The following is a 144179-nucleotide window of genomic DNA, read 5'->3' on the forward strand; positions in this document are numbered from 1 at the left end:
ATTGCCAATCACACACTTTTCAGATGGTATTGCACTGTAGATCAAAATCTGATGGTACTTTTCCTCAGTATTCATTTTTCTATTACAACACCACTTACTGGCATTCAGCCTGAAACTATGACAGTCTCCACTGTGTTTTACAGGTGGCTGTAAACACTGTACTTCTCTCCTGATCTCCTTCGTACAGCTTGCAGCAAAACGTTTAAATTTGGATTCATTACTCCACAAGAACTGTTCCCACTAGTATAAATTGGCACCTCAGCCTTTCATCCCTATTTTCTTCCTTAAGAGCGGCTTTTTGTCAACCACTCTTCCACTTAGACCATTGTATTATTAGGCTTCAGTGAACAGTAAACGAATCAGATGGAGAACCAGATACATTCCTGAGCCAGGTCTTTGTCACATTTTTTCTTCTGTTTCTTAAGGACATGACTTTCAGATAAAGTTAATTTGCAGACAGTTTTTCTGAAGGAGGGCTGACATTTCTTTTATTCTCCATCTTTCCAATTCCTCAAATTTTTAAGGACACACTCAACATACCAAGTATGTCAATGACTCATTGAGAATCCAGTTATTGGCATGGTTTGGTATTATTATTCTTGAATCATTCATAGGTAGGGATGGAAATCGTTTAAGGTTTTATCCGATACTGGTGCCAAACCGGTACTTTTGAAACGGTGCCGGTGCTTAAACGGTGCTCGAACCTAGGGATGGGTACCGGTGTCCGGTACCATGATGGCACCGGTTCTGACATAAACGGTAGTAACCAGACCGAAAAGCAGCGCACATTTCGGTGCTTTATTTCGGTGCTTTTTTTTCCTGAGCTGTGATACACTTTAGATTCTAGCCAATCATTTTACGTTTCCGAGGATAGTAGGCGGGGCCAGGTACGTACGTTCTTTTAGAGCAGAGCTATAGATTAAAAATGACCAAGGCGAAGCGGTCAAAAGTCATTCATCTGCTTCCTTTAGATATGGTTCTCAGTGAATTAAAATGAATTGAATTGCCTCATTGTGTCTGTATTTCGGTCCATAATTCTTCCCTCTCTAGAGCACAGGGTGCAACATCAGTTTATAGACAGATAATTTTCTGCTTCATGTTAGACGTAGATACGCAACAGATAGACAGATGGTTGTTCCTTTTAAATATTTAAACAGTTGTTTTCAGTCTGTCTGTCTATGTGTGTGTGTGTGTGTGTGTGTGTGTGTGTGTGTGTGTGTGTGTGTGTGTGTGTGTGTGTGTGTGTGTGTGTGTGTGTGTGTGTGCGTGTGTGTGTGTGTGTGTCAGATACCGTTGTGAGCTTAGGTTTCTATGTAAATTCTTTCGATCATGTCCACAGCTGTTCTCAACATTCCAAACTAGAGTCTGGTGGACTTCCTGGAGCTCACATGCACATACACACAAACACATTTCTGCATCATGCTACCGTGAACAAAGGTCATCTGTGTTCTTTGATAGCTTTAGTTAAAGTAGTGTTAATGCTATGAATTATTGTAAGTGTGTGCTGCCTTTTGAGCGAGCAGTGAAACACTGAGCGCCTATGCTCTGAGGGATTACAGCCACAGCTAGCACATACAGGACATTATTCAAAACCAGGGGTCAGTAAGGCACTACTTGTTGAGTAGGTTGCCTAGGTGACAAACGATAACGACCTCAAGGAATGTAAGTGTGTTGATAGAGACTAACACAAAGGGGGGGCTGGTGGATCTGACTCATTTGCAGTCGCTTCTGTAATGAGCAACAAATGTGTGTGAGTATTGGATTGTAGCTGTGAAACTGTCAGTGAGTGCAAGTGTGATGGTTGTAGCATAATGAGTAGCACAAATAGGGACTTTACAAATCAATTTGAAGGCACCCACATCACACCTCACATTTAGTATGAGATTAAAAAACGCTTTTGTAGCACATTTCAGGCAACATGAATACATAAGCTGCAGTTTCCTGTGGGCGGGTTTTTCTTTGAAATGTTGCTCAACTCTACAAACTCTTTTGGCTTCTCTGAAAACAAGTTAATCACCATAGGTATCTATTATATAGTATAGTGTCATATCACTGGTTTGCAAATGGTGTTCCAAGGCAAACTGGTATGCCATGAAGCAAGTACAGATAAACTGTGGAATTTGACATTTGACAATGACAGCTGCTTACTATATTACCATATACAAGTAAAGAGAGTCCAAATTTTCTGTTTGTGCCTCCAGATACTCCAGCTTCCTCCCACAGTCCAAAGACATGCATGTTAGGTTATCTGATCATTCGATCACTTTTTTGTGCAAAGCAAACCACAAACACCACCTACAGAAAAACAAAGAATTGTCACTAAAGTCTGTTAGAAAAGCTACCTGTTTTGGCTTCAGCTGAACCACAGATGCTGCCAGTCTTCGGCCCGAGTACATCATCTGTCAGCAGAGGCTGGGTAAATGGAGCGAACCAAACATTTCTTCCGAGAGAAACCTGCCCTGTTTAAGATCACTAGATCTCCACCAGAGAGAACAAAAATGTTTTTAGATTTTTCTGTAAGTGTCTGGTAAGAGAGTGGAAACAGATCATATGCTTGTGGTGTGACAACACTGCAGAAAAAATGCAAGTACATGCTTGCTACAAATATTTTACCTTGAAAAAGAGGTCAGAGGTCCAAAATAACATATTTCGTTATACTCTCCTTTCAATATGTTGACAATACACACCACACCTGTAAGAATCAGAGTTTCTAAGTTACAAGGCTTTGTGTAAGTTTTCGACCTTTGTGGATGTAAGCCAGATTTTAATGGATTGTTAACACAACCCCACTCTAGACCCCGGCAACTTTTTATGAGAATTCATTCTGAACTTTTCAAGCTATTTTATTTAGAATGAAAGAATGATGCAAATGCTACCAAAGATACAAAGATAGATTTGTGTTTGCTCCCATACGTAACAACAGAGTGAATGATGTGCTTGGCTTGCTGGTGGTGTCTCTGCTGGGGAGTGACTCTAGGCTACAACTGTGCGACTTGGAGGGGCTGATGATGCATTACGGACAAACTTCAGAATGCTATGTTATAGGTGAGCATACTTGGCTCTTGCCTACTCTGGGTCCATTGCCATCTGTCCAAACTTGGACCTAAATCAATAATGCACAACCTGGTTTCAGCTTCTAGAAATTGTTACGAAATCAGTTTCACCCTGGTTCTTTTTATTCCTCTGGCATCCAGAAACGGACCGGACTCAGTAGTCATTTTCACAAAACCTTTATTCATCTTTATTCATCTTCATTTACGCATGCATCTTCTAGAAGGGGAGACGTGCAAGGCCGGTGTTCCTCTGCAGATCTTCACTCCTTTGTCTGTGAAACACAGTTTTGTCGGGCGACCCTATCATTAAACCCCCATGGTGTGCTGCAAACTCTGTGTCTGTGTGTGTATGCACGAGCACGTGAGTGCCTGTATGTGCGCGTACCCGTATGTCTATGTGAGTACACGTGAGTGACTGTATGCGTGTGCCTGTGTGTATGTGTGAGTGCACGTGAGTGAGTGTGCATGTACGTGTGGGTGCGTCGTAACAGTCAAAGCACTGTGTGTGTGTCTCTGTGTACTCAATCTACACCAAATTCCTTTACACAACAGAGTTAACATATTACAAACACTGAGACCCCCACTCTGCATCCACTGGGCCTCTTGTTGTCTTACATTTACATTTAAGGTGGAAAGTCTCCTGCAAACCTACTTCTAAGTTTATAACAATTATGAGCTTTTATTAAAGGTACAAGCATCAGCATCAGCAATCCCCAACTGTAGCTTCCTGTGTCCTTTTATGACAGGCAGACCCCCAGTGTCCATAAGATTCCTTTCCCTCTAAACAATTACACACACACGCCAAACTAAAACACGCAGACAAATCCTTCCCTATTCCTCTCATCTACTGCTGGACCCTCTTCTCTAAGCAAATTTAACACATTGTATTCTAATAATTGTTTTCTTGTACTCACAAATTACAGGTCTTGATGATGTGCTGCTCAAATAGGATGACATCCACAAAAGCTGTTTAATAAATGGTCAAGTTTCAAATTCTTGATAATCCAAACTGGAACCAACCTAGAAAAGCAACAATATTGTTTTCTCCTTCATTCAAAACCAAATGTCAGGAGTACTTTCAAGTCTTGTGCCAGTGAAATTGGACACTGCTTGGAAGAAAGCTCAGTGTTAAAATGTCAAACTTGCACTTATTTACATGATTGGAGGCCTCAAAGTGGCAGCAGCTGGTTGTGAAAGCATGGAAATCCTGGATTTAAGTACATTTCAAATCAAGTAAAATATTATATATTTTAATGTAAGTTGCTAAAATGTAGTGCAATTTGAAGTGCAAGTAACAATCCCTATCCTTAGAGATTTGACTAGTTTAAGGAAAAACTCTCGCAAATATGCAAAGGTCTAGAAAACACAAGAAGACAAATTTTAATTAACCAGGAAAGAACCTTTTAATATTCACATTCTCTCCTGTGAAAGTACACACTGCATGCCCTCACTGTGGTAAGAAACCAAACTCCCACACAGGCAGAGAGGTAGGGGGTGAATACTTCCTGCAAGGTCTGCACTACAACAGAACATGTAGCATAAAACAAAGCAGAAACAAACCAGATCCTAAAAATATAAATATGTAAGCCCGAATCTTTCAGATAAGCTGAAACATACATACACAATGTTTTTTTCTATTCTGCCTTCACTGGGAAATCCCTTTCCCGGTCGATTTCACCTAATCCATATTTAAGAAAAAGGCCTCCTCTCATAATGTCACCATGAAAGCATTTCGAACACATTCATATGTGAGCAAAGAATGGCTGGATTGGGTTACAAGGATCTAAATCAATGTTGACATTTAGTATAAATAAAAAAGTGTGCTCAAAATTGTTCTGAAAGCTTGCTTGGCAAGCATGCACTTATGGTTGCTCAACAGTCTGATAAGGGAGAGTAGCTGGGACCAACAATTCTGGCCTCTATTACACTGTACAGGGTGGGCCATTTATATGGATACACCGTAATAACATGGGAATGGTTGGTGATATTAAAGTCCTGTTTGTGGCACATTAGTATATGTGAGGGGGCAAACTCCTCAAGATGGGTGGTGACCATGGTGGCCATTTAGAAGTTGGCCATCTTGGATACAACTTTTGTTTTTTCAATAGGAAGAGGGTCATGTGACACATCAGACTTATTGGTAATGTCACAAGAAAAACAATGGTGTGCTTGGTTTCAATGTAACTTTATTCTTTCATGAGTTATTTACAAGTTTCTGACCACTTATAAAATGTGTTCAATGTGCTGCCCATTGTGTTGGATTGTCAATGCAACCCTGTGCTGCACATCTCGTATCTTCACACCATAGACAATTGCCTTCAGATGACCCCAAAGATAAAAGTCTAAGGGGGTCAGATCGGGAGACCTTGGGGGCCATTCAACTGGCCCATGACGACCAATCCACTTTCCAGGAAACTGTTCATCTAGGAATGCTCGGACCTGGCACCCATAATGTGGTGGTGCACCATCTTGCTGGAAAAACTCAGGGAACGTGCCAGCTTCAGTGCACAAAGACGGAAACACATCATCATCAAATATCCAGTGGCCTTGAGGTTTCCATTGATGAAGAATGGACCCACTATCGTTGTACCCCATATACCACACCAAACCATCACTTTTGTTGTCTTGGAGGGATCCATCCAATGTGGGTTAGTGTCAGACCAATAGCGGTGGTTTTGTTTGTTAACTTCACCATTCACAATATAGTTTGCTTCATCACTGAACAAAATCTTCTGCGTGAACTGGGGGTCCTGTTCCAATTTTTGTTTTGCCCATTCTACTACTAGTGTATATTATGTTATCCAAACTTTGGTAAACTTACAATTTGTTCCTGAAATCTGTTGATTACCAAGCTGTCACATTATGGTGTGATATTTCAAACATTTTAGTTTCTGATACAGAGAAACAGAGTAGGCCAGATTTATTTCAACTCAGTGTTACAACCAAATATGTAATAGACACGATGGTCAACTGTGTCCATTTCATGCTTTGTCTCTCCAAAACACGAACTGGATACATATGCAGAAGTTGCATCACCAGCAAGGGGAAATTATATATTTAAAGCCATGAAGTTGGTAGTGAGCAAAAATTACATGAATTGCATTCCAGAGTGCTTAATCATCAGAAACAATTTAATTACTGCTACCAAATAATTAAACTGAGTCCTTAATCTCCCTCTGCTGTTACAGCAGATTACTCCAACTTAACACTACTTCTGCATACATGTCCTGCATGCACGCTTTCGAGAGGCAAAGCATCAAATGGACACGATGGACCAGCATGTGTATTTCACGCTTTGATAAGAGGTTGTCTGTTTTCACCTTGACTACTGGGATGTGGTTTCTACTCCTCTTACCAGATGTACCACCATGAGTCAATCCAGTTCCAGCATGGCCAAAGGTGAAAGTTGAAAGGTACTTGCCTGCTCATAGGAACATACCAATTTCTTGATAGTTCCTTGCTCTTTGTGCCCGCTTAAACCCCTTTCTATGTATTTTGATTGTATTTGACTGTAAGACCAGAGTCTTTCTTATTTGTTTTATTAGAACGGGGTTGTCAAAACATGAACTCGAACAGGGAACGTGTTAAAACATGGCTGTATTACAAAAACATGGGAAGACTGTGTTTCTGATATTTTCATTAATAGTGTAATTATGCCAGTCAACTCATATAAATATATAGATCTTCAGAAAACAGTACAGTACATACCGGACTGTGTGGAGTTCAACATTTTGATTGCTTTTGTGTAATTTTACTGAGTAAAGCAAAATTAGCATTCAGATCTGGATCCAAATGAACTACAGGGCTAGATTTTGTCCCAGTGCCAGGTCCTTAAACATAGCGTATCTGCTTATAAGTCTCCTGCGGCAAAAGAAACTAAACAGATACCACATGAATCAAAATATTCTTTTAATAGCGCTCCAAAAAGTCTGTCCCATCTGCATCCAAGTTTCCATTGTTGCAAAAATTCCCCAGTCCAGAAAACCGGGAAAACATGATGAATCTGTTCTGTTGGAAACCACATAAGGTTTTAATGTGTTGTCATTTAGTATCACGTACAGCTTGGTATTGAGCTTTTTGGGCCTGTTGTACATGACAGTTGGAATTAATACTGAAGAGATTAAACACACCAACACCTACACATACTGACTCATCCTACACATCACTGTAGTTCTTGGGAATCAATTTACCACAAATAACCTCTTCGCCTGAATGCACTCCTGTGATCTCAGAGGACAAGTTTGCCTTATCTACAGTTAGTTTCCATGGAAATACATTTTTCCTTGTTTTCAGACTCTCTGACTGATAACTGAATTTTAGATATTATACTAGTGTCATGATCCGAGTGAGCGGAGGCCGTATCTCTGGGGCAGCTATGTTTTCCCGTGATATGCTTGTCTATGGAATTTGTGATATATCGTATTAAATCTAGTAGTGCCAGTGATGTTGATCTGCTTGATATGAACCCGTACTGACTCTCTGTGAGTGGTTTATGTTTATCTGTACATTTTTCCAGTCGGTTCTTAAACAGTTTTTCAAGAATTTTTGAGAACTGAGGTCGCAAAGAAGCAGGCCTGTAGTTTGTGAAATGGTGTTTGTTGCCAGACTTGTATGGAGGTACAACGTTTGCTATTTTCATTCTGTCTGGAAATAGAACAGTTTGAAATGATATGGATTATAGATGTATGTAAATGGTTTTAAATAGCCTCAATGATGTTTTTAACCACTATCATATCAACATCTTTACAATCCAAGGATTTCTCACTTTTACATTTATTTTTTGTTTAACAATTTCAAAAGCTTCTATTTTCATCAACAGCTGTGAGGAACACTAAATAAGGATTTCTGTCTATTGAGGTATCCAGTCTTTCCTCTGCTTTCCCAGGATCAGTGATTGTTCCTGCTAAATTTGGTCCAGCAGTTACAAATTCTTTTCTTCATGGTCATTATCAATGAAATTCTCCTGTGGTGCAAACCCACTGCTTCAGTGACTCTCTGCCCCAGCACTGTGACAAGCCAGTCACCTGTGTTCACCTGTAGCCCCAGTGTTCCCCACACTGCTTTGTAAAAACGGTGATTAGCCAAATGTCACCCCAGTGATTTCCCTCGCAAAATTGTGTGGTATTCTTTGTTTAAAATAGTGTGTAGAATAAAGAATTGTGAATCTGATCGCTATTTGCACATTGGCATCTGGATTTGGGTCTTTCTCTTGTGGTGGTCAGAACAAGATGCATTTCTGGAAGTGCTGTAACCAGGTTTAAGAAAGTGATTTCTCAATGCCATGTGCCAACACAATGCAGAACAGCTAACTCAACGCTACTCCCACAGACGTCAATTATCACATTAATAGTCTTACTGTGGTTCCTCTAAAAAAAAGAGGGCAAAGCAGATAACGTGTAATTTAGACTCATTTAAAAAATATTTGTTTGATCTGGAAAAGTAGTGTGTTACGTCTTTTTAAGCCCCCTGTAAAGCTAGGACTATTTCTCATTAATCAGGAAAAACAGGAACAGCCCCAAGTTTCTCTTCAGAGCTGTGTCGAGCAGAGTATTCATTTAACGTTAACTAGCATTGACTTCATGAATCTCTTGACAGATGAAATTTTAACCACTGGAGAAAAAATTAAACTCTTTTATTCTTTCAATCTTTCTGAGTTAACTTTAATAAGGTTTTCCTCTAAACCATCAATTTACCGTTGTCTACAACATGGGGGTAGTTTTTAAAACAGTTAACTAATCATTTGCAGAGGAATGGTTCATTTCAAGTATTTCAGTCAGGTTTTAGGATTTTTTTTGCAAGCTACAAATGATCTGGCTCTGACAGTGGGCTCATTTCTGTTCTTGCTCTGCTAGATCCCAGTGAAGGACTGGATAGCACTGATTTTATTACAGATATTAGTAAACATCATTGTTGTTAAAGGCATTGCTCTACAATAACTGGAAGCATATCTACTTAATATACTTGAATTTGTGCATGTAAATGGGGAGTCTTCCCTGCAGACAAAGGTTAATCAGAGGCCTACAGGCATCCATGCTAGGATCAATACCTTGGACAGTATTATTACCAAACACTGGATACATTTTAATTGCTATGTAGACGACACTCAGCTTTATTTATCCATGAAACCAGATGATATACATCAACTAGTTAAACTATAGGCATGTCTTAAAGAAGTGTCTGCACATAATCAGACTTTTTTCCACTCTTGTGTTCTTAGTGTTAGTTGTAGATCTTTTAGAATGAAAAGTCAGATATATTAATTGATTCGCGTCTAGAATACACACCTTGCTGAGAACAGAGGAAAAAAAGAATCTTCCCATTTAACTTTTTTAGATTTCCTGCCTCTTCTGAGATAAAAGAGGCCACCCAATCACATGAGATATTAATGGAAAGCTCAGGATGTCCTCCATTTAGCACATCAGGATTTAGGGTAGCTAAAATAAGAACAAATGTCCATTACACAGGACATAAATGAATAGTCTGGTTCTCAGGAGGATACAGAGTTAGTATAAATCAAAAGATTCCCCCCCAATCGAGAAAGTTTGCTTAATATTGTTTGGGTCTGCATCAAGCCTTTCTATGATTACTTAAACTATGGAAAATATTGATATTTTTGGAACGAGGTCATAAAGAAAAATTGAGTCCAAAGGTCATATAACATATTTTCGGACTTTTTACAAAGGAATGCGTAAAACACAAACAACTGCAGTTTTGGAGTAGATACCAATGTCTAAAACACATGAAACAATAGTATAGTGTAATAAACAGCAATACAAGAGAAAAGACTGCTGGCCAGAATTATCATACCAAAATAGGATTCTGGTTAAAAACCCAGAAAATTCCCACTAACTAAAAAAAAGAGAGGAAAAAAAATCTATTTTTAGACATTAAGGGAAACTCACTGTATTTGTACCTTCTGCCTATAAAACATATTCTACTATTGCTGTCTCGTGGGATCTCAAAACCAAAGGCTCGCTGGGCCCTGACCTGTGGCTTTAGGAGCAAGACTCTGGAGCACTGGTAGAGAAGAGGGGTCGAGAGGCGGGCTGTGAGACTCTGGAGACTGTAAGGCTCGGTTCCAATGTTGGTAGAGAGCAGCATGTTCAGACTTGAGCAGACAGATGGGCTCAGCTTCATTACCTCTCTGTCACTGGGCTCAGTGTTTGTGCTGCAAACAGTGCCACACGTCTGTCAGCAAGCTCATCAGTCTCACACACACACACACAAACACACACGCACAGACAGCTCAGTGTTCCGGTATTGCCATATGAATACATTCATTTTAAAGTTTCATAGTCAGTCACTTTTGGTTACTTAACTGAAAAATTGTGAAGTGTGTGTGTGTGTGTGTGTGTGTGTGTGTGTGTGTGTGTGTGTGTGTGTGTGTGTGTGTGTGTGTGTGTGTGTGTGTGTGTGTGTGTGTGTGTGTGTGTGTGTGTGTTAATCTTTCATCTAGTAGCATGAGTTGGACATACAGACATGCAGTTGTGAAATAATCTCAGAACATCTTCTCAATTATTGTGCTTATAATGAGTTTAAAATGCTCGTTTCCAGTTCCATAGTTTTGCTTATGGACTCTAGAAAAGGTCTGCATGACTCACAGTACCAAATACTCCTTGTTTGTATTATGCTGGGCCTTGTTGCAGCTGCTCAACTTGTCACTGTCTGAAACAAGTTGTTTTAGCTCTCAGCAATGGTTTCAGAACCTGGTGCTCTGAAACCATGCAAGGTGTTACCACCTCCTCCACAGGCTAGAGTGAAGGGTCGAAAGGCAAAGTGTAAACCTAACCACCAAAAAAGAATCTCATTCTTTACTGGAAATGGCAACTACACAGTCACTTGTTTCAAAAAGGTGAGATCATTTGAAGTAACTGAACACGATTTATGGGATGACATGAAATACAGAGTTTGAGTGATACACTATTTGATGACTAGATTCTGTTGAAGCTCCATAGCAGAAGATAGAGACTCCAAAAACTTATTTTTTTATTGAACTTATGCATACACACTCCAGCCCTGATGAGAATGGACAACATAAACATCTGCAACAGAGATTACAACTGGAAGTCTCTGTTTAGTAACTATTACCTACTACCTACTGTGGGTCTTACAGCCGGTTTAGTCTTTTTATAACAATCAGTGCACAACAGTGTCAATGCTGTCCCTTTTAATAGCTGCATAAAAAATGCACTGAAATGCTGACTGGAGTGAAAAACCTCAGCCGACAGGAAATATCTAAGGTAAGGTACACTGTTCACTTCAGAAGACACAGAATTGTTATGTATATTATAGAATTTCTTACTGAATCCCTTGCAAAAAAAATGCTAATCAGATTATTTCCAGGTGATCAAAATCAGACACTGATAAGAAATACTATTCTGTATTCATAATTCCAAGATTTTCAACACCACTAATGCAAAGGTGTAATCTGGGATGGGGTGTAACACAAAGTGAAAAAAAAACCCTATTAATCACCGCATAGTTAACGTCAGTAAAACGCCATTTATTTTAAGATTAAGGCAAACCAACCAATTAGGATACAAATAAAACACAGGGAAGCGTCAGAGTCTCTGAAGCCAAAACAACAAACAAAACACAACTTTCTAGCTAAAAAAAAAGACCACTCTTTCTGCAAGAATACAATCTAGACAGCATACATACGAGTGGTGTAGATAATGTGATAGCTGATGTACCTTCCTGGTGCAGTGTTGACCTTTCCCGATGAACATGGTGGTACTTCTTAAAGGAGTTTCTGTTTTACTCTGTGTGATGACACAGCCTCCACCATGTAAAAAAAAAAAAAAGGTAAAATGGCCTGCATTTGTATAGCGCTTTACACTACATTCAGTCATTCACCCACACACTGGCAGTGGCAAGCTATATTGTAGCCACAGCTGCCCTGGGGCGCACTGACAGAGGCGAGGCTGCTGGACACTGGCGCCACCGGGCCCTCTGACCACCACCAGTAGGCAACATGGGGTTAGTATCTTGCCCAAGGATATTTGACATGCAGCCTGGGATCGAACCACCGACCTTTTTGCTGCTGTTAAATGAGCATTTTTGTCATTTTTGAAATATAAATTACTATAATCTGTTTCTTAATGTATTTTCTTTTAAAATACAGTGTGTGTATTTTTTAATATTGTAATTATACAAATCTGTAACTATGTGGATATTAGATAGTTTTTAGTAAAATAGAACCCATCTAGAAAGGCAGTGAAAGCCCTGTAACTTACTTTAAAATGAAATATGTTCCTTTAGTCTTATCATAAGGTGGCATAAAGAGTGACTGATTTAAATATTCTCATATGCTCATATAATATAAATGGTGTCCCTTACAAAATAGCGATCCAAAAAGAGAGGTCTGTATTTTTTGTATGTTGTAAGAAAGAAGAAAAAAATTTATTTGTGAATGTAAAATATGTAATTTACTGTGTCCTGCAATCTTTAAATGTAAACTTTCTGGCAGTTCTGTATAATTCCAGAACATTTCCTGGCGAAGTTTCACAGATCACACACTATTTAAATATATAATGACTTGTTTACTGTTCCGATTTCCAGTATTTGGGTAGGCGGTTACACACACACACACACACACACACACACACACACACACACACACACACACACACACACACACAGAGAGAGAGAGAGAGAGAGAGAGAGAGAGAGAGAGAGAGAGAGAGAGAGAGAAAGAGAGAGAGAGAGCCCCTCCTGCCTCCTCCGGTTTCCTGTCAGAGCAAAGTGAGTGTGCTTGCTTATAAACGGTGTGAGAGAGTGTGTGTGTGAGTGTGTGTGTGTGTGGATGGTTCAGCAGTGACTCTCCAGCTGCTGAGCGGAGTGGAGCGCACAGCGTAGCGGACGCACAAAGCCAACTCCCTGGACTCTCTCGTACTCCGCGGCTCGTGTGACTGAGAATCTCGGGCAGGGGGACACAGAATCATGAAGGCACGGCGCTGCTCTCTAACTTTCCGCGGAGTTGTATCAGCCTTTCTCATATCTGTGCTGCTGGAGCCCGGGGCTGCCGGTGAGTTACACAAACACCGAAGTTTAACAAACTTTCTGCTTGTTCGCTGTCACGCGCTCTGGTGTCACTATATAACGTATTTAACGCGAACTCGGAGTTCTGGAGCTGAAGGGGGCCGGGGGAAAGCTTTCTCTCTGGCGCTGTTCGCGTGGCTCTCCGCAGAGCCGCGAGGTGTAACAGGTGACTCAGAGCGGGCAGAGACGCTTCTCAGCTCTGCTGCCCGTGCAGCCTGAAGCGTACCCACAGAGCGCCTCAGAAAACTTTCCCTCTCGCTGTCAGACCTTTCACTGCTGAGGATCACAGGTTTTAGCAGACCGAACGATTATTTTAAACAGGATTAGGAACAATGATAAAAGGTGTGTGTGTGTGTGTGTGTGTGTGTGTGTGTGTGTGTGTGTGTGTGTGTGTGTGTGTGTGTGTGTGTGTGTGTGTGTGTGTGTGTGTCTGTGTGAAAATAATGGTGCAAAAGTAAGCTGCGTTGTACAGAATCACATTTCTGCCTCTTGCGCATCCATAACGTCAAGACTTTTACTTAAAAGGGTCACTCCACCTATTTTAGGCTTGCATACAGCCTGAACAGGTTTAACGTTTCTTGTAAAACGCACTAAATAGTTATAATAGCATTATGGAATCTGTCAGCTGGAGACCTGTTAGTGCTAAAAGGCAAAAAAATGTGTGCATCTTCTGAGGTGTTCCGGTTCCTCGCTTTGATCAGAGTGAAGAAATGTTTTCATCCATTAGGAGTTTGACTTTTCTCTTTAGCTGTTTGCAATGCAGTAGTGCTTCTTTCCCTCCCAACATGCCAATTAAATAGATCTGGCCACTTTCCATCTGTGACACCATGACAGTTGTCATGTTAGTAAACCACAGAAACTTCCCCTTGTTGACAAGCGGTTAGCTCAACTGTAACAATGTTGACAAGAAGATGAAAACTGGAGTCGTGTATTTTGTTGTCCTCATTACACTTCTCCTTCCCTTCTCCCCCTCTCTCCTGTTTGTTCCTGCCCTCCTCCCACAGCAGGAGCCTATTTTGAACCTGGAAATCCCGCATACCACAAGGACTGTGTGGTCCTGCTGCATTACGTGTCACAAATAGACACACATGCACACAAGAGCAAGAAGACATACAAACTTGTACCCACATGAAGACACAAGCTCACACATAAACTTATTCCATGCCATTCCTCCAGAGCTCCTTGAGCTGCAGGAAGCTCCTCGCTGCTCTTCCACTACTGGACCAGCTTGACATTTTTGGTTATCCAAACAGCAGAGCTGGACTGTTTTTTATCTTCTCCTACTTTTTTTTGCTTCCGACTGATGTCAATAACAATCCGCTCAGCAGGATTTCACAAGGTTTCGTTTTCCTTCATTTCCAGGGAATCTTCATTGTGTTGAGGCAAATGTCGCTGTGCATTTCCTATTTCTTGTGCACAGTACTACGTTTAAGCATGGAAAATATAACTTTAAGCTGCCTGAGTTATGCTCCTTTGATTCCTTTTAACCATATTTGTCAAGTCTTCATTCTCAATACGCTTCACTGGAGCGTTCGGATTCTTAGAGACGAAGGAGGGATGGAGGAAGAGGGGAGGCCGAGAGAGGGAGTTAAACAGGAGGAAGATAAAGACAGGGAGGAATGAGAGGATTAGGGCCAAAGTGGAGTGAGGGGTGGATTAAAAGAGGTGGGAGGATAACTTTCAGGAGCAAAGGGGGAGAGCCCAGCCGCCTGCTGTGGCAGTTATGTGGCCCCGAGCTGCCTTCTGCCAGTTGTCTTTGCACATTTCAGTGACAGCGCTGCAGGGAAAAGAAGAAGGGTTCTTGTTTCAACTCAGATTATTTCACATTTTTATTTCCTGTGTTGCTCCAGAAAAGTGTCAGCAGTAAAATCTCTTTCAGGGTTTTTTTTATAGGATTACTTCTGAAAGCGCTGTAGCTTCACATTGAAATGTGAGCTCATTAGGCCAGGCAATGCTGTCATACCTGAAAGCATAGTTCTAATGTCATTATACTAAATGTCTTAAAATGTTGTTTTTTATTAATTATTTTACAATTTTTTACACATGAAACATTCATAAGTGAGTGTTTGAGCACAGAAATCTTTCACTTCTACTCACAGTAAGAATGCATTTAATTTGGAACAAATTAATTCAGAGCCTTGAAGTGATACAAACCTATTAAATGTTTGCCTGGTTTGCAGATTTTTCCCTTTTTCCAGCAGTCCTTCCTGTATAACGGTGATGAACTGCAGTCAGGTTTCCTGCCTGTCCTCCTATCCACACTAACGTCCTCAGTCCTTTGGAAAAATGGGGAAAGAGGAAGAGAAGCAGGGAGGAAACAGTTTAGCTGATGTGATAATGTGCTCTATATCCTTTAAGTTAGCATTTCTGTTTCTATATATATTCAATTCAAATTATTTCAGTTTTATTTATATAGTGCCGAATTGCATCAACAGTCACTTTAAGGGTAAAGACCCTAGAATGATATGGAGAAAACCCCCCAACAATCAAACCATCCCCTATGAACAAGGACTTGAACATGGTGGTACTTCTTAAAGGAGTTTCTGTTTTACTCTGTGTGATGACACAGCCTCCATACACAGATTTACTGTTGTCCAGATAATGTTAGAGACCACTGGATGTTATGGGATGCTGGATGTTCTTGCTCTAAGCAAAGAAGAAATATCAGTACTATAAAGTAGTTAAAATGATTTACGTCCATCACACCAGTGTACAAATATGTTTAAAAATGTTCATGACTTGTTAGTATTCCTGCCAAGGCTCACAAGAAGACATATCCTGTATATGCCAGTCTGGATGAAACCTTACACGAACATCATCACACAAATAGCAATTATTAACAGAAGTTAATAACCACTGACTCAGCCACTAACAATTTTACAGATGAAGCTCATTGATTCTTAGTGCTAACATTTTCTTCTGCAACATAACACTATTTAACATGCAAATCTTTAACATGTCAAATTGTTTGCCAAAAGTGAACAGTGATGAAGTGGCTCCTCACTAGCACCAGTGCAGGCACTGACAGGGACAGTGCATTTTTGGAAATGCAGTCTAAGATTATAGGTGGAGCCTTCCGCCACCAATTGATGGTTAGCTCGTCTCAGTACGTAGTACGCCAGTCCTGCCATTAGGCCATTGAAGTTGCTCAGGTCAGTTAGTGGCCGCATTGTGTTGGCTGATTGAAATGGATTTTAAACACCATATCATTTATGCCCTTCTAAATCATTAAGCACAGTTGCTGCTAGAAAAACTGTTTAGCATCCAGAATTTTATAACACTCTTATTAAAAAATGTGTACTTAAGCATACTCCATCTGGATAGTAGATACTTCTCAGTCTTTACTTTCTCTGCCACTAACGAGTAGGTATTTATTGTGGTTATTCATTGGTCTGACTGCCAGATGGAAGTCAGTCACAGTAGCATGATTTCCCTCCTGCAGCACAGAGAGATATTACATTTCAATTACCGCTCCTTCAGAAGCCATCAAGAGCATAGTTAATGACAGCCCACACTTTTCCCCTCCACTTTCTCGAGACGCACTGAGGTCACTTGTGTTTTCATACTATAATCCTTGCACAAGGACTCGCAGCAGGGAAAGAGTGCAGCAGTAATAAAAAAAGACGCTTTAGAAGAGCTTTAGCAGCTGGAACAATGACCCAAATCACAATGCAGACCTTCATGCACAGTTACCCTTTAACTTGCTGCACCAGTCTGCTGAAACTTCAAAGTTAAAGCTCTAAGGCTGCCAACACCACCCATCGAAGATCAGAAGTGCTGGTAACCTAAATTCAGAATTTAAAGTGATTTTTCTTTCCTAATCTTTGTTAAGGATTCTGTTATACCCTGTGCAAAAATAGACCTAAAGTCACTGTTAATGAGCTCTTGATGTGTAGTCAGTATTGCACAAGAGCACAATAAAGATCCATCACCATCGTAAAATATTTGTGCTCAGCGTGTAACTCTAGCTGTGTTACTTATTCGGATTGATGTAGTCTCGGTGGCACTTTGCTGCACTAAATCAGCCACTTTTATTTGTCTCTGAGGTTGTGTGTGGGTGTGAGCGCTCTGCTATTTCACGCTCCCTGTCCTGTTCCAAACTAGGCTCAGTGTGATGGAATGTGCCTTGAAAATATATTAACTGTGCTTCCTGTTAAATGAATAACCCAGTCTGTGCAGACTATGATCGAGTGTCACCCACCCATGTGAACACACACTGCGAGTTGAGGCCTTGCAGTTGGTACTGCATAGGGAAGGTAGCGAGCATCTGTGCATCTGGAAGCCAAATCCCTACTCTGGTCTGGTCGGGTTTTACACTTTGACTTTGCAGAGTTGATCTGACGATAGTGCAGACTGCAGTTGTTTTGTCTGTACCTGAGATTTCAGGCCTGTGAGGGCTGTTGTTGTTTGGAGCTGGGGGCCCCTTTCATCAGATGGAATTGGTTATCTATCATATCAGTCGTCATCTTTCTTTACTCACTCTGTGAAGGAGTCTTTTAAGGATGTGTTTATCTGAAAAGTAAGTAAAGGAAGTAATCTAGGAATTCTTTACAGCAGTGTGGATCATTAGCTCAGGTAGAGAGCTTAAGTGGAATCTCATGACCGGCATAAACTGCTTTATTTGCACTTCTGAGTCAGTGATTGTGAATGATTGACTCAGAAGTAATTGGACAAATACACATGATGTCAAAGTAAATCATGATGCTCTCCCGCTGCGACCACTCTCGTGCCATCCTGTTGTAGCATCCATCTGCTTTTAGTCTGTTTCTCGGTAAGCAGACTGCACTGAGTTCAGAAGACTGACTACCTCATCTGGTGGTCAGATTTTCGAGCTCTTCCTCCCTGAAACCTGCTATTGAGATATATATTTTACATCTTTGACCTGCTGGAGAGCAACCCATTTCCACCAGTAATTCAATTACATTTTCAATTCAATTTTATTTATACAGCACCAAATCACAACAACAGTTGCCTCAAGGTCCTTTATATTGTAAGGCAGACCCTACAATAATAGAGAGAAAACCCCAACAATCATATAAGCAAGCTCTTTGGCAACAGTGGGAAAGAAAAACTCCCTTTTAACAGGAAGAAACCTCCAGCCGAACCAGACTGAGGGAGGTGTAGCCATCTGCTGCGACCAGTTGGAGGTGAATTGATGAAGACAGGACAAAGACATGCTGTGGAAGAGAGCCAGAGATTAATAATAACAAATAATTAAATGCAGAGAGGTGTTTAAAGACATAGTGAGTTACAAAGGTGATTGAAGAAGAAAAACTTAAGCTGAGCACCTGAAAGATGAAGACTCTGCCTCCCATTCTACTTTTGGTCATTGGACTCATTCCTATATAGCGCTTTTCTACTCTCCCGGAGTACTCAAAGCGCTGTATACAACATGCCACCCATTCATACCCACTCATACAAGCACTTTCTTCTATACTTAAGTGCAATCTATGCATTCACACACAGTCAAACTCCAATGGACGCATCAGAGAGCAACTTGGGGTTAGTATCTTGCCCAAGGATACTTGGCATACAGACTGGGGAAGCCAAGGATCAAACCATCAACCTTCCAGTCAGTAGCTGATCTGTTCTACCACATGAGCCACAGCCACCCTTTTCACTAGCTGGGCTCACAACCTCAGGACGGCGCGGCACGAAAACAAGAACAGGTGTCATATATAGACAAGAACCAGAAGGGGAATGTTTGGAGGTGTGGTCCCACTCCTGAAATTCAGATAATTTATGTCTAATCAAATACTCAACAAGTAAGCCCGCAGTCTAAGAGTGAAGTGCTCTAATGGGGTTATATGGTACTATAAGGTCATCAAGATAAGATGGGGCCTGATTATTTAAGACCTTGTATGTGAGGAGCAGGATTTTGAATTCAATTCTGAATTTAACAGGGACCCAGTGAAGGGAAGCCAATATAGGAGAAATATGCTCTCTCTTTCTAGTCCCTGTCAGTACTCTTGCTGCAGCATTTTGGATCAACTGCAGGCTTGATCCTGATATTAATGAATTACATTAGTCCAGCCTAGAAGTAATGAATGCATGAACTAGTTTTTCAGCATCACTCCCATAAGAGTTTTTCTCTCTCACTGTTACCAAAGCACTTGCTCATTGGAGGTCATATGATTGTTAGGACTTTCTCTGTTTTCTTTGCATTATTATAGGGTCTTTACCTTAGCCTCCTAGGACCTGGCGTCCACATATGTGGACATCACAAAATACTCAATTTTACTCTACAAGCGCCCCGATATCCACTTACGAGGACATTATACTGCTACTGTTCTCTCGAAATTTTAAACGAATATCCTCATATGTGGCTCTCATTTTTCTTAGAAACAAAAATTAGGTAAAAAAAAAAATCTGGTAATTCTTTGTTTTTACATTCATCGGGCCCCAATCAGCCCAAATATCAAAGAGAAATTAAAAATGCATGCCGTGGAAGAGTTCGGGTCTTAGGAGGTTAGAGTATAAAGCAAAAAAGGTAGAAAAAAGAGGGAAGAACCCCCCCAATTAAAAAAAAAAACCCAAATAAAACTGAATTGAATTGAAAATTGACTGATAATTCAAAAGAAGGGCACCTTTGTTCAAAGCCGATTAGTTGCCCCTCATTAGCAGCCAATCTCAACAGCAGTGTGTACCTGAGATAACCCAAAGAGCTGTGGATTCATTATAAGTTTAAATGGCAAAATAAGGACAAGTGTAGGAGAGCCACTAAAAGCTTACCAAGGAGCATACCAAGTATCTTGTGCTGAATCCTCTGAGGTTTGAAATATTATCAGTTTTTGACGATTGCTACGTTCCCCCATGCTGAGGCATGATCTGGATTTTCTGCACACTGTTTGTTTACTATGATAAAGCTTTTTTGAGAATCCATAAGACTTTTGCCAAAGGCAAAATGCCTTTGACGTGTCTGTAGTTTGAAGTCTAGTTTCACTATGATCAATACTAGCTACATTGCCCACAAAGTTTTTAGTGATAAAGAAAACATATTCAAATTAGAAACATCAGAAAGGGTCCAGGCTGCAGTAACTTGGGTTTTTTTGAATTTTAGAAAATAAATAATGGGTATTGGGTATTTTATTACGAGTCAGATTCAAGCGGCTCCACTGCAGTTTTTGGTACTTCTGCTCATGAGTTCATTTTTCAGCCCCAAATCTTGGTTTTAACCTGAGGTGTAGGAAAAGATTAAAAGTTCAAAGTTCTGCTCAGTGAAGCTGAACCATGACAGCCTTAGGAGCAGACCTCCCAGCAGAGGAAGGCTTTCAACAACACTAAAACCATCCATGTGTACCACAACACCTGCACACTATACACAGAGCTTCTGTCCCACCCAGAATCTAAAGATTATTTGAACACGAAGCCACACAGAGAACTCTTCCTGCCCTTCCCAGATTTCAAAATACAGCCATAAAGCCTAAAAAGCCCTATGTCGTCTCAGGAACTGTCATATGACATCGTGGCTTAGCTTTGTTTTTTACATTTTCTCCCAGGCCAGCAGTTTGGCAGCTTGGAGCAGACAGGTCTGTTCATGTCACGAAGCAGGGAAAGATCAGAGAGGCGTAGGCGGGTCGAGCCACGCAAAGGAGAACGGCAGACTGTGCTGATTACACGAGCCATCGTACCACATGCAATACTTCTCAGATAACAATCATACAGAGATTAGATCAAACAATATCTGAAAGCTGATTGGGTTTTTTTGTGAAGAAGAAATGAAGACAGAAGAGGCTGCTGTGGACGTTTGTCAAGACGGAACATGAAAACCGATCTCAGCTCAAACTTTGTAAACATGAAAAACACATCTATTAAATGACAAACGACATCACGTGACGTCATTACCACTTCTAAGTCTGTGGCCCTGTTTCTAATGTCGCTACATCATGCGTCAGATTCTTTGAAAACCTTGTGAGTCACTTGCACAGTTTTTAGTCACAAATTGATTCTTTTATCTCTAACTTCCTATAAAACTTAACCGTTTACAACATAAAAGTACAAACTGTTTTTCATTCATGGATTATAATTTAAAAAAGACTTTGATTTATCACTTTTGAGTGCCTTTCTTTTAGTGTACAGTGTCACATGTACCTGGCAACAAAAATGCTCACATGCAAGTTTATGGTTATGTATCTGAAGCATCTAGAGGAAAGAAAATGCTGTCGCTTGATAAAGGCTGACTTTTCATTTAGTTGTGGTTGTCTGTATTGGTGCTTAAGTGTGGTTTTGACCTGTTTCTGTATAGCTTCCTGGTTTCTGTAGGACTCATTTAGCTCATTTGTGGTGGCTGATCCAGGTACAGAGTGTGGCTGTGAGACGGAGATGTTTCCCTGCTAGTGGCTGTCTATGTTGACACTTCATGGTTCAAACCTCATTTAGGTCAGGCAGATGATGCTTTCATGTTGCTCCGCCCTACTGTTTGTGTAACTAAACTTTAAAAAAAAAAAAAGAATAAAGACCTTACATACCAGATGCATAAAATCTGTGCAATTATTTTATGCGTTACAAATGTTTTTCAGACTCACCTATTCTTAATGTAGTACTAGTGTCACAGGACAAATGTAAATAAAAACGTCCACCACTACTGAAGTTGTCAAACTATACTACTACTAGTTGCTGCTCCGGGTCAGTCACCAGTGTGTAAATATATTACATGCCAAGTTCGTGCTCAAAAAATTTGGAAATGCGTGTCGTTTTTTCACAAACATTCAGTGTGTAAAGGTGTTTATTCACCAGCCTCTGATATGTGAAAAGCTCCATTGAGGAACCCACAATATTAGCAGTGCAGAGACCATTACAAACATGAAAGAGGAGTGAATAGTTTAAGTAGCAGGAAAAATAATAATATGAAATAGCTTGCTAACATTTCCCTAATGTGAACTATTCTTTTTTTATGCCTGAGACAAAAAATTACCAGTCAAATACTACTAAAGAACAATATTACCGAATTCTGTTTCAGTACTCATGATATTTAAAAATTTTCAGCTGTAGTTATTCATTTAGATCAGGGGTGGGGGAACCCCAGGCCTCAAGGGCCGGTGTCCTACAGGCTTTCGATGTGTCCTTGATCCAATACAGCTGATTTAAATGGCTAAATTACATCCTCAACATGTGTTGAAGTTCTCCAGAGGCCTGGTAATGAACTAATCACTCAGGCGTGTTGACCCAGGGTGATATCTAAAACCTGCAGGACATCAGCCTTGAGGCCTGGAGTTCCCCTACCCCTGATTTAGATTGTATCAAAGATTCTGAGCACATCTTCTGTGTGCCATTTATGTATATTGTTTTTCCTTTATACTCAGACCTGCTAACCTAGGGAATGCACTCAACTTTACTAAGAACACACTGGTCCCCCTTTGCCTTCAAAACCACCTTATTTCAACCATGATAGAGAGTGAATATACTCTCATTACCTCCATTTTTGTCGTAGCATTTGCTTTCATGTTAGTAAAAACACGATAGCTTAAAAAGTTTTGAATGAATTCTCATAAAACTTTGTTAACAACACAGTAAACTTTGCTACCAAGGTCTTCAAGGTTGACTTAATGAATTATTGGTCAAAAACTGACAAAAAGACTTGTGTGTCATGTGTATTGCGAACGTATAGAAAGTACTGTATAAAGATTTAAAATCGTGTCACGTTTGACCTGTGACCTCTACTTCAATGTCAATAGATATATCTGGTCAAAGTGATAATAATCCTAGAAAGAGCTATTTAAAACAATGTGTCTTACTACCATTGTTTGTAATTACAACATACAGGCATATAAGGGGAATGATATGGGGAATTCTCAATACCACCTTATTTTAAGACCTTGCTGTGTAAATTAGAGTAACAGGTTATAACCTGTTACTCTAATTAGAATACGTGTACAATGTTAATAAATGAGTATTAATTTTTTGGAAGACAGGATAAACTGCACATGTACAATATATACATATTAGTTTTATCAAAATTGGTTTCAACAGGTCAAATAACAAAAACCTGCACTCTGCGATTGTTTTTACTGAACTACAAACTCCTTAAAGTACTTTTCAGTACTGCTCAGACAATGAGCTGCCTTGGCAGAGGTTTGCACTCTCTCAGTGCTTCTTGTTACTAATATATTAATTTGTTTTGTCTTGACTTTTTAAACTGCAGTCTTATTCTATACCTACTTTTCTCATTTGTTAATCATGAGCTCTTGTTTAGTTTTGGTTCACGTGTAGCTTGGTTATGTGGTGCATTTTGTTTCAGTATATCATTATTGTCCTTACACTGTGCTTACAGCACATCAAACATTTTTTTTGTGAATCGATTTTTCAAAAAAGTTTGGCTGAAACTTTAGGTCTTTAGGCAGAACTTTGGTAATGTTTGGAGAGTACAATTCCAGGAATTTGCTCCAGCAGTCATAACAATGTCAATGCTCTGAACATAAAGCCCACAATGTGATTTTGTTCTAATATATATAAAACAATATATCAAATTTGTGATAGTGCTTGTGTTTCTTGTACAGGCAAAAAAAATTTGTGACTTGCTGTATGGGACAGCAGCACTTGATGAAACATGAAACTAATGCGTGTTGTTGTGTGTGTTATTTGCAGGTCTTGTTTTTCAACTACATGAACTTTGTAAGTTCTGTGATGTGGAGCTTACCTCCTGCAATGGCACAGGTATCTGCAAGACCAACTGCAGCATCTCATCCATATGTGAAAAACCAACTGAGGTCTGTGTTTCTATCTGGTAGGTATCCAAGAGAAGTAAGCAATCTTCATCTCTTAGATGTGATTAACTAAGTGGATGGTATCCTGATAGTTCTTAAGGTATACACTGTTAAACATTATACCTCAATGTGTGTTTAAGGAGAAGAAACGAGACAAACTTGTCCATCGAAACTCTCTGCCACAACCCAGCAGAGCCATTGTACGGCATTACCCTGGATGACTACAACAGCACCACCTGTGTGATGAAGGAAAAGAACACAACAACGGGGTTGGCTCATTTCTGCTCCTGTAAAGGAGCAGAGTGCAACGAAGAGCTAATATTCTCCCAAAGTGAGTACCTAAAATTTTGAAGAAGCTTAAAGCTGTAATTAGATTTTCCTGAAGCCAAGGAGAATAATTCCTGGAGTTCCACAGTTTAGAATGTTTCAGCTCTTTGCTTTGGTTTCACAAACTCCAGCTTCAGTGCTCACATCTACTTCTTGCAAAATGCTAGCCAGTAACTGTTAAAAGTAGTGGTTTGCACTTCCATTTATCAGAAAATTCCAAAGGACTGTAGCTTCCGGTAACTGTTTGCTAACACCATTAATTTCACAACATGTGCCTTGAGACAGTTGTTGTTGAGAATTGGGACTGAACTCTGTGTGTGACAGTGTTTACAGCTACCTCAGCTCTTTCCTGAGGCCCAAAACCTAATTACTGCTGCTTTCAAGTCTGATACTACTTCTTAATGATCCAACCCTGCAATGCCTTCCTTACCTGGTCTGTGACACTTATCCCCGCGCGCAGTTATACCTGCAAAAAGATCACCAAAAACTGTTTACAGACATGCAGGCTCAGCAGCTGTAGGGACCAAAATGTATTTTTTCATTATTGTTCTGACTCACATTTGTCACGATGGTGATATCAGTTTCTAGTAGTTGCTACAATGGGTGTGGTTTCACCTTATTTACCTGGTTGCTCAACAGGTGATAGGATCATTGAGGATGGAGAGGGTAAGTAGGGCTCAGGTATTTTCTGCTGACCGTCTCCTCTGGTCCTGTTTTCATCACTCATTGGCTTATGGCAATGTCTTGTTCACTGCCAATTCATTCATTCATTCATTTATTCTGTTTCCTTCGATAACATCATCATCCGTCAATTCGTAACTTGTTGGAAACTGTTGTGTAGTGCTGTCACAAAAAAGTTTGGTTCCTTCTCTTGGACTTCTTTTTTTGGACAGCAAAAAAGTACAAAGTACAAAAGTACATTCTTTGAAAAATGCGGTGTTTTATATTCTGGTCTCAGTATTTGACTACACAGGAAAAAACACCAGCTTTCAGCTAACCAAATGCAGTTAAGTGTGACACAGTTAAGAGAAAAAGACGCATTTAGCAGATAGATTATTTTATAGTGGCTGCACAGCCCTTCCTGCTGACATGCTTGGCCAGTTCTAAAATGGACCGGCTGTTAGAACAGCACATCTGTATTCCTTTGTCAAGTGTGTCAGTAGCTCTTTGATTCTCCACATTATTTGTTCAGTCATTCGCCCATCCCTGGTACTTTCATTTATTGATACCCGTTCATTCTGTCATCTTATCACCCCCACCTTCTTCTCCTCCTACGCTAAGCTTGTTTCCAACCACTGACAAGGAAACTGCTGTGCGTACCTTGGCATGTACAGTAAAGCTGCTTGCGAAGTTCAAAATGTTGTGGGCCTACTTTTTTTAGGGTCTCATTACGGTTGCTACTGTCTTGTGGAATGATTTGAGAATCCACCGTCACCGCAAACAGGAAGTGGAAACGCAGTACTCACACGTAATGATGTTTGGGGAATCCTCAGTGTGGTCATAGAAACACAGCTGGGTTCTGTGTGCCTCTCACAGTGCTGAGAGGAAAAAGTGGGTCTTTCTCAGTGTGTGTGTGCGCGCGCGCATTGTCGTGTAGGCCAGCCGCACTGTAGAGCTCAGACATATGGTTTCCTGTCTGTGTTTAACTCGAATCAGAAACATCTCTTGCACATGGTGAAAGGCTGCGTAGACTTGCAGCACCTCTGTGATGAAGTACAGCTGTTTACTGTTCTCCTGCGTCAGTCTTCTTCTTCCCACCTTATTGACTAAACCAGGGGTGCCCAATCCCGGTCCTCGAGAGCTACCGTCCTGCAGCTTTTAGATGCATCCTTGTTCCCACACAGCTGAATCAAATGAATGGCTTGTTATCAGGCCTTTGCCAAACATGATGGCATGCTGAAGAGGTAATCAAACCATTTGATTCAGCTGTGTTGGAGTAGGGATGCATCTAAAAGCTGCAGGATAGTAGCTCTCGAGGACCGGGATTGGGCAGCCCTGGACTAAACCGTATCTTTAAGTTGCTTTGTGCACATGCTTCAGCTAATGTGGGCAGGATGGTTACAAACTGAAACACATCAAAACACCTGCGAGCTGCATTTGCTAAGCCTGAGCTGCTGCTTTGTTTCCTTTAAATTCTCGCTTCATTTGTGTCCCTAACATGTAGCAATACCATGCAGAGGCTTTTGGATTCATGAGCTTTGACAAGTCTCAGCCTCCTGACATTCAGTTGTCTACCTTTGTTGCATTGTGTCTGTATCTAGTCACTTTCAAAATCACAGCTTAGACAGGCTACACATGCCATCTTTATTAGGTAAGACTTGAAAAGTGCTGTACAACATCTGTACCTAAGTGCTTTCGATCTGAGATTCACACTCTCATGAAAAGGTTGGAGACCAACTTGTGCCCAATGATACTTTGATCAATCCATGTTTTTTACTTTCATCTCAACATTTGAGGTTTGGCAGGTATACTGTTAGTTATATAACCATGTTAGACCATTTATTGATTTTTAAACAACACAAGTGGATAAAAACAGGGAAAAAAAGAAGTTAAAATGTGTGCTGCATTTGAAAGTAAACCTAGCTACAGTCTACAGCTAGGTAAAGTAGACTTTCTACTAAAGTTTATTAAATGTCCTGGTGGATTGGCTCATGATAGGAAAAGAAATGACTCTGGGAAGTGTTATGCTGGAATTTTCTCATGCTTAGATAATTTCAGTAAAACATGCAAGTTTATGTTTTGGTCCCTTACAGTACATCAACCATAAGTACCTTCTACCTGGGCCTGTGATGATGAGCTTCACAAATCCAGCAAAAACATACTTGTTGCCACGATTTAGTGGGTTTTTGTTTCTACTCGAGCAAAACATGACGTTCACGGCCTCCTCAACAAACAGCAATTCCCCGGGGACAAAATGAGCTCTCATTTTTCACTCACTGCACACGTTTCATAAACATGCTGAGATCCTCATTTTCTCTTTAGTAAGTGAGAATGTTTTCTTCTTGTGTGCGGTCTGTGTGGGTTATAAAGCTGTCTGAAGTCTGATATCTGAATTCATCAGCTCCTCCTTCTGATTTTGGCAAGTTCAAGTGTTCTGTCAAGGATGTATACAGCACTTTGTGTAAATCGTAATCAATCTTTCTGAAACACACCCGCACACATACATACACACACACACTGAGTTCCCATAGGGTAAGGGTTGTGGTTCCTTCCTCCCATTGAGGATGCATGCAGCAGGAAGTCCTTGTTTGTTTGCTGGACCGCTGCCATGGCTTCCTCCCCTCCAAATACCTCACATTGTTCTGCCCCTGCGTTACATTCTTGTGACATGCTTGCAACAGCATTTGTGCATCTGGTTTATTGCTTGAGAGCAACACATGTGGATTCTCCCGAGTGAGAGTGAGCGTATTTGTGTCACAGTGAGGGAGTGAACATTGTGATCCCACAGCAGCGAACGCAAACAGGGCTCATTGTGTTCAGCGAGAGGCCTGTTAGGAATAAATCAGATGGGGAAGTGTTTGCTGTGTTGTCACTGACACAGTGTGGTAAGATGACAAAATAGATCAGTGCTGCTGTTCATCAAAGCCACTTACAGCGAGATCCACAGCTGTGTCCACTTTAGAGATTTAGCCACGGGGTATTAGCCCTGCTAATCTTTCATGTTGGCTAAATAAAGCTTTAACGCTCCACTAATCATTATTTTTATAATAATAATGGCTCACATAGCTATACTGAGAGGTATTGCCTATAATAAGGAAGCCACAGAAAATTATCACCTAAGGTTACTTAATTTCTCGATTCTGCAGAATTTTATATTCCTCATGATTGTATTTTTTGGGGGGGCTCATATTTTTACACTTCTCTGCATTCTCGCTAACCTTGTGTCCACATTCAACACCCAGCTGAAACAGCATAAAGATGTATGCGAATGCCAAAATCTACCCAACACTGACAAAGGGAAGCATTTAGAGGCAGATATTTTGCTGCTGATGGTGAGGATTCAAGGAGCTTTATTGTCATTTCCTTCCACTTCATGTAAACGTGATGCAAATGACAATAAATAGGGCTGGGCTATATCATACCATTCACGATAATACCGGTGTAATTTTGGGCAACGATAGGAAAATGACATATCGCGATAGAATATGGGTAAAACACGCATGCGCAGTGCCTTTGTTTACATACGCACATGGCGGCGACGCAGAATGAGAAGAGCGAAAGTGGATCGTTAAATGAAACGGATGAACCAGAATTGGTTTGTAAAAATGCTGCAACTTCAGTGGTGTGGGACTGGTTTAGCTTTTGTCCGTCAGATGCACAACAAAGCACTATTTTTGGTAGAGCATGCTAGCGGGCCGTCGTTATTACCGTGTTTTTTGGAAAATACGGCACACTTAAAATCAATCCTTTGATTTTCTGAAAATCGACAGCGCCCCTTATAATCCCGTGTGCCTTATGTATGAACTCTGGTTGTGTTTACTGACCTCGAAACGATTTTATGTGGTACACGGCGCTCAGCAATCTGTCAAATGTTTTAGTGCGACTTTGCTAAGCTACGAAGCCGCACCGCTTGATGGATTGTCGGAGCATTACGGCATCGTAGGCAGGAGCCTCGCGGAGTGATACGTACTGTGCTTCAACATAATATTACCGTATTGTGTGTGTATAACCTCTTTTTAAGTTTTGTGGATATTATACATGGTTATGCTGAGGATATGTCGGCCAATTTCCGCTGGAAATACCTTTTGGTTAGACTGTCAGCAAGGAATTTGCACTGTTACATTTTTATAGAACTTTAATGCACATGAAAAACAGCTGCTTGTTTAAGTGAAAATACATTGATGGGGTTTTTTGCACTAATAAAGTTGTGGAGTTGTAAAGTATTTTGTCTAGTGTCAATTATATCGTCAGTTATATCGTTATTGCAAATTTTCAAATGTATATTGTGATAAATACTTTTGGTCACATCGCTCTGCTCTAACAATAAAGCCCCTTAAATCCTTGAATCAAAACACTAAAAGGAGAGCAGATATTAGAGTACCTAAGTTCAAACAAACCAGACACAAGTCCTAATATAGATAAATGGACATATCCTGTGTCCTGTGTCATTGGCCACCCACTGTACAACCAACAAACCAAACAGAAATGTAGCACTTTGGTCGGACACCAAACAGGATTTAAGATTCAAGACTTCTTATTGTCATTATGCAACCATAACACTGTATTATTGTAGGGTATTTACCTCACAATATAAAGTGCCTTAAGGCAGCTATAAGTATAAATACAAAACATGACATATTCAATTCAATTCAACTCAATTTTATTTATACAGTGCCAAATCACAACAACAGTTGCCTCAAGGTGCTTTATATTGTAAGGTAGACCCTACAATAATACAACAAAGAAAAACCGAACAATAATATAACCCCTTATGAGCAAGCACTGTGGCGACAGTGGGAAGGAAAAACTCGCTTTTAACAGGAAGAAACCTCCGGCAGAACTAGGCTCAGGGAGGGGCGGGGCCATCTGCTGCGACCAGTTGGGGTGAGAGAAGGAAAACAGGATAAAGACATGCTGTGGAAGAGAGACAGAGATTAATAACAGATATGATTCAGTGCTGAGTGAGTGAGAAAGGTGACTGAAAAAGAAACACTCAATGCATCACGGAAATCTCCCAGCAGCTCACACCTATTGCAGCATAACTAAGGGAGGATTCATGGTCTCCTCTCTCTCACACACACATACATATACATATATATATAATGTGTGTATATATATATATATATGTATGTGTGTGTGAGAGAGAGGAGACCATGCAAACGACACACACAAAATCCCTGGCTGGACGGTGGATTTGAATCCAGGTTCTTCTTCCTGTAAAGCAGTAGTGCTAACCACCACACCACCACCCTCTTTGATTTCTATGATTCAATAGCACTTGGGAAAAAAGACACATAGTAGGTAACTGTCCTCTTTGGTAAATCTTAAAGCACGTTTACAACTTTTCTATTCTTCGCATTAACATTTCTGTAATAATTTCACCCACTCATTTTTTTTTAAATAAATCAGCCACATTACACCATTTTTAACATTTACGTGTGGGGTAGATGTCACAATTTTCAAACAGATTTAAATGACAGTGTCTCCTCAGATTCAGTGTTACAGCAACAGTGGTTTGAGCATGACTGATCACACTCTACCATCCAATAAGTCTGACTGTTTTTAACAAAGCCCAGAGAGAAAGCCTATTTAAAACCAACTCAGTTTAATTGGTTATTAATAAGTGTATATTAAAGACTGGCTTCCAGAAAACAATAGCCTTATGTCTGGTGCATTTTATTGACCTGTAGTAGCCTGGTAAAAAAACAACAACAACAACAACAAAAAAAACGCATCAGTTGTTTCAGGAATTGGCCCAAAGCTATTGCAAATCGTACCAAATCTCACTTTTGAATCCTCATTTTGACTCCCTGCATTTTCTCAGTCACTGTGTCAAGAGCATAAAAAGTGGTCAGAGATGATCCCTTGCACCCTGACAAGGCTGAACTTCTTTATCTGAAGTGACAGTTGCTTTTAATTAGGAGCCTTGTAAAAACGATTCGGCACGGACTAACGCCGCCCTCCAGTCAGTATCAGCTGCACATGTGTTTTGACGCTTGTGGATTCTTTTGAGTGAGAGGCGAGGATAGTAAATACTGCCTTGCCATAATAACGTGCTATTTTTTATGCTGTATTCACAGCTGTGTTCTTGTGAAGCTACAATCAATTGATTTTTTTACTTACGGTATATTTTTGCACAGATGTCGCCTGGTCTCTTCCAAGTAATCTCTTCCTTTATTTTGGCATCGCTCATGATAAACGCTATTTCCTCATGACATGGAGAGGGGATTTTTGGTGCCAGTGAGGTCTCTATTTTGATGACAACGAATAACAATAGATAACAGTGGGAAATGGAAAAAATAATGATAATTACAACGGCTTCTTTATCCAGCTTGAAAAAAAAGGAAAGAGAAGACGACATATAAAACTGACCTTTTTTCCAAGATGTACTTTTTTAAATCCTTCCTCCTTAACTATGGAATCTTGGCTTGTCATCAGTGAGTACATCAATCATTCAGTTACACAGCAGAGCGCTTTATAGAGAAATGACTCAAGCAGGCCAACTCTTAGACCCATAAAAAGAAGGAAATGGGAAGGACAGTGTGAGACTAAAAGAATGGTAGCCAGAACAGACACTGAGATGGGAAGATGAGATGGAAACAGAGCAAGTTGGAGGAAGGGGATGTTGGAGCTAAAGAGATATGAACCATGTTTATGGTGTAGTCTGAGCTTTGGAGCCTGCTGTTACCATAACAAGTAAATAGTAAGTATGATACTCGGTTTTAGTTGGTGTTACCAGCCTGTCTGCGGCTGGTGAAGCATGGCCACAATCACACACACACATAATATGATACCAGCCTGGATAAAGCCAGGTTATTTTTACACATTTGGGAGGATTCAGACTCCACCAACAGTTTAAGTCTCAAATCAAATATTCTGACTTGAATATTTATTTATTAAATGGACATGTGACTCTAACGCCAAAGCTACAGTTACTTCTTTTTTTGGTTTGTTTGTTTTATTCTGTTGAGGAAGCAGACGTCCATATCAAAAGACAAATTATCACTGTACAGGCTGAGCCATTTATATGGATACACCGTAATAAAATGGGAATGGTTGTTGATATTAAAGTCCTGTTTGTGGCACATTAATATATGTGAGGGGGCAAACTCCTCAAGATGGGTGATGACCATGGTGGGCATTTAGAAGTCGGCCATCTTGGATACAACTTTTGTTTTTTCAATAGGAAGAGGGCCATGTGACACATCAAACTTATTGGTAATGTCACAAGAAAAACAATGGTGTGGTTTCAACGTAACTTTATTCTTTCATGAGTTATTTACAAGTTTCTCTTTGTTCACAGCCATTGGCATGTCGAAGAGGTTAACACGTGAGGAGCGGATCGAAATTGTGTTGATATCTGGTGAACGCAGTAACCGGGTCATTGCAGCAGATTTCAATGCAAGACACCCTACGAGACCACCCATCTCCCATGCTACAGTTAGCAAACTGCTTGCTAAGTTTCGTGAAACTGGTTCAGTTTTGGATTTGCCAAAATGTGGACGCAAGAAAACTGTCACTAATTAAGAAACATCAGTGGCTGTCCTAGCGTCATTCAGCAAGAGCCCACAGCGTAGAACTCGCTGCATGTCACTGGAGAGTGGCATTAGTCGGTACAACTAATGGACCCACTATCGGTACAACGATAGTGGGTCCATTCTTCATCAATGGAAACCTCAAGGCCACTGGATATTTGAAATTGCTACATGATGATGTGTTTCCCTCTTTATGCACTGAAGCTGGCACATTCCCTGAGTTTTTCCAGCAAGATGGTGCACCGCCACATTATGGATGCCAGGTCCGAGCATTCCTAGATAAACAGTTTCCTGGAAAGTGGATTGGTCTTCGTCGGCCAGTTGAATGGCCCACAAGGTCTCCCAATCTGACCCCCTTAGACTTTTATCTTTGAGATCATCTGAAGGCAATTGTCTATGGTGTGAAGATACGAAATGTGCAGCACCTGAAACTACGGATACTGGATGCCTGTGCTGGCATTTCTCCTGTGTGAAGAGTGGGAGAAGAGGGTTGCACTGACAATCCAACACAATGGGCAGCACAATAAACACATTTTATAAGTGGTCAGAAACTTGTAAATAACTCATGAAAGAATAAAGTTACGTTGAAACCAAGCACACCATTGTTTTTCTTGTGACATTACCAATAAGTTTGATGTGTCACATGGTCCTCTTCCTATTGAAAAAACAAAAGTTGTATCCAAGATGGCCGACTTCTAAATGGCCACCATGGTCACCACCAATCTTGAGGAGTTTGCCCCCTCACATATACTAATGTGCCACAAACAGGACTTTAATATCACCAACCATTCCCATTTTATTGCGGTGTATCCATATAAATGGCCCACCCTTATAACACAATGCAAGTGTATTGTAATATTGAGTATTTTTAATCTGATAAATATTGCATACAGCTGGAAATGTTGGTCTCTTTTGGCCTTTATCTGCCTTCAACTATATTATAATGTGTTATAAATATTTGACTAATGACATTGTATCATTTCAGGATATCAACCATATTTTCTTTTTAACCCTTTAAGACCTACCATAGAACCAAGTCCGCCAGAGCTTATATTATATTTTTACATGTTGTAGTGCCATTTTTGGGAGCATTTCAAGTTGCTATACATCAATACAACCACTATAGCCCAAATTTTAATAATATGTATGCATTAAGTGCATAGTAATTACATAAATTGCAAAAAAGTGAAATAAACTACAAAAAAATTGAAAATAGTTTTGTCTTTTTAACATATATTTCTAGTTAGAGAAATTTAAGAGGCTTATCCCTCAAAACTGTAAATACAAAAAAGTTGCACAAAATAGTTTCCCACCACAGGAAATTTATTTTGAGTGCCTTCATAGTTTTATTTTTGAAATACACCAATTTTTATATACTGCAGAAAAAACGAAAATAAATATTATAATGCAAATTTGCAAAAAAACAGCATTTGCATCAAAATAAACTACTTCCAGCAGTGCAATTTGACTTCTAAGCATCCCAGAAACGACACAGAAAGTCATAAAGTCAAACACAACCTTTAAAAACACTAGTAGTAACACTACTAGTAAATAACACTAGTATATGCTTGTATCGGCCCTGGAGGTTAAAAAAAAAAAAACTACATTTCCGTGAAAATGACGTCACTTCCGGTTTCGGACGGGTAATGGCGGACATGTGATAGTTCGCGCTGACGTAGCGCTGACGAAAATAAAGTGACAATTATGAATCACTTAATATGATAAGGAGATTCTGCAGGTCATTAATCAATGTATAAAACTAAAATAAAATGTATTTTTAGTGACACAAGATACAAATATGGAAGCAAGATGTATAATTAGAATTATTTATAATAAATATGAATAAATCATTGCAATTTCTTTAACATAAAGAATAACTAAATCCTTCAGGACAATGTCACATCAATGCACTGAACTCACTATGTTATCCACCTAACAGTCTCCACATGTTCTCACTGTAATTTCCCCTCATGAATGAATTTATGCTGCACTAATGTGAATGTTTGCAGGGAAATCAAACGCATTTCACACGCAGTACTCGAGCTGACTTACCTTTGTTTAAATGACGACTTGTACGTGCTGATTCCACAGATAAGGTACGAAAATATGTCAGGCTACGTCAATAGCGGTTGGTCTTCAGGGTTTCTACTCCACGGCCGTATTTCATACGGGTCCACATTTCCAATGCACACTATTTTTTGCAAGTACCGCTGCTTCACCTCTGAACGAAATCGGTCTCTATACAGTCCATTCTCTTCTGAGTTGCTTTTAAGCATCTTGTAATCGTCGTTCCAACACAGTGTGTTTGTTTTGATTCGTAGACCCCGAAAATGGTGCCGCGCTCCAACAATGCATTGCGGCGTGACGTCAACTCCAAAGCCCTATCCGGTTGTTAAGTGATGACGTGACGAATCCTACTTCCGGTCCTAAAGTAGTCTGCGTTTAATATGGCTTTTGTGTTGTTAACATGTTTAATGTTTTGTATTTTCTATTTAATCTCAAAAAGCTCCTAAAACAGTCGGTGATCACTGTTGACCTCCCTCGGCTTTTATTACCGCTAATCATTATATAAGCTCAGTTTTTAAAACCTTAGAATGTAACTACAGCCCAGCCCATGCAGCAGTATGACTAACCTCGTATTGTGGATGGATTATCTCAGTTGTTCTCCTGGCTGAAGTTTGGTCCTTTTACAGCATCCTGCCATGCGATTACATTTGTTCCTGACCACCGAGAACATTCACGTTAACTTTTATCGAGTGGAAAAAAAGTTAGCTTGTTTATATTATGCTAACTTAGCTGTGTCACTAGCAGTCATGTAGCACATCATTATATACCAGCTAGCCAAACTTCAGTAACCCTACAAACGTCACTGCTGTTTAGTTTTCTGTCTTCATTTATGTCGGAAGTGATAACAGAGCTGTACATTTTAATTTGTTTCCAAAACCCCGCAGTCAGGACATGCTATATTGTATTTAGATAGAAGCTAGCGACCTAACTTCCTGCTAACTTCTAACTCTGTTAAATGTCATAAATTCCCTTTTCATGGATGCCTGGATGTTAAACTCAATTGTTACACCTGGTAGAGCAGAACGCTGATCATTTTATTAAAGATGATAATAAAATGATCAGCGTTCTCATTACTCTCAGTAATGCCATAGTGATCGTTTGATATATGGACCTGCAGCGGAGTTTAGGCCCAGACACGGCTAGTGACGTCAGACTTAACGACCGGATTCCAACGTAGGAAGTGTTATGAACAGCTGATCAGATCGGCAAAGTGTGTTTCTGGAATATTATGTTTTTGTTGCTGCAAGCGCTTTTTATGCAATTTTTGCAAAGCTATATGTGGAAGGAAACCATGACCTAGGACAAGCTAATGGCTTGGTTTCATATGCAAAAAAATTATTGCGCTAGCTCATGTGGTTGCAGTGCTACCGGGATTTAAAAATAGTTACGCAAAACGGAGCGTCCCTGCTCCCACTGGCTTTAAAGTTAACCCTTTAACCCTTGTATGGTGTTCGGGTCTGTGAGACCCGTTTTCAGTTTTTTTCAAAAGAAAAATTAAACAATTAATTATTTTTTCAACCTGAAATTCATTGGCTTTGGCTTATTTTCTGTGAAGAACATAAATCCGAACTAATTTTCAATGACCTCATACTGTACCTCCCCCCCACGCATTTACATTACATACAAGGTGTTCGGGTCCACTGGACCCAGGTCTAATAAAAGTGTTGAAAGTGTAGGTCCTGTGTTCCCACACTCTGTCTTCCTCCTTTCTGGTGCTGCTGATAGTGTTTTCTTCCCCTCCTGCTCCCGCACAAAGTTGCAACATTGTTGAAAATTCAACTATCAACACCGTCTGCTCTTACATTCCCGCACATTTTACCCTCTTTCTTGAGGGATCCAAATTTTATTTTCTCATACCCTGTCCCACCTGCAAATTAGGGGCATAATACTATAAATAAGACTTTGCCAGTGTGGTTCTTTATCACAACTGATCAAGATGGCAAAAGATTATCTGCTGCGAGGGCCATCCAATTGATTTTGGAAGAGAGAGGGGCTTCGGATGATGATGTTGACAAAGAGGTTTCAGAATATTTCACATTTCTGAAAATTCAGAGTCTGACAGTGACTTTGAAGAAGAGGAGGTTGAGCATCATTTAGTAACAAAACGAAGACGAGTACCCCATCAGCAGACAGCTCCAGGACCAAAAAAAGCCCACCAGACAGCAAGTGAAGAAATATGGATGTCAATAACTGGTGAAATTGAATGGTCTTCTTGCCCAAGAAATGAGCCACCCTGCAGAGCTGTTACTGTGATAAGCCAGGGCCAACACGGCTGACAGTTACTCATGTGCAGGACATCAAGTCTTCATTTGAGCTTTTCATCCCAGATTCCATCCAGAAAATTATTCTGGATTGCAGTAATCTAGAAGGAAGGTGTGTTTTTGGAGAGAGGTGGAAGGAGATGGACCAAATTCATCTAAGAACCCCAAAGGCCTACTTTGGGGTTCTCATCCTTGCAGGAGTTTTCAGGTCCAAAGGGGAATCCACAGAATCCCTGTGGGATGCAGAAACCGGCACGAACCTTTCCATGCATCAATGTCTCTGGAAAACTTCCACAAAATTTCCAGGATTATTCGTTTTGATAACCGAGACAACAGACCAGCTCAACGGCAGAGAGACAAGCTAGCTGCCATCAAGACAGTGTGGGATAAGTGTGTGCACCACCTCCCCGTTTTACAACCCTGGGCCTAATATCACCATTGATGAGCGGCTGATCCCATTTAGTTGTGAAACATATTGCTTCACGTGTAAATGTGTTGTGTCTTTCCACTCACTCCACTTGATTATAACTGATTTATTTTTTTTATAACATTTTATTAAAAAAAAAAAAAAAAAACGAGAAGCACATTAATTCATAAATGTGATCTAACAAAGGTAAAGGGAAAAAAATAATCATGTTTGCTGTTCATATGGCTTGTAATTGGGATGAAGTAAACATCTGTTGAGTAATTTAACATAAAATTGTTTCATAGTGTTAATTTGGAAAGCCAAAACTCTAGCGGGTCCACACAAGGGTTAAATAAGACAGAATAATACTTTGTTAATAAGCATTTCATAAGGATTTGTAACTAGCATCTTACCTTTTGACATTTTAACACAACATATATATATATATACTCATTATTCACATAATAGCATCAACTCTTTAATAATAACAAAAAACTTAATGTTACAAAGCACTCAACCAAACAATAATGAAAATAGATTTTCGTATGATATAATGACATAACACAGATATTGTGGCTTAATGCTGACCCAGACAAACTCTGCCTAATGAGGTAGAGCAAAACAGCAACGCTGAGCATTGTAAACCTAGTCCTGGAATTAAAAGATGCGAAAATGGTTGGCAGTTAAGTGGGTAACTACCTAAAACAAGGTAGTTGCAGTAGGCTAACGCTAGATTTTAAAAAAGAACTTACTTCCTTATGTTTCTTTCGGTTGGAGGTGGAATTGTTTGATGCTGAGAGCAGCTTGGTTTGCATTGCACGGTCAGATTTCGTCCATCCCTTACTTCTTTAAATAAGAAGTAGTGTCAGAATTTCCAAGTAAGAAATGTATTCCTTTCCGTGCACTGGTGGTTCTGTTGTGCTGGCTCCGGGTCCATTGTGTAGCTGACTCCACCAACATTTGACAGGACGCTTACATTAGAGCCTCTTATTTCGTGTTTTGTTACGGTTTCCAGCAATGAGTGGAAATGCCAACATGAGAGAGGGGATAGCCTAACATATGAAAAAACCACCATGTAATCCATTAATTTCAACAAAGCAACTGTATTCTAATTATCACCTATTTAAGCATTAACTGTAATGGCATACAGCGGGCAGGGATAGCTCAGTAGGTAAAGCGGTTGCCCCATGTTAGGAAGGTCAGGGGTTCGAATCCCCTGAACGGCTACCCTGAGGTACCCTTGAGCAAGGCACCATCCCCACACGCTGCTCCCCGGGCGCTGCACTGGTGGCTGCCCACTGCTTCACTGAGTGAATGGGTTAAATGCAGCGAAGAATTTCCCCACGGGGATCAATAAAAGTGTTCATTATTATTATACGGTTACTCATATTTTGTATTTTAAATACGTCACACCGGTACATGTATTCAGTTACTCCCCAACACTGGTGCTACAGTATCAATCATAAACCTACTGGAGCACTCTCTTATCAGTTTCCGGCCAAAACTCCCTTGTCTAGACATCATAAAGCTATCACTTGTTAAACATTACATCATCCCTCACTCGATACCTGTTATAGGCTCCATACCTGTGTTATGCTTGGTTCAGCAAATGCATTAGGAACAGGCAAAGCTGGGAGCTTTCTTTCAGAGAGCGGTGAGGAGAATTTACACCACATTTACTTGTAAATCTGAACCCTCAGCTTTCCATTACGTGACCAGATAATTACCAAAATCAGGGGCTATGAATGGAAATGTTCAAACAAATCAGGATGAATACTGATATTTAAAGTGTTTTGCTGGCACAGTAAACAATCTGGCACAGTGGAAGCCCTGTTGGAAGTGTGCTTCTGCTTACACTCTGTTTATAATGGCTGCCATCTATCCACCCATCACCTGTTTTAAACATGAAATCATGTCTGGCTCTGTCTTTTTTCCAGTGAAAATAGTTCCTCTTTAAAATCCAGCTCGTAACTTCACTAAGCGTAGTAAGCAAGTAAGTAATTAGCAATTGGTCAAAGCATTAAAAGTGTGATTCAGAGATGGCAGGTTCAGTAATCCCAGAATTCACTTCCTGACACATGAATACACACTGATGATGTGAGTAATTACAGGCCGGAGGCAGGGATGCCTGCATTTGGCCAAATTATGTGTCAAACCTCTTTAAACGCCGCCTGAGAACACTTTGGCATCCTGATTGGAAAAGGCAACATGATTGTAATTGCCAGTTTGTCTTGGCACTGCGTGATTGGCTGTTTCTACCTGAAACACACACCCTTACACACTCCAAACATGGCTGCAAGACAACAAGGAAATAAACTTAAAACCCCAAAAACCTCTAAGCAGTCTTAAAACCCTTAAAGCATACACACATGTACAGACACTAGGAATTTGAGTAGAAATGCCATGTCTGACTGGCTGGTTGGCTTATTTTGCAACTAACTTTACTACTGGTCTTTTGAAGTTGTCTCAAGCCTAAAAAAAAACCACTGCATGAGCTTGTGTTGGGTATTTTTGATTCACTGCATCTGCGGTTTTGCCCGAAGTGATCTCAAAAAGTTTTAGTGCTGTATGCCCACATACACAAATACACACCTACATGCTCACAACCACAAAAATGAACACAATACTCGTTCCTCTTTTACTTTGCTGAAGAGAAAGCACATCAGGCAGTTTAAATCGGACAGTTAATGACGCTCTGTGATGTGGGCCCAGCAGTTCGTAAGTCACAAAGATCAGAGTGAGCGTTGACATGACAAATACAGTCTTACATTTTTATCTAATGTAATGGTTTCATTTTTGCTAGGCGACATCACAAATAATATGTGTGTTTATGCAGCTCTAAAGCTGACAAAATACAGAAGTGTAGGCTATCAGATCAGTGTCTGTCTGAACTGAAACCAAACCAGACATTCCAGCAGACAGCTGTAATCTACTATCTGTAGCTAACAAAGTGAGCTCGTTAAGACTAACTACAGGTTCACAGATGGCAAGCTTGCATTTTTGTAGCATTATTATTGTCTTTGTCTTCTTTGGCAAGTTCCCTCTTCAATGCTTGGGACAAAGACAAGGGTTTTATACACTGTTACAAAAAACATCGTAAAACAACGGTAATCTTCCGGCAGCTGGGGCGCCAAAATATGACCGTGAAATAACAGAAAATAACTGTCCCATAAAAATACGGTTATTTCCAGTAATGAAAATACAATTAGTTGCGCTAATTTGACATGGGATCTCGCCTTTTTCAAGTGCCGCTAAACATTAAATCAGGAACATGTTAATGTGATTAAACAATGAAATCATCTATAAATAGGAAAAAAAACATCTTAAAAAAAACGGTAATATTCCGGCAGCTGGGGCGCCAAAATATGACCGTAAAATAACAGAAAATAACTGTCCCATAAAAATACGGTTATTTTCAGTAATGAAAATAGAGTTTGTTGAGCTAATTTGACATGGGATTCTGCCTTTTCCAAGTGCTTTTAGACATTAAATTAGGAACATTTTTACGCGATCAAACGATGAAATTACCTATAAACAAGGTCACTGAATGTGGAAATATGAATCATAATACGTAAATGTACAGAAATATACAGTTAACAGTTGGTTTAAATAATAATTGATTGCATGCCCTGGGACAGAGGCGAGGCTGCCATATCGCACCATCGGCCCCTTTGGCCATCACTAGTAGGCGGTAGGTGAAGAGTCTTGACCACGGACACAACGACGGAGAGTGTCCGAGCCGGGGCGCGAACCGGCAACCTTCTGATCAGAAGGCAAACTGCCAACTCTTGAGCCACGAACGGCCTAACTAGCAGCGATAATAATACTTATGTGATGTAACACAAGCTTATAGGATCATGTTATATACTTTTCCATAGCATTACATTTGAATTCAACAGTTCAATCTTTCAAATAACGGACAGATATTTGTGAGATCATGATACATTTGTGAATGTATTTTAACAATCTAAATATGCATATGTACAGACAGATACATTTAATAATCATGACAATCATGTTGTATTACATTACAGTGATTTAACATTTTACATTCAAAATGTGAAGTCAAAGTCTATTTACGTAACTTTAATGATATTCTAGAAGAACAGAACATTACTGTAAAATGCAGTAAAATACCTTCATATTAGGGTTTTTTCCTACGGTCGCAGCCATACCCGCGACCTTGTTGTTAGTTCACATTCATTGGCCGATGCTTAGCGTCATGTTATTTATATTAATTGCAATTCCTACCTCTACATTTCTTTTTCAAAATATATAATTAGCACAGCGTGTCCGTGCAATGTTTTACATTGTGGCATGCAGAGAAATCTTAACAAAGAAGCTCACAGAGAGAGATTGAGCTTGTTATTTAACCCCAAGCTGGTAGGGGGAGCTTCTTATTAAAACACTTGCTGTGCTACAATGTGCCTCAAGGATCAACAACAGCACAACAGAAGTCACTCATGGTACAGCACTCTCTCTACAAAACAACAACTGTCAGTGACGCTGCACCACGGCGTAAACACAACATTCAAGATAACAGTTAAAAGTAACGTAACCATAAACAATAGAACAAGAACATCTAAACAGCAGCACATGTCCCAAGGCATGATGGGAGACATTCCTGGATGTATTTTTACGATCTAAATATGCATATGTACAACAAAATATATTTAACAAACAAGTAAATTGTGTTTTATTACATTTACAGTGATGTTATGTTATTTTACATTTGACGTGTCAGATCACAGTCTACTTATGTAAATCTAATGATATTCTAGAAAAACAGTACACAACTGTAAACTACACAGTAAAGTACTTTGACATTACTATTTTTTGGAACAGTGTAGTTTTGCCTTTGTGCACCACCACAGTGGCTCTTAGGTCAAACTATTAATGTGTGATTGAAGTGGCTTTGTGCACTTGGCTTTAATTCAGTTAATTACAAAAAATTACATAAACTCCTTAAGGCTAGCATTTTTAGAGTTTCAACATTCATAACATAAATTTAAAGAAACTTGAATGGAAAATGTTTGGAGCCTAAAGTCTAGAACCCATAGACATCACTAAATGCTCAAAAGTCCAGCAACTGGTTCAATTCAATACATTTCTATTTATATGTCACAAAATCACAATGCCAGTCACTTCAGGGCACTTTATAGAGATAGAGGAAACCCCAAGAATCAGACAACTTGGCGACAGTGAGGGAAAAAAAACATACTTTGAAGAAACTTCCAGCAGAACCAGGCTCAGTGAGGTGCAGCCATCTGCTGTAACCGTTTAAACAAGACGGGATGCTACAGAGTGGTCAACATGGGCAATTCCTAACTTTTTTGAGACATTAGTAAAAAAAAAATGGTTAATTTTCTCATTTTGAACATTTGATATGTGAATAAATGTTTTCAAATAATTGCATTTTCTTTCTATTTACATTTATACAGCATCCCAACTTTTTTGGAATTTGGATTGTAATAAACAATAGTTGTAGCTAGGTAGCTTGCTAAAAAGGCCATTGCATAGTGCATTTAACTGTATTTAAATGGACAACAGTTCTCTGCTTTCCAGATGTGGAACCATTCTTATTCATGGCCAGTAGGGGTAGTCAGTTAGTGTCTGGTTTAACAGAAGTTTCAGCTCCCTTGTTCTATGACCTCAGTACATACTTTCCTGATAAGTTTATTACCCAGTTTCAAGTATTACTGAACACAACAGTGCGTTCTGTGTGTAAATGATGGTCCCCAGTAGAGCCTAAAAGGGCAATAAAGTTTATGCTTAGATGGACATGCAGTATCTTCGAAATCTTGGTTGTCAGACAAAACACTGAGCAGACTTCACAACAGTTAGATTCAGTCATGTGTGGCTGAGTCTACATTTTATACATAGTCAGTGATTACATTCAGTCTATGATATACAGAAGAATTCACAGAGTATCAAAGCTCGAAGTTTTTATTTTTGCTCTATATGCTGATGTTTGCTTTGTATACTTTGAGCCTCTATAGTGCTCACTAATACATGTACTGTAAGTGGAAAATCTTACTGCAAAGTAGATGTAGGGTGGAGCATTTTCTTCAATGGTCAGTCCTTGGCCTGACCTCCTTCAGCTCGCCAATGTGGCAGCTTTGCTCAGGAGGGTAATGTTCCCTTGGGACTATGAGTGAGACACTCTTTGAAAAGGTGCCCGGCTAGAGCAGATCAGTCCAGGCCAGGCCAACGCAAGACAGACAAGCGTTTGACTGTTCTTTCACTGCCGCTGGAGCTCCGAGGCTTGGCTGCCATTCTGTCCCAGCTGGCAGTCAGAGTCAGTGGATGGAGTTAATGCTATAGCTCACAAAGCTATAAAGCCTGCTCAAACTGTGAACCTTCTGACTGCACAGTTAGGTCCCTGAAAAGATCAGAAACCAAAAGGTTCAAACTTGCACTTCTTGTTATGATGGACAGTAAAAGATTTCAAGCTGTCTGTGGAGTGGGGAACACAATGATGTTTTTATAGTGCAGGGTTTAAGAATGATTTCCCTGTGGTGTCCTCAGTGTGGTGGCAGTGGGAGGAAACTGACGTGTGCTGCTGTTGCATCCACCGCACAGAGCACAGAAACTAGCCTGCGTGTCCTTTTCAGCAAAGGTCGACCCCGGCTTCATTTTAAAGAAAGATCTACTAATTAGTAATAGGTGCCGAAAAAGTTGTGTGAAACTAACACGAGCTGTAAGTACAAGCTGTTCAAATGCAAAAGTTACTTTTCCAGAATCCACTGATCACTGTAGGTTGTTAATGCATCTCACCAAATCAACAATACCAACTAGAATCACATCAGCATCATAAAACAGTCTACTGAAAAACTGACTTTGCATTAATAGCTTCATGACAGTCCCGAGAAGACTATTATGCTCATTCTTTAACAGAGCTCTGACTCACGTTGGCGGTTTCAAAAATATCTACATCTTCCCACCTTAGCTTCAGATAGCTAAGGAAAACTCTGAGCAAACCTGAAGGCGTTTTGTGCAGCAGGGAGAATTTTTTTTTGTTTTAATAACATGACAGCAAATGATGGTGAGTCATTTTTTAACAATATTCTTAACGTATCCTCATAGCTGACTTTCATGATTCAGTTCAAAGTCCACCCACGAGCAGTTTAGCTCTTACATGGGGAATTTTTGCGTTCTGCTACTATCTCGATACATTTCCATTTCTGATGTCACACAACCTTATGTTATCGTTGTGCGTCTTCTTTCTCAGTTGGGACTCATTAGCTTACGCATCTCATGCTCACGCTTTTTTCATGTTTTTCATCTTCTCTCCCCAGCTGTGGATCCAACTCCAGATCCACTGGAGTCCAACCACTCTTTGATATCTGCAGTTCTGGTGAGCATGCTGCCCCTGCTGGTGATGGTGATCGCGTTTTTTGGAATGTTCTACTGGTGCAGAATCCATCGGCAGAGGCGTCCCAACCGCCAATGGGAGAGCAGCTTTAACTTTAAGCGTAAGCCAATAGCCGGTGGGCTGGACTGCAGTGACGCCTGCGCCATCATGACAGATGACGATAAGTCCGACAGCAGCTCGACTCATGCCAACAGTCTGAACCACAACACAGAGCCGCTGCCTATAGAGCTGGATCTGCTGGTATGCAAACATATTTGATACATATGTGGAGCTGTGCTGCTTCAAACTCTAATCTTAACTTTTGCTTGTGTCCCAGGTGGGAAAGGGTCGCTTTGCTCAGGTATACAAGGCTAAATTGAAGCAGACTACGTGGAATCAGTTTGAAACAGTAGCTGTAAAGATCTTCCCCTACGAAGAGTACGCCTCCTGGAAGAACGAGAAGGACATTTTCTCCAACACAGACCTCCGACATGAGAATATCCTCCACTTCCTGACAGCTGAGGAGCGGAAGGTGGAGAAACAGTACTGGCTGATCACGGCCTTCCACCCCAAAGGAAACCTACAGGTGAGTGCACAAGTGTCCGGAATATGAAAGTGGTATTACTTTAGTTTGTAACTTCTCAAAATGCTAATACACTGTCACATCTCTGTCTTCTAGGAGTACCTGACACATCACGTGATCAGCTGGCAGGAGCTGCAGGTGTTCAGCAGCTCTCTGGCACGGGGTGTTGCCCACCTCCACAGTGATCGCCTCCCCTGTGGAAGCCCTAAGGTTAAAGATCACAAGTCATATTTAGCAGTAGGGCAGCAATCCATCCATGTGACTGCTATTAGCCACGTTAGCAGCATTCAGATGACACTTGTTCCAATAAAAACACTTCAGCCTTTCTTCACCTGTTATGAGTACTGCTGTCCATCAAGTTTTTAGCAAATATTAACTGGATACATCGAATTGTTATAGTGAGACGATGGCATTAATTCAGTTCAGTTAAATTTAGTTTATGCAGTGTAGAAAGTACAGATCCTACACGGTACAAAAAAAACTCATAATCTCTGACAGGAAGAACTCCCTTTAAACAAACAGAAAAAAAATACAAAGTACAGGAGGGAGCAAATAACAGTGAATAACATGCAGGGAGTGAGATGAAGGGAGGTCCTCACAGCAGCCCAAACCTGTAGCACTCTTAGAATTAAGTAAAAATGTCAAATGTAAAGCCAAGAGGGACTTTCTCAGCATCAAATTACAGCTAGATTAAGGTTTTCTAAAAGACACAGGACACAATGCTTAATGCCTGGTGACACTAGGGGAAAAGTCAACAGATCAACATCCTGTAACTCAGGCTACATACATCGTATTATCTCTTTACCATTTTGATCTCTGCTTTCATGCTTATTATTTTTATTCATTTGGACGATCAAGTGTCTGTTATTCTCCTAGGTGCCGATAGTCCACCGAGACCTGAAGAGCTCCAACATCCTGGTGAAAAACGACGGGACGTGCTGTGTTTGTGACTTTGGCCTGGGACTCTGTCTGGACAGCAGCCTGTCAGTGGATGAACTTGCCAACAGTGGACAGGTTAAATATCATTATGGATTCCTCTTTTTAACAAATGGTCTTTAAACACAACTGCCAAGAGATATCAAAAGCATAACCTGCAAATATCTGCGGTAATAGATTTGTAGCTGTCATATCTCACCATATCTGATGAGATATGAGCGGGTTGTGTTTGTTTTGCCTTCCTCCTACTTCTCCTGAGAATGTGTTTGATTGTTTGCTGACAAAAGAAAACTGACAGACTGATCAGTAATCAAGTGATGAAGGAAGAGGTGCAGTGAGTGCAACCACAACAAAATCCTGGCTGTTCAATCTTTTCTTCCTTTTTGGGGGGGTTTTAACCTCAGCTCATGCGTAGGCCGAAGTATGATTGTTCAATGTCACTATTGGTTCCACTCACAATTAAAAGTTGGAAATTCCCAGCTAGTAGGTTGTAATTATAACTTCCGTGACTGTGTGTGTGTGTCTCTGTCAGATATTATCCTGAGCTTAGGTTTCGGTGTAAATTCTTTTCAATCATGTGTGCGCGTGTGGTCGAACTTTTCTTTGCATAAAAATGCAACTCGTGCAACCACTCGCAAAACCATGTCAGCAGTATTTTTGCATATACAGCACATGGGAAATTTGATGTTATGTAAATCTCAGATGTTTTATGGTTATTAAAGCAGCAGTGAAAAGACAGATTTGGAAAATGCTCATGGTAAGCACTAATGGAACAAATGCATGTAAATGCACTACAAAGCTGTTGAACTGACAGAGTACCTGTGGTGGAAAGGACATAAGTCTTGCATTAGCATTGCAAGAATGAATTTGCATATACAGTCAGCTAGCTTATTTGACCAGTTTGCACATCTAAACTCAAAGCCATTTGGATTACTGCTTGGGTTACTGTGGAACAGTACAAGCCACCGTTTTACTCGTGGGAAAGTAGATGGAATGCAAAACGGTTATGCTAATTGACTTTGATTGACGCACAAACGTCACTTTTAAAGGCAGAAAACTGTTCCACTTTCACTTTCAGCTTATACGTTTCCATTACAGTCCATGATGACTCCAAACTCTACTTTACAAAATCAAAAGAGTCCCAAGATTTGCAAGCATACAGTTGCAAAGACGTGCAAACTATTAGATTTGACGTGCAGCGACTTGATGAGAATGGTATCCCTCTACTTTCAGTAAAAACTGGGAGAGAGTATGTTCTAAATATTCACCTAAGCCACTGAGTTTAAGCTGAGACTTGAAATAATACTTAAATAATTCAACATTGGACTTTAATCTTGTTTGGTTTGAACTCAAACTGATTTCTCCTGACAGGAATTTGTGATTTTGACTTGGAAGTCATTGATTGTCTTGACTTGTGATTTAACGTGAGGCTAAAGATCTTTATTCTGGACGTGACCTTGAATTGAGTTTGTCTTCAGCTGAGACTTAATTTTCTATATCTGCTTTTAGTTAAAACTTTGACAACTTGTTGATCTTGGCTTGGAGGTTGACTATTAAATGTAGGACTCTGCAGACTTGCAAAAAATATATATTGTTCCATGTCTGGCTGTGAAGAAATGCATCTGGAGTATACAGAAACACTGCAGCATAACAGCAACATTGAAAGTTGTCTGGAGCAAACAGTGCAGTAGCTACTATGTGTAATTTAACAGCGCACATCAAACAGATGAATGGCTAGACTAGAATCTCTCTGTTTTATGATGTCAAATGTCATTTCTTTTTCTTACCTGTTTCTGAATGAAGCGAGGAGTGAGTCAGGTCTTCTGCCACTGAGCCAGTGCTTTGATTTATTGCACCAGCACCATTAATCAGGCTTTGAGAGACAGTGTAGTGATAAGGTGATAATCTGTTTAATGCTTGGGTGTGCCTGTTTGTGTGTTAACCCCTGTTTGCTGCCTTTGTTGGGCAGGTGGGCACTGCGCGCTATATGGCACCAGAGGTGCTGGAGGCCCGACTAAATCTGGAGAACATCGAGTCTTTCAAGCAGACTGACATTTACTCCATGGCTCTGGTCCTGTGGGAGATGACGTCAAGGTGTGAAGCTATTGGAGGTCAGTGCACACAGTGCACACTGCACACACATGTAAACACACAAACGTGTTCAGTAATTACCAAGCTGTGGGAAGTATGATGTAATGTAACACATAAGCGCACACTCACTCTCAGAATAAAACAAATCTGCTCAGGTGAAGTGTCTCAGCAACTGAGATGACTCTACAGTGACAGCATGCTCTGTGAGTTTTGGCCTGTCAGATCAAGCTCAGCAGGAGAAGCAGTTGGGCAGAATGATGTTAACATGTCACATAATGAAGGTGTGTGTGAGGTCTAACTCAGTTTGTGCCGTGTGTAATGCAATGTCATAAAAATGACTGCTTATCTTCTACCTTCCTTTCTTTCCGGTCATGTCCCTTCAGTCATGAAACAACTGGAAGTATTTGGCTATTTCCTATACGTCACAATTACTAAAAGAAAAGGAAAAGGTCACTTTAATCAGCTGACTTCACGCAATACGTTTGAAGGCCAATGTGTTGAAAGCTGCTTGAAACTGCTACCGTGTGTGTGTGAGACCTACATAGTGTAGACAGTAGTTTCAGGACTACTGTTTACTGTTAGGCTTTTGTTTTTGATGGGGGCAGCAAGGAGGCTGATGGCCTCATCTGTTGCACTGCACCTCAACCTTCAGCTTTAGCAGCAGGAATTTGAGGAATGTCTGATGTGCGAGGGAGACAATCTGAACCGTGCGGTTGCCCTTCTTTGGGCAGGAAATCAGGGGGAGAGAGCTGGAGTGGTTACTGTACCTGCTTCAGCTGTGTGTGTGTGTGTGTGTGTGTGTGTGTGTGTGTGTGTGTGTGTGTGTGTGTGTGTGTGTGTTTTAATTTATTTTTGAGGCTCAGAATGTGGTTTTAGTGTAAGGGTTACAGTTAGATCCCTGAAACTTGTTCTGGTCTTGTCTTGCTTTTTCTGCCAGTTGAAAAAAATAGAAATAGAAACTCCTAATCCACCAAGCAATGAACTGCAGTCCAAGCAATCAGATATTCGTGGCCTAAACAGGGAACCGGTGACACACAACCGAGCTGTTTCACATTTGGCTGCATGCTGTATAATGAATAGTACCAAATCATCAGTAAAGAACAGAAAGGCAATTCTTAAGCCACCAATTCAAATGTCAGTGGAAGATCACGAGAATCGAGGACAAGGAACAATCTGTAGGGCAACAACACAACAACACACTACTACCTTACAGTAGCTAAACACGCACACAATTAGGAAAGGGAGTTTTGATACCACCAGTTTTGTTTCAGTGCTGGAAGGGAATCATTTCGCTCTTATGCACATGAGGGTGTGTGAGTCCGGTATTAATGCCACTTTGATCAAAAATCTTTCTATCAGTAATTCTCACCTTGCAAAATTAGATTGTACTATAGACTTTAAATCTTAGAGAGGACCTTTTAATGAAGTACAGCTCACACAAATTTGTTTTTGTGTGTTTTATTCCAGTCTCCTTAGAGTAGAGAGGGACTCTCTGTGGTTTATGTTGTTCCCTCTGTCTCTTGGGCTTTTCTAGACAGTCTGAGATATTTAGAATGAGACAGTCACATTCCAGTGTGTGTGTGTGTGTTTATTTCCTCTGTCTACACAGAGTGTGTGTATGTGTGTGTGTGTGTGTGTTTATTTCCTCTGTCTACACAGAGTGTGTGTGTTTCTTCAGAGTAAAGAGAGTCACCTGGAGACAGTGGAACAGAAATGGAGGTCTTAGACAGATGCCCTCATCTCATCCTGTTTCCATGTCTCAATCTGGGAGTGTGTGTGTGAGCGTGTGTGTGTGTGTGTGTGTGTGTGTATTTCCTCTGTCTCCACCGCAACAACAGGGGTCAGAATGGTGGATCGAAATACTACCCTGCTCTGGCATTGTTGTTGTGGTCACTTATAGTACATTCTCCGTGGGTCTCTGAGCATTTTATTTACTTATCCTGAATTAGCCTGCAGGGCGCAGCAGGGCCCGCATGTTCAGTCTGAGCTGAGGGTTATGCAGAGTAAATGGAGCAGGGAGAAAGGTTTGCACCATGCCAAGCAAAAGCCTTGTGGGCCATGTAGGGACACTGCCATTAGCAGCAGCTGGTGAGGGGTTGATAAAAAGCTAAAAGAACACAGAAGTTAATGATCAACATTTTGGAAATACGCTCACTTTTTACCTTAGACAAGACTGAGACCACTCTCTGTAATTACTGTAGGGTTATTGTAATCTCAGTTGCCAGTTCATTCGACCCGTTTAGCTAAAAGTAACGTGGTTAGCCCTTAAGAACAATCCTGCCCTGATGATGTTTAGATTGAAGAATTTCTCGACACTGAGTGTGTAGGACTTAGTTTGTGACTAATTTTAAAATTATTACACGTACGGTGAAGAATATTTACAATTTTATTACAATGCAATTTTCTACTGGGAAATCTTGGATACACGTGTGCTGCTTTCTTTAACAGTTAACACCCCTCTAACTGTTGCTGTACCTCTGGCAACAACAGGGGTACGCCATGTTCCCTAGCAGGATATTTTCTTCAACATTTCCACAGGAAGTGGAACTCTTAAGATATACCCCTTTTCTCATTTCTTAGTTTGCACGTCCTCCCTTTCCTCTCATCCTCTTCTCATGTCTTACTCCCTCTTATCAGAGATGCAAAGTAAGGAGGGGGAGAGAGACACACAAGAAGAGAAGAGTTGAAGCAACAGGTGTTTAATTGAATGAAGCATCCTTGCATTGGAATCTCATTTTAAACTGATGTATAATCAGTAGGAAATGGATGGTTGGGTGAACAATAAATGCACCAGGTGCAGGAGAATGAGCTTGACCCACTTAAGTCTTACAACCAACAGACTCCCACAGGACACCCTCAAAGGACCCAGGTCCATGCGCCACATAATTTTGATGTCATAGCTGTGCAATATACTATTTTATATTACTATAACATCTCTGTTGGTGGCTTTTTTTCTTTTGTTTTTCTCTAAATTCTCTAAATAGCTTTTAGTTATTTTTAGCTAAGTGTATCTTACATAAACTGGCAGCTGAGTGTAAACATTTCAAGATAACTAAGTGTGTCATCTCCGGTCAGATACTAAATTACCTATTAAAATAAAAATAACGCAGATAAAGAGCAATAACAGTAAAAGACAAGTCAAATAAGACTAAACAGACAAAGAGCTGAAGAATACAGTAATTCCAAACAAACCAATCAAATGAGAACAGACATGAAGATAGGACTGACTGCTTCTTTCTTTTAAGTTTCAGGTATTCATTTGGAGGGAATCTGCTATTTCAACTTGTAACCCCCCCCCCCCCCCAATCAAAGTACTACTAACAGCACTGACATTAAACTTCACAGCACCCCAAGTGCTAGCCACAAACCTGCCACAGGAATTCAGCCCACAACTTTCTCTAGAGATGGGCGGATTCTTTGTTTCTGTGGAGAGGAGATTTTGTTTCGATGACAGTGTGGTTCATTAGAGTTTACGCAGGTTCATTTCTTGCAATGTAGTTTGTTTTGCATCAGTGTGGGATCAGTTTCATGTTATACTTCTCTCGAGAGTCTGAAATCTCTCAAACGCCAAACATGGAGATGTTTGTCTGGAGATAGCAGATCCCAGACAGCGTAGCCAGCCACGGGGTTTCTGCTAACCTTCAGGCCACAAAGGTTTCAGACAGATAATCTGAAAAGGAAACTGTCGTAAACCACTTTCCAGCACTTAGATTGAATATATCGGGATTTTAACTGCGGGCCCCAGACAGCAAGAGGAAAGTGAGACTGAAGCTCTGGTTGCAGTCTCTTTTGAAATCTCCTCTCAGATGAAATTCTTCTCATAGCTTTTCAAAGGTCCAGAGAAGGAAAACAGGCCCCGCCTCATGTAGACCGCACGTGTAGTCCCCATGTATCATTCACAGAAAAAGGACAAGTGTACAAGAGCCAAATCAGTAATGGAGCATGAAATAGGACCTTTTCCACTCTGTGATGTCTTGATGTTTAGAAGGTACTCCACCTCTTTTTATTTCTGTTTTCAACTCTGTGCTTCAGCTGTATGCAGTCCAGGAAAATGTGTGGTATTTATACCAGCTCCACAGCAGGAGATCTAAACAGCAGAAAGCTGAGGACAATACCAGGCCTGGCATAAATAGCCCTGCAGGGAATGGGCCATGCCCGGCTGGGTCCTGTTTTAAAATACTAAAACTGAGGGAACTTCCACATGTCAAAACAGGAAGTGTGGGTCTGTAGAGTCAGCGTTTCTGCACATAGTCCCAATCCTAGCCCTCCAGTTTCCTGTCTGCGGGATTTTACCCCAACCTCCTAACTTCCTGTATTTGAGGATAAGCAGCAGGGCTGCACGTGGTTATATGAGACTGCATCACTTATCATATATTTCACCGCATCATTCTGCTAACCACTACATCAAAGCATCTAGTTGATATGGAAATATACATAGCTATGTAGACATTTACTAAGTGCTTTGAGATTAAATGGGAATTTGAACAGCTACAAGTGCCGCTTTCTTCAACTCTGGTCTTTCTGAATTCGTGTTTCCACTCTCTCACTGTACATAAATAAATTTAAAATGGGGAATTGACACTCATCACCTAAAGCTTATTCAGATAATAGGTCCTTTATTAAAGATACATGCAGAAAAAAACACTGGTTAGCTTGAGTGACAGCTGTGTGTTAGCCTAGCTTGCTCTGGTAGTGCTTCATAATGCAGCCCTTGACTTCCAATGTAATCTCCCATCATTTCTAGTGTCATTTTAAACAAACAAGGGAGTAACATTTGTAGCTGTAGTTTTAACGGTAATAGCAAATTATAGTATAGCATAATTTATACTGTACCAAAAATGTTTAGGTAGTGAAAATATAGAAAAATGTATGTAGATGGTAAATATTGAGAAATGACTTCTGTATCTCATAAAGGATATTGAGTTTGGAAATTTAGGATTTTACTATAGGTAGTGACATACCAATGACTGCATCTTTGGTCAAAGGTGGTAAATACACTTTAAGTTTAGAAAAATTTCCAAGTTCTTAAAGTGCTGTTGCAGACAATGTGAGATGATTTGAAGGTTCAGAGGTGCCAGTTAAATGGTTGTGAGGCTGTTGAAAGTTCACGAACGAACATTGAGCAGCAGGCGTTTAAGAATTGCAATCCAAACTAGTGAAACTTAACCAAACATGACTAATATTTTGGAAAACGAGAGACCGAATGTAAAGGGAAACCGAGTACTTAGCCCAAATAGAGTCAAGGATATTTAGACCTGGTCTAAAATGTGGTCAGCCTCAACTGACTAAAACACCCAGAGATCCACCCAGACACTGGACTGAGTGTGACCTGTGTGACTCACCAGGTCAGGATTTAGTTCCCTTTAGAATCAAATGGACTTCCAAAGACCATTGGTTTGGAGGCAGCAGAACAGAGAAAAGCAAACTGCAGCAAAATGTAGCACAAATGACAGTTTATTAGAGAATAATACCCAGTGTTTGACAGGTTGGGAAGAACACTTTGTTATTAAGCATAAGAACACTGACGTCCAGGGATAGATTATTTGCTAATTATTTGTGCATCATTTCCGGTGTCAGATGGGCAAACAGAAATGAGTTTGCAGTGATTAGTATCTCATTACACAGCAACTGTGAGATCCTGGGAGCCTTCCTTTCCGGGGTTGGAGGCAGACTGCAGCTGTTGTGAGTTCGGTTTCATGAGGTTTGGACCCAATCCCAGAGCCTTGTTTTTCATTTTTCATGGTTTCAACATGATGCCCTTCCACCCCCTGCACCCCAGCTATTTTTTGAGCATAAAAGAGTAAAAAAAATAACCGATTGTTATTTTGGTGTTCTTTGCTCTGAGGTTGCAAATAATGGCTTGTTAGCGGAAGCTGATTTGTTTGTTTTTAGACACGATCGTCATTTGAGTGCCAAAGTGGGCATTTTTCCTCCCGCCAAGGCTTCATAAAAGCAATTCTTTCCCACTGTCAGCATTATTGGTGCCAGCGTACAAGGCTCAAAGCTCGGGTGGAAATTCAAGCTCAGTGGTTTTGGGGTGTAATGACCTCATACCAGGATGCTTTTGCACTTTCTAGTAAGGTTAACTCAGCCACCTGTCACACTCAGTCTCCCTCTCCCTCTCTTTCCTTTTCTTCTTTATCTTAAAATTTTCACATATCATCATACGCACCTTTCAAGATTTTGAAAATGACAAATACTGGTACATACAAGTGGCTGTAAAGAAGGATGTGGTTTACTTGCAGCTCAGTTTAGGGTCTGCAGTCCATGTCTGATCTGTGAGTTGTGCTTGTGTTTTGCAGAAGTAAAGGATTACGAGCCGGCGTACGGCTCTAAAGTGCGAGAGCACCCCTGTGTGGAGAGCATGAAGGATAATGTGCTGAGAGACAGAGGGAGGCCTGAGATCCCCGACAGCTGGCTCAGGCACCAGGTGAGTGCATTAGACTGCAGTACTAATCAAAATTGTAGATGCAGCTTTCTACAATGTAGAACAAAAGTTAGGATGAAAATTAAAATAACACAATCAATCAATTGAGTGTGAACACTCAAATAAGTTTCATATTTTACATTAGTAAATATGTATCTATTGTCACGATTTTTTGCACACATAATTTTATATAACACAAGTGTACATTTTGAATGTAATAGTATGTTTAACTAATTTATACGATAATGTATCCCCTTTTGTACATTGTACTTGTTGTAGTTTATTTATTTTTCTATGCTTATTTTTATTTTTCTTTGGTTTAGTTTAGTTAGTTTACCTGTGTGATGGACTCATAGCTAATAAGCACAATGGAGTGAGAACAAGTTTAAATAACTAATTTTTGCAGTAAAAGAGTAAAAGCCGGCCTTTGACACTTGAAAACATTTTTCAGCATAGGCTGTGGCTCGTCTCTTTGCTCTTTAAACAGTTTTGCATTTAACACTTTCCCTATATTCAATCAATCTTTTTGGTAAATCCTAATCATAAATTGCTTTGCTTGTTTGTGTGAAGACAGCAGAGACAGAGAGACATGTTAATGCTGACATAAATGCCAGTCACATAAGTGGAAGATTCAATTCAGCGCCAAATCACAATAACAGTTGCCACAGGATCTTTATATTGTAAGGTAGACCCTACAATAATACATACAGGGAAAAATCCAACAATCATATGACCCCTGTGAGCAAACACTTTGGCGACAGTTGGAAGGAAAAACTCCCTTTTAACAGGAAGAAACCTCCGGCAGAATCAGGCGCAGGGAGGGGCGGGGCCATCTGCTGTGACCGGTTGGGGTGAGAGAAGGAAAAAAAGAGCATTGCTCTCTAACAAATGTGATGCATTAAAGTTGAAGTACAATAAATACTACAACCTTTTTAGTCACAGCGGTTCCAGGCAGCCTCTTTGCTGACTGTGCTACAGTCAGCCACCTTCTAAATACGGAGACAGGTTTGGTTTTAATAACAGTTTAGTCCCAGTAGAGGTGCCTCCAACTTTACTCTGCTCACTGTAAAATGGCAATTAGCTAAACTTTGGTTTAATGAGGTGAAAGCTGCCTTATGCATTTGTAACATCTAAAACCGACTGAGTTCACTGCTTCCAAATAATGAAAGTGTTGCTTTTAATTTGCTTTTTAACTTCAGTGCTTGTACATTTATAACTTCTCTTAGAACCACTATAACCGGTTTGATTTCATATGTAAGAAGTTTTAACTAAACTAACCAAGTCTCAGCATTCCGTGACTATCTTGGAATTATCTGACTTTTATTTCAGTGGTCACTGGGATATAAAAACTACATATATAGAATAGTTTTATTTCTGCACTCATCTTTGCTTTTGTAGAATTCTCCTAGCACTCTCTCTCTTTTAAAAAGTTTCTATCTGATAACACATGCTCTCTGCCTCCCTCTACAGGGCATGGCAGTGATGTGCGCCACCATTAAGGAATGCTGGGACCACGATCCCGAGGCCCGCCTCACTGCACACTGCATTGCCGAACGCATCTCTGAGCTGGAAGACGAGATGGGCAAGCTGTCCAGCCGGAGCTCCTCGGCGGAGAAGATTGTAGAGGAACTAAAGATCCCAGTAGAGGTGGAGATCCCAGAGGAGGAAGTGAAAATTACAGAAATACAAAACATCATAGCTGTGGACTGCTCCATTAGCGACAAGAAGTGAGAAAAATGCCACTTCCTGGGATGGGACTGAGGACTAAACTCTGAATAGTGTCCTGGAGCTCAGCTCTTGTAGGACTTTGAGCCAAGCCGAGTGTGAGTCGCAGCGTCATCTGTCATTGTAGCCCAGCAAAGATCAACTTTTGGATGCTTTTGGTCTTCGCCACATTTAAGATGTGGCTCGACATAATCAGCTGGTAGCTACAGAACCAAAAAAGATAACTGGAAGCTTCTCGAGATACGCTGAGCGTGGCGAGTCTGATGGGCTTCTCTTCAAGGTCTCTCCACGAGAAACAAACTGGGCAATACATCCTATACCAAAGATATTCAGTGTGCACTTTACCACCTACTACTTATTACAGATGTTTTTATGTACTCTAACGTGCCTTTTGCCTGAAAGTGCCTTTGTGTGTTCAACTTTGAGCCAAACTGTCAGCAGCGCCTTAACACTAATGATGCTACAGATTCCATCCTCACCAGCAGGAAATTAAAGGAATACGTGTCTGTGGGTGTGTGAATGTATGTGTGTGTTCTTTTTCTTTCTACCAAGCTATGCCTTAACTTTGTTTTCCAGATAAGCAAGCACGTTGTACACAGAGACATAAACTGTAATACAGATGACAAATCAAAGCTAAAAGGGAAAGTCTTCCTTCTACAGCGCTTATGCAGAGATCAAAAGACTATATAAAGATGCATTTTTTACAACTGTGTATGTTTTCTGTCTGTATCACCAGGAAACTGAGTGTGCCAAAGATCGTTTATCCCGCTTTTCAATATGTACCATATGTAAGATATTGTAAATCTTTTAAGAATTAAATATATCTGTATGCTGATTCTGTTGACACTGATTTTTTTTTTCAAAACTGTTAATTAAAACTGTGTCATGTTTCCTTTTTATGACTGTTTTGTTCACATCTAACTCCAACTGTATCATTAGTTTATGAGACTTCTACATCATCAGTGTCCTTTCTCTGGCCATAACACACTTATATGTTTTTGTTTGCTTAAGATCAAAAGCTGTAAGCAATAAACTACACAAAACATGCCAGATGTAGCAAAAAACTATAAATCAAATATGTAAATTTATGTTAAATTTTTTGGGGTCAGAAGTACAATAAATGTAATTTTAGTGGTTTAGGCTTTAATATATTTGGATCAGGTAAGTGAAACTAAAATGATTTAAAAGTGAAAGCTGGATTTATTCATGTTTGACCAGTTAGAGGCAGCAGAGCAATCCCCACCTCACAAAGTTATGGTAACTACATTAGTTATCAGCTGACCTATTTAGATGCAGAGCTACTTATCTGTTTGTTTCACTTTCAGCTTGACTTTGTCCTCCACAACTGAGGAAATATCTGCTCTTTAGTTGCTAACTGCAAAGGCTGCAAAGCTTTATCATTTATATATGCATGCAATGCCGAGATGTTGAGGTTTTCTGCAATTGACAATACAAGGATTCCCTTTCATATACTATAAAGAAATCTAATCCACTGCAGATGCATCAGTATAAACAAATGGATTAACAGTGGTCAGTGTTGGGGAGTAACGGAATACATGTACTGACGTTACGTATTTAAAATACAAAAACTGTTTTCCGTTACAGTTACCATTTAAAAAGGTGGTATTTAGAATACAGTTACTTTGTTGAAATAAATGGATTACACGGCGGTATTTTCCTGTTTCACATTGTTGCAGGTCAGGACTGTTTGGGTTTTGTTTGACAGCTATGTTCTGTTGTTCCAGGCAGCAGCGTTACGGTTACCATGGTTACAGGATGACGCGCGCTACTGTGTGTTTCCTGGGTGAGAGAGCGCCTTTTTGTTGTTGTTGTTGTTGTTGTTGTGCTAAGCTAATAGGCAGAATGCTACAGGCATAGCGCTAAAAAATGTAGCCTGATGGGCAGTGTAGTCCGTGCTGCAGGGAGAATGGACTGCCATACCCGTTATGTGTCTGTGAGCGAGGGAGGGAGAAAAAGGAAAAGTACGAGCTGTCATCAAGCAGAAACGGGAGCTGGAAGCATGTAAATAATAACCACTGCAGCCAAAAAGAGTGCCTGACGAGTCCAGTTGTAAGTAAGCTATTAAGACTCGACTGTACGCTGTGTTCGTGTTTTCGTCCGAAACAATAAGTTCCGTTGGAGCAACAGATTCCCATGATGCATAAGTATTTTATCCAGTCTTCCTTCTCTCTCCCCAGCTGGTCCTGGCAGATGGCCCCGCCCCTCCCTGAGCCTGGTTCTGCCAGAGGTTTCATCCTGTTAAAAGGGAGTTTTTCCTTCCCACTGTCGCCAAAGTGTTTGCTCGTAGGGGGTCATATGATTGTTGGGTTTTTCTCTGTATGTACTGTATTATTGTAGGGTCTAGCTGATATAAAGCACTTTGAGGCGACTGTTGTTGTGATGTGGCACTGTAAAAATAACATTGAATTGAATTGAATAGGATAGAAACACTGTTGGGAAAAATTCCATAGGAATTTAACAGGCTATATTAAATTTCCTCATTTATTTCAGGATTTTTAATCACACAATGGGCCTACATATGATATTGTTCTGAAGTTGTGTTTTTTAATTTAGTGAAACAACCTGCAGAACAAACAGATGTCTTACAATTTTGTGTTATTCAAAGGTTACATCAAATTACCAGGAAGTGTACCGCTAAAGTGTTTAGTTTGTATTACTGTGGTAACGTTAACAGTGATGTAATATATTGGACTAGTGCTGAGCAGCAGCGGTGTTCATGTCAGTGTCACAGAGTCATTAAATTCCACCTTTATATACACTTTGTCATCTGTAGGGCTTGGAGAATCGCCACGATAGCTCTTGTAACATCGATTGAATTTGGTTCGCTAAATCCACAAAGAGCAGCAGCACACTGGTCAGCCTTGTATACAAAGAAAACATCCTGGAGCTCACAGTAGAAATTATTGTGACTTGTATAGAAGTTTTCATCACCTAATCTGTCTTTGTCACTTAGTCACATCTTGTTTTTGTGTCACTCTGTTTTCTATTCTTGAGAGAAATTTGTGTGAAAAGAAATCAAGCATAATTTAAAATTGCATGCTAAGAATTCTTTTCCATTCACTTCATAAGACTTTATAATGTCCCTTTCCAGACTATTCGTAGCTGTACTACATTTCATTTTTTTGTGCTGTAATGCTGCTGTGGTTACTGCTCCTGACACCTTGTCAGGAGCTGAGAAAAAAGCAGTTTTCACATGCAAATGCAGAGTAGGTCCAGTGTTAATCCACTTTTAGCTCTAGTTTTGATCTTCACCCCGTCTTATTTGACTCTTTAACTTCTAAATGCTCCACTAGATCCATCTAGTAGAATCTAACTATGTCTGTATGTTTGCTTATTAGAGGCTTTCACTGAAAACAGGTGAAAGAATCAAAGAATTTTGGATGGAAAAACAGCAAAATATACTTCCCAGAACACAAAATGAATGAACTGAAAGATGCTATCAAGTTCTGCAAACTTAATTCAAACTAAAGAGCTGTGTGATCATTTCCTTTTCCTATTTACATTTAAACTACTCATTTGATCCATTTTTATTATAAAATTAGAATAAGTAGTGGTTCAGGTTCTGTTTTTTTACGTTTGACTTGAATTCAGGCCCCAGAGCTGTAGCTTAAGATCTATTTTGTGATTATTTTAAATAGCACACTCTGATTTGGAGCACAGCTGCTGTTGCTGTTACTGGAACTTTGTTTTTTGTAGTGCAAGCCCTGCTTTACCTTTAAATACACAGTTACAGTGACTGAGAGCAGTCAGCAGCTCCAAGCAGCCGAGGGTTGAGGGTCAGTTGAGCAGACAAGCTGTTTTTAGTGCAAGAGGCTTTTAGGGGCAGTGTGGAAATGGTTTTAGTGGGATGTCAGACACAAAGTGTGTGAGTGTGGTGCAGACATTCCTCTGGTTATTTTATATCAGGAAAAAAAGTAATGACAGGCTTGCGATTCCCATGAACCAGAGAACAGAGGGTACCACATCACAAGTAGTCATATAAACACACGTGCTTACATGTTTCTGTCCCTCCAAAGGACCTAACCAAAACGTCACCCCAACCTAAACATAAATCTTCTAAGCCCCCAAAGATTACGTCATTTACGATTTTCTTTTTGCCCTCAATATAATGCTATGTAAACAGATTCATGTTGAGGCGACAAGTGTACAAAGAAACACATGTACATGCCTACAAAAATTCGGGTAACCTGGGGTTATTAAATATTTTAAAATTATAACTTGCATAAAATAATGGCATTAATCTGTCTTACAGGTTCCTATATCTTTAACTCTTTGCCTCTTGAAGCATGTATTTGCATCAGACATTAGTGGAGGTGATCTCTACTGATATATACTGAGGTGTCAGATCTCATCATTAAGGATACAGGGGAGATCGTCAAATGTCACCTTTATGAAGGAAAAAGTTTGGGTTTTCATTCACGTTCCAGTGGCTCAGCCGAGAAGCTTTAGTGTATTTTTGCCTCACTATATAATATCTGTCTGGACAGCTTCCAAGCTACTCATTGATACACAACCTGAGAAACCTGAGAAGACAATAGGTCAACTTCCATGTTTAACAGCTGGTGAGGTGTTATTAATTGTTTTTTGTTTTTTTTACCCCCATTTTAAACCCAACATACCGTTACTGATTATGGCTTATTTTAAAGCAATCTGAGTCATCCAAATGTTGCTCCACAGACTTTAGGCCTTTGTGATTAAAAAAGGTCCTTTTGATCTCTTTTGGTAATGAGATGTGGTTTCTGTTTGTGCAAAACTGCTGCTCATTGGAGTGGACAACTACTCAAGTGTCAGCAACTACTTCCTGCAGCTCCTCTGCAGTCAGGTTAGGTTGCCATGCTTTTCCACCTTGCAGACATGCAGTTTGATCTTCAAGCTTTTTGATCATGATTTTTTTTTAATGACATTTATTACTGACATTTTAGTCGGTGCGAATGTTGACCTGGAAGTACTATGACTAGACAGCTGCCCCAGAACCATTCCCAATGATCAAGAGTCCTTGGTAGCCATTCATTGTCTGTTTCAATGCAATGATACTCTGCAGGCCAAACTATTCTGAAAGAAAAAAAAAAAGCAAAGTTAGTTTTATTTGTTCAAGGTTGGCCAAACTTTTAAATCCAACTGGCCTTCATTCCCTCCTCCGCCTCTGTTTCCCCTCCTTCTCCCTGGCTCACTCCTGTTCTCTCCATCTTAAACCTCATGCCACTCTTTGTTGGTGAACTCCTGGCATCCCTGTCTCTCATCAGAGGCAAACATTCTGCATCCAGAATTAACTTTTTTCCATTCTTTTACAGGCCTCTGTAGTAATCCAGGGTTTTGTGCATATCCCAGAAGCCCAACTCTGCCTTCCTGTTGCACTCAAATCACCAGACCGGATCAGTCGCTGTCAGATCATTTCCAGGCGTGATGCACCTGCGTGGCACAGACTTTAGTGATAACAGCTTCAAGAGTCCACCTTGTATTAAGACTATAAACTAATGTGGGCATATCTTAGATTTATGTCTCCCTTCAGGGTATAATCACTGAAACAATTACTATGTAATTATTGTACTGCAGTCTGCAGCAGAGAGAATCCTTTCCACAGTGACATGCTGTAGTTTTCTTCAGGGCTTGTTTAATGAACATGTCTGCCCTTTGTTGGACAAAAAGTGGTTTCTGGTTAATAGCATTAAAGCATTAAAACACACTGATTTTCAACAAACAGTGTTGCATCAGCATTTTGTCAGTAACTATTGTTAAAGGAGTTGTCTGCCTCTAATTCCCACTATCAAATGTAGGTCTATCCCCTTTTTGACCAAGAAACTAATGAATTTGTGGATCGTTTTGTCAGAAGGCTGAAAGGCCGAAGCGAAAAGGCGCACCCAAACACAGACTGAACAGATAGGAAGTTTCACAGAAATTCAAGGTTTAACATAACACTTCCCCGGACCGTGACATGTTTCACAGCACATATAAATATGCATACCCAAAGTCTATATAAGTTTAGGTAATGTATATTACAGTAAATGTTCACAGTACTCAAATAATAAATCAGTTATACACTACATTTACATTTAAGCAGACGCGACAAAGGTAGGTGAACAATGTTGGGATGATTACTCAAAAAGTAATGTATTACACACTGTTAATATAAACCTTAAGCTACAGTCCCACACACCAACACAAATCCCTGTCCTACTTAGGACACATGATTTTTTTTGTACCATTTACATATGAACACTACTGTAGGAACTTGAAGAGAAAAAAATAAAGGCTGCATTGCAACAACCCTTACTGCTCATCACTGCCTTAACATTAGTTTCGGTTCTTGGCTAGCTTTGTGTTAGCATCTGTCTGTGCAGATGCTTCCTGAGAACGGAAGTTTTGTTATCAGTATAATGCAGCTGTTTCTGTTCTAGGTGCAGTTTCCAGTTTGCTATCACAATCATCACAAAAATAATGTCCATATCCATATTTTCTACCTCCTACAGCTTTTCTGAGTGTACACCAAGTCCCATCAGGAATGTATTTTCATATAATCAAAATGTAGCAGGAGCAATAAGTGGTTGATGGCTTGTGTTCTTATCCAGCATTTGAATGTCTTTCATGGAGAGGTAATAATGATCATCTAGATCAGGCAGAAAATCAGTTTCAGGCCAATTATCAGGCCATGTTTCTCTTTCTTTCATGCTTTCTTCAGCCCCAGTGGCAAGCTCAGCACCCCTCTCTTCCTTCCACAGCCTCTTGTGCTCTTCTTTAAGTTCATTGTAAGTGCGGTTAAAAGTGTGGAAGATAGATGTGGAAGGGAAGGACAGGATGAGGATCCCTGCTAAGATGATGATTAGCGCCCCCACTTGGCCGGGAATGCTGCGTGGCACCATGTCTCCATACCCCACGGTGGTCACGGAGATGATGGACCACCAGTATGATGCTGGGATGCTGCTGAACATTAGCTGGGGGGTTCTAGCAGCATTTGGAGCCAGCTCACTTTCAGCAAGGTGGACAAGTGGAGAAAAGAGGGCCACGGCGACACAGATGAAGAGCAGCAGCAGGCCAAAGTCAGTCACGCTTCGCTGCATGGTCAGCCCCAGAGTCTGCAGACCCATAGAGTGACGGGCCAGCTTCATGACATACATGATACGCAAGGCCCTCATCACACGCAGGATTAGACCCAGTTTATCTAGAGTGCTCTTCCCTGCACCAGCAACAATATCGTGCACTGTTTCGTCCTTAAACTCAAGAAACAGGGAAACATAGTAGGGCAAGATGGCGGCTATATCAGTGATGTTGAGTGGTCCCTGAATGAACTCCAGCTTGCTCTGTGCATGGAAAAATCGCACCAGAAACTCCAAAGTGAACCAAGCCACGCAAATCGACTCTACCAAGAACATGTTTCGGCACTTCTGAGAGCATTCACCCTGCAAGAGTAACAAAAGACAGAAATCCATTGGTAAATTTAATTGATCTAAATGTACACAATTTAATAATTATCTTGTAGGCTGATAACCAGCATTGGTGCAAAACACTAGTTTAGTACCTTTCTTCCACCAAGGTTATGATGATGGTTGTGCTAATATGTAGCCTGTTTTCCCTTTGAAAACCAGACCACATTTTGACCGGTTTGAGAGCTAATTGTTACATAGTGTTGGTCAAGGTAATTTCCATCTGTAAAAAATTGCCACAAAATTGCTGATGCCAGTGGTTCCAACTGTGAGCCAAGCAATTTTGTGGTGCCATACACGTGGCAGATTGCAGCTATATAAATTCTTTTTATATCTACCTAGTAGCAACAAATAAATACATGAGCAACTAAACAAGGATAAAACTAAAAACTTATAAATACTGTCAGAAACTACAGAATCTAATTCATTGGGTCAAATTTGAAGTTCCACACATGGTTCAACTTAGAAACATAACGAAAGTACAGTAAGTACTGACTGATCAAAGAGGTCTAACTGAATTTATTTATCAACTCTCTAAAGGTTGTTCCAAATTTTAAAGTCACATTAAATTGACTGGTGGTTAAATAGCACTTTTCTACTCTGACTGATCAATCAAAGCACTTTTTACTCAAAGCCTCATTCACACAATCATACATCTATTCATGTAAGAGATTTTTTTTATACCTAAGCACCATCGCAGTCTGATGGATGCACCGGGGGCGGTAGGTTCAGTATTTTGCTCTTGGATACTTTGACATTCTGGCTGGAGAAGACAGAGTAAACCACCAACATCTAGTGATGTGCGATACCACTGATTTGCTTTCTGATCAGATACCAAGTAAAATTCATGGTATCGATGATACTGATGCTGTGTACAAAAACTTAATGTTTCATTGTACAGTATTTCATAATACAATATATAATTGTATTATGTAATTGTAATAATATAGCTTCATAATGATTACAGGACATCAGACTACTTGTTTTTATTGCTTAATAATGCAGAATTATCATATAGAAATAAAAAAAACTGAAGTTGTGCGCTATTTGAACACATTGCCTGCCTGCAGCACTAAAGGACTCTGCGAGAGATGTCTGTCTTGCCCCAGCTGCACCTGTCCCTCTCCTCCTCTTCAGTTCGCCTCAACATAAGCTCATCATATTCTGTGATAGGATTTACCCTGAGGTGTTTAACAACACCTCACTGTCTTGCCACATGTATGGCAAACTGCGTCTTGGCTTTATGTGGAGGTAAAATACGTCCACACATGACTCCGTTTACACTCAGCCATTGTTGTGAGTGTGCACGCCAGGGGCCGCGACACATTTATACAGGCATATTTCGCATATGACCATGAAAGGCGTAAGCGGAAGTAGTTCCATCCAATTTAGACGACCTGAATGATATAGTTTCTTTCCAATTCAATTCAATTCAATTTTATTTATATAGCGCCAAATCACAACAAAAGTCGCCTCGAGGCGCTTCATAGATACAGAGAAAAACCCAACAATCATATGACCCCCTATGAGCAAGCACTTTGGTGACAGTGGGAAGGAAAAACTCCCTTTTAACAGGAAGAAACCTCCGGCAGAAAGACATGCTGTGGAAGAGAGCCAGAGATTAATAACAGATATGATTCGATGCAGAGAGGTCTGTTAACACATAGTGAGTGAGAAAGGTGACTAGAAAGGAAAAACTCAATGCATCATGGGAATCCCCGGCAGCCTACGTCTATTGCAGCATAACTAAGGGAGGATTCAGGGTCCCCTAATCCAGCCCTAACTATATGCTTTAGCAAAAAGGAAAGTTTTAAGCCTAATCTTAAAAGTCTCCCGAATCCAAACTGGAAGTTGGTTCCACAGAAGAGGGGCCTGAAAATTGAAGGCTCTGCCTCCCATTCTACTTTTAAATACTCTAGGAACAACAAGTAAGCCTGCAGAGCGAGAGCGAAGTGCTCTAATAGGGTGATATGGCACTACACTGTGTTCCTGTTAATGATAAACTACAAATTTACCAGAAAGTACTAAAATATTGATATTTTAATATGAGAATCAATTCTAGAACATAAATTACTAGTATCAGAAGAATCGATATTTCAATATCGATCTGCACACCACTACCAACATCCCAATTTGTAGACAATTCAAACTACGTCCTGAGTCACAGCTGCACATTAAGACATTTTCCCTTAAAATGACCCCACTGGCCAAAGTGGCCAATACTAACAAAAAAATATGCTTCCACTCCGACTGAAGCATTAAGCTATAGTATTGCAATACAAGCAATACACTAGAATATTGCAGTTCAAACTTAATATCTAGTGTACCAGGGCTGGTAAAATGCAGATAATACCAATACGTACTGTGAGCTTTAAATGGGACTTTAAAGAGTAGCTTTGCATGATTCACAGTTCAAAATGACCCTTATTTATCATAAACTGTGCCACAGTGCAAACTCTCATTTCATATTTGGAGTTAAAAAAAAACATGGTCGTGCACACCATTGCTTTGGTTGGTACATACAATAGATTCTTGCTGCTGCTGGTCTGGCATGGTGCTGATGCACAGGCTGACTACAGTGACCACAACCATCATGACAGACATGAAGGCAAACACTTTGCCTGCAAAACCAGAGTGGGGGTTCTCCACTGCTTCTCCCAGCTTGTGGAAGAAGCTTCCCTGCTCTGCATTTGCTCTCATCACTCTTCTCCTCTCCCTCCACTCTTCCTCCTTGCGCTGGTGCTGCACCACCTCATCCACTGAGCACATCATGCGGTGGTGGCAGCAGGGTGCCATCTGTCCTACATCAATGCCCCAGTACAGCAGCTCAGTATGCAGAGCTACATTGCAGACATCCTGCAGCACGCGGAGCTTCCCACGGCCCAGGAAGTTGAAGATCATCTGAAAGGCTAAAGGGTCTCGATCAAAGAAGAATTCATGACACAAGGGGTCGTAGTCATCACAAAACTCTGCTATCTCTCTCAGGGTGGTGCAGGAGTGGAGGTGACTCAGGCGACTCTGGGGGAAATCTTCCAAAGTACTCCAGGGAAAAGCATACCGGATACCTCCCACATTGATGAGGGCCCGCAAGGAAGGATCCACAAACCAAGAGGCATCACGTCCACGGAGCAGCTGACCACGCTGGAAGTACAAGCCTTTGACTTCAGTGTTCTCTGTATCTATGAAGAGGTGGTTGTAACTCTCATCACTGCTAAAGGAATGGTCATCAAAGCCAGCGCCAATGATAGCCATGGTGGTACGTGGGTATTTGGCTGAAGAGCTGGACTGTAGTTATGGTAAAGTCTGAAAAGATTGATTACATTAAAAATTCATACATGGTGATCGATGAGTGGCCTACCCTCTTATATTAGCTGTATATTAACCATCATACACTTCAATGCCAGTATGTAACTGAAACTGCTCTTTTAAAGGTCTACAATGATCTTCTAATGGCGCCTAATGTAGGAAATTGTTCTGTACTCATACCGCTTGAATTTAGTGCTGTCTTTGATACTATTGATTACTATTCAAGATTTTGGCTTCTATCTCTGAATAATCAGTAGATTCATCATCCTCCTTTTCTTCTAGATCAGGGATGGGGAACTCCAGGCCTCAAGGGTTGGTGTCCTGCAGGTTTTAGATATCACCCTGGGTCAACACATCTGAATTAAATGACAGGGCTCTGGAGAACTTCAACACATGTTGAGGAGGTAATTTAGCTATTTAAATCAGCTGTGGTGGATCAAGGACACATCTAAAACCTGCAGGACATCGGCCCTTTAGGCCTGGAGTTCCCCACCCCTGCTCTAGAAGGACATTTTGTTCGCGCGTACACCTTCTCCTCTTAGATTGCTTGTTTAACCTCCACAAGGTTCAATCCTGGGTCCACCGTTATTCTGATTTTACATGCTTTCTTAAGTAGGTATCATTTAATCTTTGTGCCTGCCGTTTTTTAGCATTTCTATGCTAATGACATTCAACTGTATGTGTCTTTTAAGCCTCACCAGCTGCATAGGCTATACACCCTAATTGACTGTTTATCCCGAACCAGTGAGTTTTCACTTTTCTGTTTCTTTTATTTAAGGAATATTTCAAAATTGTGAATTATAGTCTACTCTTCTGAAATGTTAAGGCTTTTGTGTCACTGCACCTAGATTATAGCAGATAAATCTCAGCCATGTCTCCAAGCAACACAAAATGCTACGGTCAGACTCTTAACAGACTCTAGCAAGCAAGCTGACATTTTATTCTCTTTATTGACTCCCAGTTTATTTTAGAATTAATTTTAATATTCTCACCCTTGCATGGACAACCTCCAGACTACATGACTCATCTTCTTGTTAAACACAATGCTGTTTACTGTCTTCGCTCACAAGCTCAAAATCTATTAGCTGTCCCTCATAAGACTGAAGACCAGGGGAGACAGGGGAGCTTTTCAGTCTGTGGCTCCAATGTTTTGGAACAGTTTAGCTCCTTTTAGCTGAATCTGTGGAGTTGTTGGAAAAAAAACTGTTTAAATCTTTTCCGGTTAACCAGGTTAATCTGCTGTTATTTTGTATAGGCTTATTTTTATTCTGTTTTTAATAATAATAATAATAATAATAAATGCATGCAGATTTAAAATCTATTTATTTCTGTTATTTTCTTTCTCTTTTTGACTTTGAGTTTGATGTAGCTATTGATGTAGCTGGTAATCATTCTAACATCAGACGCACAACAATGGTGACAGACATTAAGTAGCCAAGTCAGACATTTTTTTTTTCCATTACTCACTTAAACTTTACATCTTGAAAACCGTCCCTTATAGAAGTCTGCTACAAGGAAGGTGTTTCAGATCATACACTACTGTCAAATTTAATTATGTGGACAGTTTTTGTTGTAGCCCATACAAATTCCAACAGGTGGTTGTGTTGTTTAAATAATAAAGAAATTATTTTTAGAAAATCTGCTAGAAAAATTGCTTTTACTGGGTATAACCAGTTCTAAGAAGGGTGTATGTAGGATGGCCACTATTGGCCTCTCTTTGGCTCTGTGCCTGCAGTTATTTTCCCTACTTAAATATCATTCAAACACTTGGGTTTTTTTCTCACATAACTACAATTTGCTTAACCAACATCTCTTAGCAAAAGCACAACACGTTTTCTGGTAAATCCACCACTTTAGTCATGATAGGATACGAAACTTACCTTAAATCTGTGTTGTGATACCAGTCCGTTCAAAATGCCTCTAAATATTCCAAATATTGCTGCTGTGTGTGAAACATTTAGCACTGAATTTCATAAAAAGTAATGTCCAATTACTGCACGGAAATTTGTCATTAATTCTTACACGTCTCAAGTGTAAGAGAAGCTCAAGCCCAGAATGAACAAAGCCGTCCCAGATGATCCATCTGTTTATCTTTTCCTCCCTCTCTCTCCTCTCAATGGTCCACCGTTTGGGTGACTAATGCATGACCCTGTAATCAGCCTGAACATAATCACGACTCTTTGAGTCTGATCCAAACATCATCCATTAACTTCTGTCACACTGCATCTCTAAGCTTTGGGCTTAAATGTCGAAATGCCAACTCATCTACAGAAAGTGGGATTAATGAGATATATCAAGAGGATATAAAGAGAATAAAGAGCCAAACATGCATTAAGTGTCATCATAATACCAACTGTAGTCAGATTGTGCAGTTGGAGTTTATGCTGTATACATGTGTGTATGGCATGAATGTGCACAACAGAACTCATCATTTACAGATACATACAGTTGGAGAAATAAGTATGTTGAATTTGTAAGTCTGCTTAGTTACAAAGAAAAGAACAGTCTCTCTCAGTGTTCATTTTAATGGGAGGAGATAAACCAAAATTCCACAAAAAAACTCAAAGTTATGAATTGAGTATTTGATCCCTTACAACCCAGCCAGAATTCTGGCTCAGACAGATTGGCTGTGTCCTAAGGTTGTCACGGTCCTGGGTCTCCTGACCCAGCGTTTTTAGTTCTTTGTGATGTTTGTATTATTGTACTTGTGTGAGTTATTCTATGGATTCTAGTTTCGATCCCTTGCCCTTCATGTTTCTCTGTGTCCTCTCTGTTCTGTGTAAGTCTGTGTCTGCATGTTTGAGTTCCCCTCTGTGTCTCTCGGTTCTTAGAGTCCTCTGCCTTATGGTTTATGTCTCTGTTTCTTAGTTGCTGTCTCCACTGTGTCAAGTTCGCGTCTCTGTGTGATCCTTCCTGTTTTACTTTGAAGGTCCGTGTCTTATGTGAATGTGTCCTGCTTTGCTTGTCTCGTCAGTCCTGATTTCTCCCAGCTGTGCCCTGCTTCTGTGTCTCATTCCCCTCGTTACTCCCCAGTGTATTTAAACCCTGTGTTTCTCTGAGTCAGTGTTGTGTCGTCCCTCATGCTGTGTGTGAGATTCTCCCCGTGTCTTCTTGTATGTGTTATAATTAGCTTTTCCCAGTTTAGTTTTGTATTGCTTGTGTTCTATTTTCCAGCAATAAAGCTGTGCTTTTGAGTTCAAGTTCTGTCCCCGTGAGTTTGCGTTTGGGTCCAATCCCTGCCTGCCACACAGCCGAAACATGACAAAGGTGGCATGTCTGGGACAAGACTGTAGACCTGCACAAGGCTGCATCAGCAAGAAGCTTGGTGAGAAGGTGACAACTGTTGGGGCAGTTATTCAGAAATGGAAGAAATATCAGTCGTTGTCTGTCTAGAACTCCATGCCTCATGGGTAAATGATGAAAGAACTGGTTCTTATACAGCACTTTACTACACTTCCGGAGCACTCAAACAGCTTTCTGTCACACACATTCATATTTCAATTAATCCATTGGAGAGCAACTTAGGGTTAGTATCTCGCCCAAGGATGTTTGGAACGGAGACTGGAGCACACAGGGATCAAACCACCGCTACAGCGATGAGGTGCAAACGGTCACAAGAAAGCTGGTGGGTCAGCTCAAAATGGGAGGAGCATGTTATTAATATCAAGGTATCTGGGGCCACAGTCAGTAGGAACACCATTGCTAACACACTACACCGTAATGGGTTGAAATCTTGCAGATCCGCAAGCAACAATTTGATAGATAGTTTCATCCCACTGCAACAGTCAAACCTGCAGCTACAGTTTATCCAAGCTGCATCCTCTGCAGCAGAAATGCAAGAACTGCATTACCTCTGAAAGAGTCATCTCCATGGATTCCCACACTTTAAATATCCAGCAGAACCAAGAGTATTTGCAGCCTCATACAAAAATAGCTGTTTTCCTCTTTAAACAAATTTACAGTGGGTGAAATCTAATGACTTACTTAAACTTCATTAAGGCTTAATTTTAGGAACATAAGCACGCTGATATACAGGTGGATGCCTGCTATAGCCAGCAGTTGTCTTCTAGGCTTTAACTATATTATTTTGAGACACTTATGATGATGGTGATGCAAATGGATTGTGTGACAGATAGAAAGGTTTGTGCTCCAGTTTTAGTGAGTAAAATTCTGCCCTTTAATCTGTCTATTGCTCAGCATAACTAGCAACTAGCTGTGCTTTTGGGATGTACCCAGATCTGTGGATACACCTCGTTATCCAAGATTGCCAATGAAACTCCACCCTCTTTGTCAAAGCTTGTCACCTGTGGCTCTAAATACCAACATGGCAGTGATCAAACACTGAAACCTTAAAATGCGTTCCACCAGAGTCAATTAAAGGAGACACGTTCAAATTCCTATTTATACCATTGCACGGCACAGAGGTTGCTCACAGGATAATCCTGTAGGAGTAAGCTGAGAAAAACAACTAAAATAATTATTAACACTAGCATCTAGACAAAAAATGACAACGTTTAAATGTGAACTTTGGGGGACGCCTTAGCCCCTAGCTTACTTGAGTCCCTGTGAAAGTGGTATTCTAGAGAGTGGCTTCACAGTGGCTAGTTCATGAGTCTGTCTCGGTGAGAAAGCTGGTTTACCCGACTGGACATATGACCTGCAGTCATAATTCTAAGTAAAAGCAAGGAAGTATTATTACCTTAATGATGTGCAAGTAATAACAGAAAATAGCAATAAACATAGCAGTTCTTGCGTTGTGTCTGACAAAGAAAGGTAAAAGAAAGAAAGACCTCCAAGTAAATAACTTGCCGCTCCAGCTCCTCTCCCACAGGAAAAGGGCTGCATTTATTTTTACATTAAACATAAAGGATGAACTTACATGGAACATATTTGACATAAGATTAAAAGAAAAACACCAACACAAATCCGACATACCTGACAAAGAAAGGTAAAAGAAAGAAAGACCTCCAAATAAATAACTTGCTCGCTCCAGCTCCTACGACCAAATACAAACAGTGGGGAAGAGGGTTAGCTCAACCCATCACAGCTTCCAAGCTAGCCAGAATTATATATTCATCCTAGCATTAATGGCCCCTAAAACACATTTGTGGCACACACATACTGCACATTTCTAGCATCTAACAAAAACAGGCACAATGATGACAATAACTGAACTAAAATCACAATCAGAAACAGGGTGGATAAATATACATTATATGAGCATTTTACAGTGTTGGGAAAGAAATGACACCAACCTCTCCTACAGGGGAATTGTAGAAAAGGGCCAAAGGGGTACACTGTATTTATATGGTTGCACCGAAGAAGAAGAAGAAGAAGAAGAAGAAGAAGAAGAAGAAGAAGAAGAAGAAAAAAAGATGAGGAGGAGCTCTAACTGATAATGAATCCGGTCTTTAAGTGATGACCTGATGAATCCTGCTTCCGGGCCCAAAGTAGTCTGCATGTTGTGTGTTGTGTTTTTAACATGTTTTAATGCTTTGTATCTTGTTCTATTTAATCTCAACAAGCCCCTAAAAACAGTCAGTGATCACTGTCGGCTTCTCTCGGTTTTTATTACCACTAATCATTTTAAAGCTCAGTTTTTAAACCCTTATATGTAACTACAACCCAGCCCATGCAGCAGTATATTAATGACTAACCTCGTATTGTGGATGGATTATCTCTGTGGTTCTCCTGACTGACATTTGGTCTGTTTACAGCATCCTGCATTTGCCCCTAACCATTGGGAACCCTCACATTAACTTTTAACGAGTGGAAAAAAGTCCTCCGTTCATTAGTGTTTGTCCTTCAGCTTTACTGTTTATGTTATGCTAACATAGCTTTGTCACGCTAGCGATCATGTAGCACATCATTTTAAACCAGCTAGCCCAACTTCAGTAACCCTACAAACGTCGCTGCTGTTTACTTTCCTGTCTTCATTTATGTTGGAAGTGATAGCAGAGCTGTACGTTTAAATTTTTTCAGAATCCCTCAGTCAGAACATGGTATATTATATTTAGATGGAAGCTAGCGAGCTAACTCCCTGCTAACTTCTAACTCCGTTAAATGTCATAAATTCAGTTTTCATGGATGCCTGGATGTTAAATTTAATCCGGTCGTTAAGTGATGACGTGAGGAATCCTACTTCCGGGCCTAAAGTAGTCTGCGTTTAATATGGCTTTTGTGTTGTTAACATGTTTAATGTTTTGTATTTTCTTCTATTTGATCTCAAAAAGCTCCTAAAACAGTCAGTGATCACTGTTGACCTCCCTCGGCTTTTATTACCGCTAATCATTTATTTAAGCTCAGTTTTTAAAACCTTAGGATGTAACTACAGCCCAGCCCATGCAGCAGTATATGAATGACTAACCTCGTATTGTGGATGGATTATCTCAGTTGTTCTCCTGGCTGAAGTTTGGTCCTTTTACAGCATCCTGCCATGCGATTACATTTGTTCCTGACCACCGAGAACACTCACGTTAACTTTTATCGAGTGGAAAAACAGTTAGCTTGTTTATATTATGCTAACATAGCTGTGTCACTAGCGGTCACGTAGCACATCATTATATATCAGCTACCCAAACTTCAGTAACCCTACAACATCACTGCTGTTTAGCTTTCTGTTTTCATTTATGTTGGAAGTGATAACAGAGCTGTACGTTTTAATTTCCAAAACCCCGCAGTCAGGACATGCTATATTGTATTTAGATAGAAGCTAGCGAGCTAACTTCCTGCTAACTTCTAACTCCGTTAAATGTCATAAATTCCGTTTTCATGGATGCCTGAATGTTAAACTCAATTGTTACACCTGGTAGAGCAGAACGCTGATCATTTTATTAAAGATGGAAGACTTTAGACAGTTTTTCAACTCTCAGTAATGCCATAGTGATCGTTTGATATATGGACCTGCAGCGGAGTTTAGGCCCAGACGCGGCTAGTGACGTCAGACTTTACGACCGGATTGTTACACCTGGTAGAGCAGCCACACTGATCATTTTGTTACAGATGAAAGAATTTAGACAGTTTTTCAACTCTCAGTAATGCTGCAATGATCATTTGACTTAGGGACCTGCAGCGGAGTTTGGGCCCAGACATGGCTAATGATGTCAGACTTAAAGACATAACTACAGGCTTGGAGGTCCTAACAGTCATGAAGACAAAGAAGTGCAAAACGAAAAAAGATGAAAAATAGATGAGACTGCAGCCAACAAAGTGGCAAAACAGCTGTGGACACTTTTTTAACAGGATCAGTGTGTTTGGAAACATTTTTTAACCCTCTCAAGGCAGGCGTTGCAGATTTGCAACAATTAAAAACTAACAACCTGACTACCCCACATACATATTTTATGAGTTTTTTTACTCAGAAGTACCACTGCAGGACTTGGTTGTGCATGAGAGGGTTAAAAGTAAATGGCATTTTACATTTTTGCATGAGCTCCCAGGACTATAATTAATAGTTAATGATAAATCAATCTTTTCCATTTAAAACTTTGTCTCTGGATTGCGTTAAGGGATATTGATGCCGCTTATTTCTTATCTTATCTCTAAGATGAAGGCTCCAGTTTCTAAGAAGCCCCTCCTTCTCTCTAGGAAGGCAATAAATCAGTAGCAGAGGATTTAGGATGGTTGTGGGTCTGCAGCAGCATAAACCTGTTACAGTGCTGTACTAAAGCTGCAGGGCTTTATTGCTCAACTGCTCCACGTTGCATGTAGGTTCAATAATGGGTAAGGGTTACAAACTGTATGAACTTTATCATTCTTTAATGATTTTTTTCCCCAAATCAGCTGTCTGATAAAGGCAAGAGGTTAAAGGGAAAAAAACTGCTACTGGACTTTTGCTATGCATGGATCCAACTCAATGCATGCCCGGCAGGATATAATGCTAAGTAACAGACTAATAAAATACTAGAATGCTGCTCACCAAAACTCCCATTAAAAATTATCCAAAAGGCGCCAACGCCACAAACATGGTTGAGACGTCCACATCAGTGACTTGATTTAGAAGGAGTGAAACACCATGGGTTACAACTGCCAGTGCTGGAACACCTGTCAATCAAAGGAGCCGCAGGCTTAACTGAAGGCCTTATCAGTATAACTCTGTGATGATTTCTTTTCACCCGCCTTACAGTTTCTATGAAGGAGAGGTTGTCCATACACGCTGTAAACGTGCTGTTTAATGCTGTAAAGTTGGCCATTGTGTGAGTCCACACTCATTGGAGCAATCCTCAAGTGGCAGCTTGAGGAAGTGCAGTTTTTGGCTTCATTTGTCAACCCAGTTGAAGCGAATGCATTCTGTAACTGTCATTATCATCCTAGTTATAATCATCGCTGTTTCTGCCACTTCTGAGCATCCTTGTAATGCACACGCCACCTTGGCCAGAAATGTGTTTTCATTATATTTTAAGCTAAAGATTAACCACTTGGAGTCCTTTTCCAACACACACAAAAAATACTCCTTCTCATGTCCTGTCTAGGACTTTTTGTGCACATCATTTTGCTTTTTTTGCTGTTGCTAATTGCTGAAGCTCATGCATTTAATTATGTTTTTTGTTTTGTTTTTTAGCTATCAATAAAATACACCACATAACCGAAATTGAGAGATTCTGTAACTTTCCACAGTAAGGGCAGTTTCAGTAATTTTCCACAACAGGGGTAAAAGGACAATGTTCAGTCCAGCAGTTTGGTGGTGCTCAGCTGCATGCAGCTACCTAAACGTTTGTTACACAACCTTGAGATCAATTGCACTTCTCTTTGATGCACTTTTGCACGTCTATTTCTGTGTTTCACGGCCATAACTGTACAGCTGCATTGTGCAGGGTTTCTTTTTTAACCTCCAATCAAAGAACAGTAAGGTACAGTAAAAACATAAGTCAGCATAACTATCAGTGGTATTAGCTGGTAAGTTTGTGTAGTGGTGCAGATGTTACTGATTACTGTGCATCCAAACCCAGATCTGGGAAATTCCATGACATCAGAAGAGTCCGTCCTTCTGTGTATAAATAGGACGGCTTAGTGGTAATGTGCAATAAAGAAGAGGCACAAAATAAGGCAGCATCACAGCTGGGAAATTTCATCAAATATGGAGAGACACATTAATGGTAAGACTTTTTCAGTGGAACTTTTAGTTTAGTTTGCAAAAGATCACTTATAACACTTATGTTATATGCACTTCACTTAGCACAAACTAGCACATGCTGCATCTTTTTAGGCGCTATAAATTATATTCTTTCATAAATGTAATGCTCTGATATGTTTAAAGTCATTTTGTATTTTTATTCTTTATATTTTATTCATGCACAGTAGAAATCAATCAGTATTCCTGCAAGAATAACAACTAAAAATGATGTTTTGAGCTTGATAACCTCATCAAATTTTGGAACAACACTCAGAGGGAAGGAAAAACATTTTAAAAAGTAAAAAAGTATTTTGAATTCTTTAACTCAGTTCCTCAGAAAGGCTTCCACACATCTAAACTTGTCGCTTTAAAGACCTTTAAATATTCTATTTGTTATCTCTCTGCACTGCTCTGTATCTGCTGGAAATAGCCCGGCCTTGAGATAACGCTAAAAGGAAAAAAACTGAATTTGAAATTGTTCTTTTCAAATTGAAAAGTAACATTTGTCTTTAATTGAATTACTGGAATGGAGTTCAAAAGATAAGCAGCAGTTTGTTTTGAGGGTGACTGAGTTCATTAAGTCCTACAATTTGGACTGTTGCCATAACTGACAAGGCCAGAGGTCAGTCAGCTCAGAGGTCAGGTGACAACTTGGACAATCATGCCAAAGGAGTGCAAGAAAGATATGACAAGACATGAGAGGGCATAGCACAGTGAGATTTTAAAGTTACACTTACACAGGGAAAAGGTAACGTAAAGTACAGTTAAGTGGCAGGTGACGCTTGAGCACAGGGTTAGTTCAAGCAATCCGCAGAGTCAGGAAGGGCTGCAATCAGCCTATCAGCTCATCTCAGTGCCAGCCCACATTATCTGATGACTCGGCTGATATGTTATGTGCATCCTATTGGCAAATTAGACATGGTGTGTGCTATTTATGCTGCTCCAACCTGCATGGAGTCGCTGCTGCCTCGACATGCTGCTTTGCAAACCCACCTCCCTCCACTGTTCCTTCTTTTCATGTTTTCTGTGCTCTCTCTGCCTTTTTGGTTCCCCACATGTGCATTTAGAAGGGCAGAGCAGATGGATCCTGCCAAATATGGGCATTTATGCAGCTGCTTTATTTTTTTATGATAATTATGCAACATTAAACTGGAAGTAACATTTGTGTAAAATCACAAATGTATAAAGCTGCCATCACATGAAAGCTGTTTCTTTCATTCATGATCTTAATGCCTCGAAATGAATTTGAAGTGAATCAAGAAATCGTTGGAATCAGAGGGAAAATTAAGAAACTAGAAGCAGGACTGGGTAATGAAGTGACATGTGTTGTTCCTTTCTTTTATTTTATGCAACAAGGGGACAAAAAAATGTTGTACTTATGAGACAGAGTAAGGCCCATTTTTTTCTTTTTTCTTTTAAGGTGTGAAGTCCTGCGAAAGCCAGGCCCCTGTGACACAACCTGAAAAATGTTCTCCAGCTGGCAGCTTTGATGTGAGCAGCTCCACTGCAGATGAACAAATAGCAGAGTCCTTTATCAGACAAGCAATGGAAATCATTGTGGACGAGGCAGTGAAGAAAGCCACCAACGTCCAAGAGAAGGTAACGCATTGTTGTATTTATTTATTATTTGAAATCCAGGGTATTTAAAATGGATTTAAAACATGGAATTCCAACTACTTTCTTTGAAAGTACAGTGCAATTATATTTACCTATAAATATTTAAAAGTTGGCACTCTAGAATAAGGGGATAACAAGTTTGTTTTTTACAAGAAACAGTTATAGTGTAAGTAATTTTACACAGATGGCAGCACGGTGGTGTGGTGATTAGCACTGTTGTCTCACAGCAAACATTTGAATTTCAAAAGGAGTTTACAGGAAAGTGCAGCGCACTTACAATGCATGATGTTATTCCAAAAAATTACCAAAAATTAGCTTGGCAGTACTTAAAACGATTATAATAATTTGTTACACTTGCTGTAACACACCTGAAGTTATGCAAGACTTAAAATTACACATGCACCACCTAAAATTAATTATGACTATTTAAAGACTACATACACTTACTTACAGTTTAAATATTCTTTGTTTCGTGTAGCAACCTGACATATTTATTATAGTGTACCTACATTTAAGTATTTGCGAATTTGCATGAAAATATAATTACATTTTAATTATTCATTCAAATTCCATTTAATTGCAGGGGATTATAAAATCCTTGATTATTTTATCTTACACCGTGCTTTGGCACAGCCCTTAAGTTTGAGCTGTATTAGCTTGTTTTTGTTTACTTGTTAAACCATATATATTATAGACCAACTTACCTGTGATTGGCTGGCCCTCCCTAACAAAGGTTGGTGTTCTCACATTTTAAAGACATCGACCCGTCATACAGAACAAAGACAAAGCTGTGAGCTGACACTGTAGTTATATTTAATATAAACATCCATCACTGTAACAGTATGTAAATGACCAACAATAAGGAAAAGCACTGGTTAGTGGTTGCATTTAAAATCAGCAGCATTTAAAAAACATTAACAACAGAACTGAATCTTAAAGTTATAATTATATTGTTTGTTTCTGTCTAAAGTAATCAAATTATATGTATATATATTTATATTTAATTTATATTTAACATGCTTTTTTTTAGTTTTGTCTCTTTAGATGGTGGATAGTGTAAAATATGCTTCAAGTATGGTTATTGGTTGACCTTGACAGTGACACCTCTGTGCCTGTTTTCCAGGTTTGTGAGTGGCACTCCCCCGAGCAGCTGAAGAAGCTGCTGGACCTCGAGCTGAGAGACAGAGGAGAGCCGGAGTCTGAGATCTTGCAGAGATGCAGAGATGCCATCAGATATAGTGTCAAGACCAGTGAGTGTTCATAACTTTCAGCGACTGCCTACAGTATATAACGGTGTGTATTTATGTTATGTGCATTTTTAAGCACCTGCTTTGGAGGAAAAACAACTAACATGATGTGCCCAAACCAAAAAGAAACAAACCAGAACTCTTATTGTAAACTTAAACTGAACATAAATTTGAACTAAACATTTTCTTGCCTTTACAATTTGTCATACTGATTTCTAATGATGACAGCTTCACTTTTGGTGCTTCTTCTGTTTCCCACAAGCCATATGCCATGCAATATATACCTGATTGTGTAATAATAAGCATCAGTGCTCAATGAAGCAATCTGTTCAATGCCCCAGTTTACAGGACATGAAAAAGCACAATCAGTCAGTAACTGAAGACAAAATGAATATCTCTGGGCTCTACAGACAGATTTGATGTAAGCTGTCTATATGCAATGCTCTTGGATTTAAAATTTAAGAGGAGAAAGTGTTAAGATCTGACAAATTTGACGACTTCCCAAATTTCAAGATCAGAGGAGCCTCTAAGTAGGTCTCCTGACAGCCAGATACATAATTGTTCATCGATGTGCTTGCATACTGAGTGACTGTGACACAAATTTGCATTGCACCAATATGAAGTGTATGATTCAGCACAAATGTTATCAAATTAAAAGGAAAGCCACACTAATAGTTAGTATATGATCCTAGCTGTGTACTGTATTTCTGTCCCATCTCTGTAGGTCATCCCCGTTTCTTCAATCAGCTGTACGCAGGGATGGAGCCCTACTCTATGGTGGCAAGCTTCATTGCTGAAGCAGTCAAAACCAATCTGTGAGTCATACAACTTACTGTAAACCTGTAAGTCACACATGGAGATATTTATGCTGTCCACTGCTCTGTCAGGAACTACACTACACATTAAATCATACGCATATGTGGTTTCCGTCAGGTACACATATGAGGTGGCTCCAGTGTTTACCTTAATGGAGGATGCTGTGCTCAGAAAGATGATCAAGGTGATTGGCTGGGAAGAAGGAGGTGATGGAATCTTTAACCCAGGTACACTCAACTTTATACTTGTGTGTCCAACTGGACATCAATAAATGGGATGTTTGAAATCAAGAAAGATCTTTATCTTAACAAGTAAAGTCATCTTGGGACAATTACCTTTCAGGTGGCTCATTGTCCAACATATATGCTGTGAACTTGGCCAGGTACCGCTACTGCCCAGATTTCAAAGAGGTTGGCATGTTTTCTGCTCCGCGACTGGTCATATTAACGTCCCAGGAGGTAAGTGTGGATAAGAATTAGGGTAAGCCTAGAGTGTTATTAGCTGGTTTTCCAGAAAAGATGTCACTGCCTGCATAAGATTCACTACAAACAAGCAATATAATAATACTCAGTATAACTTACCTCCAACACATAGATCACATAGATGACCACCCCTCCCTTAACCTGAACCTGGTTCTTTCTGAGGTTTCTTCCTGTTAAAAGGGAGTTTTTCTTTGCCTTGCTCATAGGGGGTCATATGATTGTTGGGGTTTTCTCTGAAATATTGTAGGGACTTTACCTTAGAATGTACATGTAAAGCACCTTGAAGCAACTATTGTGATTCGGTCCTTTAGAAATACAAACGAACTGAGCTGAATGCACAAGTTTAATGCTGGAAAGCAGTGATACTGTAGCCTGTTTCATACAAATATTAACTGAAGTAAACGGTTTCCTTGCTTCATTCAAGATTAAAGAGTAATTCATTAGGAAACATTAAAATAAAACCCATGAGTTATCTGGAAGTATTTGGTGTGGTTGTGGAAGCCGGCAACCAGCACAGGCATGCATATTTACTGACAAACTCTTGCTTAATCTCTTTCAGTGTCATTACTCCATTTCCAAAGGAGCAGCTTTAATGGGGATCGGCACGAAGAATGTTTATACTGTCCCAACTGATGAGAGGTGCACTGTCTGTTTCACGCACTTTCCTTTTTTCTTTAAAATTCCTGATAATCTATGAATGCAGAGAGACAGAGTAGAGTGACTGAATTGAGGTTGTCTCGTGTCTTTTTCAGAGGAAGGATGATTCCCTCAGCCCTTGAGGAGAAAATAAAGTTGGCAAAAAGTGAGGTTAGTCAACCATCTTATTTTCCTGAGCTACCATACAAAGAGTCTTGAAATGGGAAATGAGCCAAAGGATAATATCTCATTCTGTGTGCACAGGGTGCAGTTCCCTTCATGGTAAACGCCACCGCAGGAACCACGGTGCTCGGAGCCTTCGATCCCATCGACGAAATTGCTGACATCTGTGAGAAGCACAACTTGTGGCTACATGTGGATGTGAGCTCATTATTTAATCAAGTCGTTCATTTAATCCCTCCTGTCGCTCAGCGTTGCTCATCAGTACTTTCCTCTTCTGTCTGTCTGTGCTCAGGCATGTTGGGGAGGAGCAGCTATCATGTCTAAGAAGCATAAACACTTGTTAAAGGGCATCCACAGGTAAACACTACGTACAAATCCCCCTAAGCATACAATGTAGTAGCTGATTTTTTTCAGCGTGACACACAACTGCAACTCTCTGTATAATACATAGAAATATATTTTAATTTCTACAAGTAAGCGTTGTCATTTAATCGTGCAGATTTTTATTGTAGTCCCTATAATTTTATCTTGTGATTTTCATTCTTTATCAAAAGATCAAGACATACTATCTATACATCTGCAAACCAACTTTTCTGTTACTGGTAAATTTGGGCTTCAAAGAAGAACGTAAACTTGTAGAACTGCATCCTACTGAGGTGGAATGTAACCTCGCTCTGTCATCTTTCATTTGTTTGATAAAGAGTTGACTCTGTTGCTTGGAACCCTCACAAGATGCTGATGGCCTCTCTGCAGTGCTCTGCTTTCCTGGTCAGAGACAAAACGGTGAGTCTGATAAGTCTGATAAGTCATATTTGCTGAATGAAAAAACGAATACCACCAGTAAAACCAGCAAGAGTGACAGCAATGTCACAATGATCCACAATGATGTGCCACATCAACAGAATGTGAGTCAGGTGTTCAGCTGGGACAGATGCCCTTTACATCCTCTATCCTGTGTTTTCATTTCAGTATAATCATAAGAGATTAAATTTCTTTTTTCTTGTTAAGTCTTCCTCACTCTGCTCCCTCAGAGTCTCCTGCAGCGCTGCCACTCTGCTCGGGCCTCCTATCTCTTCCAGCAGGACAAGTTCTACGATGTCAGCTACGACACGGGGGACAAGTCGGTGCAGTGCAGCAGGAAGCCAGACGCCTTCAAGTTCTGGCTCATGTGGAAGGCTTTGGGAAGCAGAGAGCTGGAGCAGAGGGTGGACAGAGCCCTCGCCATGGCAAGGTCAGTGTGGGCAAATAGAAATTATCAGTTGTCCTTCACAGTAAAGTTATATTTAACTTTTACGTTTACTGTCTCACAGCCATGACTGCTGATAACAAGTACAGTTTTCCCAGTTTCCTTAATGTAGAAGGCAGTGCAACCACGTTTCATTGTAATATTAAAATTTCAGATCAATCAAGAAGACATTTTGATTTCTGTCTCTTTTTTAAACTGAACACTGAAACCTGACGTGATGCAATTGTAGGTATCTTGCAGAGGAGATCAAGAAAAGAGAAGGATTCCGTCTTGTGCTGGAAGTACGTACTTGCATATTCATACATGACTTGAAACTAAACCCCTAAAGCTAACCTTCATTTCCATCTTTAAGGCAGTATTATTTAAACTGTTTTTCTCTGCAGCCTGAATTTGCAAACGTTTGCTTCTGGTACCTTCCGCCAAGCCTGAGGAACCTTCCCGAGAGTCCTGAGCTCTGGAAGAAGCTCCACACTGTAAGGAGTTCATCACTGCAGAGGGTTATTTTAATGTATTCTAATGCTGACATGAAGAGATTATTCAGTTTTAGTTTGGCAAATGCATGAATTCTATTGTGATAAACAAGAAAAGTGTGACCCTCTCACACACTGCTGCCGGCTTTTGGTACATTAATATGGAGTAAAAAGTCACTGCAGTTTCCACCCTGCTCCTCTAGGTGGCCCCAGTGGTGAAACAGCGAATGATGAAGACAGGCAGCATGATGACAGGCTACCAGCCTCTTGGAGAAAAAGCCAACTTCTTCAGGATGGTTGTGATCAGTCCTCAGGTCAGCAGGCAGGACCTGGACTTTGTCCTGGATGAGATCCATAATCTGGGAAAGGACTTGTGATTAATGATCGGCGTATGCAAAGAGCCTTCCTATGACACAGATGGATCTGTCAGGAATTTTCACAGCACTATCAGACAAGTGATGCAACTTAATAACAAAGATGTCTGATTATCTGTAAATATTTCATCTGTAAATACCAACCAGACAACTAAAATAAATGTCAGAATTCCACACGCTGTATAACATTTGTGTTTTGTTTTGTTTTATCTAAATATATATTTGTCTTTCAGTAATGCCCATGTGTTTTCGCTCCCTGAATAATTATGTTATGCATTGTTATGCAGGCCAGTAACAGCCAAACCGGTCTTCATGTTTTCCATCCCATTCTTGTAAACATGACATGGTGTCAAAGATACTTTGAGGGAAATTTCTTTTAGCATGAAACATCAGGGTCACTGTAAACCCACAAAGTGCAGCTTTGGTCATAAAACAAGATCAACCTACGTAGTAATTATTCACACAAATATTTAGTAGAATAAAATGAGGAAACACTGATATTTCTTAGAAGGTGAAAAGTCAATGTGAATTTAATTCAATTCAATTTTATTTATACGGCACCAAATCACAACAGCAGTCGCCTCAAGGTGCTTTATATTGTAAGGTAGACCCTACAATAATGCATACAGAGAAAAAAACAACAATTATATGACCCCCTATGAACAAGCACTTTGGCAACAGTGGGAAGGAAAAACTCCCTTTTAACAGGAAGAAACCTCCAGCAGAACCAGGCTCAGGGAGGGGCGGGGCCATCTGCTGCGACCGGTTAGGGTTAAGTTAGAAAGAAAGGAAGACAGAATGGCTGTGGAAGAGAGCCGGAGATTAATAACAAGTGTAATTCATTGCAGAGAGGTCATAGTGAGTGAGAAAGGCGACTGAAGAAGAAACACTCAGTGCATCATGGGAATCCCCCAGCAGCTCACACCTATTGCAGCATAACTAAGGGAGGATTCAGGGTCACCTGGTCCAGCCCTAACTATATGCTTTAGCGAAAAGCAAAGTGTTAAGCCTAATCTTTAAAGTAGAGATAGTGTCTGTCTCCTGAATTCAAACTGGAAGCTGGTTCCACAGAAGAGGGGCCTGAAAACTGAAGGCTCTGCCTCCAATTCTACTTTTAAATACTCTGGGGGGACAGGGGAAACAAGTAAGCCTGCAGTGCGAGAGCGAAGTGCTCTAATGGGGTGATATGGTACTATAAGGCCATCAAGATAAGATGCGGCCTGATTATTCAAGACCTTGTATGTGAGGAGCAAGATTTTGAATTCAATTCTGGATTTAACAGGAAGCCAATGAAGGGAAGCCAGTATAGGAGAAATATGCTCTCTATTCTAGTCCCTGTCAGGACTCTTGCTGCAGCATTTTGGATCAACTGAAGGCTTCAGGGAGTTTTGAGGACATCCTGATAATAATGAATTGCAGTAGTCCAGCCTGGAAGTAATAAATGCATGAACTAGCTTTTCAGCGTCACTCTGAGACAGAATATTTCTAACTTTAGAGATGTTGCACAAATGGAAGAAAGTAGTCTTACATATTTGTTTAACTTGTGCATTGAAGGAGATATCCTGGTCAAAAATGACTCCAAGGTTCCTCGCAGTGTTACTGGAGGCCAAGGTAATGCCATCCAGTGTAAGAATCTGGTTACATCAATGTGTGTGATGCATTTACTGTAAGAGTCTGGAAAAGGCATGGATGTGATACTTGACCAGTTGTTAGTGGCACATTACCACAGAGACTGAAGTTTTCTTTTAATAATTATTCTATTATCTGTCGTTTTTGTGGCTTTGGTTGCATTTGTTTGTGGATGTTTTTCACACACCACCACCAGCATGTCATAAATTCTACATACAATACATACATATATGTGTAGATATATTTTGTCTGCTATCTCTGTTTGCTTTTGTCTTCCTTTCATTCTGGGCCCTCATTTATTTGTGAAAAGAAGCCAGCTAAGATACTTTATTTCAAGTTCGCTGGGGTATTTCTCTGATGTTGACTTAAATACCCTGCTGCCAGCTGCTGCTTCCATTATGAACTTCTGCAGAGTCACAAAGGATTTTAGGTCACTGGCATCTACAAAGATATGCTCACTTAGCGAGATAAACATGAATGCATGCTGTGGCTGTCAAGCCACAGTGATTGTGTGGGGCCTCTGCTGACCAGCTGCTGTGTTCTGGTAAAACATTAACACATCTTTGTTGGATTATGTGAGCACTCTTAGTGCAAGCTAGCGGATTAATGAGCCATTCACAAATTGATCAGTGAAATCAGTTTTGGGACTTTAATAAAAAGACAAACAGCATGTCACTCTCACATATAAAAACTGTGGCATAAAAATAAATCAAGAGGAAATCAGGTAGCAGGCAAACAAACATACATCTCTGCCCCTGTCGTTACATCACTTCCCTGCCTTACTTACATTTAAATAGATTAAATAAATTTATTGTAAACAACAAAAGGAAGTGAAAACTGAAAGGTGGAGGGGGCTCCATAATGGTGGTGGTAAAACCGGCCCTGTTCTCAACAAGCCTGCCCCTGATGTGCAAAGCTGGGGAGTCATCACAAGTCCTTTCCCAGATTGTTGATCTCATCCAGGACAAAGTCCATGTCCTGCCTGCTGACCTGAGGACTGATGATGATCATCCTGAAGAAGTTGGCCTTTTCTCCGTGTGGCTGGTAGCCCACCATCATGCTGCCCTTCTTCATCATGCGCTCTTTGATCACAGGTGCCACCTGCAGGAGGAGGGAGGAAACACTGCAATGACTGGCACAAAACACACGGGAGGATTTGGTCATCGTCAAATTTTAGAATGTCACTTTTAGGTGGTTAACGACTTACTTTGTGGAGCTTTTCCCAGAGCTCAGGGCCATCTGGAAGGGTTTGCAAGCTGGGTGGAATGTACCAGAAGCAAATATTTGCATATTCAGGCTGTAGAGATATAAAATTGAGATGTATGCACTTCTATAAATAAATAAAAACATGAATGAAATGCTTCTTTTCATAGTTCGTAATGACATGAAATTTAGTGGTTTAGTGTGAATTAACTTACTTCCATCAGCAGACGGAATCCTTCTCTTTTCTTGATCTCTTCTGCCAGATATCTGTGATGAAGAAAATTTAGCTTCAGATCGCAGCACAGATTTATATCATCATTTCCACCGCTCAACATACAAGCCATAATAATACTTAGTCTTAGGAGTGGAGCCCGTCCCAGCTGTCAGGGAAAGTCTTTGCATTTATCACAATATTTTCAGAATTGGGGTTAATAATAAAGTAACTGTTTTTTTAATTCAATCATTAGTCTTTCATATGGATAATTAACTAGATATTTTTGATTTACTAAAGCAAATATATCTGTAAAATGCATTGAGAATGCACTATATAGCCTAGGGGTTGTATAGTGTGCTAGCCAATCATTTTAAAAAGAGTAATATTTTTCATTAATTAAGTAATTTATTATAATGTTACTGCATATTTTGCATTTTTATTATTTTTATTTTATTGAAATTAAACATAAATGATAATAATGCCATTCCACATTTTTGCTTATTACTGAGGTCATTCACAGAAATGGCCACTAGAGTGCACTGTGCACCAGCTTAGTCCCCACAGTCGTGCACATAGTTTCATATTGTCAGTTAAAGTTAGAGCAGTTAGTTCACAGCAGTCCTCAGTCTCTGTGCATGAAGCACTGCTGGGTCTATTCTTCTGTAATTTATGCTGCAAAGCCTGTATTCCATGAATGAGCAATACTTCTGTGGTGTGAAGGACCACTACATAAATTTTTGGTTCCTATTTCTGATTTAGTAAATATTGCCATGCGGTCACTGTGATATTTATCTGCAGCCCATGGTTCCTCAGACTGACCTTGCCATGGCGAGGGCTCTGTCCACCCTCTGCTCCAGCTCTTTGCTTCCCAAAGCCTTCCACATGAGCCAGATTTTGAAAGCATCTGGCTTCCTGCTGCACTGCACCGACTTGTCCCCCGTGTCGTAGCTGACATCGTAGAACTTGTCCTGCTGGAAGAGATAAGAGGCCCGTGCAGAGTGGCAGCGCTGCAGGAGACTCTGAGGGAGCACAAGGACACAGATGAGTTATATAGAGTGATTTTATATTTTAACAGGAGGTAATAGACTCTGGTATATCAGTCGGAGAACCTTTTTTTATTTATGTCAGCACAAGAAACACAGGAAACCAGGACTTGTAGTCTGCACAAGGCTAGATAATGATGGGTATTTCGCACTGTACTGAATGTTACCTTTTACTCTGTTTATAGTTGTTTTTCCTTCAGTGATTCTTAATCAGTTTGGAAAAAGTGTAAACCTACACATGTTGACACCATAATGCAACTAGGCCTTTATGCGAGCATTTAGCATTATATATAAATCCAAAATGTGGAACTACAAGAGAACTAGTCTGCAGTGAACTGTACTGGCAGGTCCACCCCAGGCCCAAAGCTCTGCTGAATGACTGTGCTGAAGCACATAGCTGTCTAATGCTCCACTGTTTATATACAGGGAGTGCAGAATTATTAGGCAAATGAGTATTTTGTCCACATCATCCTCTTCATGCACGTTGTCTTACTCCAAGCTGTATAGGCTCGAAAGCCTACTACCAATTAAGCATATTAGGTGATGTGCATCTCTGTAATGAGAAGGGGTGTGGTCTAATGACATCAACACCCTATATCAGGTGTGCATAATTATTAGGCAACATCCTTTCCTTTGGCAAAATGGGTCAAAAGAAGGACTTGACAGGCTCAGAAAAGTCAAAAATAGTGAGATATCTTGCAGAGGGATGCAGCAGTCTCAAAATTGCAAAGCTTCTGAAGCGTGATCATCGAACAATCAAGCGTTTCATTCAAAATAGTCAACAGGGTCGCAAGAAGCGTGTGGAAAAACCAAGGCGCAAAATAACTGCCCATGAACTGAGAAAAGTCAAGCGTGCAGCTGCCAAGATGCCACTTGCCACCAGTTTGGCCATATTTCAGAGCTGCAACATCACTGGAGTGCCCAAAAGCACAAGGTGTGCAATACTCAGAGACATGGCCAAGGTAAGAAAGGCTGAAAGACGACCACCACTGAACAAGACACACAAGCTGAAACATCAAGACTGGGCCAAGAAATATCTCAAGACTGGTTTTTCTAAGGTTTTATGGACTGATGAAATGAGAGTGAGTCTTGATGGGCCAGATGGATGGGCCCGTGGCTGGATTGGTAAAGGGCAGAGAGCTCCAGTCCGACTCAGACGCCAGCAAGGTGGAGGTGGAGTACTGGTTTGGGCTGGTATCATCAAAGATGAGCTTGTGGGGCCTTTTCGGGTTGAGGATGGAGTCAAGCTCAACTCCCAGTCCTACTGCCAGTTTCTGGAAGACACCTTCTTCAAGCAGTGGTACAGGAAGAAGTCTGCATCCTTCAAGAAAAACATGATTTCCATGCAGGACAATGCTCCATCACACGTGTCCAAGTACTCCACAGCGTGGCTGGCAAGAAAGGGTATAAAAGAAGAAAAACTAATGACATGGCCTCCTTGTTCACCTGATCTGGACCCCATTGAGAACCTGTGGTCCATCATCAAATGTGAGATTTACAAGGAGGGAAAACAGTACACCTCTCTGAACAGTGTCTGGGAGGCTGTGGTTGCTGCTGCACGCAATGTTGATGGTGAACAGATCAAAACACTGACAGAATCCATGGATGGCAGGCTTTTGAGTGTCCTTGCAAAGAAAGGTGGCTATATTGGTCGCTGATTTGTTTTTGTTTTGTTTTTGAATGTCAGAAATGTATATTTGTGAATGTGGAGATGTTATATTGGTTTCACTGGTAAAAATAAATAATTGAAATGGGTATATATTTGTTTTTTTGTTAAGTTGCCTAATAATTATGCACAGTAATAGTCACCTGCACACACAGATATCCCCCTAAAATAGCTAAAACTAAAAACAAACTAAAAACTACTTCCAAACACATTCAGCTTTGATATTAATGAGTTTTTTGGGTTCATTGAGAACATGGTTGTTGTTCAATAATAAAATTATTCCTCAAAAATACAACTTGCCTAATAATTCTGCACTCCCTATAGACAGATAGACTGGTGATCTGTCCTAGCCCCAACTTGTTAATTAAGCGCATGTGGCTGGTCATATTTCTCTGATGTACATTCATATTCCAGTCATGTCTGCTGAGTTGTGTGAGCTGGACTGTAACACTAAACTTTTCAGCAAGAATTTCAACAACCACTGATGGACCGACATAAAACAGGCCTCACCTTTATGTTAACCTTTAAGTATTCATTAAGGTATTTGTCACATAGATATAATTACATATGAAGCAATGTCCAAACATAACTCAGTTAAAACAACAACAACAACAACCAATATATACGTATGTATGTATATAGGGTGTATGGCTTATGTAAAAATGAAGATGGGTCCGGACACATAAAGAGTACAATTATTGTCTAGAATGGTAAACTCTACATTTCCAGTTTGAATTTCTGTTAACAGAAAGAGCACAAGAGCCCAGTGAGAGATTAACAATGGTGTGAATTTGCAGGCCTTGAGAGAAGTGAGTGGGAGCCAAACCTAACATTCAACTGACCTTTTGTGTAGTTGAATGTTAAAGTTTTCTTTCTAACTTGTGTAGCTAACACACAAGTAGTGACAAGCTTGTTATAATTTATAACTTTTTTCCTGTCAAACATTTAGCCTGACTATATGGAGCCGTAAAGAGGCTGAAAATGTAAGAAGCCACAGTCACATGTGCTGTTTCTGGACCACAGATGAGGAGTCTGTTGATGAGGATTATTCATGCTTACCGTTTTGTCTCTGACCATGAAAGCCGAGCACTGCAGACATGCCATCAGCATCTTATGAGGGTTCCAGGCAACAGAGTCGGCTCTGATGAAAAACCACAAAGCAGGAGGAGAGGTTACAACAGGAAACGATCAGCATTTCACTTTACTAAGAGGCAATGATGCCTTCATCCGTACAGCTGCCTGTTTACCTGTGGATGCCCTTTAACAGGTGTTTATGCTTGCTGGACACCAGAGCTGCTCCTCCCCAACATGCCTGAGGAAAAAAGAGAATATTATAATAAGAAGAGCTGATTGTCAGACATGGTTACAGGAAATAAATAAATTGATTAATTAATCATAGGGCTCACATCCACATGCAGCCACAGGTTGTGCTTCTCACAGATGTCGGCAATTACATCGATGGGATCAAACGCTCCGAGCACTGTGGTTCCTGCGGTGGCGTTTACCATGAAGGGAACTGCACCCTGAACACACGCACATGAACATTTTGTTCAATAATTCTGTAACTTTAATTAAAGCCCATCACAACAGCCAGCGACTGCTCGCTCACCTCACTTTTGGCAGACAGTATTTGCTCCCCCAGAGCAGAAGGAATCATCTTCCCTCTGAAAAACACACACAGCAACTCATCATTCAGTCAGCTTACTAACTCATTTTTACCCCAGCAGACTAAGCGTCATTTTCACTGAAACACAATGAGGTATTCCCACACCAAGTCTGGACCGTGCAATGCCAGGTCCCTCTGTAGGTGTAAACAGACGGGAGTGTGCGAGTGGCTCTTTACCTCTCATCAGATGGTATCGCGTAAACATTCTTTGTGCCAATCCCCAGCAAAGCTGCTGCTTTGGAAATGGAGTAATGACACTGAAAGAGATAAAGGAAGAATTATGCAACAATTACGGTCGTACAAAGCAGATCTAATTTCACCTCACGACCCGTTCTTCAAAGAATCTGGTAGATTTGCAAGGCGAGTATCCCCTCAAGAGATGCAAGATTTGTCTGCTTAATCAAGCAAGTAAAACATTCATGCCAACATTCATTTGTGTTAAAGAGGCCAGAAAAGAATGTTTTGCTTATTAAGAGGGTTAGACAAAAGACAGAGAAGAGCTTCTTCTGAGACAAATTATATTTAGGATTTACTTTTAGGAAGTAAGAAAATGTGGCCAAAAAAAACAATCGGTCAAAGAATTTTTTTTGTAATGACTTTTAGAAAACGTACCTCCTGTGACGTGAACATGACCAAGCGTGGAGCTGCAGAGAGGCCGTTCTCCTTTATGTCAGGGCAGCAACGGTACCTGGCTAAGTTCACAGCATACATGTTGGACATTGAACCGCCTGGAAGGGAAAAACGTAGGAGATGTTTATTTTCTTAAGAAAAAGATATTAACATTCTACTGTGTGTCCAAAAAGGTTGTGACAAAGTGCAATGATGCACAAATCAAAGCCTTTATTTTACTGAAATATGGTGCACACAGTTCAAAACACATAATCTGTGGCGGTGTGGAAGCTTTTGTGTACACGGCATGGGCAACCTTAACAATTGTAGAGGCAGCGTAATCAGAGACATATACTACCACCAAGATTATCCTTATTTCTCAAAGAATCGTAATATAACACAACTGATTGACTCATTACAAGAAGTTGCTAAACTGGCTTTTCTGTAATACGAACCTGTCACCCTCCCCGGATGCATTATCATGCAGCTTTTAAACTGTTGAGCAGTTAAATTCCTGTATCAGCCAGTATAGTATAAGCATTTGGTTTTCATCACTACAATAATTGGCTATCTTCTAAAAAATGTGCAAGGTGTTGTTAAAAGAAGAGGTGATGTCATAGTCTCATTTTTTTTTCAGTTTCATGACTTGATATGTTGACGTTCTTTCTCCAACTCTGGTATACCTGCTGTTATTATCTGTCGGCGATTATACCTGCATTGAAGATTCCATCTCCGCCATCCTTCCAGCCAATCAACTCCATCATCTTCTTCAACACAGCTTCCTCCGCCAGCGTGAAGACTGGAGCCACCTCGTATGTGTACCTGATTAAAAACCAAACCAAATCTTACAACAGTACTGAATATTGAATGATCCTGTAAGATTTCTCTACAAAGTATTTAGCTGTAAATAAGTGCAGTACTCACAGACTGGGCTTGAGAGCCTCAATAATGAAGCTTGCCACCATAGAGTAGGGCTCCATCCCAGCATACAGTTGGTTGAAGAAATGAGGATGAGCTAAAAAATATTAAAAGCTGAATCAGGCCAGGTAAGAATCAGATGAGGGCTAATCAAACATCCTGAAGTAAGTAAGTAAAATACATCAAAGTGTCATTTCTTCATTCAGAATTTACATCTTCAAGAGTTCAACACAACTCTGCATCTTTTTTAAGTTGACTCAAAAATGGAATAACAGTATAAAGAGACACAAAGGGAGTTAAAAAAAATTACAAAAAAAATGAGTTTTAAAGAGACTAAAGAACAAGCAAAATTACTACAAAGACAACCAAAGAAACTACAAAAAAATCCAGTGAAATAAAAAACCTCGCCCAACACAAAACAGCTACAGAGACATTAAAAACTCCAGCAGACTGATGTCAGAAATATAAAAGAAAAGAGGTGTCAACAGTAGAAGAGGTGCTAAATTACATTAAAGGCATGACGGACCACTAAACGACATATAGCTTCTTATGCCTGAGGCGTAACATCCCGACGACTTGTCACGTCCCGCGGATTTCCTGAGGAGCGTGAAAGGTGACCTTCCGCTTTCTTATGCAACGCGCAGTGTTATGGATGACATCAGTAGAATTATGGTCCCCCAGTAATACACGTTCCAGCCATGTATTCCAGCCATAACTCTATCCTTATCCCTAACCCTATACCCATAACCTTCTCCCTAACTTTAACCAGCACTTTAATGACGTTAAATAGTGTTTTCGAAAGTTTAAATTTAAGTAAAATGAACGAACATGTGTAGATTGAAACGGCACTCACGTTTCCTTATTTTTCCGATCTCGTCATTTAGGGACGTGTTGGGTGCCCAGAGGTGTAATATGTTGACGATTTGTCACCTAGCATCAAATATTACGCTTTGGGAGTGAGAACATATTGTTTGTGCCTGTCTATGCCCAGGGGCCATTATCTCCTGATCTACCCATAGTTCTGATGATTGTCTGCAGGGTATTTGGCATCTGGTAGCCTGGGTTCATTAAATGTCCCTCCACATCACTGCTACAGAAACACTCAGGAAGCCACTTTCCTAAAGTGGTGTCTCTGTGTTCGGATCTCAGTTCATTAAATTTCAAACACTCACTAGTCTTGACGCTGTATCTGATGGCATCTTTGAAGCGCTGCAGGATCTCAGACTCTGACTCTCCCCCATCTCTCAGCTCGAGGTCCAGCAGCTCTTTCAGCTGCTTGGGAGAGCGCCACTCACAAACCTGATCAGCAGGAACAAACATGTCACTGTCGAAGTCAAACAGAGCAGAATTTGCTGTCGTATAGTTACATATCCATACATTCATTGTTTACCTTTTCTCTGACGTCTGTGGCCTTTTTTATTGCATTTTCCACAATGATGGACATGGACTGGTGAATGAAGTTCTCTGATGCGAGTACATTCACAGTGGGTCCATTCAGAGGAATATTGTCAATGATGACTGGAGAACATTTCACTGGATGACCTGGATCTGCCGGGCTTTGGACATCACTGGTTTTCTCCTCTGAATAAAGACAAATTAAATCATATGAGTTCTGACATCAGTGGCTTTCTCAAAAACTAGATACATTTTGAAAAGCTCAGCCGATGCAAATTACGTTCAAACATGACAGAAGATAAAGATAAAGGAGGCTCTCCAAAGCTTTCCTCAAAGCTGGCTGAAGTAAAAGATTGTTTGGCAAGAAAGTGCTTAACGAATGATTTAGCAATTCATCTTTTTCTTCCAATTTCCCATTTTTTTTTATTCTTAGTGTGGAACACTTCCTCGTTCAGTTGACACAGACCTTCTTCTGTAATCTGCTTTGCTGTAAGATTTTTTCTCTCTTAAAGCTGATTTCACTTCGGCACTTTACCTTCAACACTGACTTACTGAGAGAAATTTGGATAAGAGTGTTTTATCTTTCAAACACAGAAAAGAGGAGTCAGGTATCAGCCCACATTAAAACAGTATGACACCTTGGTATAACCATAATAGCATAATTATAACATCAACATGGTGAATACACTAAAGGAAAGGTTATAAAAGCTCTAAATCCAGTTAAGAGAACATTTTTATTTTTACATTTCTAAATTCCAGTTAGAGTTCAATGCCCACTGCTCTGCAGGGTAGTGAAGTATGGGGTCCACCCAGTCATCACAGCTGTGGCTGTTGGGGTAAACACCCAACAGAAACTCTGCCGACAGACTTTACGCAAACACAGAAAAACACCAACAATTGCCGGTCAGCCAGAGTTGTGTTCACATTTTTTAGTCAAGTTTTAAATCCAGTTCTTAAACCACGCCCCATTCCAAAGCCCTCCAAAGCCCAAAAAGGGTCCCAGAAAACAGTCACCTACGTCAGCTGGTGCTGAGACTGACCGCTTTCAAACACACCCTAAACAGTCTCCCAACAACCCTGTTTCCCAACAACCCTGTTTCCCTGACACCAGTAGGAGACGAATCAAAGCCGCCTCTCTGGAACACGGCAAAGAGGAAACTAAAAGCCAAAACAGATCAGAACATTATTGCACCTCAAAGTGAGATTAGTAATTGGCAGAATATCTCTTAACTATAGTGGATATGACACAAATTAAAACTCATATATTTTCTTTTTTTTCTCTCATTTGTCAGAATAAAAAATCCAGTATCAAAAAAAGTAACTTTCCTGGCACTTATTTCATAGTTCAGGCGTTAAAGGGTTAACTATCAGAGACAGAAAGCAGAGAGCAGAAAGCACTGGCTTGATACTTTAATTTTACTATCTGTAATGCCAACAAAGACCCAGAACTGTAATAGCTGGCCTCAGAGTACTCAAAGAGTCCAACACTACAGAGCACATTGAAGAAGCTGCCTGTAGCAACATGATATTTGACATGAAATTTCATTAAGAAAGACATTAGTTAAGCATGATTGCCTTTTGCACACCTATTTGAACCAAATAGCTGGATTCTCACCACTAACACAAAGCTACCACAACCCATTAACCCTGCTATGAGTTTTATACAGTAATTTGAAAGCATTGTTATTATCATCATCATCATTATTATTATTAGAGTGCTTGGTGATTTAACACTCTTCCTGGTTGTGAAATTTAGCTCTCAATCTAAATAAAGAATAACTTCCTAAAGTCTTACCTTTGTGGTGTCCTTCCATGTTGTTCTCATACAGGTGTACTGTGATGCTGTGTAATTACCGCATCGTGCCTCGTATTTATATCATTCACTGCCACCTACTGACGCTACGCCCACAGGTTGCACCATGTCTGATGATTACTTCTGGTACGTTTCCATTAAGACTCCACAGGTCTGTGTTCAGAGAGGAAAATTCCACCAATTCGTTTTCTCCAAGTGCTCGAGGAAGCTTGCGAAACCTGCAACATCCACAGAACGTATCCTAACATTTCCAGCCGTTTTATGCTTTCATTTTTGTTATTCATGCTCCACAGTCCCGAGGTTTGGGGCATTTTCCTGTTGGAGCACCCGACCAGCATCCACTGGAGTCAGCCACTGTTTCTAAAAGTGGGCTAGTACCCACTGCTTTATTAGTCCACGTTGATAAAGCAGAGTATAGAGCAGGGACTCTACTCCAGCTGTTCTAGCAGTGGTGAAGCCACTTCCTTCTTTTCAAGCTCTTATGACTCAACTGGATAACTGAGAACTTACACGGAGATAGGAGGTTTTTGACATGCATTTAGCATATTTAAGCATAATTTAGTCATGGAAGGATTTACTCTACTGTATTTTTAGTTTATTTTTACTTCTTTTTTTTAATTGTTTACACGTTCAGCTCTATCGGATGAATACATCAGTAGGAGTGTTGAAGTAATATTGAGACTTGAGCTGAGTCAGTTTGTACAGTTTGTGCACTGGAGTCAAATTTCTGTTTTGTAATTGTCTTCTCAGAAGCCTCGAGTTACATGACTCACCTCTCGAAGAACAGAATGTATATGGAGATCGTCATGTTGTGGAAAAATCTACTGTGCAAAATCCAGGACAATTAAAAGCAATTCCTTCAAATGTCAGCACAAAAGACAGTGTTATGTAATGAAAGTGTAACTAACATGCAAATCAGTTGTTTAAACCATGTCCATAATTTACTTCTTAACCATAAATTATGTGACAGATTGTGCATTGTTGTTTACAGGAATATGCTGATTGTCACATGCTATCTCAAATGTTATGGTTTCTTAGGGTGTTTTGACAGAGCAGTAAAACATTTGTCTGTCAAAAAGGAGAACATGCGTTCTACACAAAGCAATCAAAAGATTCTTATCAGAAGCGTTATTAATCCACTCAGTTTTACAGGAATCACTCCTGATTCATTAGAATTGACTTTGCACTTCCTGCTAAATTATGTCACCTCATGAGTCCCATTCTGTCGAAACTGGAGGATTTAAGCAAAGCTGCCCATCCATGAATTCTCTTTTTTCAGTGTCTTTTTATTGCATAAGCAACATTTGCATTTTTTCCAGCTGCTGTGAGTGGGTGGGACCATCACTGTACAGCGCCCAGGCATCATGCGCTGGACAGAAAGGAGGCTTCCATATTTACACATCTTAGATTGAGGCCTAGCAGAGTATCTGACCATTACCTTACTTAAAAAATGACACTCATACACAAACACACATTTTCCCTAAAAACATCATATCATATGGAAATTTCTCCTTTTTTTTACCACACAGATTGAAATGTGAAAACAGAAGAACTGTAGATTAGAAACTTGATTTAAAGAAAGACATCTGCTAGTTTCTAAAACTCTGTTTATTTAGAATGTGGCTAAAATGGTGATTTGCCAGTTACTTGGTGCATGTTAAAAGATTATGAAATAATGAAAGTTGTTGCAAAATTTAGATGCTGCTTCCTCCAAAATGTGGTCACATCTAGGTTTAAATTAAAATCAGGGAAACAATGAAAAAAAGCACCAATCAGATGATCAGAGAGGCCGACTGCTACAGTGAGAGTCAACAGTTCACCTATGATGCACTCTAATATGATTTTACATGACTTACTTATCTGGATGCTGAGAGGCAAAACAACAGTGAACAGAGGTGTTGTTAGGATCTTGATATGCTGATAGATGTTTTCCTGATAGTGGCAACAGTTTTAGGCTCTTCAGAGTGAAATAAAATTTCACAGCATGAAATTATAACAAACATTTTTTTTTTTTTAAAAAGGATCCAAGTTAAATGTAACTGAACGAGAGTCGTCGCAATAGCATCAGGAAACACTGTCTTTCGCTGGTTTGTCACTCAGGTTAGTTTTGCAGCTTATTTTTCACCCACCTGCTTGTCGGCACCTCACCTGCACTGGCTCCACCCCACAGTTGGAGACAGTTAGGTCTTTGTCTATGTCAGTGGGTCTGTTCAGGAGAGTGACACACTCGCACTGTATCAGTTGGCCTCTGATCATCTGATTGGTACAGGTGTTTCCTGATCTTAATTTAAATACAGATGTGATAACATTTTGGAGGAAACAGCATCTAAATTTTGTAGCAGTATCTTTTAATAAGCACAAGGTCACCAACAAACCATCAATATAGCCATATGCTAAATAAACAGAGTTCTTCTTTTAAATCAAATTTCTAATCTGCACTTGGTCTTGCAGATCTTCTGTTTTAACATTTAGATCTGGATGCTAAAAAAGAAAAAGAAAAATCCTTATTAGAGGTAAGAAGTACAAAGCTACTGTTAAATCTAAATGGCAGCTAAACCAAAAAATTATTTTAGGTTTGTCTTTCCATAAATGCTCTACAAATCTTAATTCTGCTCATGTCGTGGCTACATTTCAGATACATTCCAATACATCAGGTATTATTACTTATTTTTATTTTATTTATTTCTTTTGGATTTTATCCTTAAAGCTCTTTTTGTACCTGTGTATTTTTTAATTGCTGTTTTATGGTACAGCTTTACTCTTGCCATGAAAGTTTTTCAGGAATGATCTTGTCTGGAGAATCCTAAAGGCACAAATCAGATTTAGATCCCCGTCAAGTGGCTAAATTTGGTACTGCACTATATAGCTACACTGTATTAACCCTGTAAAGCATGTCAATACCGCCCACCCCCCACACTCTAAAACCTCCCATGAGCAATCATTGTAATATTTAATTAGTAAAAGACAAACAGGTTGTTTATTTTTCTTAATTTATGTTTCTTACTCATATTGAAATATATATTTATCTTTTGTCCCATACTGAGGAGTATAGTTTTGGTTATACTTAATTCTTTTAATGTTATCAGCACTTCCGCAGCTAGTGGAGTGCTGATTTTGGCTTGTTTTGCAGTCACGTGACCTGAGCACCCACTGTCATGAGTTCCTCTGTATATCAAAGTCAAATGTGAGGCCATCTGTCTGGCAGATAAAGCTTGCCCAGAACTGGGTCATGTAACACAACAATGAGCCCAATGATCCCACAGCAGCAAATCTAACAAAAACTAAGCTCATTGTCTCTTAACTGATAATTTAAATACCTTAAACAAGCTCTCCTAACTTTCATTTATAAAGTCCATTCATAATGACTTCTATCACTGGCAATGACACTTATTTATTCAGGAATTGGACTGCCTGGGCGAGCTCTGTAGGATCCAGGTATTGCCTCATGCTGCCAGTAGTGACACTGACCCTAGCCAAATGCAGAAAGCATTCCTATTTTAAGGGTTGTCTCGTTGTTGCCCCTCTAGTGGACCTGTTGTTAATTTAATTAACACCAAAGCAGCTAAAACTGATTAACAGCCCCCTCTGCTACTTCACTGACCCCATCAATATCCCACAGTTTTAACTGACCTGATGCTGAACTCTGATTAGAAAGTTTTCTATTCATTTTTTGGAGCAGTGTATAAAGTGCAATTCAAATTTACTTCAGTAAAGTTTACGGAGTTCACGTGACTTATCCAAATGCAAAATAAACAAATTAGGATAGATCATTAATAAAAATTAACTTTTTAAACCACCTGTTCATGTCGTGTTTCAAAGAAAACAAAATAATACCATTTTACATGGTGAATAATTTGGTTAATGATTCATGTTCACCATATTAATCTTGCATCCCAGTTTAATAAGAAACAGGACGTCACCATAGACAAAAAGTATTTCCTCTGTTTTATATTCATGTTTATTCTGAGTCGAGTTTCTGCCAGTTTGTCAATAGTTTGTGATATCATGCAACTGAAACCATAAAAGCCTGATCACACCTTCACTTAACTGTACATCTTTAGCGCCTGAAACTGAACTAGAAAGGAGGGAAGCAGCTCACCACAAACTGCTTCCTGTGTTTCGATAGTAAGATTTTCACAGATTCCGCAGAGTGCAACTGCACAGCGCCCAAATGTGGCAAATGAATGAATATGGCTCATTAGTTGTAAAGGTCACTCTCCATCACTTCATTAATTACCCTAATAGCTGTTAAAACATGTAATGTGGGATTAGTACAATGAATAATGGCATGCTCATTTAAGCATGTGATCACTCGTTTCATATGAGAGACTATTCACAGTGTTCCTGCGAGCTCTAATACGCTAGATCATATTTTAGGACCTGGCTATCTTATGGTTATAGTGAAATGCAAAACTTAAAGATAGTGGAAGCAAGACATAATTTAATGAACAAATGCTGAGGGTTAAAGCCTACTCTTGCCTATAAGTTTATGAACCTGATGTATCTTTGGTATTTTTCCACATGCATTATATTCCAGATCACAAAACGTTCCCTACCCTCCATAATGTTTCAGACAAAGACACGAGTTTTGTAGTCTTGCCCCCTGTTCACCACCACAATGAACTATTAATCAAACAATCAGCATGCGATTGAAGTGCAGACTTCCAGCTTTAATTCAATAGGTTTTACAAAAAATTTAGCATGAAAAATTGCAGTCCTCAATTTTGAGAAGTTCAGCATCAATGGTAAAGACTAATATAAATTGGTATAAACTGGTAAAGACCAGTCTGATCAGTTTTGCAGCATTTGGCTGATGCTTCACAATTCCTCCTGTCACTTCTATCAGCAGCCACATGCAGACACAGGTGCCCATGCTATAATGCTTCCTCCACCAGGTTAGACAGATGATGTGCATGCTTTGGATCATGAGCTCCTTCTCTTCCCATCATTCTGGTACAGGTTAATTTTGCTTCAAAGATTTCTTTTTTTACACACCTGTGCAGCTCTTCTTTCTGGCAAAGTCTAAACTGACCCTCCCAGGCTTGGTGTAACCAGGGGTTTGCACCTTGTTATAAACCCTCTGTATTAACATTGACAAAGACACCTCTTGATTATAGACTATTACAGTTATATACCTGCTTCCTCAAGAGTGTTCTTGACTTGGTTAGATGGTATGAAATTCATTCAACATCCACATTAATTGTCTTCTGTGGTCTTTTGGGCCCTTTGGTTCTGCTGAGCTGGTCAGTGCATTCATTCTTTTAAAGAATGTACCAGATTGTGAATTTGGCCACTTCTAAAGTTTTCTCTCTGATAGGTTTATTTGAGTCTTTCAGTCTAATTACAGCCTCTCTCCTACACACAAACATCTCTTCTAGGTTTCACCTTTAAAATTACGATCAAATTACAGTGAAAAGCTATAAAATATAAATGTAACACTTTAAATCAACATCAGATAAAATGTCCACTTCATTTGTCATTAAACAACAAGAGAGCAGTGCTCATCTGGCCATGAAACTGTCACTAATTTTAAACCTCTGGGACTGAGAGATGGTGTAGAAATGTGGCTGTAATTCTTAAATCATTGCATGTAAAACATTTTTGTCAACCCCTTGAATTAAAGCTGCAAGTCTGCACTCGCATATTGATTGTTTGATTTACAACCCACTGTGGTGGTGCACAGAGGCCAAACTACAAAGCTTGTGTCTTTGTCCCAAACATTATGGAGGGCATTATACACATTGAAGACACACTGTGTTGCACTCTCAGTCCACACGGCCTTTACAATCACTGGGCTAGAATTTTCTACCTCATTTCTCTGGTACATTTCACTCATGTTAATGCATTGTATTGAATTCTGCAGAAGACTCCATTTTAAATTCTGCAAAGCACAATTTTAATCTCACAAATCCTTTACAGTAGAATGAACTCATACAAGGTACAAGTCAATATTAACATTTCTAGCTCATCTCTTCGACGGCTTATTTGCATGTGCACTATTTGCATGTGAAACTGATAAAAAAAAAAAGGGAAGTAATTTCTGTGAGAGACTTTATTATAAAAGATCGATTCTACTCTCAGGTGGAGGCCTTCCACCTACTGGCTTCACCTGGAAATTCTGCCCACAAAAATTATGAACACAATCAGTGGCAAAGGGCAGGACTTATTGTCATCAATGCAGACTAAGCTCCCATTGCAGTTGTGCAGAGGACAAATGCATCGTAACAGCCCATGCTCACAAAGCATCTGCAGATGCTTTCTTCAAGTCCAGTACTGGTTCTGGAGCCCAGGCCATGCACTGAGGTGAGCCCAACTATACCTAGCCAGTATCTCTCAATCTCAGAGGGGAAATGTTTCATGGTCTAATGGATGACCTCAGCAGGCAGGGATCAGAAAATCTACAGGAAATCTCTCTTTTGAGAAAAGCAACGCTGTTGAGAACCAGACTGAGCAAATATGTTGATAATTGTTCAACACAAATACTATGATCAGCTGTCTTAAAGTAAGATTAGTTTAAATAAAACTGAAATGAACCCTCACCTCTCAAATGTTGTGCCATCCTTTCTTAGTTCTCCAAATGAAATAAAGTCCCCACATTGTGAAAAACTAACAGAATTATCACTAATTTACATTTCAGATACCTGAATATAAAAGATACAATAACACACAAATGCTCAGACCTGCTCAGGGTTAATTTGTGGAGGAACCTTGAAACAATGGCTAGACTGTCACAGGGAGACATGCTGCTCTCAGGGTTAAGTCTTTATTCTCTCTTCCGTAATTCTTCTTGAGATAGCTGACTCTGTTAAATGTGATGGTGAAACTCATTACAGGGTCCGAAGATGCCTTTTTGTTCAGGAAGATTCCCTTTGCCTCAGTAGATAAATTATCAAGCTTGAGGTCTTCTCAAAGCAGCACAGCTCTTTCATCTCAGGACTATTGCTCTGCTTTTCTTTTTGTAAGGATTGGTTTTAAAACAATCTCTTTATCTGTCAACTTGTATCCAAGACACACGGATTTAATGGTCTCAGATTCCCCAAACTGCTGCAGGGATCCAGCTTTGTTTTATAGGCCAGTGAAGATGTTTCCTGGTAGAGAAACAGCTATTGTAGATCTGTTGGCTCACTGCTCCACCAAGACACATGACTTGTTTCAGAGTGGAGACAAGACTGAAGGAGAAATGTGAACAGAACTGAATATTGAGCCTCTCCCGCAGAATAATATAATACCACTGTGACTGGTTATTTATTCATTCATTTGTAACGTTTGTTTTTGCAGGTAGCACAATGAAAAATGGTTTCTGTGGCTGTCATGAAGCCATTCTTCAATGGCTGGGAAACAAAGAAAAAAGGCTGAGATACACCAAATTATACAAGAACTGGACTGAAAAACAGTGGCAACAGATCTGATGGAGTAATGAATCCAAATAGGATTGTTTTGGTTCAAATCAATGTTGATATGTATGGCAAAGAGACAGTGAGTGTGTGTCTACAGCCATCTGTGAAACATGGTGGAGGTTCTGCCGTGGTTTTGGGCTGTATTTTAAAACCATTGGAATTATAAACATACTAAGCACAGTCAGTCACAGTCCTCTATGCCTAAAACAAGGAGGAAATATTGTTAATCTCTCTCTTGGATTTTTGCTCATTTGGGCAACAGAATTTGAATAAACAAAATAAAGGCAAATAGAATCCACAAATAAATGTGGAGAAATAAGTTCAGCCCCATGCAGTATGGTTTTACACTTTCTCAGTATCACCCTAAAACTGTCAAAGTATTGATTTTAAACACTAACCTTGATTTTTATTCATTTAAAAAATGTGTTTATTTATGAGCACACACCACACCACCACCAGTCTCCTTCATTTTTCCCCCTCATCCAGATCCAAATGTATTTTTGAGACCAATATCCAAGCTAGTTTATGAAAAACACGCTCTTGACACACATGCACGTGCTTTAATTTAAATGGGCCTATTGTGAGTCTCCCAGCTTCAACTAAGTGCGCTTTAATTAACCTCCCAACATTCAACCCCCCACCCCATAGGTAGCTATTGACCCTATAGGTCATTAAGACGCTATAAAACTTGACTGCATGCTGAGGTGGCAATTCAGACATTTGATTCATGTTACAGCACCTCATGAATGAATGAACATGGTGCAACAAAAGTACTTTTAGAAGTACATTTTTCCAAAAACTTACATTTATTTGAATTTACTTGAGTAAAGTTAGGGGTTGCCACCGGAGCATGCTGTCAAGTCTTGCTAATGACCTACTAATTTTATTCAGGTGTGTTGCAGCAGGGACACATGTACGTTTCAGGACACCGGCCCTTGAGGACTGGAGTTTGACACCCCTGCCCCACACAAGCGTTTTTATGTAACCTCAGGTTTGCTAAAGTCCCCCCATTTATCCGTGTTACATAGTATGAATTTGTTTAATTAAAAGGACAAGATTATTCTTTGAACTTGTAAAATTTAAAATTACTTTTACATTCATGTTGAAGGTCTATATTTTTCAATGTTTTGAAATATAAAATTGCTTTTATTCTCTTTGTGTAGTCAAATCATAAGCTTATGGCGATAGGAGGTCTCTGTCACTTCACTTAATCATTAATATAGCCGGTAGTTGTAACTGAGACCTTATCACATAGTGGTAGCGGCATGTACTGGTTGATCTGACACAACTGTCTTTCATCTTGATGTCTTCATCAGAAACAGCTCATTACTTCCGGTGTGAATGGGTAGACCGGCTTCTACCACACAGAAAGTTGGCACAGAGCCCTTCTTCTGGCACATCGGTCCTTGTTCTGTCAGTTTCTTTACTATTTTCCGTGAGATTCATTTATTTCATTGGCTGGAGAGAAAGCCTGCCGCGTGCCATAGGCTTTTCCCGCTGTCTGTCAGCCCCCCTCCAACACCATCTTTCACTTCGCTTCTCACGCTGGAGCGTCTTCACCGGTCAGGTTGCTCTTTTGTCATTGGTCGTATTGGCCGTCTGTCAAATGCGCTTGGTCGTGGATTGGGTTTCTTCTGGAACCGCGTCCTCCTCAGCTGTACCTGTCTCGTTGTGAGAGGCTGACAGCGCTTCCTGTTCCACGCGCTGCTCCCGCCCCCTTTCATCCAGCTCCAAGGAAGGAAGGAAGAGCTGCTCGAGCCGCGTGTGTGTGTCATTTCCAGTGTGCTGCAAAACCGCGCTGCTATGTAACTCCCTGGGATTATTGAACTGGTTTAGCGGTCGGTGGGAAGTAAGGTTAGAAAGTTTGGAGATACAGCCGGTGATTTTGGGGGGTCCGGGGCCCGCAGGGAAGGTGGTGCGAGTGGGTTTGGAAGTGGAGCGTGGCAGAGAAAAGGAAGAAAGGGGGGTTCTTTCCTGTGCGCGAACTGATAGCTCGCTTCGCTTGCTTGCCACGACAGGACTGACGTAGAATATGGCGGAGCATCACCCGGTTTCTGAAAAACACAAATCCTCGCTGAACTCCGGGGTGGCGTACTCTGGGAACGGGCGCAGCAGCACGGCGGTGGCGGAGAGAGGCAACAGCGCAGGAGGAGGAGGCGGGCTGTCCGGCGGCCTGTCGCAGCCGGCCGGGTGGCAGTCCCTGCTGTCGTTCACCATCCTGTTCCTGGCTTGGCTGGCTGGGTTCAGCTCCAGGCTCTTCGCTGTCATTCGTTTCGAGAGCATCATCCACGAGTTTGACCCCTGGTAAGTTAGTTTCTCCGCAGCCCTGGCGGGTTTAGGCGGTTCGCCGAGATTAGCCTGTTCTGTCAAGAAGTTTCTGTGAGAACATGGCAGGTTAACTGTGACACATTTCGTAACGATCCTTCGTGAAAATAAAAATGATAAAATGACGGCCTGCACAGTTTATAAAAAGCAGCTTCTTATTGTGCTCAGTTATTAGACGGTCATTTAGGACAGAGCTCCATTGTGCCGACGCAGTGCTTTAAAATTATACGGCTTTCCCCCCCTCACTGTCCTGTTTGGGGGAAAAAAGGTGAGCCTGAATGACTTTGGTGAGGCTTTTAGAGTCATGTGACGCCTGCTTTGATACTGTAGTTCCTAGTAAAAGTGCAATATCAGAGCAGGCGGTGGGGAGAAGGGGGTCAGAGGAGTGACCGAGGACAATAGTGACAGCTTCATCTGACGCTGGGTGAAAACGGAAAGAAGCGGCCATGAATGAGCGTAGTGGCTCCGGTCCTTCTGACACAGATTTGTCCTGTTTACCCGCTGATAAGCACCAGCACAGGTTATGGAGGCTAATATAGTTGGTGTGCCAGCAATGTGCCTCATGCATATTACAGTAAAAGGCTTCCAGTGAGCAAAATGTACCCAGTTTTCTTTCTTTTAAAAATATTGTTGCGATTTTCAGTGGAAACCATTGTTTCTCCTTCTGAAACTCCCTGCCTCTGCAGGGCACCTTTGGTTTTCCATACGAGTACATTTTCTAAAGTTTCATTTTCAGGTGGGGTCTGAGTACAAACTGCTGTGGTGCGAAAAGGGCTTCCTTACACTCTGAGACATTTAGTGCAGCTGACGGCTGGGATACCGAGTCCACAGTTAAGACTTTGATATAAGAGAGTGTTTTTAAAAAAAAAGAAGGGCTTCTGGCCAAACTTTGAACTTTTTCCCGTGTTTGTGTGCCTTTCTGAGATTCTGCAAAACTTTCCTCGGACATAGTGAAGCCCCTCACAGGCTGGCTCTCTGCTAACCAGCCGTGACACGTCTGTCATGCCTTTTTTGTGTTTCATTTTGAACTGTGTGCGTGGGTTCTGCCAGGAATAGTCCAGGTTTTTTTGGGGGGGTCCAATGTATTTTATTTGTACTCTGAGGGACGATTGCCTGGTCCAACCCTGCGTTGCATCACTGAAAGCATTTAATTATTACTCTGAGACCAGCAGCGTGGATTAAACTGCCAGCTCCATGTCTGTCTGCTGAATAAAAGAGGAGGCTTGAAAGCTTTGGCTGGGTGAGAATCCCTCAGTTTCTTGTGTGTCACTGTCTGAAAGTGTAACATGGTGTGACATGGAGTGAAATTTATTCATGCACTGCTTTATTGTTCTATCACTCTCCCTTTGCTATTAGAACAGCAGCCTTAAGTAAAGTACATGTTTGGATGGCGGAGGGGGTGTGCATGCACCTGTTGTTTTTTTTGTTTGTTTTTTGTAATTTATTTATATTAAAAAATGTGATTAGTGATTACAATAAATGAGGCAGGTGGCACAATCTGCCTCACCGCGTGCATTGAAGGGGAATCCCTGGTGTGCATGCGTGAATGTATAAAGGAAGTAACAGAGCGAGAGTTTGAATCCTCTCTGCATGTGCACCTTGTGTGATAGAAGAAACCTTGAGGTTGCCCAGCATTCAGGAGAACAGGAGTGAGCGGGATTTACAGACGTGTGCGATTGTTGTCTGATGACACTTCTGTCTTGCACAGCCCTGTGACCTCACTGCAAGGTTGTTTGCTGTTCATGAGCTTATCTTTGAAACAAGAATGGAGGAGTATCAACCCTCCGCAACCCTGTTTGTTCTCCACCTCCCTCGCTCGCGCCCCCTCTCTCTGATGCATCCCTTTGATGTGGCTGGCTAATAGTGCGTTCCCCTCAGAAGTTCTAGATCGAGCTATTAGATTTGACAGGAAAGGGAGCTGTGGCTGACATTAGGTAGCCAGCCTGTACGTGGTTAGTTCTGCTTTAAGTTTGGACTGCGTTAATATGCACAGTGCAGCATCAGAAAGAAGAAAAACCAGCTTCATTAGTACTTATGTCTTTGTCTGATGGACTAAAAGTTGCTTGCTTGTGAGCTGGACCTCCCTCACAGCAGCAAGGTCTGGCAAGGAGAGCGCGTCTGATCCACCTGTCATCTTTTTTCCTAAAGCGCCATCTCTCTGTATTAAAGCTTGTGGGCAATTTAAGGGAATTAGTGTCACTTGGTGTCCGGTTCTCTGATATCGGTGCAGGCATCAAAACCATTCATAGGTCGTCCTATCAAAGTCATCCAGTTTTATTTTTTGAAATGTTGTCGTTGTCATGGCTGTTTCAATGCCTCTCTTTGGGTAACTGAGGGTTAATGTTTAACCTCATCGTATTTTTGACTGACTGTAGTTCGTAGTGAAACTGAATACTGAAATTGTTCAGTACTGAAAGCACCGAAGCATGTCTAGTCAAATGTTTAATCTTGTTTCCTAACCCTTGAAGTGGATAATCCCAGAATAAAATGAAAACTGTGACTGTTTCAGATGCTTTGTTTTTTTTGATATTTTAACTGACAGAAGATGAAATCGGCTGCAAGTAACAAACACAAATGCTGTAAGTAACTTACAAAACACATTATGTGCTCTTAGTGGGAGAGCCTCTGTGTGCATACTGACAGGATGTGATGCATAACTAAAATTACAAGTGAATGCTTTAGTTCAAGGCCAACAGGAGTGAGAGTCATCGCTGGAGAAACGATCTCACCGACTGCATCACAGTCGATTTCGAGAAGTGTTCTGCTTTAGTTTTCATTCATCAGGGCCTTGTGGTTCGCTGGTACTTGATGTCCAGATATATTTGTCTGAAGATCTGCTTTTCAAGTTGAAGCTACATGTTGAGAACAGTGAATATGCTTATACCCAAACTTGTGCTGTTTTTCACTTCTCACCCAAGGGAAGTTGCAGCTTTTGCACAGATCTTTTAAATGCTGGGATTAGGGCTGCACGGTTAATCGTGAGAGAATTGTGATCTCAATTCTAAGCCAAAAAAAATCGTGATTCTCATTTTATGCAAAAGCGTGCAGCCCTAGCTGGGATGTGCAGTTTGAGGAAAAAGATGTTGGAAGCTAATTGAGATCGGGATTTCACCTCGGTGGCTTCGACTGGCAGGAGGAGGTGGTGGTTAATGTTAGTCATTGTATTTTTGCCCTAGATAACAGGGAAACTCATTCATCTCTGAAAGACTTTCGGTGATGCCGCTATCCGGTCACGCTGCTGTAAGCAAAAAAAATTATTTGCTTGCTTTAGTAAAACAGAAGTTCAATTTTACAGCCTATAAAGAAACTCACTGATGTACTTTTAATCCAAGGATGCTGCTCGTGGATTTGCATCTGCAGACGGGGTCGTTGCAGTAGTAACTGCTGGGTGAGGGGTGAAAGTTGCCTAACACATGCCCTGTATGAGTAATGCTGAAATCATCCCATGAGCTACAGAGTGAATGGACCTCTAGCCTTGATTTGAAATAATATTGCAGATGGCTTGAAAAAAAACAACCCAGAGGCGATTGGAAAAAGCATTTTATTTGATTTCAATCTTACAGCATTATTCAAATATATCTTAGTAGAGACATTGCCATTGAATAATTCTCTATACCCAGCTGTGCTCACATCACTGGCTAAATTATTCTAAGATTAATTTCCATGTTTGAATTCTGCAAATCAATTGAGGCAGACCTTGTTAATCAATAGAGGAAGAGAAGCAAACTGAGCGGGATTACAGTGAATTCTGTCTAACGTGAAAATGCTGTTCTGTTCCTCGTGTCCGCAAACGTGGCATAATAAGAAATGGCTTGCTGTTTATGGAGGACGGAGTTGATGCTGTGTGTGAACTGCAGAGTGGGCTATCATTGGGGCCACATTACCAGGTGCTCTGCGAATGGGAGCAAGAGGTTTTGTTTTGTGTAATGAACAGGTATTAGACCCAGGCTGTGGCGCTGCTGTATGTCTGTCTTTAAAGATCTAACCCCTCTTCTGCACGTTCCTGAGGGGGAGAGGCGCTTTTGAAGATTGAGAATGTAAAACAGGGCAGGCAGGGGAGGCGAAATGAAAAGTGCCTCATTGAAACTGAATCGGAAATCAGATTCTGCACTTAGCCTGGTTGGCTTCATTGACACTGGCTGCTTTTTTGTTCCACTAATTTCTACGAAATTATTTCATCCCCACTGCCACTCAGTTAGAATTGTTTATTTCCTTTTCCTGTTTTCATTCCCCAAGTTTAGGTGACAGTAAAGTCACTGTGTAAAACAAAAATTGTGTCCCAGTCAGCAAAGCACTGCAGCTACGTCTGGGCTTTGGCTGATGATTCACGAGAGCAGCCCTGTGGTCTCCTGTGAGGTGCCTTTAGCGGTGCATTCAGCTCGGTCACTAAGGTCATGACAGTTTGTGCCTCTGGTCAGCTGTGTTGCCAGACTGAGTTGATCCAACTGACACCTGATTCCTTAGTGGCACTGACTCTGCCAAGCGCCAGCGCTTTCTTTGGGCAGGGGAGCAAATGTTCTTTCCTACTGGCTGATGGTAGCAGGCAGCGAGATGAAGGCCCGGACAGGCTATCTGGCTCACACACAGGACCTCGAGGGGACAGCAACGTTGTGAAGCGTGGACTTTAATCCACACACACATTGTCATATTTTATTTACTGCTGAACTGATTTCAAAATTTTCACCTGTGATTTTATTTTTTTTGTGTTTGTTTTGTTTTTTCAGTTGGGTCTGACACACATTGTTGAATGTAAATCAATACTGTGCAGCTGCCATGCAATATATATGACCTTTATGAAGCTGATAATGATGAGCTGTAGATGCTGGGGCTGTGCCTGTTGCTGCATTACCAGAGTAATATGATGCCTACCACAGAGTTGAGCTCATTACAGGCATCACGCTACTACTTCCAGTCATTCTCATTCTCAGTGTTTAGCATTGCACGGAAATGATGCAGATGGAAATGGAATATTAAAATCCTATTTTGATGGAAACTGGAACAGCAGTAATGAAAAACAACATTATGAAGGAAATATCAATTTAGCCACAGTCATGGCTGTCAGAATGTGTCAGGGAGAGGTTTGCTACTGTACTTTGAATCAGTGCACTATAATGACCTGATTCACCACAGGACAACAATGAGTGCAATTTAAAAATAAAATAAATGAATACATTTATTGTATTGTTAAAGGTAATCTATTGTGGGAATGCATATTTAATGGCATTAATGAGGATGGAGCAGCACTCCATGTCATCACAGACGCTGCTCAGGAAGCAGGAGCTGCTCTTTCTGTAATAGCATGTTAGAAAGGATCCAGTAATGCTGTTGATCCTGGACAGGTCACCGGTCTGTGACAGAGCTGACGCAAAGAGCCGCACAACCGTCCACATTCACACCTACGGACAGTTTGGAATGATCAGCTAAGCTAAAACGCATGTCTTTGCACTGCGGGAGGAAGCCAGAGTACTCTGAGAGGAGCCATGCAAAGAGTCGGTGTTCTCTCTTTATTTTCATATGTTTTAAATAAATTTATATATTCAAAACAACACGACAAAAATCCCTTCATGTTCACACACCTGGTATTATCCACAAGGTCTAACAAAGGCGTTTGGAAATACTGCTGAGCCAGTTTTAATTTGAATCTTCTTGGATTGCATTTTAGTCTGTATCTGTAGAAACACTGACACTTAAGAGCGATGAGCAAGACACGTCTGCTTCCTGATCTGGGGCCCGTTCTTCGTACCTCGCTAAGTAGGTTAGCTGGATTTGATTGTTGACGATTTCGCGTGATCTTGGATCGTTCGGTTCCCCGAAGCTCATCCGGGACTTGCTGTCATAGCAACAGAGCCGTAAGCGTAAACCTGCTCGGGAGCAGGTTTACTTTATGTAAACAGGATTAGATCGCGGCCACGCAGGTATGTCCGCTTCATTTATACGAAAGCAACAGCGATATTCCACCACTGTTTCACCATAAATAAATAACATCAATGTAACTAAAGATAATGCAGTACTTGATCCTTTTATTGATTTCATACAGATACATACAGGTCATTTCCTAAAAAAGGGAAATGTACTATTAACATTCTATTACATGTATGTGATTATTACAGATGTAATTCATATTTCAGAGTAGCAATTGCAAATTACTTTGTGTAATCAAGATGAGAGGCCACGGCTATAAAAGCGAAGGTGGATTTGGGAAGCCTGTCGCAGCCATGTCCTGTCCGTATACGCGAGACACCCATTGCGGAAGGTGCAAGATTGATAAGGAGAGTTTTCAGAATTCAGCGTATATTGCGGGACAGACAGGATCCTTTAGCTCAGCGCGACAGTGTGCTCATAGAGAGATATCGATTTTCCCGTGAGGGTATAATTTACTTAACCAACTTGTTGACGAGGGGGTGCAGGACCACCACCTGTCTTTTTTTTTTGCTCTGCCCTTTTCTTGGTTGCTGTTATAAACAAACAGATCATTCCAGGGTCTCTTTCCAAGAGACGAAAAGCAATATAAGTGATAAATATTACCATTCTGTAGAATATTCTTATATTTCACTTTTACTTGTTCCCATGTTCTAGTGGGTCCTGTTGTGGCTCTAATGTGAAAGGGGATATAATATAACATATTATAATATAATGTAATATAATATTGGATAATATAGTGTAATATAATAAATCTACCCTACCGCCTACTGGTGTTGGCCAGAGGGGCCGATGGCGCGATATGGCAGCCTGGCTTCTGTCAGTCTGCCCCAGGGCAGCTGTGGCTACAACTGTAGCTGCCTCCACCAGTGTGTGAATGTGAGAGTGACTGAATAGTGGCATTGTAAAGCGCTTTGGGTGCCTTGAAAAGCGCTATATAAATCCACTCCATTATTATTATTATTATTATTATTATTATTATTATTATTATTATTATTATTAAATTACCTACGAGTTTGATTTGTCAGCAACTTTCTGCCAGCCCTCTCTCCTTGCTTTTGCAGCCTTTGCAGTGTTCCCTTGCGTTCTGATTAAACTCTGAAACTCCTGAAATCCCTCACTCAAGAGTTCTTGCTCTGCTGCCGAAAAATACCGAGCGCGCTCCGTCGACATTTTCGCCGACCAATCAGAGGGTTGCCGATCAATGTTTCCACTATTGATGCGTAGCCCCTTTTACGACACCCAGTGATCTCACATTACTTCATCCAGCTGTACTAATCGTCAACAGCAGGTGTGTTCGGGGAACCGGATTAGCGAGCTCACGGTTAGCGCGATGGTTTGGTCTTGGATGTGTCATTTGATCTTGGATGTAGTGAGCGACGTACGAAGAACGGGCCCCTGGTGTCATCACTTATCACTTCTTACTTGATTCCTGATGACATGACTCTTTCCTGGTGGATAAACGCCAGTAGTTTATCCATCATGGGCAAAAAGCTGAGTCAGTATTTCATCTCATCACCTTTTCAATTTTTTGTGTGATTCTGTTAGTTTCACAAAGTTTGTATATCTATGGATGGATGGATGCTTTGAATTTCCCCTGTGGGATAAATAAAGTACATAAAATATAATTATATATAGAAGAAATGGAACAAAAACCTCCCGTTCAACAAAAATTTAATATTTGGCACAAGGTTATAGAGTCCAGGCAGGACTCTCGGTTAGCGTCACTTTGTGTTGCTGCTGTTTTTAAACAAACATGACTGTTTTTACAAACTCCAATTGGACTGCTCATCTGTCTCCAGGTAAAACACCTGTTAACCTTGAGTGACACATTATCTTTGCTTCACCTGGTTCCCTTTCGCTGTGTGTGGAGGAGCTGCCTGTGGCACACCTGCTCAGGAGCATGACCAGAAATGAAGCTAAACGAGTCTGTTTTCCAAGCTGACACAGCTCCTGCTTTGGTCCCAAGCAGCTCTGCTTCTTTTTTTTTTCTTCATCCTGTGTCTGGCTTTACACTTAACCTTGGTTGCCTGTCCATTTTAGAATTCATTTTAACATTTTATTGTTTGCTTTTAAAGTTTTAAATGGCCTGGCTCCTTCTTACCTGTCAGACCTTCTACACCGATACACTAGGGGTGGGGGAAAAAAATCCATACTGTGTAGTATCGAGATATTTTGTTGGCTAATAATGTATCGATACAGGGACAGCAGAAATCGATATTTTGTTACAAAAAATGTTTTTGTGCTCTGACTTCAGAGCACGTTGATCCTTTTTCTGAGCAAGAATCCTGACATTCCTTCACTGTCCAAATGTGTTTAACTTTTTTATGGCAGCAATAAACATGATAGTTTACTTATTTTAATTTAAGACATGTTTTATTTTAATTAAGTTTAAAACTTTTTTATTTAATGTAAAATTATATTTTGTTTTAATTTACTTTCAAATTCTTCAGTTGCTGAATGGGCTGCATTGTTTTCATAAATTGCATAGTTCAGAATAGCTATAATTGTACCAGATGGTTGCAATCAGTTAAGTTGGACTAGACTGTAATACAAACCGTTCAGTTTGTCAACAATAAAACTGACTGAAATGATAGAAAGACTGAGTGTGAGACTTTGATATTAGATAAAATGAATATTGATAAAGTTTACCTTTATGTACAGAATCTGAATATCGCAAAATATTTTTAAAAATTGCAATAATATCGTATCGTGGGATGTATGGTGATTCCCACCTCTACGATACACTCCACAAAGGTCTCTCAGATCAACTGACCAGTCACTCCTTGCTGTCCCCATGTCGAGACTGAAACACTGGGGGGACCGAGCTTTCGCTGTTGTGGCCCCCAAATTATGGAATAAACTGCCCATCAATATTAGGCTGGCTCCAACACTTGAAATGTTTAAATCTCTTTTAAAAACACACTTTTTTTCAAAGGCTTTTTAGTTGTACCAGAGTCAGCTTGTAGTCAGTTTTAGTCAGCTGTAGGTCACTCTTAATCTTTTTATTTTGCTAATTTTATTCACTTATTGTCTATTTTACTCATGTTTTAATATTTAATATATATACTGTCTTTTATCTTTTTCATTTATGTATTTATTTTATTGTTATATATATTTATTTCTTTGTCTGCTTAATGTATGTTTTTTACTGCTATCTCTGTTTTATTATTGGAAAGCACTTTGGCCAACTTTGTTGTTTTTAAAGTGCTATATAAATAAAGTTGGATTGGATTACATAATAATACTAAGTGACACCTCTGCTGCAGCGCACTGACTGTGGATCAAACCCACAGCTCATGTAAAGATATAATGTGGTTCTGTCAAAGTGCAGACCTGTTGGCTGCTCATTTTTTCCTCCCTCACGCTGGCCCTTTCCTGTTGATTAGCGTATGTTTAATCAACATTACAGTGTCAGTCTCTATATATATCTATATCATACCTTATTTTTTCTGTTGTAAATATTGACGGAGTAGTTCTCCTCACTGTAAGGTATTACCCACGACTAGAGGTCTCAGGGCAAGGACTGGGTGCTGCTGTGGAACAGCGTAGCAAGATGACCGGGAACAGTGACATGTCAGCGGTTCTTTGTTAGCACTTTTGTGCTAATAAAGTGAACTCCTTGAGAACAGTCTCTTCAAGACATGAGAATTTCTTTCAACATCACCAGCTGCCACTGTGCCCTGATTCAGCTGCAGTGTCACAGCTTCACACAGCTGCACAGATGAGCTGGCAAACGGCATCAGGAGGGGACGAACACCGAACGAGTGTCATTAATAACATTTTGGACCTTTTGATGTGCCAGTAATTTGTTTTCCACCCGGAAATCCTGACCACTGCGTACACATGAAAGATTTCCTTTATTCAGCTTACATAATACTAATTCTGCCGTTTCATTACGCAACAGTCAGAGTGGGGATGAGTCATTTTAAGCTATCGTTCAAAGGAGAGGGGGGGAAAGGTCGAGCACTAGTGTGAACTTGACTTTATGGCCACCCCCACTTTACAAATGTTCATGTATTTATTTAATAAGATGACAGGGAATGCTTTTGTTGCTGGCCCCTGATTTTTAGGCTGTTGCATGGAGCCGTTAATGTGAAAGAGCAGTTAGTGTGAAAATGCATTAAAGTTGACAGAGTGTTTTACTGGGAGATTGCAGTCAGAGGAAGTTGATGGTGGTAGCACAGATTATCAGGCCCAGTATCTGCGTGTGTGAACATTGGAGTGACTGCAGTGAGCTCTGGCTGCTGCTGGAGCTGTGAAACCGATGTATTAACACCGTAGGCTGACAGCTTCTCTTCCACCAGTGCTTTTTGATCTATGATTGTGTGCTCTACTTTTTTTTTCTCTGTGAAATCTGTGTGTGTGTCTGTGTATGGGGGCATGCGAACATTTACAAGTAGCACTGTGATGTGCTGTGGCACTTCAGTGGGGGATATAATATGCACCCGAGAGCTAGATTTCTTTGTCCCATAATACCAGTTCTGTGTAAGCAGAGTGACAGACAGCAGTGATGAAACGGCTGCGCAATAAACCCTCGTGTTTTTGGCACACGTGTCCCCATCACAATGTTTTGGATTTTTGACTGCTTGTTGTCTTTCTGGTTGTATGTTTGTGTAATGTCACCATGATTTGGTTTTGTGAGCTTGAGCTCAGATCTGTCTACAGCTTAAAGTGTGCTACCCTAACCAGTGGGGTTGCTCAGTTCTGACCTTGTGGTCCATTCTTAAACAGCCCAACACTAAAGAAGCACTCATCAGATATGGGACCAATTTATATATTTAAAAAAAAAAAAAGAACAACACTGAACGCATTTGAAGGAGTAGTTCTCTGAATAAACTGTAAATAAACTAGACAGGAAGAGTCACGTCTTTTCTAACAGCCTGATTCAGCCCTGCTGCCACAATTACAAAGACGGGAAACCTGGAGGATTTCTCTTTTGCTGCTTTGAAATATTTTATTTAGCAAAATGATATTGCGAAACAGCACAGTGGTTAGCACTAGGGCTGCCACAAACGATTATTTTGATAGTCGACTAGTCACCGATTATTTTTGCGATTAGTCGACTAATCAGATCATCATCCATTGGACGTAAAACTACAGCTTATTGCACCAGCAGCATCTGCTCTTATATAACTATCATTAGCTTACAGCTTTAAGTGTTTCAGGTCTGTGCTAACTAAAAATAAAGACAAGATAGTTTATTAAATTTTAATGAAATTTGCAGATTGTTTCGGTGAAGTTTAATAAACTCCTTGCTATCTAAAATATAACAGGACACCGGAGTATATTCTGGAGCATCTCACACTTCTGATAATCAGCTGTCTGCTTGACGTTTATTCAGCTGTGTAAAAACTATAACTTTAATCTCAGCCAAACCGATTTACTCAGGAACAAATAAAATACTAAAAAAAAAAAAGCCAAACAACAACATTTTAAGTTATCTAAGTGACTCATATATATTTAACCTGAGTAGCGAAAGACGGCGGTGGGTTTGAAAACGATTTGCGGGGAGTCCGGTGTTCTCACAGCGCTAGTGAGCCTAGCCCCCGGCTCGCTAACGAGCTAGTGGGTAACAGATGTCTCCGAAAACGTCGGAGCGCTTTTGAAAATATGTGGTGTCCTGATAAACTGAGCAGATATTTGAGGTTTACACAGCTACATTCTCGCCTGAAAATATGTTAAACGTTTATTTTGTGACCCAGAAAGAATAATAAGAGTAACATTAAAACTAACTAGCTGCCGCCATTGTTGGAAACTGCGCTGGGACACAACTGCTTCTTCTTCTTCTTCTTCTTCTTCGGGGTTTAACGGTAGCTGACATCCTTGTACATGCAATGCTGCCATCTTCTGTTTCAGTCCGTTATTACACTCTTAAATCCTGCCACTTATTCCTGCGTCTTTTGTGATCTTACAAAGCTTCAAACGACGCGTCGACTATTAAATCAGTCGTCGACGATTTTGATAGTCGACGTAATCGTGACTAGTCGACAAATCGTGGCAGCCCTAGTTAGCACTGTTGCCTAACAGCAAGAAGGTAATGGGTTTGAATCCTCTATCTCTCTGGGTTCTCTGGCATCCACCCACAGACCAAAGTCATGCGGTCAGTGGGGTCAGGTTAACTGGTGATTCTAAATTCCCCATAAATGCAAATATGAGTGTGTGTGATTGTTTCTCTATGTTAGCCCTGTGACTGACTGGTGACCTGTGCAGGGTGCACCCCACCTCTCGGCCTATGGCAGGTGGGATGGGATTCAGTCCAGCGAAAACCTGAGAGACTGATCGATAATGATTTCTTATTCCACCTCTTTTGCTTTTGTTACTGTGACACATCTTGTCAGACAGACATTGCTCTACAAACAAAACAGCCTGCGTAAAGGTAATGAACAAAAGCCACGGTTCCTACAAATGGTGCACTTGTATTTTTATCAGACAGGTGAAGCCCTGTGACTTCCTCTTCCACTTTTTTTTTTTTTTTTAAGCTGACATCTTCTCTAGGATGCCTCCCTCATGCTCTAACACAGCGGTCCCCGGGCCTCGGACCGGTACTGGTCCGTGAGTCGTTTGGTACCGGGCTGCGAGAGTTGAGGCTCAGGTGTAAAATGTATGGCTTTCAGGGTTTTTATCAGTTTTCAGCGTTATTTTGTTATCGTTTTTATCGTTAACTCGGTTTTCCTGGGTCTTTTCACGTGTGTTATGAATAAATCTTATTTTTTTCGGTACCGGTACTAGTTTTATTTTGTTGTATTTATCCGCGACACCTTAAAGGCCGGTCCGTGAAAATATTGTCGGGCATAAACCGGTCCGTGGCGCAAAAACGGTTGGGGACCGCTGCTCTAACAGCCTCCACTGTGGATGGACCTGTCGTTGTTTGACCTCCAGCTCTATATCTCTGTGACAAACACACACACAGCTGAATGTCAGTTAACTTGTTTTCATTCACCCTGCAGGCCTCACCTCTTTGAGCTCCATGCTCTCCTCCTGCTCGGCTGTGTTTTCCCTCGTCTGCAGCTAATTGGCTCCTCTTTGTCTCTCTGGGACCTGTCTCTCTCTCTCTGCGCGTGTGGAGGTGGATTGGTCTGTTCATGCTGGCATCTGACAGAGTGAGGCAGTAGTTGCGACTCTGTGAACTATTGTCATAGTGCTTGCAAGCCTCATGAGTTTGAAAAGTAGAACAAGTAATGGCACGGACAAACTGTTTGCCACGCTGTGCATTAAAAATTCTGGATTTTAAAGTGAAGGGGTCACTGCAGGACACGAAGTCATGTGACTTGTGGAATGCAGAAAGAGACCAAATGTGAGTCTTTGTTTTAGGTTGTATATTAAAGCATGTGTGTGACAGTGCCTGTGACGCTTCAGTGTTTATAAAAGGTTCCCTCCTGGTGTAACTGACGTGTTCGCTCGAGAAAGTGGTCCTGTCTTCTGAGTGATGGTGTTGCACACTATCCTTTTTCCACACAAAACAGCCATGGATCCTTTGATCTCTCCCGTGGAGGGCTCCTTCACTGACCTTCTATATGTACAGACATATGGACTCTACTCATATTAACCCACTGCAACGCTGACTTAGTTGCTCTCAGTTGGGGCCACCAGTTGGGGTGGCTGTAGCTCAGGAGGTAGAGCAGGTTAGTGGTTCGATCCCTGGCTCCTCCAGTCTGCATGTCAAATAAATGTGTCTGAATGTAGTTAGAAGCACTAAGTATAGAAGAAAGTGTGTGTGAATGGGTCAATGTGGCATGTTGTATAGAGCGCTTTTATTACTCCGGGAGAGTAGAAATGCGCTATATAAGAATCAGTCCATTGCTCTCGTGGCTTCCAGTGCTGGGATGGACTCCCAACTCCACTGTCCCTGGAGTGGAACCTTTATCTGTTACTCATTTGTCACAGTGGGTTCACTTGTATTTGTAGATGGTATTATTTTCAAAATGTGTGGGTGAGCCTCCTTTTGTGTGCACCAACACAAGTTCATTAATGACGACCTCCTTCTCAGGCTGTGAAAACAGCTGTGCTCCATGGCTTGAAGGCAGCTTTCTAAAGCCTGCAGGAAAAAAAATGGCACTCATCATGTAGTCAGTGTTATCAGCTTTTTCCTCGACACTTGAAAGAGTGCACAAAGTCTGCATCGCTAATTAGAGTTGTGGTGCAGGCTTCTTGAGTTCGATTATGGGAAGGGTGCAGAACGTTTGACCCACATTGGTTATGTTGGTCTTTGATGTGTTTTCATTTTGGCATTTTACATTTTCCCTTGTGAGGCTTCAAACTTTACAGTTAATATTTAGGACTGCTAAACGTCTGATAGGTGTGCACTGATTGTGAAAGTGTGTGTAAGGGGGTAATTTGGCTCATAGCTGATGCAGTCACACTGATTTATTTATTTAGCCTCTTGGTCACTGTCAACGAGCACAGCTAATGTCACACGATGTATTATGGTCTCTGTAACAGTGCCTTCCTGATTGCCTAGTACACCTCCATGCCCCCACACACTAACAACAGTCCAGCAGCAGTCTTATGGGTTCACAGACTGTTACTGGGTGAACTGGGTTGCTTTGAATTTCTCACTAAACTTTAAAGAAGCCTGTTTTAGCTGCCTTTTTGGCTATGTACTGCATATGTGATTTGTCAGACCAATCTTACATCAGTACCCTACATCTCAGATTGTTCCATATAGTGAAGCATATAGATATTTAGTTGGAGTTAGCTGCTGCTATTACTATTATTAATATTGAAAGTTTAATAATTGAATCTGTAGGATTCCTGCAGTTTTCCATGTGGATGGTTTATGGACGTGAGTAAGCAGCAGTTCATCAGAGAGCCATTCTACAGAGACGTTTCTCTGATTCTGTCTGAGGCGGCACATGGTTGCATTTTGTTCTGGTAAATTTGTTTTGATGTCTCCACATTGGCACTACTGTCTTGTGGTGAAGATGAGAATATGAAGTTAAGAGTGTGTGATCTGTCAGTTCACCAGAAGGTGATGGATACTGGAGAAGCATCTATAATTAAAAATGGCACCCAGTGTTACAAACTGCTTTCTTCTGTTTGGTTTTTAATAATTGCTATGAATTAAACTGAAGGGCCCTGCTGTTTATTTTGAGTAAGAAGATTTTTTTTTTTTTTTTTGCTGTGAACACAATCCTTTAAACTGCTGTATCTGGCGGTGTGCCTCCACACTGCTAACACACTAGTATCTGCAGTCTTTTGAAATCCTATTATGGAGACACTGACTAGATGCACAGATCTCTTTGTAAATTATTCAAATGAGTGGCAGATGCTTAATTTTCACTTGCCCTCTGCAGTGTTTTGGAGGGATTTGTGTTGAAGGAAAAACTGAGTGTGTTGTTGCTACCTGTGGGTGCTCTGACACAAGCGTTCTGCCTTAATGAGTGCATTTTTATTCCAAACCAGATTTCATTTAAGTTAAACATTTTAGTTGTTTGCAGCTAAACTCTCTAGCATGCTACCATCCGTCTGTGATATCACCCACTTCCACCACCCTCACATGTGTTGTGTCTTTGCTTTGAGTGCAACTGTGTGACAGGTCTACAGGCAGTGTGGGAGAGCTTTGTTTGGGATGTGATATCTTGGTTATGTCTTCAGGATATTTCATTTTGTCCTCCGTAGATGTAAACTTGAACTTGATGCTCAACCGATTAGAAAGGTCACTTTGACCTACCTACCCCCCCCCCCCCCCCAAAAAAAAAAACAAAACAAAATGAAAAAAAAACAAAACAAAGATTTTGTCAATACCATTCCTGCACCAAGCACGACGTGATTTCACTTGAGTGTATTAAAGATTAAAGACAAAGTGATAATTCAAAAGGTCAAGGTCAGCAGGTCATCACGATGGTCATTTTATAACTTTCTAGAAGCGGCTCATGTCGGACTCAATCAGTGTTTAAGCTTCCTCCACACCGTGTTCTCAATTACTTTTATATCTACCAAAACATCAAAGCACAGTAAAGGTTAAGGATCCTTAAAGAGGTAGTGCACACAGAGAGCAGCACCACACACCATCAGAATAGAGGGCACTGAAAAATATTCAATCTGACATTTTATATTGTTTCTTTGCTGTGATTGCTCATTGCTTAAATGTTTGTCAGAGATACTGAAGAAGAATATTGCAAACTTTTCCTGCAGCATTTACTGGTGTCGTGACACTAATGTTGTGTAAAGGGTTACCCCGTAGACCCATGTATGCTTTTAAATTTCCATTCCCCTGCAGTGGGTAAACTACAGCTCCTACAAAAAGAGTGTTTTTACTCATTTGTGTCAGCAATATGCATGGTGGCACAAGTTTATTAGTACATATTAAGAAAATTTGCAGTTTTGGGAATATTTATCAGTGGTTGCCCCTTTCAGGTGCAAACTTTCAATTTTAGGAAACTTACTGTAGTGATGTGCAGACATTTTCTGAACTGAACACATTTCTGGTTAGTTTGCATCTGGAAACCTTTGGATACAACTTTCTTTAGTGTCTCTGTGCCCATTTGTTATTAGCAGTTGGTACAGTTAGTGAGTCACAGGCCAATCGCCAGCATCTCAGCCAGTCAGAATCCTTTTGGCATTAGCTCTTAACTCAGCAGCTGCTTCCTCCTTTGTTTAGTCAGATGTCTCACTTTGGATACCTTTAAACCAGGTTTATTTTATTTAAAGGATATAAGAAGCATCACTCTTTCTGACATGCAGCTGTCTCCTCGTCTCTCTCTTAGCCAGTCGTCCTTTACCATTTGCTCAAACATCCTTTCGTGTATCAGCTTCCTTCTGCCTCTTGTTCAATCAGTGAAGAGAAGCTGACGAGCTCAGTGCCGGCTCCACACAGGCAGCCACTGAATCACACTCTGACTGATTTAGCTCCAAGTATTTCCAGCAGCATCGGTTTGGAGTGAATGTGCTGCGCTTGCAGATTGTCCCATTACATTGAGGAAAGTCATCTGTAACCATCTGAGCCCTTTCACTATCTGTCGGGGACCAAATGACTGCTGTTGGATCTTGTGTGCATAAGTAGTGAGATTTGCCATGCTTCATTTGATGAGTAAATAGATGCAGTCTGGCTGGAGGACTTTCCTCCTGATGATTTCTTCCTCTGTGCCTCTGAAGGAGTCCCTGCTTTGTCTATACTCGATGTTTGAATATGACACGGATCAGTTGAGCTTTCGTCATTAGTACATCACAGTTGACACGTCCTGAGTTTGGTAGTTTCTGATAAAATCAAATCTTTGCCTGAGCTTTTGTTTGTTTTGTGCACTTCAGGCCTGAAAATGTTGTAACTCGCTGCACAGTTGGCATTACACTGAAACTCTTTACTCTACATATGAATGCAGATGAAATGTGAAAAAATAGTATTTGGCGTCTCGACTCTCAGCAAAAAGAGGATTTGCTTTGTCACTAGTCAGCGAGCAGCTTTCTTCTTTCCCAGCGGCGCTGTCCGACACTTTCCCTTGTTAAAATGACGAACGTGACTGGCGGCAGCTCATATCAGCTGTTGCTAATTAATTTTAATCCCACGAATAACTTGAAGGCAGACCGACGTACTCGACACAGTCTGTCTGTATCCTGCCAAAGAGCGCCAACGCCCCATCACGAGAGAAATGTGTGTCTGTGTTTCACATCTAGCTGACGGACGGGCCTGCTATCTGGCACATTGCATCTGTGGAGACTAGCATGATGCAAACTCCTAGTTAAACTTTTACTTCTCTTTCAGTAATTTAGGTTGTGAACTTTATCTGAATCTCAATTGCCAGCTCTTCTTTTTAATGCAGCTGCTGTACGTGTTTTTATGTTCACATATGGTCATTAAGAGCTCATTCCAGTCATGCATACCGTTGATGACTTTAGGATTTCTCTTATCTTTAGAGTGTGTAGGCAACACAAACAAAGACGGGAGCTCTTTCTTTCTGTAGGCTGTTGGATTATAACGGAATCAACTAAAATGGTTTTCTTTGTATTTGATATTTTGTGTAAATTACACAAAGAGTCCTATCCATTCGATTCAGAGCATGAAAAGAAAAATCCACTGACTCGGATAAACATGTTCCTGTGTGTGTGTGTGTGTGTGTGTGTGTGTGTGTGTGTGTGGTGTACGAGTAAGCCTTTGACATAGTGGCTTTTGTCAAAGGTTCAGCAGTGGAACCCCACTTATTTAGACCTGCTGTCAGCTTCTGATTTAGAGGCGCTTTGAATTAAATGGCATGCTGTCAGAGAAATACTTAACTTGTTCTAGTCTCACACTTGCATAAAGTAATAAGTAACGCTAGAGCTGGGCGATTAATTGCATTGTAATTCAGTGCCAATTTTTGCCTTTCAAGGATTTTTTTTTTTTTTTAAACAGGATAATCGGGATAAGACTTGTCCTGTGTTATAAATGAAATGCACAGCTTTTCTTTACGACAAGCTTTCAGCCCTCTGAACAAGCTCAGATTCATTCACTGTTTAGTGCAGCTGCAGCAAAGGTGACAGAAAAAAAAACAACCCTTTGGACAATGAAATCTGTTTAGAAAGAGCTACATTTGTTAAAGGTTTCCACAGGTGAGCCTGTGCCTGCAGCGGCTGGAGGCTGTTTCACCTGTCCGAGGCACTGGTTGCTTCAGCTGGTGCTGTAGTTTCTGTTTCTGGGAGTCTCTGCTTGGGTCCGACTGTAAATTTCAGTATCGGCTAGTGAACATCTTCCTCTGCACCTCAGTCTGTGCCTGCTAATAACTGCACTGCAACACACCAACTACACATGAATCCTTGAGCTAACTCAGCACAGTGGACTTGGGGCCACATTTACTAACATGCTCCAACAGTGCAAACTGGGCTTTGGCCAAAAGAAAGTACCGTCTGTATTTACAAAGAGAGCACAGTGACAAGATTGTGTTTCAGAGGTGGGAACTGTGAGAGTTTTAATGGTGTTGCATGTGTGTTTTTGCAATTTACTTTCTCAAGGCCCAAACTAGAGCTGGGCGATATGAGATTTTTTCATATCACGATATGTTTTTTTCATTTCAGGCGATAACGATATCTATCACGATATAAGCCAAATAACTATATTTGTAAGATTTAAATGTGCCGTTGCTCACAAGTAAAATGTGAAATAATCAGCAGCTTGTTTTTATTTAAATATTTATTTCCCATAATAAGTTCAACAGGGTAGATGTACTTAAGGAACATGAGACTTTTTCAGATAAATAAAGGCAAATATTGCAAACTACACAAAAGGCAGCCACTAAAGCGTTTAAGTTTCAAAATAGAACAAACGAAACAGACTAAACTGTCAATTCCACTTAGAAACAAAATATTAATTCTAAAAATAAATCTTAGTTTGTTTTACAGAAGAACAGACAAAACTGACTAACTTTTGTCAATATCAAATAAACTGAGAACTAAAAGGAAATTCTCAATCTCTCCTTGTTGTATAGCTTAGCTTTTCAAACACTTTTAACAGTTACTTTAGTCTGACAAAAGCCGAATGACGAATTAGCGCTTCCAGTCAGAGACTGAGGCTACGTCCACACGTACACGGGTATTTTTGAAAACTGAGATTTTCCGTTTTCGTTTTAAAAAATAATCCCGTCCACACATAAAGGCAGAAATGAAGGAAAACGCTGCTATGAACATGCCAAAGCAGCAGGTGGCGCTAGATTCCTAACCGTGCAGAAATGTTGGCCAATCAGAAGTCTAGAAGCCTCGGTGGGAAAAAGTAAACAAAGCTGGGGCATAGAAGCAGAACAGAGTCGTATGTGTGGAGGGACAGTAACTGTGTGTATATGTAAGCATTTAAACACTGCAGAGAGTAGAATTAACAGTAACAGTATTGTAGAAATTCATTTCACCGAAACAATAACGTGGCGCACAGTGTGACGCATGCACCAGTTTATTGTATTTCCAGACTTGCTTTCGGCACATTTACAGTGAGCGCTACTCTGTTTTTTGTCAGACTTGAAATAGCCGAAATACCTTCACACTACGGAACTTCTATGGCTCTTCCGTTCGACAATCTCTCCGGCATTGGAACCATCATCTGTTTTCTCTTCGGTCACGCTCGGTTGATTTTTCTAGTCGGCACACTCATTTCCTCCATTACGCGCTGGCTGCTTCCCAAACAAACACACGGCTTGGCACTTGTGCTGTACGTAACAAGTCACGCGACGTGACGCTGCGGCTGTGATTGGTTCGGCTCTGCGCTACTTAATTTGGATTGGCTGACCTTTTTTTTTTTTTTTTTTGAGGACAAGAGCGGCGAAGTCTATCGCGATAGCTTAATTTCTCTATCGAGTAAAAGTTATATCGCGATACATATTGTTATCGTTCTATCGCCCAGCTCTAGCCCAAACTATAGGGAGGAGAATATTTAAACAAAGTGTGCAAACTGATGCACTAACATTTGCTACGTGCAGTTTACTGCCAATTGTGCTGATATTTGATGCACTGTTGAACAGCATATCTGAATTTCACTGACTGCTCCTGTGTTTAGAAAACACAACTTTTGAAACCACCTGGAAACTAATCGCACTAATCACACCTATGAGTGTGTTTGGCGATTGTGCTATTATATTTTGCCACATTCAGGATATCTGGCCCTTGGATTACAGTAGGAGTGACAGTATGTCTTTGGAGTCCATGCTGGGTCCACGTGTGTGCCTGCAGGCAATGATGTTTCATACCTTAGGCTCTGAAGCCTGGATTATACTTTGTTGTGAACAAAGACAACTGGAGACCCGACAGTAGTCGGGCAGTAGTCATTCCTCTTATACAACTTGAAAGTCTTTTTGAAGACTGTTGCCAGGACGCATGCATGATTGATCCACTGTAATGTAACTTCTGTGTGGGCGAATCATCAAAAAACAGGCAGGGATAAGAACCTCTATGTTGACACCCATCCTCATTGTCCAATGATAAAATCTGCGTGAATTCTGCATGGCTCTTTTTGTTGCACCTGAAATGCCCCACAAATTGCAAATTCACATGTATTGCGCTATACAAATACGGGCCATTTACCATTGTAAGATGGGCTTGACAGTCAAACTGCCTATTGGACAATCCTCTGTCCCACTCCATGTCTACCTGTTTTTCATTTAAATTATATTTAACGTTGAGGGAAATTTCCTGCAAAAAGACATCTTTTAAAAGTCCAATAACTATATAATTAATTTGATAAATCAGTGCAGTAAATAACAGCAGTTACAGTTGATGATTACAGTTGACAAACATAATTGTTATCATGTGGAAAGCTAGCAGGATTCCAGCTATTCTAATGTGCAAAAATGTAATGATTAGTTTAGGGTTGGCTAAGGATGCTAGGTACTCGTGCTGTAGCTGATTTGGGTAATGCTCCATAATAATAAATCTATTATGGTACCTATTTGCTGTAGTTCTGTATTTAATTGTTAAAGCATTGCACACATATTTTTCTCATAACAACTAATTTTCACAGCATGACCTAAAAGCAGAAGTTTGAAAGGTGCAATGGCTTGCAGTACAGGGAAAGGTGAAAAAGCTGCGGTCAGGCCTGCAGAGGAGAAGTGCGCATGAGTTCCTCTGCTGTGCTTCTTTGATATTCCGCCCCATCGTTCCTCATCTTAGATCCACATGAGCGGCATATTAAAGGGAGTTTCTACAGTGCTAACTTTGCATCAGAGAAATGTTGTTACCCAAATTAAACGTAACAACAAAGCTAAAATGATCAGAATGGTGTCGCCTTCTTTTCACAGCTGATTAATCTTTTAATGTGACAACAAACAGTCTCTGTGGCTGTCACTGATAAATATTTATCAGTATTACAAATTCGTTGTCCTGGTTTTATAGCTGACAAGAAACACAAAGGAGCTTGTGCAACATGTTAGATAGCTTTACAGTTCACTACAAAAGACAACAGTAAACCTGAATAATTTTTCCTGCTTCCATTCCTGTCTTCTCTCTCTCCTTAATAGCCCGAGCTAGCCTTGCTTCTTCATTGTGGTGCTATGCCTTCACCAGGTCAAAGATGTTCTAGCCGGGCATGTCTGTTTAATGCAGCCAGCCCTGTCCCTGTGCTGTCTGCTTCACTCTCGCACTTTCTCTCCATCTCTCGTCACGGCATTTCTCTTTGACTCCCAGCAGAGCGACGGGTTCTTACATGTAAGCCTGGCAGTGATGTGAATAGCACAGTGATAATAGGGGATCTTGGTGATGAAGATAGCAGTGGTTTTCTCATTTTGCTCATATTTTCTTGGGAACAGATTAAAGGGTTTCCATATAAAGGATGTGCAGCATCCAGTCTGTACTGCTGATTGGATGTTGCTGTGTGACTATGGGAGAGTGACCTGCAATATGCCAGGATGGATGCAGCAAATTCACCTCATGCAATCTTAAAGCAGTGTTAGGGACATAGTTTTTCCATTAGGCGTTTTAGTTGGAAAGTACAGTGTGGCAGATTCCCTGCAAGATTTTTTCACTCAAAGTCAGTTATTGACTGCTTGTCTGTGGCTGCCAGACAGGTGGCTGTTAAACTCGAATAACCAAATCAACACTTTGACCACTGTTTTCAGAAAGTGCAAAAGGACTGCTGGTAACCATAGCAACGATATTTGAATACAGCCTGTCTTATGTTTTCTTTGATGTAGAAGCATGATAGTGATGTCCTGATAGAAAACACCCACAGCTGTGATGTTCAGAGTTCAGACATCCAGCAATCATAAACAGACCTTTAAACCCACAGAGATCAGCTCTGTACAAACCTTAATATCATACAATCTTTTAAAGGGAACCTCCAATGCCCCCCCCCCCCCCCACTCCCCCCACTCTGTCTCTCTCACTCACTCACTCTCTCACTCACTCACTCTCTCTCACACACACACACACACACACACACACACACACACACACACACACACACACACACACACACACACACACACACACACACACACACACAAGTTTTCAATAATGAGATCAGTATTCGTGCAAGTAATAACCTGAAAGCCAAACGTTCAGGCTTTTTGAAATACTAACTCCAGTGTCCCACAATAAGTACCTAATGACGGAATTGTTTCCCTCTTGTAGCAGTCTGTGTTGCTGGACATGTTCATGCTATCTGCATATTCAAATACGTGGATTTGGATTTCTGTTTGCAGAAGGCTACCAAAGGGCAACCGATCAGACGAAAGTGTACTCGTGGGGCCTGAGACGGCAGCTAAAATGGTTCTTTTCATTTCAGAAGTTGAACTGCGGGGCTGCACCAAAGCTCACTGTAAAACGAGGATTATTTTGAACTGTGTATCTTATAAAGCTAGACTAGGTCTAGACTAGTTCTTTTCCTCTGAGCTCAGCTCAATGTCGGGTTGTTCTGTAAATAAGCGCAGCTTTTATAGCTGGGATACTTCATTTTACCAAAACTGTAAGTAGCATTGGAAGCAGTTTCTCCTTGCTTGACATCTTTTTGTTCAGTGTTGCCTTTTACTAAAGCCACAGGTAGATTATTTTGATTGGAGGATCTATCAGTTTTTATTAATTTTCTATTAATTGCCCAGCCCTAATCAGGGGAAATGGTGTAAACAAATTCCATAACATGTTGGCTCACATGTGCCCCAGAGGTGATCCTACCGCATGCTGACTTCACAGCATGATTGCATTGATGGTGCGTATAAAGAAATGCAGAAATTCATATTTGAATGACTTTAGCTCGGTTTTTGGCAACACTACTTGACTGTAGTCTAGAAAAAAATTCTGAGCTCCTATCTTTCCTCCAGCAATTTAGCAGCTTTTTAACTCTTGTAAAAAGCGAGCCCATGTCGAGGGAGAAGCTTTGTCAGGAGCTGGCTGCGAATTTCTTTTTGAGCCTGAGAGCCAAATGACAAATAGGACAGCCTTGCCCCAGAAACCAGACTCAGGGAAACATATTGCCTCCTTCATCATGTGGGCAGCCACCCACCATAGATAGACCTGTGACCTCTAATTTAGGAAACAACGCTCCAGGCCTCACAATGACAAACTGCAATTGCTTCAGTTACTTTAAATGTATTTGCATCACTTCTCCTCGGTCAGACCTGTGGGGCCACACTGGGCTGAATGTTCTATTGTGATCCATAATGGGAATCATTATGCTTTGCTTGCACTTTGATTACTGTGATGGCAAGCCTGTCACATAGCAACCTTGTATTATTATCACCGGCTGCTATTAAAATGAGTATTCACACAGCAGCCGCTTCCACTGCTGCAGCTCTGTGCCATTTATTATTAGGAATTTGACCTCAGTCTGAATGAAGACAGTGTAGCAGAGTCAGAATTTAGGCCAAGGGAATGAGTGGGTGAGCAGTGTGCTTATGCTCTGGGATTTCTATGGGCTCAGCAAACCTTAAACAAAAGGCATATTATTTATAAAAAATGGTGATTTTTCCACCAGACTTTCACTGATGTGCCGAACTTTTTAATCTTTAAACACACTATTAAAGTCAAACCAGTATGTTTCAGCGGCCTCAATGCCCTACTGACCTTAGAAACCGCTGCAGATCGACAGGCTTACGGTCAAAAAACACATAGTACTCACTCCCTTGCTGAAATCCCTTATAAATATTACTCTATTTTTTTTAAATGTTTTTTTTTAAATATTGAATGCACTTTAGTGAATAATTATGTAAGGTAATAAACTATTTATTGAGCAACATAATCATGGGATTAGTTTTTCCCATAATGAAGCAGCCCTGTGATTGACTAGAATATCAAATGAGACAAACAATACACTGCAACAACAGGAATGCCAACCCCTGTAGAGGATTGGTGAAATGCAGAATGTAGATGGGGAAGAAAATGATACGACACACACAGCGACCAATGAAAGTCTCGAGTCTGGCTTGAGAGACTTCTGGTCTCAGTGGGAGTTCCCTGCATCAGTAATATAGTACACAACAGACCAAGACTAGCCAGCCGTCCCGTGCATCAGTTCAAATATGTTTTCTCATACAGGTTCATGCTGGTTTGGATCCTTTGGGCGAATGCAGTCAAGTACAAGCACAGCCGCAACCGCTGGTTTTATAGGATGCGTTAGCACACACGACGACCTGCTGTACCGTCTTCTCCGTGTTCTTAATGTGCTTCGTGATTTTTATGGAGGTATTTCAGAGAGGCTGACGTGCAGCAGTCACAAAAGTGCAGGCCTCAGGCCAAGGCTGCACTGATATGAAAGGAAATGAATTCATCACACAGTGCAGAATATGAAAGACCACAGCAGACACTTCAAACACTTCAAAGCCCGTTTGCTGCCAGAGGAGCAGATTTGACAGGAACGATCTTGACATGCATCACGTTTTATGCGTCGCAAAATAGCCAGCATGATTTTGGTATCCAACTTGGATTTGTAAAGCTAATGCCTAACATTTGTAGGGAAATGTGGCTGTGTATAAGTTGGGGAATGACTGCTCAGAAAGTGGCCTTACAGCCAAATTTCCTTGGAGTAAACTTGAAGCTTTGTATGTAAAACCAATACATATTTACACCAGGGAATCTTAAATTGATGTTCGTGAAATGTCAGCTCTTGCCTCGCCATCCTCTCCCCATGCAGCTTGTGCATCCACACTGGGTACTAAACACTTAATAACTTTCCCTGACATGCAACGTGAGTAATGGCACCGAGCCACCAGCTAAATGGAGGTCAATTTTCACAGTGGCTGGTCAGTTTGTCTCCTGCCAGCCGTGGTCGCGTGTACTATACCAGCTGGAGACTTTAGTCAGCAGCAGCACTCTGTTTTGACTCTTTAATGAAGTGAATAAAGCTGGTGAACTTTGCAGAACTTGTCTGTGAGTACTGCCCACACTGCCATCTCTGTGCTCTAGAGGACGAATGGACCACTGAATATGATTGATTAAGCTTTATGCTGGCGGTAGGTTAATGTTCATTTTATCAGTTTAGACTGGAATTATTAGATGCTTGTTTCTTTAAGGTATTGATAAGGAAACTACTGGTGTGATTGTACCCATATATGCCAGGAGTGTCAAACCACAAGGGGCCAGAATCGGTCCTTTCAAAACCTCCTTGAGTTTGATGTCCCTGAGCTACACTATGTGCTCGATCAGTGTGTGTAGCTTAGCCAATGAGTAATTAGTGTGTCCTCTGGACTGGAAGCAGTGTTGGCTTATTGGAGTGAAAGATTGCATACATTTTTCCTTATCAATCAAGATACATGAACGACAAATTAGACAAACATAAAAAATCTTAATGAATACATTTTTACCTAATTTTATGATGTCATGAATGTTTTAAAACTGGATATGACAAGCAAGAGATAATGGTATTTGTCCCCGATAGCTGCTGTTTGCTTTTAGTCTTGTTTCAGATTCTGTGAAACCTTTGAGTTCGTTCATAGGTTCAGTATGAAATGCTTAATGATTATTTTGAACTGGGAATCACATAAAGCTACTTTAGTCAGTGCTAATAATGAGCTTGAAATGCTTTAAAAAGCAACTCGTGATGTTGTAGCTGGACTCTAGCCGGTGAGCATGTTCAAACCCTGGCTCTCAGAATAACTCCATATGCCTTAAGCACCATTACACTGATATAGTATTGTAAATTAGCAGTAGTACTACTTTCGGCTTTATGCCCTCAGTCTCTTCATAGTCCCTGACTTGCATTTCAGAAGTGGATAATTTCATGAATAATTTCACAGGCTCCTGAGGGGATGACCATTACCTTTTCTAAAGCTATATTCACATAAGAACTTTGGACAGTCTAGAGGGGATATTTTCTGTACACGGCCCACAAGATGAAATGGCCACATCATGGTAAATGGCCTATATTTGTATTGCGCTTTACTAGTCCCTAAGGACCCCAAAGCGCTTTACACGTTCAGTCATCCACCCATCCACACACTGGTGATGGCAAGTTACATTGTAGCCACAGCCACCCTGGGGCGCACTGACAGAGGCGAGGCTGCCGGACACTGGCGCCACCGGGCCCTCTGACCACCACCAGTAGGCAACGGGTGAAGTGTCTTGCCCAAGGACACAACGACCGAGACTGTCCGAGTCGGGGCTCGAATCGGCAACCTTCCGATTACAAGACTAACTCCCAACTCTTGAGCCACGATCGAGCCACAAGCCAGATCCTTTTGCACATGAGGGAACTACCCGCTTTACTTTCCAGTAGTAAACGTAAAGAATATTAGCTGTATTATTTGCACAGCTGAATTTTTACCAGGGAGCTGACAAGTACAGGAATTTGCATTCCCATATGCACCTCTGACCAGTGATTTCCTGAAAACGTCTGAGCTGCAGTGAATGTGTCAAAGCCCCAACCTGTGCTAGCAGCGAGTCCTGGAATCATTGGTTTATAGACTCTGAGAAAAGACAAGCTGAGGTGAGCTGGTAGATGTGCACTGGCTGATTTGCAGGGTGTGGCTGATCGTCTTATGACGGTGTGAATAACTGCTCCCTGCGTGCAGTGAAGAGAGTGCGCTGCTCTGTTTCGTCTCCTCCGATCTGTTCCTGAAGTGCTGAGCAGCTGGTTGGAAAGGCAAAGCAACTCCTCATTAAATAATCATCAGGACTGCAATGGGCTGAACGATGGCATTGGGCTGTTTGTGCTTCACGCTGACCAACCAGCACCGCTGAAAACAAGAGCTCCAACCAACCCGTGAACTCGGCTTTCATCATAATTATAGAAATTTTGCCATAGTGGATTTGCATTTGTGCTCATATGTACTGAATTCATGTTTCAAACACAGTACAAGTTGCACAGGTCAGTTTGAGCACCCACCTCCTAGCTGCTACTGCAGCGGGCTCTACAGCCTGCTCCAAAACTCCAGAAATGCACATTCACTTTATACATATTTGATAGACTCCTTGTCCAGGAGAGAGGTGCTTTCAGGGTGTTGTTGGGTCTCAAAGTCAAAGCAATCTGCAAAGAATGCTCTTCTGGGAGGCTAATATGTTGCTCTCGCCAACTTACTTTCTTCAAGGGCCTGTTAACTTAAACTTGGTGTCATTTTGTGTCATATCACCTGTTTTTGAAGAAGTATTACTCGGCTGTTTTCTCCCAGTCTTACTGATTCCTATGAAAAATGTTTTCTCCTCGGCTCTTTAAAGTTATAGTCAGCTGCACATGCTGAAGTCCTTGAAGATGAGCAACTGCACATTGAGGAGAGTAAAGACATGGAAAGGAAGCCACAGCTTTGTTAGTCTGCTTATCAGATCACACATTGTGCCGTCCTCTTTCATAGGATTTGGATGCTTTTCTGTTCTGGAAATGGAGACTAGTTCAGCTTCACTGTGCACCAAAAGCAATCCGGGTCCTAAACCTTTACACATTGGGCCTCCTTCTCAAACTTTTCTATAGAAATGTTATTTTCCCTCACATGAAAAACTCCCACTGGATTTATGCTCACAGACCAGTTTCGTTGAAACCTCTGTGTTTATTTGACAAAACGGTGGCAAAGGACCCTGAATAACCTTTAGCTTCATTTTTCTGCCTGGCGTTGAGAGATCGACGCTCACTGTAATCAGTGTACATAAGTGGTTCTTTCTTTTTGATTAAAAAAACAAAAAGCTTGGTCAATAAGGTACGTTAGCTAACTAAATAGCTGTAGCTTAAATGTAATTTTGAATCAGAATCAGTCTCCTGATGGTTGGACACGGGGAGGTGTTAATTTAAACTGGGCAGGCTGCCAGGCTGTAATCCACTGGTGAAAACGCTGCAACATTTATAAATGATTCATAATGATGAAGATAAAGGAAAAATAGAAAAGACCAATTAATGAGACTGAAAGAATGACCCATTTAAACCTGAAAGTAACTGCATCATGATGTATCTGTAGGTTGTGTTGTAGAGGAGGCCTATGTTGAAGATGTGTTGAGCATTTGTTTCATTGCTGTTCTGTTTTAAGAATTTTTAGACCAGGTTGAACCGGTGGCTGTGAAATGCTAAATGAATGAACTGGGGATTATTTTTTTATTTAATCTTCTTATGCACGTCAGAGCTGTGACTTGTAGCTTATTTTTAAAGGGCAAAAACTGACAATTGCAGTCCAAGTTAAAGGAAGCTGCTTTGTCATCACTCGTTCGTGACCCTAAACTCGGACTAGGAAGCAGGATTAGTGGCTGAGTGAGGGAACTTCATGGTATATTCAATCACTGTCTACTGATCAAGTCATCAATCATTTCTCTGGAAAATAGTAACAGTAATATCCTCTGAAGCAAGGTGTGCAGACAATAAGATCATGTAGTTTTTAAGAGGACATCTAAAGACTTTCTTTCCCTGATGAGCATCAAAAGATCAAGATCATTATGAGCAGCTTTATTTCTGGCTTTTTCCTGGTTGGCTGCAGGAAATGCCCTCGTTTAAGCCCTAGCATAGCGATATCCAAGTGTTCCTAAAACAGCCTTTCTGAATCCTTACGCAGCGTAAAAGTTGAAAGTAAGCCAACTTCCTGGTTGAAATATGTTTTAACATTTGTTTTCTTGCTTTTAGATTTTTAGTTTTCGGAATCTCCAAAAATGATAAATATATTAAAAAGTTTTGTTAATGGATAATATCTGGATAAATAATCTAGCTGGGGCTACTAGATAATCCCCAGAGCTTTCTGCATGCTCTCATTTGTTCTGGGACGGTTATGTAGTGTAACACAAACTTCATGTAAATGCACTTGTGGGTAAATTTGGAAACCCTGGATTACCTACTTATCTAATAACCACCTGTGACCGCGTATCGTAATGCTAACAATTGGTTAAGTGCAAACAATATCCTGAGCGTGTTCATAGTGCAGCTCCTCTGGTTTACTGGACGGATGCAGACCGACGTCTCTTAAATAAGGTGGAAGATCCACATTCAACTAGATTTTGTGCTTTTCTCCAGGAAGTGACAGCTGTGACGCAGACGATCAGTAGAGATTGATGTAAGGAATCGGACTACATGATGAGATGAAGGGAACAGTGATCGCAGTCCTTTTTAAAAAGCTTTCTTTTTTCTCTCATCACTTTCTGAAATGGACTCCAAGTGCAGAGAATTAGACCATGAAATAGGCTACTGACTCAAATGGCTTTTCTGAGTCAGATTTTTTTTGTGTGTGTGTGTGTGTGTGTGCTTGATTTCAGTCACAAAATGGAGAATATGAACACAGTGGCAATAACACAAGTCATTTAAATTAAAACGGTTGCAGCTAAAGTTAACCTGCAGTAACAAACTCTGCCTCTCTGCTAGTGTTGAGGGGTTTCGGCATTCAAATATATTTTCATTATTATATATAGTATCTGAACATAAGAATGGCTGAAAACACTTTTGACTTAGCCATTTACATGTACAGGAAGCACAAGTTTGATGGCATAGTTTAGTAAATGCTATTAGACAGGAAATACCAGTGATGAGGTAAAACACCTGTAATTAGTTAGCAAAGATGAATAAACCAGTGGTAGCCATCTACCAAGAATGGGTTCATGTAAAGAGTGATAACAGAGTCAGTGAGCAGACATGTGCGCCTCGTCTCCACTTCCAGAAATGATATTAATGCATATACAGGCTAAAACGTCATCTCTTAAAAATGAAACCTGGTGAGCAGCTTTCCCAAAAATCTCCTTCATGGCACTTGGACAATTCCAGAGCAGCGTTAACACAAAGTTTCACAAAGGATATATTTGGCTTGTGTACAAGAATTGCCACTCTGCTTTTTCATTTTTCCCCACTCTGTGTGGGTATGAAGACATTAGAAAATTTAATTTTCCCACATGATTCCATGAGTGCCAAGTCAAAAGACAAAAGGCAAGTATAACAGAGACAAAAGGCTGACTTTTTAAAATATTTTTCATATGACTCCCACACAGTTTCATGATTTCCAAGAACAAATCTGTTGTAGGTGGCAGAGGCTGTTTCAACAAGTTAAAGTAGCTTTGATTCTACCAATTACTGAAACAGGTGGAGACCCCCATCTGTCTGTGGAGTCGGTGATTTCTTCCGTCACTGCTTCATAATTAGTGCTGGCAACATCCTCCATCCTTAGCACAGCTTGTAGCCCTAACACATTTGTTTGCTGTGTATTCTCGGATACCCCCAGATATTTATATTAAATTTATGACATCGTACATGTAATTTTATTTTATTTATTTATTTATTTTTACAAATAAGTAAATAAACATCACAAACAAAAAGAAGAAAGGAGGAGAAAAAAGCAGCATAATAGAATAAGAGGCCATGGTGTGGGATTCACAATAAAGCAAAAAGCACAACGTCTCGTCTCACGCGATTGGCTCGAGTCTGTTTGAAGGCCTCAGTAACGGTGCCAATTCTCATGATATATGCAGTTTTGAAATAAATGCAGTTGCATCAGCATACACAATGTCTCTCTGGTTTAGGGGTCAATGTATTTGCCTTACATGTGAAAGATCATTGTTTTGACACCAGGAGGATTCATAAACCCAGCCTCAGGTGGCCACAAGCTAATGTGCTTCCAGTGGTGGAAAAATTTGGTGAGCTATGGGCTCTTGATTTCTGCTGTTAGCCTTGAAAATAAGCTATTATTATTGTTATTATTATGAAAACTCATTAGTGTGGCTGTAGCCCTAAAGCACCTCCTCAGCTTGAAGCTGTAGTATTTGGCTCGAGCTATCAGATAACCGATGATCGTACTTTCCTGGCTGATTACTAAAGCAAGTTTTTATTAGAGCTGGCCCGGGGGTAAAATATCATGCATCGAATTTGCTTCTGTTTCTGGCCATATGATAAAGAGCCATCTCCGGCCCCAGCTGCCGCCTCCCCACGCCTGTTGAAGGTGATTTAGACAATGAATGAGGGTCACCATTTTCTACGGTAATTTGCACTCTGATGATTTCTTATCTTGTCTGCAGCATCCTCGCTGCATGCTCAGCATCGGGTCGCTGGTTGCTTTAGTTTGGAATTTGTTTCATTTCATTTACTTGATTTATTTAAATTAAGGGAAAAGTTGTGGGTGATTTTGGTAATCTCTGATTCGTACCTGTGCTGACCTTTTGTGGTGGTTTTTGTTTTTTTAATTGGCCAATAATGCTCAGGTGGAGTTATTCTCATATCCTCATTGTGTCTTCTTGCTTGTCCACTGCTTACCATAATATAGGATTTTCAGGAACCTGATGAGATGTGATCTCAATGAGGATAAAACCGAGATCCTCCTTATTGGCACCAAATCCAACCTTTTGAAGGCAAACCATTTCTCACTCACCATCGATAACTCCACAGTTTTCCCTTCTCCTCGGGTTAAGAGCCTTGGTGTCATCCTAGACAGTTCACTTTCCTATAAATCTCACATCAGTAATCTCACCCGTTCTGCCTACTTCCATCTACGTAACATTAACAGATTGCTTCCTTCTCTTTCCACCCAGTCTACGTCCATTCTTGTACACAGTCTTGTTACCTCCCGTATTGACTACTGCAATTCTCTTCTGCATGGTCTCCCCCAAATATCCCTCCATAAGCTTCAACTGGTTCAGAACTCTGCTGCTTGCATTATCACCAGAACCCCCTCCTACCAGCACATCACCCCTGTTCTTCAGGAACTTCACTGGCTCCCTGTGAAATTCCCGATAATTTTCAAACTTCTTCTGCTCACCTTCAAGGCCATTCATAACCTCGCTCCTCCTTACCTTTCTGACCTGTTAACCACCACTTGTTCTGCCCGTTCACTTCGATCTTCTTCTTCTATCCAGCTTGCTTCCTTCCGCCTCACCACCATGGGAAGCAGAGCTTTCAGCTGCTCTGCTCCCAGAAATAAGAAACACTGGTTCTCTCCCCCAGTTTAAATCGCAACTCAAAACTCATCTGTTCAAATCTGCATATTCACTGTGAATCCACTGTTTGTTAATTTTATCTTGTGCTTTTGTTTTATTGTTCTTATTCTGCCATTGTTTTACTAAGTGTTTTATCCTATTGTAAAGTGTCCTTGGGTGACTTGAAAGGCGCTCATAAATAAAATTTATTATTATTATCTGATTATGCTTTTGTGCAAGGTCCCTCTCCTCTCTTGGCGTTCAAACCACCATATTTGTTTTTCCTCTTAGCCTCTGACTTCCACACTCCATGCCTGCTCAACCAACCAAACATTAAGAGATCAATGATCCTTTTTTTTTTCTTCAGTTTCCCAGTTTTCTTACTTGCTAGTGGGTTTTGTTTTGTTTTTGGAGGGGCTTTTAGTTATTGTAGTCCACATTACAGGTGGATTCAGAAGAAAAGGTGAAAATCAAAAGTCCATACTGTACTATCCACACAGACTGGTAGAGCTCTGTGTTTTCAGCTTTCCAGTGTTTCTTTCAGCACACACTGGTTTATTGAAACTGGTGATGGGTGAAGCTGGTAGCACTGATTTTCTTCCAGTACTCAGAAACTCTGAGGGTGTAACCACCCACCTGAACATTGTTTTGGACCAAACACCCAATCAGAGTGCGCTGCTGCCAGGCATCACAAAACACATTAAAGGAGACAATAAAGGACAATTATCAGTTTTATCAGGATGGCGGCTTTTCTTCCTGTGCAACATGGATATCCAGTGGTTCACTACAGTGATGGTATAAAATTAGTTCCTCCCATGTACAACCGTTGAAATAAAGAGTCAAGCACCATATGCGTTTCTGCTCAAGTCCACCTTTATTAGCTTAACTTAAACTTTACTTTAAATGATGGTTTTTGTTTTTTGTCTTTATAAACAAAAAGGTGAAGTCTCTCTCAACCTGCTTATTTCAGTTAGTTTGGTATGCTTTGTTGTGCCTAAAGAGTTTTTTGCAGAGGTTTAACAGATCCTAAGAAGTTCAAAAATGCTGTTTTTTTTTTTTTTTTTTTTTGTTTGTTTTTGTTTTTTTAGTCTGGCTAACCTTTACTGATCACTGATGTTGGTACGCGCTTACACTGTGTATAAGAGAGAGAGAACCAGCTGCAGACACTCTTTTTCTCTCTCTGACAAACATGCATATATGCACACACTACACACACACCCTCTCACACAGTGATTGCTAACTTTAACAGGGGACCTATGTCTCTTTCGCTTTCACTCACACACACAGGCCACTTAAAGTGGAAGCCTCTGTAATATGGGGTTTATTCTGAGCAGAAGTGGCGTTCGCTGTCCACTCCAGGAACTGCCCGTCTGCCTGCAGTGAGATCTGTTGTCAGATGGAGGCAGTGTACAAAGTATGTACTACAACTGGTGTGTGGGCCATTCCTTGCTTGTGCCGTTTTTGGTCTGTTAGCCAGCCGCAGAAGAGAGTGAAGTTCTAACATGCAAAGAGCTGAAGTGAAGTGTCCACCTCTGTCTGTGCTTTTCATGCATCATTCAGGATCATGAAGGACTCCACTGGAGTGCATCTGGGGTGGGTGAAAACCCCTCTCTCACTTCTGACTGGAATCGTGTATGTGGACAGGCACATGTGGGACCATAAATCCCTCCCTGCCAGTGTAACGCCTCAAAGTCTGTTTTTCCAGGGGCTGGAATACTGTTGCACGATGCAAACTCTCTTAAGGCTTAAACGTGCTGATGAATGACTTGGCTAATAGAAAACTAATTACCAGCATTTTTGGTCATTAATTTACATTCATTATAATGCTGAGCTGTGGGTAATCTTGATGGCCTCTTTTTGTTATTTTCCTCACAAAAATAAATGAAAAAATAATTGCCACATTAATCAGTAATGAATGAATTATCAATTGTTCATTTGGAGCATATTTAAAATTTGATGGGAAAAAAAAAAGTTAGCCTGTTCATACTCCTACCCTCGTCGTCCCCTCTTGCCTGGCTCGGATCTTTCCTCCGCACTCCTCCTGCTCCTCTCTACATTCATTTGAACTAATGTCCCATCCTCCTGTTTCCTGTTTCTGCTCATCTTCTCCTCCTCTCCCTCTCCCCTGGTAGATCACTTCTCAGCCAAGACTCAGAACAATGCAACAGTTTAAAAAGAGAATAAGAAACCCCCAACACACACACACACACACACACACACACACACACACACACACACACACACACACACCTCTGTCTTGTCTTCATGGACTGTGAAATTAGGTTTTACTTAAAATGGGGCCAGTGGAGTTTGGTGAGGATGAGTGATTTAAAGGATTGTTTGCAGTTTATGAACATAAGGAGAGGCAAGGGAACAGAGCTCCATTTCTTTCATGTTGGCTGCGCCCATCTCATCAAGCATTCACAGAAGTCTGACCTCATACACAAACACAAGCACGGGCTTGATAGGTGGAGAGAATGCGCTCTTATACTTTTTACTGCAGGGGCCTCTGACCCTCTGCCCACTCATGTCAGTGCATGTGCCGAGTACCCATCAGCACGGTACGGAGCTTGATATGGTTTCTCCCGCTGCCCTTCTGACCTGAGCCTCCACTTCAGCTTTTTTGAAACTGTGGCTGCCTCTCCCTTTCAGGGATCATTCTCACAACCTGTGTCCACGTTCTGGTAGTTAACTTGCAGGAGTCCAGACTTGCTCTTGGAAAAGTGTCAATATTTTGGGTTGATATGAAGCTCTGTGCAGATAACCTGGTGATGGGTATTACTCAGTTTTCATTGACTGCTGAAGCTGCTGTTGGTGGTTCTTTTGCATTCCTGCATGTGTTGTGTGAGCAGTGACTGCAACAGTCTGTTAACTTAGTCATTGTTAGTTTAGCAAATCACCTGCTGTTGTGGGCTTTAAAGCTTTTTATGTCAAATCCAGTGCATTTACTGTGACACTTCACTGTCTCCCTGTTAGTCTAAAGAGTTTTGAGGGTGGCTTTATTATTAACAAGTTTTCAAGGAAAAATATCTCGAATCTTTTAAAATATGTTTTTGGGAAAAAGTGGAAAATGAAATCGCACTTTACTTTGCAGCATGAGTCGACTCTACCAGCAGTTAGAGTAACATTAGCAGACTAGTGTAGGTCAAGTGTTTCATACAGGCTGTACACAAAAGTTGGCATAGCTCAGTGTTCCCCAACCACTCAGGTGTGCCGTGGAAGATTATCTGGTGCCACCTGACTAGTACTCTAAGCGACTGGTGTGAATAACGGGCAGAACAATTACATTCTCCTATACTAGAGGGCAGTACAACTACCTGCTACAATTAAATGGGTTGCCAACTGCCAGTAAAAGAGAAGAAGACAAGGAAGAAATGACATAATAGTCATGCTGTAAGACACCCCAGCGTGTAATAGCAATAGATAAATATTTGAAAACAAAAAGGAGTCAATCTGACCTGGGTCATGGAGAAAATTCCAACCCGTTACATCAGTAACGTGCTGTGTGGATCTGCTGGCAGCCGTACAAGACATGATCTGGGTGCAAAATGAATCAAACTAAGACTACCCAAATAGTGATGCTGGCATGGCACAAACACCGTCACTGTGAAGGCTTAAAGAGACGGGGTCTTAAATAACCTGGCAGAACACTCGCCAGGTGTTCTGAATCTCCGGTCATCTCTTGAGTGTGCAGCCAAACAACTCCTGCAACGCACACATGATGGTCTTGGAGCCGTAACACTGTAATAACATCAGTCACTGTAATATGGAATCATTTGAACGATTGCAGTTACAGACATGAATACTCATTTCCTGTGTTTTGAACTTTAGAAGTTGTTTTTCAGTAAATTTCCCCGTCTCTAACTAGACCAGTCACTTCCTGCTCTGTGTAGTAAGCTGATTTTTAAGACTTGGTGGAAAGAGGAAAGCATGGTGTCTTTATTTGGATTAAAGCAGAGTCAAAGTGAAGGATTAGAGAGTCCCAGTAGAAACTGCTGTGTTACTTCTGGAGAAACCTCTCTGCCTGCCTCTCTGTACCGCGAGCATTTTATGCATGACAGCACTTCAGAAGCCATTTCATTTCTGTTGTCAATTTAAATCTCGAGGGTTTGGGAATACATATAAGATTTTGGGGTGTACTGCTGTCGCTCTCAAATGGATTTGCTTTAGTGTGGCCGATTTGAACATTTTTCTGGGACTGAAGTGTGCAGGTTGGAGAAACCAGAGATGGTTTGGAAAGTGTCATTCGCTGAGTGTCCCACCAGAACCTTAATTTTAAACACATACTCAGGTCACATCTGCTGAAAACGAGTTGATTCAGAAGCAGTGAAACAACGGGAAAACTAGACTCAGGCTGGCTTACATGACAACAAGGCTGCTCTTTTAAGTGCTGCTTTGCTGTTGGTTAAAACAAAACAAGGTTTAACTGAACTATAACAAGTTCAGAGCAACACAAGGCAGCATGCAGTATTTGGAGTGTTTATTGTATGTTTTTATGGAGGACACACACATTGGTGCCTTTGTTTCCTTCATGCACCTTGTACAGATCCTTCACTCTTAACTTGGCATGTCAACACCACAACACTATTCCTTCTGGGACCTTTTTGTGTAAATATTTTTGCATGCATGCCTTTTTTTATTATGTGTGTATATCATCTGCTGTGTGTGTGTGTGTGAGATTGAAGTGTACAGCTGCGCATTCATCTCTTTGATGTCACTTCCTGTCATCTCCTCAGAGCTGTGTGTTTTTCAGTCCTCCTGTGTCGAGCTCCCCCACACACCATCTGAAAGCAGCGGGAAGCAGGATCAGCCTGTGGAGGCTGCCGCTGCGCCGCCTGTCCTTGGAAAACCTCGCGGCGTGGGTCATTAGAAGGGGACGCTGCCCTCGCTTTGGCTGCACTTTGGCTGCCTGCCGCGTTTAAAGATGCAGCAGGCCAATTTTCAGCGCACACAACGAGGAGAAAGGCCTTGTTCTTTGAGATAATAAAGCAGAGTTCTATATTTGACTTCACTCTGCCCTAAAATGATGGCTCTGATTCAGCTGCAGAAATCAGCTCTGATCGATACTGTTATATTGACAGTGAAATGACATTTACTGATGTCGGTGCCAATATTTATCTATTGTCACATCACATTTGTGCTGCCTATATTCTGAAAAATCTAGGCTTGAAGAGCTTCGTTTCCCTGCGACAGAAGGAGAAATAAACAAGAACAAAAAGAAAAGGAAGCTAAAAATGATCAGCATCCACTCTTGGAAGTAGCTGCTGTGACATCACTCACTGGTTTATGAAGGCCTGTTTTGAATAGCTTGTCAAACAGAAGTCATTCGCCAATGAGCACACCGGAGATGATCTGTCATGTCAGTCTCATGTGCTTCAGATGAAGAGAGCTGGACTTACTTATTTTGTTTCTGATTACATCTCACCTCTCATCTAAGAGGCTGCTTAAGTTCTCAAAACGGGTATTGAACCCCTCGTGGAGTTTTCAGCTTGGAGTTGGTCCTGAGAGAGTGACGGGGGGTGAATTTCCCAAGAAGTGCATGTTCAGTTAGACGCCATTTGTGTCCACTGTGAACATGAACAGAGGTGATCGTTGAGCAGGTGGTGGCGGCCTACAACACAAGCTATTAGCCATCTCTCAGATCAGACCTGAGTGCCCTTCGCAGGATTTAAAAGGCATTTCTTCCTGGAAGTTTTACTTCTACCACCACGATACTGTTTCAGAGCACTGAGTGGCAGGTCTCTCACAATCAGTGGATCCCTATAAAAGACAAGAAAATGTCCAAATGGAGACTCTAAGACACTGTACTAATAAATGGATACATGTACAGACCATGCATTTGGTACTCCTGTGAAATTACAAGCAGACAGCGTTTTGCTGCAATTTCCAGACGACCTGCAGAAGGTGTTGTCATGGTAATCTGTCCCAACGATAGTTTTTCATTCATTGCTTGAGTTTTTGCTCCCCGGGGGCCGAGCGAGACCACATGTTGTCTGTGGTAAAGTAGATTTATCTCAGTGCAGTAAAGCTTTCTGCTGGCTCTGAATTATTTACAGACTATAATTTTTCTAGCCAACTCTTAATTATCTGATGATGAATGGCTGAGAGTGATTAGTGTTTGTTCTACTCTGGAAAAGAGATGTTCGTATTTAACCCAGAAGGCTGCTGCTAATGGAAGCGTAGTGCTGGATTTGAGGCTCGATGTTGTACTGGATCTCTCATACATATACCACTTGAGTAATATCTTTAAGTGGAAAAACAGCGAAGTAAACAGCTCATTGGTTTTTGTCAGTGGATTTGAACAAATGGGCATCTGAATATATTCTCTGTATACCCCACCCCAAAGCTATTAGCAAAGAGTGAATAATGTGCAGAGTTTGGTCAGCCAATAGTGCTGTCATATATCTTAGATTTGCTTTTTTACTTTATCTTCCAGGCATGGGGAAGGGCCTGACATAAGTAGGACTTTATCTGCAGTATTGTGGTTCACTTTGTGAAGTACAGATTTTACGGAGGCATGTTTTAAGCAAGGATCAGCCTGTTCAGACATCCCAAAACCTCAGGTGATAAAAGAAAACAGAAGAAATATGTGGAAATGAGAAAACTCAATCA

At 40.6% G+C, this 144179-nt stretch overlaps 5 protein-coding genes across 6 annotated transcripts in view; 3 read left to right on the forward strand and 2 right to left on the reverse strand.

The window, feature by feature from the left end:
- Positions 1–12789: 12789 nt before the first annotated feature.
- On the forward strand, positions 12790–57061 carry tgfbr2b (transforming growth factor beta receptor 2b). 2 transcript variants are annotated; one of them, XM_026183942.2, is made up of 11 exons: positions 12790–13080; positions 23679–23817; positions 23938–24128; positions 24764–24790; positions 44352–44668; positions 44745–44993; positions 45087–45200; positions 45867–46004; positions 47896–48037; positions 54320–54447; positions 55915–57061. In XM_026183942.2, exons 1-11 carry the CDS (start codon positions 12996–12998, stop codon positions 56173–56175), a joined length of 1791 nt encoding a protein of 596 aa, XP_026039727.1. In that variant the 5' UTR covers positions 12790–12995; the 3' UTR covers positions 56176–57061. The 2 variants fall into 2 exon arrangements, with proteins under 2 accessions (XP_026039727.1, XP_026039728.1); XM_026183943.2 differs by lacking the exon at positions 24764–24790.
- A 5500-nt stretch (positions 57062–62561) lies between these two features.
- On the reverse strand, positions 62562–68932 carry LOC113032324 (voltage-gated potassium channel regulatory subunit KCNG4-like). Its single transcript, XM_026185190.2, has 3 exons — positions 68795–68932; positions 66132–66911; positions 62562–63584 (listed from the first exon to the last, which is right to left on the reverse strand). Exons 2-3 carry the CDS (start codon positions 66858–66860, stop codon positions 62706–62708), a joined length of 1608 nt encoding a protein of 535 aa, XP_026040975.2. The 5' UTR covers positions 66861–66911; positions 68795–68932; the 3' UTR covers positions 62562–62705.
- A 6757-nt stretch (positions 68933–75689) lies between these two features.
- On the forward strand, positions 75690–83280 carry LOC113032597 (acidic amino acid decarboxylase GADL1-like). The gene is made up of 16 exons (XM_026185589.2): positions 75690–75763; positions 75863–76009; positions 77447–77625; positions 78767–78893; positions 79615–79705; positions 79824–79933; positions 80049–80164; positions 80748–80827; positions 80941–80995; positions 81089–81205; positions 81300–81364; positions 81709–81790; positions 82039–82238; positions 82483–82534; positions 82637–82726; positions 82927–83280. The coding sequence occupies exons 2-16, from the start codon at positions 75991–75993 to the stop codon at positions 83098–83100; spliced, it is 1557 nt and encodes a 518-aa protein (XP_026041374.1). The 5' UTR covers positions 75690–75763; positions 75863–75990; the 3' UTR covers positions 83101–83280.
- Positions 83281–85352: 2072 nt separating this feature from the next.
- LOC113031965 (acidic amino acid decarboxylase GADL1) lies at positions 85353–95916 on the reverse strand. Its single transcript, XM_026184546.2, has 15 exons — positions 95236–95916; positions 93436–93626; positions 93218–93344; positions 92052–92142; positions 91840–91949; positions 91131–91246; positions 90696–90775; positions 90462–90516; positions 90259–90375; positions 90100–90164; positions 89912–89993; positions 86963–87162; positions 86145–86196; positions 85934–86023; positions 85353–85827 (listed from the first exon to the last, which is right to left on the reverse strand). The coding sequence occupies exons 1-15, from the start codon at positions 95252–95254 to the stop codon at positions 85654–85656; spliced, it is 1569 nt and encodes a 522-aa protein (XP_026040331.2). The 5' UTR covers positions 95255–95916; the 3' UTR covers positions 85353–85653.
- Positions 95917–103196: 7280 nt separating this feature from the next.
- The window catches only part of LOC113032769 (dolichyl-diphosphooligosaccharide--protein glycosyltransferase subunit STT3B-like), a 75891-nt gene continuing 34908 nt past the window's right edge, over positions 103197–144179 (forward strand). Inside the window, exon 1 of the mRNA XM_026185860.2 lies at positions 103197–104954. Coding sequence (XP_026041645.1) covers positions 104683–104954 — 272 coding nt within the window. The 5' untranslated portion in view covers positions 103197–104682. The remainder of the gene's footprint in view (positions 104955–144179) is intronic.

This window comes from Astatotilapia calliptera, chromosome 11 (genome assembly GCF_964374335.1).
Source record: "Astatotilapia calliptera chromosome 11, fAstCal68.1, whole genome shotgun sequence".
Lineage (NCBI taxonomy): Eukaryota > Metazoa > Chordata > Actinopteri > Cichliformes > Cichlidae > Astatotilapia > Astatotilapia calliptera.

What these genes read in the sequence shown, in the direction of transcription:
- tgfbr2b (XM_026183942.2), top strand. Translation starts at nt 12,996, where the DNA reads ATGAAGGCACGGCGCTGCTCTCTAACTTTCCGCGGAGTTGTATCAGCC. An exon ending in AAGGTGTGAAGCTATTGGAG is followed by an intron (nt 48,038 to 54,319) that starts GTCAGTGCACAC and finishes TGTGTTTTGCAG; the next exon opens with AAGTAAAGGATTACGAGCCG. An exon ending in ACAGCTGGCTCAGGCACCAG is followed by an intron (nt 54,448 to 55,914) that starts GTGAGTGCATTA and finishes CTCCCTCTACAG; the next exon opens with GGCATGGCAGTGATGTGCGC.
- LOC113031965 (XM_026184546.2), bottom strand. An exon ending in CCACAGACGTCAGAGAAAAG is followed by an intron (nt 93,345 to 93,435) that starts GTAAACAATGAA and finishes CCTGCTGATCAG; the next exon opens with GTTTGTGAGTGGCGCTCTCC. An exon ending in ACCTGTGGCTGCATGTGGAT is followed by an intron (nt 90,165 to 90,258) that starts GTGAGCCCTATG and finishes TTTTTTCCTCAG; the next exon opens with GCATGTTGGGGAGGAGCAGC.
- LOC113032324 (XM_026185190.2), bottom strand. Translation starts at nt 66,860, where the DNA reads ATGGCTATCATTGGCGCTGGCTTTGATGACCATTCCTTTAGCAGTGAT. An exon ending in AGCAGCAGCAAGAATCTATT is followed by an intron (nt 63,585 to 66,131) that starts GTATGTACCAAC and finishes TTACTCTTGCAG; the next exon opens with GGTGAATGCTCTCAGAAGTG.
- LOC113032597 (XM_026185589.2), top strand. An exon ending in TTGTTAAAGGGCATCCACAG is followed by an intron (nt 81,365 to 81,708) that starts GTAAACACTACG and finishes TGTTTGATAAAG; the next exon opens with AGTTGACTCTGTTGCTTGGA. An exon ending in AGAGCCCTCGCCATGGCAAG is followed by an intron (nt 82,239 to 82,482) that starts GTCAGTGTGGGC and finishes ATGCAATTGTAG; the next exon opens with GTATCTTGCAGAGGAGATCA.